This window comes from Strix aluco, chromosome 25, assembly GCF_031877795.1.
Source record: "Strix aluco isolate bStrAlu1 chromosome 25, bStrAlu1.hap1, whole genome shotgun sequence".
Classification (NCBI taxonomy): domain Eukaryota; kingdom Metazoa; phylum Chordata; class Aves; order Strigiformes; family Strigidae; genus Strix; species Strix aluco.
In genome coordinates this window covers 6,030,773-6,168,205 of record NC_133955.1, presented here as the reverse complement: position 1 = coordinate 6,168,205, position 137,433 = coordinate 6,030,773, and the positions used below count along the sequence as shown (strand labels likewise).

The 137,433-nt window shown below is 51.9% G+C and overlaps 6 protein-coding genes and 1 long non-coding RNA gene across 16 annotated transcripts; 5 read left to right on the top strand and 2 right to left on the bottom strand.

Moving 5' to 3' along the window:
- The first annotated feature begins 106 nt into the window (after positions 1–106).
- Positions 107–11,652, top strand: NUAK2 (NUAK family kinase 2). Its single transcript, XM_074850053.1, has 7 exons — positions 107–301; positions 5,329–5,449; positions 6,700–6,851; positions 7,844–7,909; positions 8,913–9,032; positions 9,383–9,515; positions 9,597–11,652. Exons 1-7 carry the CDS (start codon positions 107–109, stop codon positions 10,727–10,729), a joined length of 1,920 nt encoding a protein of 639 aa, XP_074706154.1. The 3' UTR covers positions 10,730–11,652.
- A 10,921-nt stretch (positions 11,653–22,573) lies between these two features.
- Positions 22,574–49,616, bottom strand: TMCC2 (transmembrane and coiled-coil domain family 2). 4 transcript variants are annotated; one of them, XM_074850098.1, is made up of 5 exons: positions 49,397–49,616; positions 40,667–41,173; positions 24,900–25,834; positions 24,438–24,573; positions 22,574–23,915 (listed from the first exon to the last, which is right to left on the bottom strand). In XM_074850098.1, the coding sequence occupies exons 1-5, from the start codon at positions 49,565–49,567 to the stop codon at positions 23,604–23,606; spliced, it is 2,061 nt and encodes a 686-aa protein (XP_074706199.1). In that variant the 5' UTR covers positions 49,568–49,616; the 3' UTR covers positions 22,574–23,603. The 4 variants fall into 4 exon arrangements, with proteins under 4 accessions (XP_074706199.1, XP_074706201.1, XP_074706200.1 ...); XM_074850100.1 differs by lacking the exons at positions 40,667–41,173; positions 49,397–49,616 and adding an exon at positions 37,584–37,836; XM_074850099.1 differs by lacking the exons at positions 40,667–41,173; positions 49,397–49,616 and adding an exon at positions 33,343–33,523.
- LOC141934557 (uncharacterized) lies at positions 26,060–28,821 on the top strand. The gene is made up of 2 exons (XR_012626363.1): positions 26,060–26,279; positions 28,442–28,821. It is a non-coding gene; the product is annotated as an uncharacterized LOC141934557 (long non-coding RNA).
- An 814-nt stretch (positions 49,617–50,430) lies between the features above and the next one.
- On the top strand, positions 50,431–78,952 carry DSTYK (dual serine/threonine and tyrosine protein kinase). Of its 2 annotated transcripts, XM_074850015.1 has the most exons (13): positions 50,456–50,845; positions 57,889–58,274; positions 65,243–65,906; positions 68,350–68,624; positions 69,013–69,096; positions 70,241–70,417; positions 70,690–70,819; positions 71,074–71,230; positions 71,973–72,105; positions 72,277–72,390; positions 72,881–72,995; positions 74,083–74,217; positions 75,239–78,952. In XM_074850015.1, the coding sequence occupies exons 1-13, from the start codon at positions 50,605–50,607 to the stop codon at positions 75,424–75,426; spliced, it is 2,799 nt and encodes a 932-aa protein (XP_074706116.1). In that variant the 5' UTR covers positions 50,456–50,604; the 3' UTR covers positions 75,427–78,952. The 2 variants fall into 2 exon arrangements, with proteins under 2 accessions (XP_074706117.1, XP_074706116.1); XM_074850016.1 differs by lacking the exon at positions 74,083–74,217 and having other exon boundaries at positions 50,431–50,845.
- Positions 78,953–79,111: 159 nt separating this feature from the next.
- Positions 79,112–120,588, top strand: RBBP5 (RB binding protein 5, histone lysine methyltransferase complex subunit). Of its 6 annotated transcripts, none has more exons than XM_074850534.1 (14): positions 79,112–79,361; positions 79,553–79,578; positions 79,691–79,863; positions 80,262–80,402; positions 80,891–81,053; positions 81,515–81,624; positions 81,790–81,909; positions 82,196–82,349; positions 82,455–82,526; positions 83,109–83,226; positions 83,951–84,020; positions 84,135–84,364; positions 84,663–84,857; positions 118,781–120,588. In XM_074850534.1, exons 1-14 carry the CDS (start codon positions 79,343–79,345, stop codon positions 118,786–118,788), a joined length of 1,599 nt encoding a protein of 532 aa, XP_074706635.1. In that variant the 5' UTR covers positions 79,112–79,342; the 3' UTR covers positions 118,789–120,588. The 6 variants fall into 6 exon arrangements, with proteins under 6 accessions (XP_074706635.1, XP_074706634.1, XP_074706632.1 ...); XM_074850533.1 differs by lacking the exon at positions 118,781–120,588 and adding an exon at positions 88,163–90,011; XM_074850536.1 differs by having other exon boundaries at positions 79,113–79,361; positions 84,663–84,740.
- On the top strand, positions 90,422–92,414 carry TMEM81 (transmembrane protein 81). Its single transcript, XM_074850537.1, has 3 exons — positions 90,422–90,436; positions 90,597–91,009; positions 91,383–92,414. Exon 3 carries the CDS (start codon positions 91,568–91,570, stop codon positions 92,354–92,356), a length of 789 nt encoding a protein of 262 aa, XP_074706638.1. The 5' UTR covers positions 90,422–90,436; positions 90,597–91,009; positions 91,383–91,567; the 3' UTR covers positions 92,357–92,414.
- Positions 102,460–136,042, bottom strand: CNTN2 (contactin 2). The gene is made up of 23 exons (XM_074850530.1): positions 135,836–136,042; positions 123,219–123,339; positions 118,574–118,718; positions 118,135–118,310; positions 117,716–117,811; positions 117,193–117,402; positions 116,510–116,609; positions 116,067–116,242; positions 115,231–115,367; positions 114,561–114,690; positions 113,523–113,673; positions 113,113–113,240; positions 112,568–112,743; positions 112,309–112,429; positions 111,878–112,036; positions 111,586–111,735; positions 110,778–110,848; positions 110,351–110,585; positions 109,803–109,918; positions 109,245–109,431; positions 108,775–108,887; positions 108,518–108,686; positions 102,460–107,787 (listed from the first exon to the last, which is right to left on the bottom strand). Exons 2-23 carry the CDS (start codon positions 123,271–123,273, stop codon positions 107,678–107,680), a joined length of 3,111 nt encoding a protein of 1,036 aa, XP_074706631.1. The 5' UTR covers positions 123,274–123,339; positions 135,836–136,042; the 3' UTR covers positions 102,460–107,677.
- Positions 136,043–137,433: the final 1,391 nt, after the last annotated feature.

Genomic DNA, 137,433 nt, shown 5'->3' with positions numbered 1-137,433 from the left:
CCGTCGGGCGGCCAATGGGCGCGGGGGGGCGCGGCCGGCGGGGCCGCCGCTTTTAGCGGCCGGGCCGGGCCGGGCCGGGCTGTACCGGGAGGCGGCGGAGCGGGGGATGGAGCGGGCGGCGGGGCCGGGGCCGGGGCCGACCGAGGGGCTCATTAAATCTCCGCGGCCGCTGATGAAGAAGCAGGCGGTGAAGCGGCACCACCACAAGCACAACCTCAAGCACCGCTACGAGTTCCTGGAGACGCTGGGGAAGGGCACCTACGGGAAGGTGAAGAAAGCCCGAGAGCGCTCCGGCAAGCTGGTAAGGATCCCCCGCCTCTCCACCCCTCCCCTTTCCCGGTGCATCCTCACCGCCAGCCGGTGCGGGGTCCTTGAGCATCTCCTCGCTCTGAGCAGCATCGTTCCGGTGCATCCCCCTTCCCCGCTTTGCCTCGATGCATCCCCCGACCTTTGCTTTGCCCCGGTGCATCATCTCCACTTGCTTTGCCCCGGTGCACAGCCCATCCTCGTCCGTCCGTGTCCCCCGTCCCCCCCCCCCCCCCCCGCCCTGCTTCATCCCGGTGCATCCTCACCGTGAGCCGGTGCGGGGTCTCTGAGCATCCCCTTGTTCTGAGCAGCCTCGCCCCGGTGCATCCCCCCGCCTCGCTTCACCCGGGCGCACCCCCCCCCCCCCCCACTCTTCACCCCGGTGCATTTCTCCACCTCACCCCGGTGCATCCCCCCCCCCCTTCCGCGGCACCGGCTCCCCCCAGCCGGTAACCGGGAAGGCGCAGCCCCCGCTCCCGGCGCAGCCTGCGGGGAGGCTGCGGCGCTGCCGCTCCCCCCCCCACCCTGGGTCAGTGCTGCAGGAGGGGGCAGCGGGGCCGGGGACAACCCAGAGGGGCCTCGCACCCCCCCCTCACCCACCCCGGGGAGGGGAGTCGCAGCTCCTCTCGCCCACTTGACCCCGTCGGGCTTCCTGGTGAAAGGAGCCTGCAGGTATCCGGCAGCGAAGAGCAAACATCACACTTGAGTCTGGAGGATTTTCCCCTTCCTCTCACCCTGGTTTTTGGTTGGTTTTGCCTCTTGGCTCTGGCAGCGACGAGTGAAGCAAAAGCTGAGCCCCTCTGAGTGTCTGGTGGAGGTCGTGACTCGCTCAGTCGACACCTCATCCCCCCCGAATGCGAGTGGCTTCAACCCAGAGCACAGCGATGCGGGGTGAGGTGGGGGACCCTCCCCCCAGGAAAGCGGGGCGCTGCTCTCCTGGCAGCCCTGTCCTTTAGGAACCTGCACGGGTTCAAACTTGAAGGTGATTTTGCTGCCCCTGTTGGGTCCTGAGCACCCTGCGGTGTGGGACGGGACCCGGGAAAGGCGCTTGCACACCAGCCCATCTTGGGACCACGGGTGAGCAATGAGTGGCCACCTGCGAGCGGTGGGACTGGCCCAGCGAGGCTCTGAGGGCTCAGTAGAAGGGCAGGGTGTGAGATTGGGTCACTAATGTGCCACAGGGGCATGTCAGGGGAAAAACAACTGTAAATCTGAGAGGTTTTCTCGTGTAACGCGACAGCTCTCAAGTCAGATCTGCCGTTTCCATTAGCCTATCTGATTCTGAAGAAGCTGCTATTTTGCTGCATAATCAGGGCCTTGAAATGCAGCTTCCACCCACAGACCTGGAGGGATCCCTCCCCTCGGGATGGGTGAGAAGACTTGGCTTTCCCTGTCTGCCCCAAACAAAACTTGTGCAGGGAATCTCTGAACTGCCCAAAAACTTACCTACCCGTGGAAGCTCCTTAGGACAGGGACTTGTTTGTCCAGCAGCATTGGTCTAGGATAACGCAAATTAAATACACAGGCCAATGACTCCTCAAGAAATGCTGGAGATAGTCAAAGGCTTGACTAACTAGTACCTCAGCGAGCTGGCCATGTAGGAACAGGAGGCTTAACCACAAATCTCTCCTCTTCCCACAAATTCTTTCTTGTAGCACTCAGCATTTCCGGACCTGTTTAATCTTCAGGCTTATCCTGAGCTGGGTTGTTATTTGCTCCTTCTCTAAGTGGCTTTCACTTCCTAAACACCAAGGTGTGAGAGCAGGTACTGCTGCCTCCGCCAGTTACCCCTCGTGGGCTGTGCTGAGCCGACGTTACCGGCTGAGGCTGTAAAGCTGGAGCTGCTCTGTGCTGGGTTTTGCCTCTGGCTAATCAGAAACTGCCTCAGTCAGATGCCCGGAATATTGAACCATCTCGTTTTACTGCCTAGCTTTCTTTTTTCCTCTGAATTTTAACCAACCTACCTGGACTTAGCTCAGAGCAAGGTGTGTCTAATCAGTTGGTAGAGTGCAGGGAAGAGCAGGCTCTCACAGCTGAAGGATTTTTTGGGGACTTCTTTGAAAAAAATCCTTATTTTCTGGTTAGAAATCCTTTAGGTGAAATGATGCTCATGCCTTTTGGTGGGTGCCTCTGCTGAGTGCTGTTCCCAGTCCTTGGAAAACTGTTGTGTCCCTGAAATATCAGGCAGGTGGGGAGAGAGATCCTGATTCTTTTTCCTTTCCTTTTGTTCTTTTTCTCTTTCCCTGCATCTTTTGGTTTGAAGATTCAGTAATGTATGCTGTGGTGGTGCAAAGTGGCTCCTGCACCTGTTTGCGTGGCAGCATCTGGCCTTTTTTCCTTCCAGCCTGGTGTTTCTCCCAGCCTGGTTCCCAAGTGCTGGCCTGCAGTCAAGTCAAATAGAAAGAGGGACCTCCTGTGGGACTCACTTGCAGTGTCAGAAACGTATTTGTGGGCTTGCGTGGTGTCAAGGGGAAGGCAGCACCTGGAATATTCCAAAGCAGCAAAGCCGCTTTTGATCTCCAGTGAGGGGCAAACCCCGGTCTCTTCCGTAGTGGGTTGTAATCCATATTTCATGGAGCATGAAATGCTGCACTTGCAATCTGGAACAACTTCTAAAGTGCTGCCTGGGGTTGTAGCTTAATGCATCTTTCAGCAGCTGCTGAAAATACCTGTTCTGCCCCCAAAAAACTTTTAATTAAAAGCCTTTTTGACTTGGAAAGTACTCTCAGGTGCTCTAGGCTCCTGCAGCAGGACTTCTTGGGGCTGTTTCCGATGGGAGATTCTTCTCCTCGCGTTGATGGTGGAGGCTGTGGCAGTGTCCCCATCTCCAGGGTGGCCAGGCATGGCCTTCTCTGCCTCATGGGGAGACCCTCTGCTGTCAGCCTGCTTAGGCAGAGGGGATGTCTTGGAACAAAGCTGCTTCTCGGCACCCCCGGGGAAGGATGGGATGGCCAAGGGATTAGATGAGCCTCCCCAGCAGATAAATCATCCCGCCCTGAGTGGCTGGGTCAGTCTCTGAGATGGGGACCCTAACAGTGCCAAACCCTGCCTGACCGTTAGGCAGGCAGCTGCCTGCAGGCAGGCTCAGCAAGGAGAGCCCCGGGGCTCTAACAGTGCCCTAAACCTGCTTGCTGCTGCAGCCTGACTCCTGTCTGCAGGTCTCTAAGTGCTGGCTCATAGGCGAGGGCGTTCTCACACTCTGCTGAATGCAGCCAGTGGCAACTCCTAAGGCTTCCCACGCTGGCAGCCCGGAGCCACTCTGTCTTTTTACCGACACTGGAGCTTGCCCTGAGCCCCAGCTCAGCAGCGGATGTGTGCGAGCATCTCGGTCAGCAAGCAAATGTGCTGCACGTACCCCAAAATGCTGAGGCTCTTCGGCTGGATGTCGAGCTTTAGAGGAGGGGTGGAGAGGGTGAGTCAACAGGAATTTGGGAGGGCAGGAGCAGGCTGACTTCGCTTCCATTCTAGCGGGAGTCGGGTAATCAGGGGCTGGAGCAAAATATTGTTAAACTTTAACCTGTTAACCTAGCACAAAGGTCAGGGAAAATAATACCTGGCTTTCACGAAGCTATTAAGCACTTTCCATATTGCTTTGTACAGAAACTTGGGCCTGGGTTATTGAACTTCTCTTGGCCAGAGTCCATTCTGCTTGATCGCTTCAACCCCTGGGGCTGGTGCGGGCGCAACAGTTCCCCAGCGTGTGGCAACCCCTGCCCTGGCCAGTGCTGGCCCGAAGTGGCCTGACGCAGCAGAGACGTGCTCTGGGGCATCTCTCACACGCCCATCTGAGCCCTTAAAATTGTCACGTCCTTTTCCCATGAAGACAATAATGTGGCAGCTGAGATCTCACTGCTCTAGCATCTGCTGACTTGCTGTGGGTGCGATGGGCTTTGCTTAGCGAGGGTTGCTCAGGCTTAGTCTGAGCCTTTCGCTGCTTGCTCAGCTAGGTCTCGAGGAGCGGGGTTTCTGACTCCCCTAAATCAGAGGGAGACGAGAGCGAGCATCCATCTTGCAGAGCCGAAGGTGGAGGAGGGTCCCTGTGGCATGAGCATTGCTCCTGTGCTGGCAGCTGGGGCTGGTGGGTGTCCACGGCCCCTCTCCCTGTTGCTGGGAGACGGGTGCAGGGGTCCCTTTACAGGATTAATGCTGTTCCGCATTCTTGTCTGATACAAAAAAAGAGGTTCTGCTGGATTCAGTTGTAAATTCAACCCTAGGAGCACATTGTCTCTCCCCAGCCCCTTTGAAAGAGGATTAGAAGGCATCTATTCTCCAGCACTTACTCTTCTTTCTCCTCCCCTTTCAATTTTCTTGTAGAGGATAACGTGAAAAACCCAAGTGAAAGCCTGGAAAGCAGCTCGCATTGTCGGCGCTGGGTCTCCCGGCCGGCTGGAGCACAGTCCTGTGCCTAGGAGGGATCTGCTCTTTAATACCAAACTTTCTCTTACCTCTTACCTACATAATCAGCTCCTTGAAATAAGTATTTGCAAGGAAAACAAAACCTGTTGTGTGGTTGCTTTTTTTTTTTTTCATGACCCCAAGAAGACGTTGTTGTTGTTGTTATCTTCCAAGTCATGTGTGCAGGTCACATTCCTTTAGCTGGCCGTGGTCCAGCAGCGGCTGTAGTCTGGGACACAATTCCTGTAAGCCACGGCACATAAATGAGGAGCAGGGCTCCTACCTGCAGGAGGAGGCTTGGGGAGCTCCTCTGGGAGGAGCTGGCAGCAGGTTTCCCTTGGGGGGAGGCGGGGGGAGCTTCTCCCTTGTGCACAGCAACAGGACTTGGAAAGTATAAAAACCTAACTGATAAAGTTCACTTTTATTGGAGTTGTTTCAGTGGAGCTGGGCAGCTTAGCGCTTGGATACGGCATGCCTGGGTGGAGAAGCTGGGCCATTGATCTCTTAATTGTGAGCCCCTTCCTGAAAGAGGAGGGTGGTTTTCTTGCTCTGTCCCAGGCTTTGGGAAGCCACAAAGCTCCTGGCCCCGACAGCCGGGTGACCCTCTGTGCGTGTGCTCATCTGCAGGTGGCCATCAAGTCAATCCGGAAGGACAAAATCAAGGATGAGCAGGACCTTGTCCATATCCGGAGAGAGATTGAGATCATGTCCTCCCTCAACCACCCCCACATCATCGCTGTCCATGAAGGTGAGCCCTCCTCTCCCCTCCTCTCTCCAGCAGCGTTCCCGAGCGGAGCTGTGTGCCGTTGCCTGTGGTTTCCCCACCGCACTCCCCCGCCTGCGTGCAGAGCAGCGCCGAGGGGAAATACCTGCTCCAGAAACAGCCGCTTCCCATCCCCTTCCCTCCTGCCCAGAGAGGGAAGCCAGCTCCAAAATTTTACATGGCCTTTTGAGGCTGGAAGCCTCGGTGCTGCTGCCGGCAACAGGCTGTGCCGTGGCGGGGAGCGGGTGGCCAGGGACCCCCGCAAAGCCCAGCACCATGTGTGACTGGTTGTGCTGGATGCTCGCCCCAGCCATGGCAAGTGCTGGTGGGAATCTCTGTGGCTCCGCTCTCAGCCCGAGGCAGGAGCTAATCTCAGTACTGGAGTCCTTCTCATTCCCTCCCCTGGGGCACAGGGGAACCAACCGCAGGGTGCTGGGAGAGCTCCTGGTGCCCTTGGGCTTGGCTTTACAGCCAAGGCTGGGCTTTGCTCCTGGGGTGTCAGGGCAGCACCAACTGAGGGGCAATTTCTGAAGTTCTAACTACGACCAGACTTAGAGCGAATCTCCCGCTGGCTCAGTCTTTGCTTAAACACTGAATCCTTTGCCTGCACACCCAGCGTGCCCCGTGCTCTTCCTCGGGGCTGGCTCTGCCGGGGTTCACGGTGCTGTGCCGGCGTGTGGCTGGTGCCTGTGTTATCGCCGCCTCACTGCCCTGTGTGAGGTATCCAGAGTCCTTTTGTCCTCTAAACAAAAGCAAGTGGATTGGCAGCTCATACGTGGTGTTTGCAAGGACTGAGTCACGCTGGCTGCTGGAATTCAAAAATATTGAGGTAGCTTTCTGCAAACAGGAAGAAAATGCTCCATCTCTTGGCTTGAGCTGGAGCAATGGGAACGTGCAGGAAAGTCACCCTGTGCCAGGCTGTAGCTCCGTTGCCTTTCCCCTTGGCAGGGCTCTATCTAGCAAAGAACCACGTTCTGTGGCTGCAGAGGCTGCTTGGCCATCAGCCCCGATGTCGCTGTGGGATGCAGGTGGAGGCTCTGGCCGTCCCCCTCCCACCTGCAGAAACCCCCAACACCTTCTTTTTTGCCAAACGGACTGAGGGCACAGGGAATGGGGCTGCAGTGTGTTTTAGTTGGTCAGGGCTCCACCTGCTCATTAAAAGGCACATGCTAACGAGAAGTCCCTTAGCTCCGAGCACCCCTCCTAACACCCTGTGGCTTCCCATCCCCGCGCAGTGTTTGAGAACAGCAGCAAGATCGTCATCGTGATGGAGTATGCCAGCAAGGGGGACCTGTACGACTACATCAGCGAGCGGCAGCGGCTGACGGAGCAGGAGGCACGCCACTTCTTCCGACAGGTCGTGTCGGCCATCTACTACTGTCACAAGGTGGGTCGGCACTGCACTTCCCACCCCCTTCCCGGCAGGAGAGCGGGGGGATCGGCAGGGCCGGCTCCGGGCAGAGGTGCAGCAGTCGGGGCTGGGTAGGGAGCCGGTGCCCAGTGGGGAAGCTCGGCCTGGGCTAGGAGGTGAGGGGAGCTCGTGGCCCTTGGCCTTTCCCGGGAGAGGGGTTAATCCTGCCTCTTATCTGAAGGGTGCGGCAGCCCTCGGGCTTGTGCGGAGGCAGTGCCCAAGCAGCTTTTGGAAAGTCCTCGACTTGGTTTTCTGCTGCTGTGGTGTGGGACTGACTAACCCGGTTGGGGAGTTATCAACTCTGTGTCACCCACCCCGAGGGAGATGCCCAGGGCTGTCTGCCAGGGCTGAAAACCCAGCCCTGGGTCACCTCTCTTGTGCCCTGAAAGGGATGTAAAGCTACAGGGGCCTGTCTGGGGCTGTGGAAGAGCCGTGTCTGCCCTGGAAGGACCCTCGAGCCTGTGGGTCTCCCTGGGTGATGCTCTAAGGCTGTGCCTGGTCACGCCTCAGTCCTGTGTGCGCTTGGCAGGAAGGGGGGGTTGCAGGACACCTCCTGAACCCAAAAAAAATTCGGGGCTCACTTATCTGGGCAGCAGCAGGCCCCAGAAAAGCATGGAGCTGTGTCCACTGTGCCCCAGTGGAGCTGGCACCAGCCGCTCTCGGGTTGCGTGACTGGGGAGGGTGCAGGAGCCCAGCTCGGCGCCAGGTGCTGGCGCTGGCACGGGGTGCCACCCAGCTCATGCTCCCAAGCAGCACGGGGAGCTGGTAGCACCCATGCCAGGACCTGGTTTACAGCCCATCCTCATCAACGCACCCAGGGTCATTTACTGCTCCTCTGATTGCTGTCACCATGTGTCCTCTTTGTGTGCTGCTGGGCCGGTGAACGGCAGTGACCTCCCCGCGCTGCCTGACTTTCCCTTCCTCAAACACGCTGTGAACTAAACCCGGCTCTCCCTTCCCTCATACAGAATGGGATCGTTCACAGGGACCTGAAGCTGGAGAACATCCTTCTCGATGCAAACGGGAACATCAAGGTGAGAGAGGCTTGGCAGAGCCCGGCCACGCTTTGGCTGCCACCCAGCAAAGGGGTCTAAGGGACGCTGCCTGGTGTGGATGGACTGGGGGTGGCCGCAGCACCCCAGTTCCCCCCAGGGCACATGGTTCTCCACAGCTCTGGGAAGCTTTGGGACCGCTGGCATCGGCCTGCACTGCTGTTTGCCCAGGAGATGGGGGCCCAGAGGACACTGTACCTGCCCCCCGCTCTGTGCTGAGCGGGAGAGGCTGCAGAGGCAGAGCCTCCGCGCTGCCTACTAAAGCCATAAAGTCTATCTGCCTGCTGATAAAAGGGCAAAGTCTGAACCCCAAGGTCGAAGCACGACTGGCTGGATAAGGAAGAGCTCTCCCAGTGAAAGTCCTGGTCCCTGTACGTGCCAGCCAGGCTGGCTTGGGGGGTGCGGGGCAGCTCCCAGCTCTGCTGGCCCCGAGCGATGCTTTTTGCCTCGGCTGGGAGCGCTGCAGCCTCCCGGGGAGGAAGGGCACGGCCACAGCCAGGGATCGGTGATAAACAGGCTGCGGGGCTTTATCTCTGTAAGGGGTAATTTTGCAATTGGGAGCTCGCAAGCAGGGACTGTACCTGCTGCTTGCTGAGAGGTGACAGGTGTAATGAGGATAATGAATGCCTGTGTGCTAGGTGGAGCAGATAGGGACCGAAGCAGCCTTGTGTGGCGGTGAATGAGCTGGAGGAGAGCCTAGCAGCTTGCCCTCTAACCACACCTTTGCGGCTGCCTCTGCTCCCAGCGTGGGGCTGGAGGGGCAAAGCCGCAGGGCAGCTGCTTGTTGGGAGGGGGAGAGGGGCAGGAGCAGCCTCAGGGGTGGAAAGCCAGGCTGCTGCCACTCCCTGGGGAGGCTGAGAGCACCCAGGACCAGGGGAACCCTGGTTTAAGCCAAGCTCGCAGCTGGAGAGCGTGAGGTGGTAATGCTGCTCCACCTGCAAAGCGAAACTCTGCTGCTTGATAACGGCTATAAACATCTCTCTAGATTGCAGACTTTGGCCTTTCCAACGTTTACCAGCAGGACAAACTTTTGCAGACTTACTGCGGCAGCCCTCTCTACGCATCGCCCGAGATCATCAACGGGAGGCCGTACAAGGGCCCGGAGGTAGGTTGTGCCTCACCTGCTGCTTGGGGGAACGTCTTGCTGCCTCTTCCCTTGAACTTGGGAAAGCGCTGGCTGTTTTCCCAGCAGAGCATTGTGGGCAGAGCCCTGCCTGTGTGGTTTGGAGTAACAGGTCTCCTAAGACCAAGCACCGTGCAGTCGGTGTGGGGTGGGGATGGTGGGATGCAGGTGGCTGGAGCTGATCCTGCCCCACACTCTGTCCTCCCCCATGGCTGCTGCCAGCCTGGGAGCTGCCGCAGAGGCTCTGGTGGGGGTGTCCTGCCCAGCCGGGGTGGGGGCCAGGACAGCCTGGCCCTGTTGCCCCCCTCCAGGCTTGTCCCTCCCTCTGGCAGGTGGACAGCTGGTCCCTGGGCGTCCTCCTCTACATCCTGGTCCATGGCACGATGCCATTCGATGGCCACGACTACAAGACTCTGGTCAAGCAGATCACGAGTGGGGACTACCGGGAGCCCACGAAGCTGTCAGGTAGACAGACCCCCACCTCCCTGTGCGTCCCCCGCCCCCCCCAACGTGTTCCCTTCGGTGCCTGACCTGCCTCTTCCCCAGATGCCTGTGGACTGATCCGGTGGATGCTGATGGTGAACCCGGAGCGCCGTGCCACCATCGAGGACATTGCCACGCACTGGTGGGTGAACTGGGGCTACAAGGTGCCCGTGGGGGAGCAAGAGCTGCTGCGGGAGAGTGAATCCCCCCTGGCCACGGTGGCAGAGTGGCTTCGCCGCTCCTCCCGGCCCCTCCTGGAGAATGGCTCCAAGGTGCGATGCTTCTTGAAGCAGCACATCCCTGGCGTGGCCCTGGAGCGGCAGCGCTCCCTCAAGAAGTCCAAGAAGGAGAATGATGTCTCCCATGCACTGCAGGAGGTGGCCCTGGCCCCAGAGAACCCCTCCAAGTCCATCCTCAAACGGCCCAAGGGCATCTTGAAGAAGAGGAACTCCTGTGAGCAGAAGGTGCCCGGCCCCGGCCCTCCACCAGCAGTGCCTGTGGGAGAGGCAAAGGGTGAGGATGGTGAGGTGGCCGCTGCGGGTCTCACTCGGATCCTGTCCTCTGGGATGCTGCCTTGCAGCACGGGCAGTGGACCGGTGCCCATGGCCGTGCCCAAGAAGGGAATCCTGAAAAAGCCCTCGACGAGGGAGTCGGGGTATTACTCGTCCCTGGAGTGCTGTGAGTCCGGGGATGTCCTGGACGCGGGGAGCTTGGACCTCGAAGGGACTGTGTTTGCTGACAACCCCTCCCCAGAGCAGGGCCCCCAGGGTCTCCCCACCCGCCGGAAAGGCATCCTCAAGCACAATGGCAAGTACTCTTCTAGCAGCATCGAGCCAGAGAGTCCCCCCAGGCAGGGCTTTGGGGGCTTCAGCGAGGTGCCCCTGCCCCAGGCACCCCGCGCCCGCCCATCCAGCGCCGTGAGCGAGGACAGCATCCTCTCCACAGAGTCTTTCGACCAACTCGACCTGCCTGCCCGTGTCCCTCATGGTGGCGGGGGCATGCGGGGCTGTGTCTCTGCTGACAGCCTCCTCCGGCTGGAAGAGGAGGAGGAGAGGGAGGAAGGGCGCAGGCTGCGCCGCTGGACTGTGACCCATTGCCGGAGCCCCCTGGGAGAGAGCAGCTTGTCCCTGGCGGGCTGTGACAATGTCACCGAGGTCTACCGGCGTGCCGTGGCCATCAGCATGAAGCTGAGCTGAGGGCACCTCTCGGCAGGGCTCCCCGGGGTGGTGCGTGTTGGGGAGGGGGCCAAGCCCTCCCTGTCCCGGGAGTGTTGGTGCTGCTGAGCCATGTCCCACGTATTTATATTGCATCCTTGTGCCCCCCGGGGAGGAGTGTGGGTGCAGGCAGGGAGGGAGCCGTGGTGGCTGTGGGGCATTGGTGGGGGGATGCCCCAGGGCCAGGACATTAAATGGACCAAAGCCCCAAGTGATCCAGCCCCGTGGAGGGGCTGGGGGGGTCTCAGAGGCTCCTCGCTGCAGTCCTCCCCTCGCAAACAGGCTCATCTCATCTTGGGGGGAAACCAAGGGGTTGGGGGATTTTTTTTTTTTTCCTTTGCACTGTTTTTTGGCTGCACAAGATAACGGATGGGGCAGGTGATATACCTCAAACAAGCTGGAGATGTAGCAGGGTGCTGGTGAGGGGCTGAAAGGTGCTGCCCTGGCCCCTTCCTGCGGGCTGGGCTCTTGGGACATGCTGGCAACGGGGTCCAAACCCCCCAGGCCCTGGCTCTTCCCTCTCCTGCGCTGAGAAACCCAACTGGATCTGGCCAAAACCCCTGTCTGAGAACACGCTCTGATGCCAACATCATTTTTTCTTAATGTTGAAAGGAGGAAAAAAAAATGCCTTTGGTGAGGCACCGCTTCTTTATTTATTGCCTTTGTCTGATTTGATGTAAAACTCAGCAGCACGGGATGTGTTTGGCTCCATAACATCCACCCAGAGGTTTTTCACGGGAGGGTGGAGGTGTCTGGGCTGTTGTCTCATGTGCCCCATGTTAAAGCTCCGTTGCACTATTACCATGTGTTCGCTGGCCCTTTCCCTTCTCCAGGGTGTGTGTGTTTTTTCCCCTCCTTCCTACAAAATGGTCTTGAGAAACCAATTAAATTAAAAGCAAATGGTAGATGGGAGTTGTTACCTTGTTTGCTGTGCCACTGCAGCGTGGGGAGGTGTGATGGGGTGCTGCTGCCAGGCCTAGCCTGGCGGCTCCTGAGCACTTTCCCAGCAGGATGGGGCTGAGCATGGCGCTGGGTCTCGCTCTGCTACAGGTGAGCACGAGTTAGGTGCAGACATGTGTCCTGGGGGGTGTAACATCACACAGCCTGTGCTCAGCCTCCCCAGGGCTCCAGCACCTGCCCCTTCTCCAGGGCTGAGACTGCTGTGTGGGCTTAAACTGGTGCCTCCCCCCAGTGCTGCGTGGTGCTGAGCTGCGACTCGGCACATCCCTTAGGCGGGGCTCAGCATCCCCCCTGGGAGGGGGACTGGCAGTTTTTAAGGCTGCATGACCCAGCGTGGGGGGGGCTGGCTGGAGGCAGGATCTGCTCTCGGGGTACCCCAGCCCCGTGGTGGTGATGCTGCCAGTCCGTGTCTCTGGCCTGGGCCGGGGGGAAACTGCTGAGCAGAGCCCAACGTTTGGGGGAAGCTGCGTTGGCGACTGAGGAGGACGGACCCGTGGCCCACACCGCGGGCAGCCTTGCTATCCCAGCTCCGCTCCCGAACTGCTGGGGGTGCGTGGGTTTAGATTGGCGAAATACCTGCAGGTCCTGGCGGCAGGAGCTGCCTCCTGGGCAGTCACTGTCTCCTCTCGCAGTGTCTGCAGGTGCTTCCGCTGAGGAAGGACCGAGTGAGGCTGAGCCCCAGCACCCAGAGCTCGGCTGTGGCATGTACCACGGGGCTGTCTCCTTTGCAGCCCTTTCCCCCCAACTTCCTTTATCCTCTTCATTGAAACCACTTCTATTGCTCTATAAATCGCTGGAACGATTTCCCGTTTCCAGCTGGGTTAATAAGAGACATTTCAGGTCTCCTCCACCCCACGGCCGAGAGGCTGAGCCGCAGGGCTGCCTGCCAGGAATGCCGCCCCTCATCCCACCAGGCTGAAGCCGTGGGGGGGCCACGCGCGCTCTGCCCCCCGCTGCACATTCCCCGCGTGCTTCCCGCGCCATTAAGAAACGCTGGAGCTCTTAAAGCTGCTCCGAGGGCATCCAGCTTAGCCAGGGCAAAGTCCTGGTGCCCTGAGGGCTGCTGAGGTGGGACGGGGGCTGCAGCACCCATGGGACCGGGGTACGGAGCATCCCAATGGGAGGGCAGGTTGGGCTGAGTTTTTAACTGAGGGACAGAGCCTCCTTTGTGGCAAGTGACTGTGGGTTTGGTTTCTGGAGCAGCCTGGGGTGCTGCGGTCCTGTTTCATTAATGATTTGCAAGAAAACATTCTTGCGTGCTGGCTTCAGAGCTGGGCTGAGCTCTGGGTGGGCCCCACATGGGTGCGAGGCACACGCTGACCACCATCACACGTGTCCTGGCCACCATCAGCTGCTGTTTGCACAGGTTTAGGAGCGGTGTCTTGGTGAGCTCAGCCCAGCCCTGGCTTGTGGCAGCCCCCCACCGGGCTGCGGTGGCAAGTGGAGCCCTTTGCCCACCCTGTCCCGGGCCGCAGTGATGTCCAAGGGTGGGAGATGCCGTCACGCGCTCCCAGGGCTGGATGAGCGGGTGACAGAGGCAGGCTCAGCCCTAAGGCACCTCAGAGTTGGTGGGAGGGGGCCACAGTACCCATCCCCCATCCCTGCTGGTGCCCCCCTCCCCGCACTGTGCCCATGCTCCTGGCATTCCCCCGCCAGCCCTTGGAAACGTTCCTTTCATCCCAGTCCTGATTTCCGCCGCCTCTGCCCGCCGTACGGTGGCTGCCCCCCACAGCCGGGGGCTGAGCCCCCCTTTCAAGCCACGACTATTATTAACGGCTCTCTTTTATTCAGCTCTTTCATCCTGAGGATTCCCAAACCCTCTGCTTCCCTCCAGCCTTCCAAGCTCCCGCGAGCCACTTAACACAGCCCCCCGCCCCGTCCCCCCTCTCCGTGGGTGTTTGAAGCGGGTGAAAATGACCTCAGCGGCATTTTGCTGAGAAAATGCCATTTTTTGGGGGTGATTTCAGCCGACCTGCTGCGTTTGCTGCCAGCGCAGGCAGCGCTGCCTTGGCGTGTGGGAGTGGAGCTGTGCTCCTGCCGGGCTGGCCTGGGGGGAGAGGGAAATGGGAAGAAACACCGAAAGATAAGTAGTCCAGGGTGATGAGGTGATGCTGGGCTGTTTGGAGCACAACATGTTGCCCTGTGAATTTATACCAACCGGGGCAAGCTTCCCCTGGCACTGTTCTGAGGGGTTACCTGGGTGAAGCCAGGCAGCAGCAAGCACCGTGGCTTCTGGGGGACAGCCCAGACCCCCTTCTGCTGGTCCTCAGGGTGCTGGCTTCATCCTGGGGACGTCGGTATGTCCCCATGGGCTGCACCCCAAGAACTGGTGCTGTGGACATTGCCAGAGGGCAGGTGTAGGGACTTTCAGGCATGAAAATTGGGCATTTCTATTGATTTTTTTTTTTTGGGGGGGGGGGCGGATGGCTGTGACTTGGTGGGTCACTTGCACCCCAGGCATGCTGCACCATGCACCAGCCCTGACCTATAACCCCCGCTCCTCTGGGGGCTGTTTCAGGAGCCACGTCCCCGTGCGACATCCACGAGCAGCCCGTGTGCCTTGAAAAAGGGGAGAAAAAGGTATTTTGGGGACAGGGCAGTGGCGAGCTGACCGGAGGAGTGGAAGCGAGCGGCTCCGCCACCACTCCCAGAAGGTCCTGCCCGGGCCAGGCTGGGTTTCCCGGCAGAGGGGAGCTGTCAGCGCTCCCCTGGCCCCGGGGAGCTGCCGGGGCCCTGAGTCACCCTGCGGCACCCCGCTCCTGTCCGGGCTTGTGCCGGGGAGCCCGGATGTGCCGAGCCCATATTTGGGGCTCAGAGCGGGGCAGGCAGAGCAGGCTTGGGGGGACGTGGCGTGGGAAGGGAGATGTATGTATTCCTGGGGCGAGGGGGGGGATGCTTGTGACCCCCAGGGACAGCCTGTGGCAAAAACCATTTGCACGTAACTGTTGAGAAAGCAGCTGCCAACAGAGCTGGGGCGCAGCTGGCATCAGCGCTGGCGCTTGCAAGAACTGTTCTCGTATCAGTGGAAAGGAGATGGTGGCAGGGCCACAGCCTGCTCTCGTTAGCAACCGGCTCCTAACGATGCCCAGGGCATGGAGTGGCTCAAGGAAATGTGGGTGGATGCCCCAGGTGCTCTGGGGTTTTCCTATCCGCTGCTCGCTGGCTGTCACCTCTGGTGGCCACGCTGCTGTTCCTTCCTGTAGAAATCTCGTGTTGTTGGTATTTTTTTATTTTCCTCAGGTTTTCTGCTTGAACATTTTTGTGTCTGCCTGACACATCGTGGGCCCAGAGCCAGCAATATTTCTAAGTCATTTTGTCATAACTTTGAGTGCCAGAACAATTAACACAACAAAGTTTAGATGTTTCTTTTGCATGTGATGCTTTCAAAGCGGGGCTTTTTTTTTCTTAAGGTGCCTCCACTACTACCTGTTTGATTGCTGGATTTCTTTGAAGATCTGAAGAAGAGAAATCCCCACATGAAAGTCCTCCCATCTTCAATGGCACTTTGCTGCAGCCTGAAGCGGCCGAAAAAGGGGAGAAAGCAGCACCCGGAAACTTTGATCCTGTTTCCCCAGAGCATGAGGAATGGCTGCATCACTTCTGAGCCTGAGACTTAAAACTGTGAACTCAGACCCTTCTGGTGACCCAGATAACCAGGCACTGGTAACCACCCTGAAGGCCCTCCCGAAGCTGTGGCCATGCTGCTCAGGCCGCTGGGTCTCTTCTGGAGGAGCCAGCCTGTGGGATTTCTCCGAGCAGGACGACTCTGCCCATCTACCCATCTATCCAGAGCAGCAGCTGCGCCGTGCTGGGGTGTGCAGCGCTGGGGCTGGGGTCCCCCCTGCAGCAGGACGGGGCAGAGGGGGTCAGGGAGAGGGTGCTGTGCTCTGGTTTGCAGTCAGGGGACCCTCCGGCCATCTCCCATCCTGCCCACCATTTGTGGGGCATCCACCCCATCGTTCCCGCCATGAGCTGCTGGGATGTGAAAGCCTCACTCGCATCGTGGGACCCACAAATGCTCTCACGGGAGAACCGTTTGAGCATCCTGCCCCGCCCAGCCCGTCTCTTGCCGAGCCCCCCACGGGGGCCGGGCACGGCTGCACGGACAGCTGCCATATGGCAATAAAACCCTGTACACTTCTCAAGTGCTTCGTATATGTGCAAAGCAGGCACGGGAGGCTCAAAGCTGGTGAGGCTCCTGCAGAGACACGGCGAACCAGCCATGCTGGCTCGACCGCCCAGCCGGGCACGCCGTCACCGGGGGCTGCCGGCTGTCATCCCGGCAAGAGCAGGGCTGCGATGGGGCTCTGCAGGGACGTGGCACACCCAGATGCTGTCTCCTTGCCAGGCTGCCAGCTCGGAGCCGGCTGAACCGCTTTCTCCGCGTGCGGGCTTGGCTTCTTGCAAAAGTAGGTGAGGCAAGAAAGGAGCCCATTTTTTTCCGGAGGCAGAGGCTGGGCTCACACGCAGGGCAGTCCCGCTGCAGGAAATTCCCAGCCAGGATGCAAACCTGCTCCTGACATGACAATGATGTCCCAACCTATGCAAACACCATGAGCAAGAAGCAGGCCTCCTGGCAACTCCGCAGTGGGTCTTGTGGCTAGATGGGTATTGGCGTTCCCATTTTACACCTGAAGAAACTGGAGTCACGCAGTTACTTGGGTGCCTCAAGATGCAAAGCATTGACTCGCTGGATTGTGAGGTCTGCCCTTGGTTGGCTGGGTACCAGCCTCCTGAATTTGGGACCCGCCAGGTCCAGCCCTTTCAGGAAACCCGTCTGGGTGCTTCTTTGCATTCACAGGCAATCAGATATGCTGGGAAAATCACCCTCCCCTGCAGCTCCCAGCGGTCCTGCACTCCCTTCCTGTGTGAGACACGGGACAAGCTCCCTCACAGCACTGGGCTGTGGGACTGAGGCTCCCAAACGATGCAGAAATGGCTTTTGGCAGAGGCATTTCAGAGCCTCCTGCTTGCCCCGTGCTGGCTAACAGCAGCCCTGTGCCCACTGCTGTGCAGACCCAGCTGGGAGGGTTGTGGTGTTGGGGTGCAGCCTCTCTTGGGGTCTGGCTTTCCCCCAGCACCCCAGCCTCAGCAGAGCCCTGCCCGGCCTGGGCACTGCAGAGATGCCACGGTGGTGACACAGCAGTTGGAGAAGATGTTGCAAAACTTGGTGTCCTGCGGGGCCACCTGAGTCACTGCACTGTCAGGGCTTCGCCCCAGACGGGCCACCCCGGGGACGGCAGCCAGCGGCTTGCGCAAACCTCGGGTGCTCCAGGAGCAGCTGAAGGGCCGGGATGAGGGTGCTGGTAGTCGGGGAGCTGCCTGTGATGCCACCCCACACCCCTGCGCTCTGCCTGCGTCTGCCCACAGCAGCCTGCGCTTGGTAGGCAGGAGGGAACCAGCCCACGGGCACGGGGGGACGGGGACAGCAGAGCCATCACGGACCCTCGCAGAGGCCTGGGGGGTTAGCAGGACCCTGAGCCTTTGGCCAATGCTTTTGGCCATTTGGTGGCTGATGTGGGGCACCTGACAGTTAATTTGATTTAGGGTGGGACCTGCGCGGCCCCGCTCAGCCCCGCGAGGGTGACTGGGGTTCGGCATGACCAAGCCGTGGTCGCAGCTGAGGTGCCCAGTTGGTGCCCGGCGGGGTCGGTACCTTGAGATAAACCAGCCTGAACGGGAGGGACGGTGCTGCCCCTTCCCTCTGCTCCTCCCTGGTGACTTTTGCCAGACAGGAGGCAGCTGGGGAGACATCATGGACCCCCCCAGCCTCTGCCACGCTACCATCGACCTGCGAGTCCGGGCAGCCCTCGGGGAGCTACGCAATCAATTATTTTTCTAATCTTATCTAGCTGTCTCTCTGCTGCTTTCTCCTGTGTGCCTTTCTCTCCCTGTCTTCCCCTCCCTCCCCTGCTCTTTGTAGCCGCCCGACAGTCCCGCTTCCCCCCTCCAGCCCTTTGCTTTGATCCTAGGAAGAAGCAATTGATCCTCCTTATCTTTATTGTGGTAGAGACATTCCCAGCACTGCCCTTAATTAAATTCCTCTTAATTTTCTTCTGTAAGCCTTTTCTTTCCCCCAACCCCAGACGAGTATTTATTTTCAAATGTGCAATTAAATTATTAGATCGTCCATGAGAATAACAGGAGCCAGGTCCACTGGGGCTCTCTTCTGCACAGTTCAGGGGGTAACCTCGGGGCTTTCCCTCCCCGAAGAGCTGAGCCGCGGGCTACCAGGTTCATATGAGCTCAAGGTGCTGCTGTGTCACCCCGTGTGCCCAAGCTTGGGCTCAGGGGCTGGCAGGCCCTGTGCCACTGCAGGACCTGGGACCAGCCGGTGTGTCTGGCAGCCAGCACCCACAGGCATCGGCCTTTCCAAAGCCGACTGTCTCCAGGAGCGGCTCCACGGTGTGGCTGTTCTGCCTCTGATGATGTGTGTGGGTGCCCCAGTCCCCCCGACACAGGCAGCAGCCCTGGAGAGCGAGAAAGTTGCATCTGGCGGGGTGATGTTCACTGCTGGGCACTGAGCTTGCTCACAGCAACCCCTGGGAGGGGTCCCCCTGCCCCCGGGGGCACCCCAAGTGCCTGCGTTGGCCAAGAGCACGAGGGCACGTGGCAGTGGTCTGGAAAGCAGGTGGTTCCCCAAACCACACCACTGGTACGGTGCAGGCTGGCGGCCTCTGAGACCACCCGTGCCAACCTCCCTGTCCCCGTCCCTGTCCCTGTCTCCGGCCAGGACTTGCCCTCCCTGAGCGGCTGCAGGAGGTTGGACTCGTGAGCCGTGGTTTTAACTGCAGTGGCTCAGAGGAAAGGGGCTGCATGGGGCATTTTCGGCTCCCAGCAGTGGCTCCCCCCTGCCCTTTCCCTGACTGCAAGAAAGAAAAGCGAAGCTGCACAGCAGGGACAGGCAGAGACCCCCGGCCCCGATGGAGACGAGGGAGGCAGGACGGGCTCATGGGTGGTGGCAGCAGCCTCCTGCACCCTGCTGTGCCCTGGGGAGGGCCGCAGTGGCACTGGCCCTGCTCACAGATGCGTAGGCACTGGCGACAGCGGCACTAGCCATGGTGGCACAGGCACTGGCCACTCGTGCCAGGTGAGACCCCAGAGCCGGCCGCCGGCTGTGGCTCTGCACCACTTTAAGCTTTTCCGCTTGGAAATTTTTCCTCCAGACACTTTGACCTCGGGGGCAGTGAGTATTTTTCATGTAGATCAGTCGAAATTCCCCTGGAGACGGCGCAGGAATGCGAAGCATGTTATCCTTGGTACCAGCTCTTTCTTTTTACGGCCTAAGCTTGGCCACGCCAGCAGGGGGGAGGGGATGCCTGGGGTCTCACCGTCTTTCCCATTGATGATTGCCAACATCTCCCCTGCCAGATCCCCTTCTTCCTCCTCCTCCTCCTCCTCCTCCTTGGGAAAACTCCCCCTCTGCTTTGCACCCCCATGGTGTGCCAGGGTCGGCGGGTGCCTGGGTGAGGGTCTCCACGCCAGCATTTGCAGCAGGGTGAGGGGGGGGCAAGCCCGGGGTGAGGCAATGCCAGCAGCACCCCAAAAAGGAGGTGAGTGCCTCTGGGTCCCTGCAGGAGGGAGCAGCCTCCAGCTCCTGGTGCTCCTCTCCCTGGGCACACAGGGAGGTCCCCAGAGCAAGGGGGATGCTGTGGGGGTATTTTGGGAGATCCACCAGCTGAGAAGAGGGCAGCAAATACATTATTTTATCATCCGAGGCTCGTGCAGCTGGAAACCCGATGGCGTAATGCTAGCGAGATAAATCGCTGCCTCGTTCATCTCCATTAAGTGCAATTACCCCTGAGATACCAAAACAATTTATTACTATTATTTCTTCCACGCTCGCTGCGGTGACGGGCAATCACACACATGAGGCTGGAGGGGGCCAGCGCTGCCTGGCCACCCCTCGCCCCATGCCACGGGGCAAACCAGCCCCAAACGGGGAGCGATGAGAAACCCAGGTGATGCAGCTCGCAGTGGTTTGAGCTGCTCCTCACGCCGGGGAAGGGGTGGCTGAGCCCTGGGGCCCCCAGGGTGGGGGACCATGAGGGTCCCTGTGCCTGTTGTCCTTGGCTTGGCGTGCCACCAACGCTGCCCGGGCCCCCGCTGCCCCCGTCGCTCTGTCTTATCCCGCTCTCAATAGCGGACTGGGAGCCCAGCTGCAGCTATTACATAAAACGCAATTAGCAACGCGGGTGAGGGAGGCCTGAATGGCATTAAGGAATTCCTCCCAGGCTGACGTCAAAGCTTCACCTCTCCTCCCGCCACTTGCACAAAGGGGGCCGTTATGATCCCCCCCCCCGCCACCCCCGTCCCCGCTGTGCCCCAATGTGAGTCCTCAGGGAGCCCTGGGCTGCACATGCCATGCGGGAATTGTCCCTGCAACCAGCACAAATGTCACCGGCAGCTCCCTGGCTCTCTGCGCCGGGATTTTCTGGCTCCCACCTCCCCCTTGCCAGGCATGGGAAGATGCCCCGTCTGCCAGCTGCTCGCCCACGAGACGGGGGCTCGGCCGGGTGCCCAGGCTTGGGGAGCGGGAGGATGCTGAGGGGGGGTGTGCGGGGATGTTGCTCCTGGCTGACTGGCACGACCCAGCCCACGGGCTCTGCTGCTTCTCTGGGTGGGATGGAGTGGAAGGGGGGGACCAGCCCTGGCAGCTGGGCGGGGGGGACAGGCAGATCCGGGAACAGGAGGTATCAGAAGTCCTGAAATTCCTGCTGGGATGGAGTCACCCAACAGGCTGGAGGAGCTCAGCCACTGCCAACAAGGTCGTGGGGGCTGGCCCATGCCGGGACATGAACATTTTGATGTGAATGCCCCCAGATGTCACAAGTGGTGACGCTTTTCACTCTGCCGGCTGCAGCCCTGCTGCTGCAGGGGCTGCCGGGCCTCAAAGCGCTCTCCTGAGCACCAGGGGGGGGTGGCGGGGCTCAGCCATGGTGCTCCCACCCCAGCACCCCCTGGGGCACACGCCTGCGTGCTTGGACACCCCACAGCACCCACCGCCTGCTGCAAAGGGGCATCCCCCCAGCCTCTGGGGACAAGGGGCTCGCTGTCTCCTGCACAAATCCCCCCCGAAGCTCCGGGACACCAGCCCTCTCCCTCCGCTCCCTGGTTATCCCCCCCCCCAACACCTCCTCGCTGCTCCAGCCCCCCAGGACAGGCCAGATGGGGCAGTGCCGCGCTGCAGGCAGGAAGGGGTTAAAGCGCTAATTGGGGTGGGGGATCCCACCTTGCCCCTACACGGCATTTAGGAAGGATGCTCTGGGCTCTCTGTGGTGGAGGCTGGGGGCCCCCCTGCGGCCGTGGGACCGGCAGCCCTGCCCGCAGCCCTGCCCGCAGCCCTGCCCACAGCCCTGCCCGCAGCGGCAGCGAGACCCGCAGCAAAAAGGCTTTTCCCCATCCTGCCCGCTCCTGCCTGCGGGTGTGGGGCTGGCAGCAGTGGGGCAGCTGCCCCCCCCCCCCCTACTCCCCGGGGTCTCAGGTCTGGGCTCAGGCAGAGCCAGGCAGCAAAAGGAGTGGGGTGTTGGGAGCTCAGACTTTGAAATTTAATTATTCGCTGTTTTTTTCTTACAGCTCTTTAATTGTGTAACAGCTGAGCCGGTGCTGGTGCAGCCGTGGGATGCCGGTAGCTCTGTTGCACCTGAGGATGGGGCAGGTTCCCCAGCCCAGGGCCTGAAAACCAGCTCAGCTCTGGGCAAGCCCTTGTTGCTCAGATGGAGTCCGTGGGGATGTGACCATTCACTCCAGGGAGGATCTGCCCTGGGTGTCACCTGCAGCAGCGGGACAGGCTGCAGCACTGTTCCTGCCCATCCCACCTGGGTATGGCCGGCTCCTGCACTGTCCCGCTCACTGTGGCCTGGCTGCCTTGTCTCTGGTGTTAACCCCACATCACCTCTCGGATGCCTTTTCCCATAAGTTCAGGGGATGCTGGGGAGTGGGGTCCATCCGCGTGTCCCCAGCCCACACCAGCCAGAGGTAGTGCTGGGTCCCCTCACAGCCCCACCACCCGCTGCCTCGCTTCTCCCCACCCACGTCTGCTCAGCTGCCGGCTCAGATCCATTTGCCCCTTTTCCAGGTCAAACCCAGCCCCCGGGGATGTCAGAAATAGTGCGGGTTTATCTCCCAGCTGCCCCCACCCCTGCTCCCCCATGCTGAGCTCGCTCACGGTGTGTGTGGTTTAACTTCTGGGGGTGCATCTGGTACCTGCTGGCCCTGCTGCCAGGTTTCCACAAGGCCGGGGGGGCCATCTCTTGCTGTGGTCACCCTCCACAAGCCATGGCTCTTCTTCATCCTTGGTCTCCTCCACCACTTCTCTCCCTGCTGATGTGTCAGATCTAGTGCCCTGGGGTTGGAGTTACCACCCAGAGCTCTCAGCTGTGGCCCCATGGTACAAGCTGGGGCCCCCAGACCAGCGCCCCCCAGCCCGCCTCCTTGCAGCCCCCCGATCTTGTGTTGCCAGACACTTTGGCAGAGCACAGGGCTCCTGCAGGCACCCGCTGCCCCGTGCAGAGCTGCTGCTCCAAGCCCCAGCTACTGGGACGCACTGGGAGTTGTGCTGGTGCGAGAAGTGATGCTCAAGTGCCGAGGGGATGCGGGGAGCCCGACGTGGAGCTTGGCTTGGCCCCGGGAGCATGGAGGAGGTGGGAGAGGACATGCATCTTCCCCTCCACGTGCTGGAACTGCCCCTGCCCCTTCTGCAGGACACCCCGACCCTCCCAAGCACCCTGTGCCCTGCACATCAGGCTGGGAAGTGCCACAGAAAGTGTTAAGGGCCAAATTCTCAGCTGAGGCAAACTGGTTCAGGGCCTCCGAAGTTGGTGGAGTGGCACCCATTTGCACCAGAGGAGGATCTGACTGTGCATATACTTTTATATATATATTTATATATATATGTGTGTGTATAGATATATTACATAAATATATATGTATGAAATAATTTAAGAAACATCCGAGACAGCATGCTGTGCTCTTGTGTAGGGCCGGGGAGGCTGGGAAGGCAGCTGCTTGCCTCCTCCCGCTCTACCAGCTTTGATTCACAAATGGAAACAGAGTCTTGAATTAAATTAAAAACCGCACGCGCACACACACGCACATACACACGACACGGTGCAGAGGCTGTAAAACTCAGAGGCGTGATGCTGGAAAGTCCAGGTGTCCCTGAAGAGATCAGATCAACTAAAGCCGAAGGAGGGGGAAATAAATAAATGAAGGGAAACCAGCAGAGGAGATCTCACTTGTGCCAGTGCTGTCTCCAGCATCGGGTCCCCGGTGTCTGGCCAGGCCCCCGTGGGGACACGGGGACAGTGTCACAGCCCCGCTCTGTCCTGGCTGGGCTGTGGTGGGGTTGGGGGAGGCTGGTGGGATGTGCGTGTCCTGCTGCATTTGCCTTGGACCCGCTTTCTCCTTCGCCACGTGCTTTGCTTTCGCTCCATCCTGGGACTGAGCTTTTTGCCCTCTTGGTCTTCAAGGATGAAAGGGAAAACCCAGCCCCCACTAACCCCTCTCTTCTCTCCGCAGAAACTTCTCCTGGAGCCAGGTTTGGTCCAGCTCAATCCTTCCCACTGACAGAAGACCTCCTTCCCATGGACTTTCAGAACAGAATGACATTTAAAAAACAACCCCAAACCCCTAGAAAAACCCAGCGCCCCATAAATTCCCAGTTTCTTCCAAAACTCCTCCTCGTCCCCCATCCCACTCTCCCCAAACATCCCAGAGGACTGACGGATCCCGGCTCCGACACGCTGCGCTCTGAGCGATCGCTGCCGGCTGCAGCGAGGGTGGAGGGCCAGGAAAGCAACTGAACCGAGCATGTGAAAACAACCTGAAAGCTTTGGACCACCGTCCCCCCGGCCCTCTCCTCTGTGGGAAATGGAAAGCCCCCGGGGCCGCAGGATCAGCTGGGGAGCAGGACGTGCTCCAGAAAGTAGCTGACAGAGTCCCAGTGCTTCCAGAGGAAGAAGAGGAAGAGGACGAGCAGGGCGGTGCTGAGGATGCGCATGCGGGTCTTCATGAGTGGGGTGATGAAGTTGGCGATGGTGGAGACGAAGACGAGCAGCACAGCCATCAGGGCCAGGATGACGTTGATGAACTTGCCCAGCAGCGCCCGGGCGTTGGCGTTCTCCACCCCTTCCAGCTGCACTACCTGCTGCTGCTGCTGCTGCAGCTCCAGCTTGGTCACCCGCGTCAGGCAGGACTCCACGGCCTCCTGCGAGGGACAGCATGTCAGGACCAGCTCTGGGGACACCCCACGAGGGCTTTTGGGACTCACTGCATCCTCTGAGACCTCGCTGCTGGGAAGTTCTGCCCACATAGCTCCAACGGCTGCACGACCTTGTGTCCCCCTGCAAACCCTTGGCCCACGGGATATGCAACACGTGCCCATCCTGCTCTGCCTGTGCCGGGGAAGGTCTCGGTGCCAGGAGTATCTACTGCAGTGAGGGCGATGACCCCAACTGGGACAGCAGGGACAGCAGCCGTCCACGCAGAGCCTTGCCCTGCCTTGAGCACCCGGGGCCTTTCACACAGCGGGGACTCGCTGGGGCACAGAGAGGCATTTTGGGGACATGGCTTAGTCACTGCTTCTTGTTGTGACAGCATCGCAGCGAGGACCTCATCTAGAGGGTGCTGGGGAAGGGGATCCCCCTTGCCCACCCATCCCAGCCCAGGGTCCCTCCCTCACTGCACAGATGGAGGGTGCAGGGGGGGCTGAGCCCTCACACTCCCCTACCTGGATGTCCCGTGCTCTCTCGTAGGACTGGTAGGCCACCTTCTCCTCCATGCTGGCCAGCTCCTGCTTCAGGTTGGTCATTTCGTTCTGGTGCAGCTCGGTGAGGTCGTTCAGCTGCTCCTCCAGGCGCTCGTACCTGCGCACGGAGGGTGGAGGGGCATTGGGGCAGGCAGGTCTCCCCACAGACCCCCATGTCCTCCTTTCCCTGACACTGGGGAAACCGCCCAGCCCCTCTGACCCCCCCTGCTCCTGGCTGTAGCTGGTTATGGCTGCTGATGGGAAAGCACTGCACGACCCTCCACGGGAGTGGTGCTGCTGGTGGGTCTGGCAGTGGGGACTGCAGCTCCCCATGTCCCTGGCACGCAGGGCTTAGCCAGACAAGCCCAGGATGGTGGCCTTGTGGTCCCCAAAGAGCCACCCTGGGTGATGTGTGCTGCTACCCCAGCACCCACCCACCCCTACCTGTACCGCTCCTCTTGCAAGCACTGCGTCATGTAGGTGTAATCCCGCTGCAGCTGGGCCTTGAGGTCCTCCATGGAGTCCTCCAGGTGCGTCTGGCTGTCTTTGATCTCCCGGAGCTCCTCCAGGATGGTGTCAAAGTTATTGTGGTGGCTGTCCAGCGTGTTGGACTTGGGGCTCCCCAAGCCGCCGGGTCCTGCCCCTGAGTTGCTGCCACCAGCCGAGCCAGAGGTGGCACTGGAGCACTCGTCGTCACTGCCGTACTTGGGGCTGGAGACCAGGGTGGCACTGCCGCTGAGAGCCCGCGAAGCCTCCTCGGGGTGCCCGTCATCCAACGTGTCCTTCAGGTGGGCGATGTTGTCCGCGCTGCCAAACTTGTTCCGGATGAGGCTGGCGAACTCCCGGGGCTTGGAGACCACGGCGGTGTGGGTGGCCTGGGACAGACCCGAGAGCCCTCCCTTGACGCCCTCCACCACACCGCCACCAAAACCGCTGATGCTGGAGCGAACGTTGGCGCCCACATCCTTGAGACCCTGGTGCATGTCCCGGAAGACATCCTTGGGCTGCCGGGAAGGGCCATTCTGCTCGATCTCCTTCAGCTTCTTGTGGTAGTGCTCCAGCTTCTTGTGCAGCTGCGCGATGGTCTGCGCCGACTTCTGGTTCTTCTTCTCGAAAACCTGCTTGATGCGGGAGGCTTGCTGCTTGTCCGCGTTGTTGGCCAGCTTCAGGTACTCAGCCACGTTGTCATCCCGAGCCTCCTGCTCGATCTTGATCTGCTCAGTAATCTTGAGGATCTTCTGGTGCAGGTGCTCAATGGCAGCTTTTGTCCTGTGAGGGTCAGGGGTGCCATCGGGGACATCCAGGCAGACGGTGCCGTCGGCGTCGCCGTGCCCGGCGGTGGAGGGCAGGCTGAGCGCGGTCACGTCCCCCTTGTCCAGCTGCGAGCAAAGAGAGAAGAGGGCAATGATTGACGGAGGGAGCTAACGCCCTGGGGAGGGGGCAGGAGAGGAACGGGGTGGGGAGGCAAGAGCTGGGCAGGAGAATAGTTAACCAGAAGTTGTTTTTTTTCCGGCTGGTTAAGCACTTCCCAGCCATAGCCCTACTGCTGGCATCCTGGGAATAAGCCAGTTAGAGGGTGCAGCAACAAAATAATTAGTGTTTCGGGGCTGGTTTTGGCCAGTGGCTTTCAGCAAGGAGCACCCGCTGCCGGGAGCTCGACTCTGACTTTCCGCCCTCGCTCTGTGCAGAGACGGGCACCCGCGTTTGTGGGCTGCTGGACACCCAGCGCCAGCCAGGGAAAAAGGAGCGAGGAGCTAAAACTGGAACCCATCATCTGATCTCCCACCAAACCAGCAGCGAGAGCAGGGATTGAGCAACCCGGAGGTATTTTAGTCTCTTTTTCAGACTTTGGCTTTTAGCCTAGATGCACACAGGAGTTTTTCAGCTGAAGAGAACCAGCCATAACCCCAATTTGTGGCTGACTCAGGAGCAGCTCCTGATCCCCGGAAAGCAGCAGGCTGCTTTCTTTTCCACGGTTTCTCACCTGGCAATGCCAGACTCCTCTTGCAAACACAAGCTGCCACCTAGAAAGTTCGGACACATGCTCCTTTCCATTTTACAGATGGAAAAACTGGAGCTTTGGGGGAGGAAATCACTTGCCTGAGGCCACACTTAAAATCACTGGCAGAGCCTGGACTGCAACGGAGGGTCCTGCCTCGTGCTCTCCAACCCGGCCATGCTGCTTTGCCACTTAAAAAAAATCACTAAATCTTTCCAGTTGCTGGGTTTTATATGCAGATTCTTATGCAAATCTCAGTGGTTGTATAAATGGCTCCTGGCTTCTAATTAAGAGCTGCTTGAAAGTTAAATACTGTTGGCAGACCTGAATAATTTCTAATTTCCATCACACTTTCCCCGAATGACCCTTTAATAGGGATAATGCTGCGAGATCATTACTTAGGAGTGTGTTATCACCAGGAAATGCCTTGCGCGGGAGGGAGGAATGTTCTCAAGATGCTGCTTATAAGCGCTCCCGTCTGCAGCAGATCCCGCGTGGGGCTCAGGAAAGCAGGGGCAAGTGCTGCCATTCTGTTATTTACCTGCATCTCCTTTTTCCCCCGGCGCTGCTATCCTGCTGGGAGCCCAGGGGTGTTGGTGCTTCATGCAGGGGTCTCATGGGAGGCAAAAGCAGAGAACCACAAGCTCGGTGGGAGCATCCCCCAGCCCCCTCCCCAAGGCTTTTCATCTCTATCCATTGCAGCAGCACTACTGTTATATGGGGCAGGGGCTGGGGGATGAGAGCAAAGGAGAAACCCAGCAGCCCTCACCCTGCAGACAGACGTGGGGCAGAGCTGGGAGCTGGCTGCAGTCTGGCTGGAGCAGCACTTCTTTAAAAAAAAAATAAGATAATGCCCAATAAACCTGCAGAGTGTTCAGACCCTGCGGCCAGGCTATTCTTAGTTGCTGGGCTGGGCTCTCCAGCCACCCCACAAAGGGTTTCACTTTGGTTTCTTATCAAGGAATTAGAAGCAGCAGGAAACAGACTTTTTGCCCAGATGTCCAGTTCTCTGTACAGTAAGGGACAAACTGGCCGTGGCAAAGGAAAAGGCAGCCCCGGAGATGCTGAAACAGGAAACCCCAGCTGAGCCAGCGAAGGGGAGAAGTGGCTCAAACTTTGTTTCCAAACAGGGAAAGGTTTGGGAATCACCCAGACCTTTCCCCCTGCAAAGCCAACCTGTTGGATTTATTCCTGGGAGGATATTTGGGAGCATGGGGGGAAGGAAGGGCAGGATGAATGGCATGGATGCGATGCTGCCCATCCCTGCTGACGTGGCTGGGGTGAAATCCTTTCCCCAAGCCCCACTGAAAGTTTGTCTCTCTCAGACACCGGGCACATCACAGGAAAGCCACATCAGGTTATTGCTTTGAAAACAACCAAAAAAAGACAATACCGATCTCTGCAGTATTAACAGACAGCGCCGGCTAAATCCCAGCAAGCCTAAATGACAGTGCAGTGGATTTAACCAGGGGATTAGTAAAAGCCACGCTTTCCCTACATGCAGAAAACCTTCTGGTAGGCACATCAAAATGAAAGTGCTGTTTTCCAGCCCTTGTTTTCCAGGCAGGCTCAAAGGGGAGAGCAGGGGTTGATGTGGGATGCGGGAGGAATGCAGGACGCAGGAAGAAAAATTATTCTTATCAACAGAGTTTAACCCAGGAGAGCTGAGATATGCAAAAGGTTCAAGCTAATAAGCTGAGCAAACAGTACTTAGAGGGCCACGGCCGGGCGCAATTATGCAATGCTGGTTTATTTGCTGCTGCAGGTTTGATGGAAGAAAGCCCAGGTGGCAGGTGAGGAGCTCGGGACCCAGCAGCTCGCTTGTGGCTGCGTCCCTGGTGCGGGGCTGTGGGTCTCCCAGCGCACCCGGGACTGGAAGGGATTTAAACCCATTCTTAAGAAATTACACAATTATTGCAAAGTTCAGAACAAAACTCTCAAGACTCTTACTCATGCCCTGAACTATTCTGTTTTCCACACCCTGTAGCCTACTCGGAGGTGCAGCGGATGAGCTAACGCCGTGGCTCCTGCTGCATCGACCCTGAGCGAGGACTTTCACCACGAAGTGTGACCGTGGTTCCCAGCTGGGATACAACACGGGGACGAAACGGCTGCGGAAGGATCAGCTGCAACTTCAAGCGTGGAAAAAAGAAGTACCACTGAGCTTTCGAGGGATGCTGGCATGCGGGGCAGACCCGAGGAGCTGCTGCACCCACCTGGCAGCTCTGCAGCGCGGGTGGCACCGTGCCCTGGGTGCTGTGGAAAGCCACGAGGGAGAGGCCACGGCCAGCAGAGAAATGCAGGTGGGCAGCAGATGTGGAGAGGCTGATTTTGGGGCAGTCATTAAATGGGGGTGTTTCTGTGGCCCCTCTGCCTCAGAGCATTTCATCAGTGTAATTTGGGACAGCCTCTGTCCCGTGAGCTGGTGCCTGCACTTCGCCCAGCGTTACGGGGGACACTCCGGGTGTCCCCTGTCCTGTCCTCGTCCCCACGTGCGTTCGCAGCCCCGTGCCTCCTGCAGCGGAGCCACTATTCCCACCGGACCGCGATACCCACCCCAGGCGTTGAAAATAGAAGCAGGAGCCCTGACTCACACTTCCCACCCTCCTTTCAAGCCTGCAGCAGAGACCGAAGCAGGCAGCCCCGTGTCCCCCTCTGCGCCCTGCCTGCCCTGCCTGCTGCCTGCTCCTGGCCGGACACAATGGGCTGGCGGCAGCTGCCTCCGCTAATTTATCAGCCTGAGAATATTTTTTCTTACATAATGTAGGGAGGCTCGTTAAGGGTTTCAGCTCACAGCGGAGCTTCCCACCCCGGCTTTGCTGCGCCGGCACGGATCATGCCGGTGGGTTTCATTCACCGAGCGCCAGAAACGGAGGTACCAAAAGCCCCCGCGGGTCTCTCTGCCCATCGCCATCCTCCCCGCTGTCTTTTTCTAACCCCCACGGCTGCCAGGACCTACCTCCATCGCGGGCAGGGCTGGGGTCCCCCAGGGCTAGTTGGCGTGGGCCGCTCGGCCGTGTCCCCGCCGCGGCACGGAGCCCGGCAGTGATGCGCGGGCAGCGCTGGCTGCCATGGCAGGGGGCCTGGCCTGGCAGCTGACGGCAGCAAAGTTTCAGGGGAGCAGCGGGGAGGGAGGGAGGGAGGAGGAGAGCCCTCCTGCAGACCCCCGTAGGGCTGGTCCCGCGTCCATGGGCGCCTCCCGAACGCGCAGGGACTGAGCCGATGGTTGCAGCGGGATTGTCGACTCAGGAAATCTGCTGGAGCTGTTTACAGCTCTCAGCGACGGGAGCTTTCAGGGCTGTAATGCAAACCCCCCCTCCTCGTCCCTGTGGCGGGATATTCACACGCCTCCAGCCCCATACGCTGCCTGTGCCCTGACGCAGGGGGTCGGGACAGGCTGTTGTCATCTGCTGTGTCACATACCAGGACATAAAGCCTGGGAGAGGCGGGGGGAGGCGTGCACAAAGCAAAACCCCGGGTGGGATCAACGCATGGGAAAAATACACTTGTCGAGCAAGGAGCTGGGCAGCCCGAGGGAGCTAAAAGCCGGGAACTTGTGTCGGGACCAGGTAGGGTCTTGGCCGTGCGCTGGGATGGACCCGGGTCCGATGGGGAAGGTTACACCGATCTGATTCTGCCACCGGAGAACACACAATGCACAGAAAACATGTCCAGCCAACTGACCAAATACAAGTGTTTTGACACTTCACATGTAATTAAAAAGATATTAAGTGAGACGTCCAAAAAGCAAGCAGGGACGACAGCAGGCTCTGGCTCTACAGCCATTTATGCTGGGGCCAGTGCAGCTGGTGAGGGGCCAAAGTGGAAGTCCTGGCTGAGGAAGGAGACCCAGAGCTTGTGCGTTTGACTTGGCCCAAACCCGCGGGGTTGCACGGAGCAGGGTCGGTGCGACCGGTGCTGCAGGATCAGGCCCGGATGAGGGCGATGGAGGGAAGCAGAATTCAAGCCCACAGCCCACAGCTGTTCCAGACCAAAGCCCTCAGCGCGCCCGGCTGATGCCAGGATTGTTTGAAACCTCAAACCAACTGCGGCTGCCGATCAGAGCATCTGTGCAGCCGCAGACAACGGGCTAAATGAGAAAGGTTCATTTGCAGTGCTCTGGTTTGGTTATTTCTCAAAAAAAGCAACAAGACAACAACAGCTTAGGAAGTATTTTCAGCCACACATTGAATTGTACAGGCTGGACCGATGAGCCGATCGTGACCTAGATGCATGTTTAATGGGAAGGACCGTGCTGCTCCCACAGCTGAGACAAGCCCAGCACCGCTCAGCCTCGTGCTTCCCACCATCTCTCGGGCTGTTCCTACGTCCATCCGTGCCCTGGAAGTGTAACCTGTCACATCGGAGAGGCTCTGGGTGCTGTGCTGCACCCCTGAGCTATGGTGCGCAGCACAGCCAGCACTGCCCGTGCGGGAGCTGCCCCTGCCCGGGTTTAGCAGCCGGGGTAGGCAGCACAAAAATCAACCTGACCTGGCACGGATGGATTTGAGAGGTTTGCTTTGACGGCTCCACAAAAGCACCATCCGAGGGCTCAGTCCCTCCGTATTCTGCAAACGTGAGCTCCCCTAAACCCCACCATGGACACCGCGCTTGCAACGTCGGGGAAGCCTCCCTGCGGGGACATGTCCTTTGAGGAGACATCGGCTCTGACCGGGCAGGGGCTGCCGCGGGCTGCCTGCGCTGCCAGGCTGCGGGAACACCCGCGGCTGCAGATACGCTCACCAGTGTGACAGGAGGAAATGGGCACAGAAGCAGCAGCCTCCGCTCAGGCTGCTCTGAGCAGGGAAGGCATTTCCTTGAGTCACAGAATCCCAGAATCATCTTGGTTGGAAAAGCCCTTGAAGATCCTCCACTCCAACCATGAACTTCACACTGACCATTCCCAACTCCACCAGATCCCTCAGTGCTGGGTCACCCTGACTCTTAAACCCCTCCAGGGATGGGGACTCCCGCCCTGCCCTGGGCAGCCCGTTCCAACGCCCAACAACCCCTTCTGCAAAGAAATACTTCCTAAGAGCCAGTCTGACCCTGCCCTGGTGCAAGAATCACTAACAGCATTTAGCCTGGCTCTGCCAGACCCTCCCAGACCGGCATCAGTGCCCATGCTCGCACCTCTCCGTGCACCACTGGGTGCCAGGAGCGGGGAGGAGGCAGAGCTGGAGCCATGTCATGGACTGATCCATGATGTGAAGCTGCCAAAGCACAGTTCAACACCGATAACTAAAATCCTTGGCCCCTTCTAGCCCACGTTCCCGCCGCCGCGGCGTCAGCACCGTGCACAGGTCCCTGCCCAGGGCATCCCCAGCTGTGCCTGCAGGTGTTTATGTGAGATGGTGCTTGGGAGCAAGGGACAGGCTGGATCGGCCACGCAGCAGCACAGCTCACCACCACTGCCTTCCAAAACCAGCCTCGGCTGCTGGGGAAGCGGCGCTGGAGGGACCCGGCTGGTCCCCACACCCCAGCCTGGGGACGGCACAGCCCTGCACTGACCTGAGCATCCCCACAGGCCACCCAGCCCCTGCGGGAGTTGCTGCTACACACAGAGCTGTCAGCAGCCCCCATGTTTCTCGGGAGAACAGGATCTTGTAGGCAGAAGTCTCCCCTCCCCATCTGGCTGTGAGTTCGTATAAGCAACCTCTGTGCATGCCAGCGCTGAGCCCTGTCCCCGCACACCCACCCCCTGTTTGCAGGGGGCTGTGGTACCATCCACAGCGAAGAACAGAGAGAAGAGCAGATTCCCTGGTAAGTTAAACCCACCAGGAGCAGAAACCAGCTGTGCCTACCGTACGGTGCTCAGCCGTGCCAGGGAAGGGAAAGGAAGGAGCAGAGTTTCCTCCCGGTGCCACACCGATGCTCCAGAGACGCGGGGTACGGCCATACGCTGTGGGCAATGCCACAACGCTGCCCACGGGGACCGGGGCTGGCAGCACACGCGGCTCCTTGCCAGCGTGGGTAGGAGCAGTGTGTCTCCCACGGGCAGATGCCGCTCCTCGTCTGTCCCTCCGATCCCACCGAGCTGCCCCAGCCAGGGTGGATTTTGCAGCCTGGCCAAGCCCCGGGCTGTGGATGCCTCCGGGCATGGCGCAGGTCACCGAGGGACACTCATCTTTGTTTAACTTCTCTTATAGCATCACTTCTCGTTTTAGCACAGGAGCCTGAGGTCACTTCCCATCACTCTTCGGCCGTCTCAGCAGGGCAGGAAAAATCCCCAGCTGCACAAGACACTCTGGAAAACACCTTCCCTGCTCCGAGCTCTGCTTTCCATTTCCCTTGTTCAAAGTGCTGGGGCCGGCCCCGAGGCCCCTCTTCTCCCAGCGCAGGCAGCGGAGGGAAGCGCCTTTCAGGCTGCCAGGCACAGCCCCGCTTCTGCGCTGTGACATGGGCCACCCAGCCTGTGCTTAACTGTAATGCCCCCCCCGAACCCCCCCCCACACCTCCTGCCAGCTCACAGCCCCCCTCAAACCCTGCCTGACCTGCCAGGCTGTCCCTGGCCTCGGGGAAGGACGGAGGAGTGCAGATTTCCCCAGAGGAGGCTGAAAAAGTGGGGATTTGATAAATGCCAGGATGCTCAGGATGAGACTTCACAGACAGCCTGCTGCAGTGAGACCTGGAGAGCATTTTTTTTATTTATTGGGGACCTCAGGCAGCTCGGATCATAGGAAACCACCTGTTCTCAGCTCCCCAGCGCAAGGGGAAGGTTAAGGTTAGCAAATAATTGCTGAAGCAAGAACGTCGCCTATTAATACCCCAGCAAAGCGAGGTGGAGCAGTGGTGCAGCATCTCCCCTCCCGAGAGCACAACCTCCCTTCCACACAATGCAAAAACCCCGCCGGCACGGGAAAAGTGGGGGTTTTGCAAGGAAATTACCCGAGAGGTTGGTGGTGGACTCCCCTTCATCCTTAGCACCAGCTCTGCTTTAGGAGATTTAGTCCGCTGCTTAGAAAGTGGCAGCTATGTTTTTCAGGCCTGCCTGCAAGAGGCAAATTTAAAAATAAATAAACCTCAGCTCCCATGCAAAGGAACTCCCTGGATAGACACAAAATCAGAGCACATTCAGTGTGTGCCGGTGCTGAGTGGTGCAGAATCTGGCCCTGAATGCTTACAAAGTCCCGGTCCGAGCATCTCAACCAAGAGACAAGTCACCTCGCGATGCAACACAAACACACGGCAGATTTTGGACTCGAGCTCTGCCTTTGCTGGCCGGCACAGGAACACGCAGGGCCTGAGCTTAGTGCCGAGAAGCAGGTACTAAAAAAAAAAAAAGGAAAGACCAGCCGAGCCTCACCAGAGCCCTCAGCTGGGCTGGGAAAGCTGCGTACAGATTATTGGGAGCCAGGTTGCTGATACAGGTGAAGTCTGCAAAGTCCACTGCTCCTTAACCCCACGTTCCCGAGTGCTTTTGGTGTCCAAAGCAATTGGCTTCTTGTCCACAACCCTCGCAAGCAGCGGCCGCACAGAGCCCAGCAGCAGCCTGACCTTCACCCGAGGACCACCTTGCTCGTCACCCCTTGTTGCTGGACATCCCCAGTCCTTGCCTTGCCTAGGAGCAGAAGGAGAGCGGAGCAGGGTACTTACAAAGACACCCAGCAGAGAATTTAAGAGTAATATCCTTTTCCCAGGACAGGAGTCGGGAGGATGCAGTTCCGCCATGAGGATGCCCTGGTCGCTCCGGCCGGTGCTCCGCGAGGCAGCTGGATCCTCTCCCTCTGTCATGGCAGCGGTTAAGGAGTCGAAGGGGCAGAGGATCGTACGCCGTGTGTTTGCAGAAGAGGCACCGTGAGGCTCTGAGGGAGCCAAGAACAAGCAGCACAGGCTGGCGAGCAGGGAGGGAGCCCGGGGGAGCGGGAACAGGCTGGGTGCCACAGGGGCTGGTCCTGCTCCTCCAACTGTGCTGGGAGAACAAACAGCACCGCCAAGCGCTGCCCGGCTGGGAACAAGCAAACGAGCCGCCGCGGTTCCCCGGTCGCGGGTCTGAGCTGGGCTGGTGCCACAATCCCACGGGGCGATCAGCAGCAGCGGGGAGCGTGTTCCTGCACAGCACCCAGCAGAGAGCCCTGCGTGGAGAGCGGCTGCGTGGGTGCAGACGGGCAGGTCCCAGCAGCCGTCCCTGCTGCCTGCCCTGGCTTTGGGGGGTCCCTGTGCCTCGCTGCCCGTCCGTACCACGCGGACCCCAGCGTTTCCTAATTCACACCACACCCTGCGGGCTGGGGACTGTCCCTTGTGCCCTGGGCTTGCAGGTCACTGAGGGGGACACCTCTGCAGAGATGATTCAGTGGCCATCCCGCACGGGTGAAGCTATTCAGGGCCCTGCCTACACTTGGAGAATCGCTGGAAAAATTCCTGCTGTCGTTTTTACCGGAGGGAGTAACCCCTGGAGCTCCCGCAATGCTGCTGCTATTTCGCTTGCTGGGTGACACAGCATTAAAACCACCGGCAGCACCCCCAGCCCATGCTGCAGCTGGGTTTTGACACTCAGGGTGCTTGTGCAGCCGCGGGGAGGGGATTTTTGGCAGCTTTTGTGTGAAGGGTTTGAGGGGGGAGGCAGGGAGAGGCAGAGCCGCAGCGAGGCGAGGAGTCACAAGGCAGGACCCTGCTTTGCTCATCCTGACTCAGGAGCCAAATCCTGCTCTCAGCTACAACCCCGCGGCAGGAGAGACCGCAGCGTGGACATGACCCCTCGCTCCCCCAATCCTGCCCTGTCCATCCTGGGCATCCCATCAGCCACCCGCTCGCCCCGAATCCCCCCCGGGGCAGGCGGCACGACGGTGTTCACGGCGCCTGCATGTCGGGGAGCGGGAGCTGCTGGTGGGCTGGAAACAACAGCCATATGTCAACGAAGGCTGAGGAACACGATGTCTTTTGCTAGGAGGTGAATCAGTACGAGAGTCTGATATTCTTCTCCTCCTGAATTAATTAAGCAGCAATCTCGGGGATCTTTGTCTTCACAGCTATTATCTGCTTTTCCCTCCTCAAAGCACCATCCTGATGGGAGCGAGGGAACCAGTTCCCACCACCACCCTTCGCTCACAGACTCTCCTTCCCCTGCGACACGCGGGGAGATGGAGGTAGAGAGGTGGGAGCTGACCTGGACACGAGCGCTCTTGCACCTCCAGTTTCATGATGCCCGGCGGGGGCTCCGTTTGCAGCCGAGGTCAGCAGTTCCCCCCCAAAACCCTTTGGCACTTGTAGGGTGTCCGCACACCGGTGCTCCCTGGCTCACCCCCTGGGGACCCTGCCTGGATGCTGGGGGGATGCCCGGCTGGGGGGCTGCAGGGAGGGCAGCTTTACACCACCGTTCCCTCTATTCACTTTTGCAGTCACCGTTGGCCTATTTTAGCTCCTTCCTCTGGGATTTTAACACCAGCACTCACCCAGAGTTTGGGTGGGAGGGGAGGATGTGCTTTGCCTGTCAGCAAATCCTCCTAAAGAGATGCAGGAGACTTCACCAAACGCTCTGGTTCCCAGCTGGGGAAACTGAGGCAGGAAATGAGGGAAAACCTCTGCCTGGGAAATCTGCCTAGGTTACATGTGGGGACAGCAACCGAAGGCAGTGAGATTTGAAGGTCCCGTGTCCCCTTAGCTCGTGCCAGCTCCCTTTAGGTCTCAGCACCTCCAGAAAGCAGGCTGCCTGCTCGGGAGCTCAGCCTCAGGCTCCTGGTTTTAGGATCACCGGCCCCAGCTCTGCAAGCACTCAAACTCCCACTGAAAATGAGTTTTAGGGGCAGCAAAGCATCACCAGCATCCCACCGCCTGAGCCACCCCCATGCGCCCAGCCGACCTCCCCTTGGCCCCACCACGTCCTCACCCGCCGCAGGGAGAAAGGATACTCAGGAAGCGCCGTGGAGCAAACCCGGGTTTCTACCAGCAAGGCTCCAGCCCCGGGGCATCTCCCCGCCGAGCTGGAGCCAGGCTGGGGCTGCTCAGCACCCCGACAGGCCACGCCGGCCCTGGGGGGGTCATGGCTGGGTTGTGCAGAGTCCCCATCCCTGTCCCCTTCCCTGTTGTCAACTGAGACCAATTCTGGGTAACCGGAGCCGTAAGAGGCGAGAAACCACGTCCCCGCCCTGAAACCGAAGGCGGTCAGATGCCGGCGGGGTCGGAGGGAGCCAGGGCTGAGCTGGACACGCTGCAGCCAGACAGCAGATGCCTGAGCAGAGCAGATTAACTTTGTGAAAGCCCTGATCTGCTGGGGCGAGGGCTGAGCCATCCCACAGCCTCCTGGCCACCACTCGCCCTAATCCTCCATGCCTGTGGGCCACAGCCACCCCCGGTGGATGCTCAGAAACTCCAGGTTTCTCCCTGCTGACTATAATCCCTCTTGCCCTGATATAGCCACTGATCTGGCGAGCGTCTAAATTTAGCAGGATGAATCTTGCCCTACGTTTGGAGGCAGCAGGATGGTGGGGATGAGGCCATAAGGACGGGTCCCCCCCATAGGGCAGAGCCCCAGGATGCTGCGGACCCCCTCTGGGCAGTGGCAGAGGAGCGGAGGGGGGGGACGGGAGCAGGGAAATGGCACACTTGGGCTACAAGCCCATAAATAAATGTGGCTCACAGCCACTCAGCAGCCAGCCTGGCCCGCAAGCCCAAAGCTGAGACGTGGCACAAAGCCCCCCCTGCTCCCTCCCGTTCCTCCCCTGTGTCTCACGGGAGAAGCATCCGCGCCGGGGGGCCAAGGAGGCCGCGGGAGGGGCACGGGGCCGCCGCGGGCAGCGGTGGCAGCTGGTGCTGTCACTTGCCGAGGGACACCGAGGGCGAACGGGCCAGGAGCCCGGTCAGGATCGGGCCCCTCGCACCCCTCGGGGGATGCTCCGCGGGTCCGGGCCGGCCCGGGCTGAGCACTTGCACTCGTGACACTTGTGAGCGGCTCCCTCCGGGATGCCGGGGAGAAGCCGGCTGGGGATGCGCACTGACAGACAGACAGACGGACAAGACAGACGGACAGACACCCGTGCGCGCCGGTGCGGTAACGCTGCCCTCTAATGGCCACCGGCCCCGGATCCAGCCCGGTCGCCCGGGCTCCCTCCCGCTTGCCCCCCTCCGCGACTCGGTGGGGGTTGCGGGGGCTCGGAGGGACCCCAAGGTCCCGGCGTAAGGCGGGGGCTCACCTGGGCGTGGACCATCCCGCAGTCCCCGCAGGCGTCCGCGCAGATCCCCGGCAGCACCAGGCACAAAACCTTCCGGCTGCCCCCGTCCAGCACCGGCCACCCCAAGGGGGACAGGGACGAGGGTCCCCCTGGGATGCTCAGCCCCGCCAGCACTGGAGCTCGGCTGGCCCTGGGATCGGGGTCTGCGGGGAGACCCCACAGCTGCTGCTGCTGGCGCCGGGGCCTCGGCGGCCGTCCCGGCCGGTAATGCCCGTCTGGCCGCGTCTCCCACAAGGCGCTGGCGGGTCACCAGGAGGAGATTAGTGAGATAAGGAGAAAGCTCTCCAGCACGTTCCCATCGCCATGCGCCGTCCCTGCCAGCAGCCTCCCCCTGCCCCAACTGTCACATGTGTCACCGTGTCCGCAAGCCGGCACGTCCTCGTGTGAAACACCGACACGGGCCATGTGCTCCCTCAGACACACCACCACCGATGTGCACCCCAAATGTGCCACCGCGCTTCGGCTAAGCAAGCGAGCTTGAAATCCAGTGCTGATCCCGGGGGTTGCTATCCCCAGGCCCGGGGAAGCGGCTCCCCCCAGCTCACCAGCGAGCGGCGAGCCGTGTCACTGCACACCAGAGAGCACACCACGGGCACACACCGACCACCGCGGTTCTTGGAGAGGAGTCAACAGACAAAAGCTTGGTCCCAAGCTGCATTCAAGTGCCAGCAGGAGGCAGGGGACACCTGAGTCACCCCACTCTTGTGGGGAGCTGCTCTTTGGACGCACAAAGTGGGTGTAGTGCGGTGGAAGGCTGCGGGGGGAAGCCACAAACATGCATCACCCTGCAAAGCAAAACCTTGTCCCCAGCATGTGGTGCAGGTGACAGTTCTTTGCTGTCACCCTTTGCTGTTGGGGGTTATCGCCTGGCGATGCCCCCCACGATGGGCAGATGCCTCGTGGTGGGACTTAGGGGGGTGCAGGGAGGAGGGTGACCCAGCGCTGACAAGGACCATGGGGCGAGGAACCAGAGCAGGTGAAGGTAGGGAAGGGAAAACTGCAGGAACCTAATTAAGAAGAAAAAAGGGGGAAAAAAATTAATAGCTGATCAAAAAGCACTTGCTGAGGCTGAGCGATCCCACGAGGGATTAATCCAGCGCGCGCTCGGGCCCTTACGCAATGGATGGAATAATTCAGCATGAAATTTCTGGGGGAAAAAATGGCTCTTTCACAGCAGCCCTGTGCACCCCATGGGCAGCGGCTTCCGAACGGAGGGTGAAATGGGGAGGAGGTGTCTGACCCCGGCAGGACAAGGCAGAGGTGATGCAAAGCGATTGCTGGCCCAAAGCCCCGGTGCAAACCCGCCTGCCAGGGTCTAGCGGGGCCGTGCCGGGTGTGCTCGGGCCCAGGGCACGGCAGCACCAGCCGTCCCTGCGGAAGAGGAGCCGGTTCGCTGCGGGCAGGAGGCCGGGTTTCCTGAGGGCTACGGAAAAATAATACGGCATGAGAATATCACATAGCTCTTGTTTCTCCAAATAGGTTGTTTTTCCACTGCCTCACAAAGGCCCCAGTATCGTCTCTCTTCTTATTACTCTTTGTGTCATATGCAGTTAATTATTCATCCCCTTTCTGCGCTCAATGTGCTGCTCCGTGAGCGGACACGACCCGCTCTGCTCTCGCCTCCCCCCGGGTGCTTCTGTCCCTGTGCGAACCGCTTCCGCTCAAAGCTTCGGCTGTAACCCCAGAGGGCTCAGCGGGTCTGGGCTCCTTGCAAGGCCGATGCCACGGGCCGGATGGAAGAAATTTTGGCTGCAGATGCTCAAATTAACAACCTGAATGGCTCCAGGCCCTGCTCAGGCACTTGGTCTGGGTGCAACATGCCAGTGGCGAGGAGCGGGGACTGCCAGGGAAGGGTCGGGGTGCTGCCCTGATTTGCACACTGTGAAGGGGGGAGAGGAGGACCTGGGCAGACATTTCTTGTGAATACAATGATGTGTCTATCCCCTGGGACCAGTTTCCCACGTCCCGGTGGTGGCCCTGTCCCTGCACGGCTGTGGCAGGGGAGCAGTGCTGGCACCCGCTGCAAGCTGTGAGCGTCAGCTGCAGCTCGGCGCTGGAACTGCCGAGCGAAAACAGAAAGAAAAAGTATCTGGTTGATCCTCTTTCCATTAGCTCAGAGGGCAGTAGAAGTCTCCAGGTCAGATTTCCCTCTCGGTGACTCAGTGCCAAGGATAGATGAGCGGCTGGAGGAGGAGGAGGGGGGCACGTGGGAAGCGCGGGTCCCATGGCTCAGGGGGAGCGCAAGGACATGACACCCCCACCGCTATCCCACCCCGGCAGCTCTGCCCAGCCACTGCACCCTATTACACAGCTATTCCTGAAAAAGCCACCCAAGAGCCCCCAGAGCCTGCCTGGCCATCTCCCCACCCCAAGCCCTACCACTTTGCCAATCCACTGATGACATTTTCAGGTAAATTAAAAAAAAAATAAATGCATCTAGCCCTCAGTGCGGCAGAGAGTGGTTTTAGAGCGTGATACCCCCAGAGCTCCAAAGGCCAAGGAGAGAAGCTGACATGGAGAATCCCACCAGCACCCAGAGCACCTCTCCCTGCTCGCACCGTGTCCTCAGCGCGCCGTGCTGCCGTGCTAATCTCAGCTGTTTCATAATTAACAGGCCTAAACGCTAGATGGAAATACCATCCTCTCTATTAGCTCTGCACAGACCGGTTTAAAAATCACTTTGGACGGGACCAATTTGCAGCCACCCGATCGAATCTTTGCAGACTCCCGGCGCTGGGATCCCCTCCGACCCCACGCCGGGGGTCCCACCCCACTGGCACACAGCTCGTGCCAGGTTCTGTTCTTTCTCCCTCAAATCCCACTCTGGGAATCGGACCAGGGCACGTCCCTGCTTTCACCTCCCTGTGAGAGGAACATCAACCCAAGCAGCCTCCGGCCCTGACTCGCTCCCAGGCTTGCCATCCTGCACACCCAGTGCCACCAGCGCTGCCCCGAGGGACGGTCTCCTTCCAGCAGTGTTTTGGGGTGCTCTGCACCCAGTTCTGCCCTGGACCCTCAGGGATGTCCCCACGGCACAGCCCTACCTTATCAGCCAGGCACTCGGTGTCCTCGGTCAGCAGGTAGACAGCCCCGCTCTCGGCCAGGAGGATGGCAGTGTCGGTGGTGGAGGAGGACCTGGGCCGGCCCTGGTGCTGATGCAGGATGGCGGTGAGGCTGCTGTCCTGGGGGGCCTTGCGGACGAGGTGGGGGCTCCCTTTTTGGGGCTCCAGCGAGCTGCTCTTGGCCCGCCGGCTGCCACTGTGCAGGCTGGTGCCACGCTTGATGGAGGGGCGAGAGCGGATCTGCTGCAGCACCCGGTTGAAGGCGGTGGGACGCGCCGGGAGGTCGTGCAGGGACATGGCGTAGGAGACGCGGTGCATCTCCGGGGATCGCTCCTTCTCGTCCGGGGAGTCGTGGTCGGACATGCCGTAGTGCGGCGGCAGTGAGTCCTGCGAGTTCTGGTGCTCCCGCTCCCGCGACCGCCGGCGGCTGTGGAAAAGGTGCTTCAGGCCATGGCCAAACATGGACCCTTCGGAGAGCTGCTGGATTTTCTGCAGGAGAGGAGAGAAAAGAACCCGTTACTATCAGGAAGGGACAGCATCGCCCCACTTCAGCATGCACAGCTCTGACGGACGGTGCCCATGCTAGCACTGAACCAAAACACAAAGCTCAAGGGCTTAAAGAACTTCTGGAGGGCTCTGGGGACTCCACACCAGCCCAAAGGGATCTGTGAAAGGGAACAAGCCCTGCTGCCAGCGCTGCACTTTATACCCGTGGAAAAGTATTTAATGTTAGTGGCCGTTCGATGGCACGCAGCAGGGCTGAGCACGGTGGCTCGGGACGGCTCAGGTACGCAGCTCCAACAGCGCTCCCCACGCCGGAGGGAGGTCTCTGATGAGCGCTGGCTACCCCTAAAATTAGCAAGAGGAGCAGAAAGACCCTTCAGAGCAATGGAGGGAGGAGGGTGCCTGCTGCAGCCAACGCCAGAGCTGCACAGAGACCCCGGCCCTGCGGGCAGTGGGGATGGAGCAGCCTTTTCCCTGGCTAGAAAAGCCAGTGTCGCTCCCAGTCTTGGAGCCTGGGCCACTGACGTGCTGCCAGGGGCCACCTGCTCTCCAAAAGGCACTCCAGGAAGGATTGGGGAGGGCTTTTCTGTGGGGGATTTTCCATGGCCTCCGAGTGCAGCACAAGACCGGGCTGGCCTCGCTTACAAAGGTGAAACCGCAGCTCGTGGCCCAGTGCCACCAAATCCAGTCCCCGCTGGGCAGCAACCAGTTTCCATCAGGAGATGGGGACACGCCGCTCCCGCGGGTACCCCCGGGTCTTCCTCTCCCAGGGGACTGAGATTCACATTCCCATGGAGCACACGGCTTTTCTCGTGACCGCTCCTGGGAATCCGGGTGGATGCTGGCCACGGCAAAGTCATGCAATATGGATGGTGGAACAGATCGTGCTCTTGATTACAGCCAGGTCAGCCCAGAGCGGTTTCCCTGCAGTCACTGGAATGCCCAGATTTGCATCCAGGGGAGATTTTGGCTGGGTGCCCTCCGCAATCCCCTGTGTGTGGTCGAACGGGGGCAGCGCTGCGGGCAGCAGCTTCCAGCATCTGCAAAGGGCTCAGCAGATCCCAGATCCCAAATCCTTGGTCCATCGCAGCTCCCGGGCAGCAAGTAAATGACCTTGGGGCACTGAAAGATCCTCTCGCCTCCCGAAGCAGCCTCAGCTACCAGGAACCCAGCGGACCACAAGGCACGAGTCTGCCCTGTTGCTCTCTGTCTCTATTTTGGAGTTAAGCCGAGCACCCTACATTTGAGGACGCCAGTCCTGACCCTGCTGACGTTCAGGGGCATTTCACCGCTGATTTACTGCGGCTGGGGCTCTCCCCAGGGATGCTGGTTCCCATAACTGCAGCGCTGCCATTAACTCATGCTTGAAAACCAGCGTGAAGTGGGCACAGAACTGGGAGCTACTTATAGGCCCAGCGGACACTTGGCAAAAGCCCCAGCTTTTAGAAAAGCAGTGATGTTTGAGATGCAGCCTCCAGGAGCTGCAGAGTGTGGAGGATTTCATGGCCATACGGAAAGGGCTCCTTCTCCTAAAAATCCCAGACATTAAAGCCACAAGGTCCAAATCCGTAAGGGCCTAATTCTCATCACACCTGTAATATTGACAAGGAATCAGCAATTAGATTCTGTGTCCCTAAACACTATAGGCAAACCCTTTAATCCTTCTGTTGTTATCCATTCATAATGAAAATTTCTATCCTTTTGGTTTTTCCTAGGAAATATATAATAAATCTATGGTGCTGAATTGCTACTTCAGGAAATAGTGATTTAAATTTTATTCTATTTATAGAGTCTCTATGGAAACAGAGACAGCATTAGATAGGTAATAACTATAAACCCACAGATTTCTACCATCAAGGGTATGGCGTACCCTTGGATGCACAGTTAGCCCTTTAGAAGGCCCAAGTGAAAAAAAATGACCAACTTACTTCCTTGAGGGTAACGAAACTAAATAAAAGCGAAGCTGGCAATAAAGGAGAGGATGTTTTTCCAGCACCAGCGTGGAGGTGAAAGCCAGCTGCCCACAGAGGGTTCTTGGCCCAACAGCTCCATCTGATAGAAATTCACCTTTTAAAAGAAACTCTCCTCTGGTCCTTTCCAAGTTTGCCTGAAAGAACCTTTCATGGACCCTGCAGGTAGAGCTCCCGGTGGGACGGTAAGGGATCTGCATGGGAAAAAGGGGGAGGGAAGCAAAAAGAAGAATCCCAGCCCTGCTGTTGCAGGCTTGAATCCCACCGGATCGACTGTTTGTCAAGCTAAAGGCTTGTCTATATTAAAAAGTTCACGGGAGTGGTCACCATGAACAAGCCATTCCGCAATGGGTATTCCAGGGAATTTGCTGATGTAAAAACTCTGTTTTCTTATGTTACTCTGGGATATTACTGCACTTCCAAAGCAGAAGCATTTTTCTGGCACAAAACTACTCGTGGCTCAGAACAGAGCGTCTGCACGGGCTATTTTGGAACAGTCGTCGCTTAATAACTGATGCAATGGATACGGAGATTAATTTCTCAGTGCAGACAGCTGTAAAACACTAAGATTAATACAAAAATATATTTGTTTTGTTTCTCTTTTTCATTAATGCAGCCAGGGTCTCCTGCTCGGCAGCAGAGACTTGTTTCCGTGGGCTCCAAAGGAGCGTCTCCTGCTTCACGTCCCCCGTAAGTGGATCAGTTCTTGCCGACTGTGGCAGGGTCGAGCCCAAGACCCACGGTTTGGCTGAGCACAGCTCTGGGCTGACCACGGTCACACCCTCTGCCTCCTTCTTATGTCTTTATCCACTGATGGAAAGTAATTGCGAAAATGTGAGGAGCCAGGAGGGGGCTGCACGACCCCCCTTGTACCCATCCCACCACCCTGCCTGCACCAAGAGCAGAGTCCCAGCCCTGTGGGGACACTGCAGGGACAAGCCACGCTCAGCCAAGAGCTGGAAAACCCCATTTTAACCCAAACCAATGTATCTTGCAGGAAAACAGTGACTTGGATGACTGTTTTGTCTGGGACACTGCTCTTTGGCTGTGTCCAGTGGGAGAGCCGGGTGCTGCCCTTGCCCGCTGTGACAGGGATGCGTGTCCCTCCCTCCTGCTCGGCCATGCCGGGCTCTCCAGGGCCGGTGTTCCTGCCGCTGCCGAATGGCCACGCAGCCTGAAACCTCCCAGTTTCTCACTAAATGGTTTTCCAGCTCTGCACCGACATCCAAACCTCTTACTCAGCTTTCAGACGTGCAAGGAGGGGATCTTGTTGCCATGACCTTATAGCACAGCCACATGCTGCAAAGTCCTGCTCAATTATTATTATTATTAATTATTTATGTCCCTGGCCTGCCCAGAGGCTCCAGCCAAGACTCTGCAGCCCTTTGGAGGTATTGAACAGACACAGTGGAAGACCATCCCATCCCATCCCATCCCATCCCATCCCATCCCATCCCATCCCATCCCACAGCACTGTGTATTTTAAGGTGTGGGGGAGCCCGGGGAAGGCCACGTCACTGAGCACCTCACATCCTCACAAACAGCAGCAGGACCCCGGGAAGTCCATTTGCCCCTGCAAGTCTAGTCCTCCTGCTGCTTTCTCCCGCTGATCCTCCTAAGGATCCCCAGCAAGGGGGTCCTACCACCACCCCGCACCCCACTGCTGGCAGCCAGGCTGGGGGCTGGGGGCAGAGCTGTCCCCCCAGGGTGGCAGCCAGCCCAGTTGCCCCTCACAGCCCTATCTCACACCAGCATCCCGACCCCCCGTTCTGCCGCTCCTCCCGCTGCCACAAACGCCAAGGAAAACGTATAGATGTTCTAAAATGGAAAATAAAGCACTCCCCCACACACGCTTCTCCTCCCGGGGACAGGATGAGAGAACAAACATGTGACAAACGTTAGTCATGTTGTTTAATGCACTACCAAAACGCTATAGTGACACGCAGCTCCTTAAACACTCTCCAGAATAACGTCTGCGGGGCCAGCACCGACTGCCCAGGTGTGGCTCCGGCTGGGGGGGCTGCGGACCCCCACGAGCTCCCGACCTCAGGTGGCATTTGCAGGGCAAGATTTCTGCTGCTGGTGCTGAGGGGAGCCAGATGTGCTCCTGGGGGAATAACACAGCGAGTGGCAGCCCACGACCGCTTCTCCCACGGCTGTCACTTCTGTGTCTCCTGAATTGACTGTGGGGATGCTCAGTGCTGGAATTCGGTGGGAAGGCAGAATGGGGACCCTGGGGGGGTCAGATCTGGGGGGGTTAGGATGGCAGGTGGCTGCGCACGGAGTGCTTGGCCTCAGCCAAGCAGCCCACACCAGGATGACTGTGTCTCTGCTGGGAAGCATCACACAGATCCCGGGAGGGCAGCGCAGCCCGGCCTCAGCTCTCGCCCCCCCCCGCTGCGCCTGGCACAAACCCTGGGGAAACACGCTGTCCTGGCTGCACCCTCCCCGAGAGGGTGCTGTCCTCTCCCTGGGGGACCGGGGGGTCCTGGCGTGCAGCTCCACAACAGTGAGAGCGGGGACCCCCCTGGGTCCCTGCCAGCAGCCTGAGAACTTTTGATGAGCGATGCCCCGGGGAGATGATGGATGCGGCCGCTCCAGGGACCCGCTGCTCCTGCTCGAGTTGCTTGACAACAGCTCCATCCCACTAACCGCAGGGGAGCCGGCTCACCTTGGCGGTGTCCTTTCAAGACCAAAATATGCCTGGAAAATTGTTCGTGCGAGGGATTAAATATAAATGTACCTGAGGGTTTAGAATAGGGCCTGGTGACCTTTACGGAGAGGAGGAGTCCTCTGCGTCCTCCCTGCAGCGAACAGCCTGCACGGGCACCGCCATGGGGGGGCCCCTGAACTGCACCAGAGGGTCTCCACCCCTGGACCCAACCCCTCGTAGAGTGGGACCTCCAAAAAAAATTAGACTAGCTGAGTGGGTTTGACCTGCTATGATTAAACAGGAGGTTAATGCTTCACCCCATCCCCTCCAGCCACCCCCATCCCAACCCCACTGCTCAGGGCAAGACCTCTGCTGGGGACTGCACATGCCATGGTGGGATCTCCCCTTGTCCTTCATCTCCCTCCTTTCCAGGAGACGTTCCCCAGCTCCAGGAGAGGTTTCCCAGCACCAGGAGAGGCTCCCCAGCTCCAGGAAGACCAGGGGAAGCTTTTAGTCCATGGATGTGGGGTTTGGATCAGGCCCTGGGAAGATGGAATGGCTCAGGCCAGGGCCTCTGGACTCCTGCTGGTCTTGTCTTTCGGGTTCAAAGGAGGGAAAGGTGGGAGCCATGAGGATAAAGATCGTGAAACTGTAGATGGAAATGATGTCAGGCTTCAACTTCCAGCCCTTGCCCAGACCGGCCCGTTTGGGAAAACAGTGAAAGAGACAGAAACCCAGGGAAAACACTCAGCTCAGGGTTGCTCAGGGAAAGTGGGAGCGGGACCAAGCAGTGAACACCTTGGTGATGGGACACCCTGGACACCCTGGCAGCCACAGGAGGCTGGATGTCTCCTTCTGCAGTGTTTTGTATGGATCCAGTCACTCTGCTGCAGAACGCAGAAATCCCTGCCACCCAACATATTTTTGAGCGGAACTATGTGTCATGCATCTGCTTTGCTCCTTGCCAGAACTTCTTTCTTTCCTCTTTTCCCCTAATGGAGCCCTTGCTCTCGGCAACGGAGCTGGAGTCGGGGCTGGGGAACGGAGATTTGCCGCGGATCTGCTGGGTGAGGGGATGGAGATGACAGGAGGCAGCCTGTTGTTTCCAGGTTGCCAGCTCAAATCCATCTTTGGCTGGCAGCAAACTAAAGTTTACATCTGATGCTTATTCCCTGTCCACAGGGAGACGAATCTGTGGGTCCTGGTGTGTGGCACCATGCCAGCCTGGGGACAGCTGTGGGGCCAAGGAGCAGCTTGTTTGAACCCACCCCACTGTGGAGAATGCAGTGCAGCTCCAGAGGGTGTTTGGGGCAGGAAAACTTTAAGATTATATTAATGATGCCACTAATTGTAGCAACAGGAGGCGAAGTGGCTGAATCAGTGGTGTCTGTGGCGGGGCCAGGCAGAGCGCCCAGCTCTGCCGCGGAAGTTGTGGGCAGCACCGAGACGCAATTTTTCATGTGTTCTGCCTGGCGAAGCAAGTTTGAGGACTCACTCCACGCGGGCAATTAATTGCTGAACTACAAACGCGTTAAAAGTGAGCATTGCAAAGCAAACCTGCATTAGGGTATGACACTCACATCGATAAAATCAATGGGCGTTTGGCCACTGCTGTTGCTGTGAGCTGGACCGGGCTGCAGAGCAGGCTGAGCTCCAGCTCAGAGCTGGACGTGTTGACCAAGGAGCTCTTGGCCTGGTGGCCATCCCCATCGTAACCTGCGGCTCCTTTTGCCCCACACTCTCACCCCTTTCTGACTCACGGTGCAGGTGAAAAGGGCCCCGGGGGGGATGGAGAGAGGCTGGGGGGTGATGCAGGTGGGGAGCACTACCGTGGCCACCTCACCAAGCTTTGCGTGGCCCTGAGCACCACATCTCCATGGATGTGCCTTCCCCTGGCACGGGGCTCTCCCCTCCAGCTGTTTTTAGGCCAGCAGCAGCTGTACATCATGTCAGCAAAGCCAAAACTGCCTCAGGAGCAGGAGCTGCTGCTCGGACATCGAGGAAAAGGCACCGCGTGTTGCAGCAAGCAGCGTCCTGCAACCACAGGGCTTCTTGTGCTTAAAGCAGCTGAGTTCTCCTACGGGACTGGGGGTTTTTATTTCCTGGTTGCCTTTCTGAAGGGGCACAGGCAGTCCTGGCTGTGCTTCCCAGCTCCCGAGTGACCTTGACCATGCTGGTAAGACCTTCTAGGCCAAGCGGCAGGCTGGGATGCTCCACAACAAGGGTCTCCATCCCGGATGCCAGGCTGCCCCTGGGTGACCAGGGACATTTGTCCACTTTTGTCCAGGTCTTTTTGAAACCAAAGAGTGGAAACGGCACCTCTGTACCACTGCGGCCCCATCGCCTTTGACAGCGCTGCCACGAGCACACTCTGCCCGCGGCCGCAACACGCTGCAGCGCCTGAAAACATCAAAGTTACAAGCGAGGGACTTCATCTCTGCGACATAAAACCCCACTGCATCCACGCCAGCGGGACCCTGTTGAACAGCCGGGGGGTCAGAGCTGCTCCCCTTCCAAATCCACAGGAAATTTCTGCCCAATTTCACCCGGGACCTTCCCGTCCTGCCTGCCCGCATCCCTGCCCGCATCCCTGCCGCCGGGGACCGGTTCCCCTCGCTCCCGCAGCGCTGCAGTGCCGCGTAACTTGTTTTCCTCATTAACCGGACACAGCCCGAAGGCACAGGAGGAGCAGCCTCGGGGCCATTTATACACCGTCACTTCCCGGCTGCCGCAGCACTAATCCTATCAGCGCGGCTGGCGGTCCCCGAGCATCTCCCCACGCTCAGCGCTGGGGTGACTCCGGCAGTTCTTTACCGGGGTCTGCTCAGCCCCTCTGCCGGGGGACAGCCCTGTTACTCCAAAAAAGCCTGCTTGGGTGATGGCAGCCCGCTCCAGCCCTGCCCTGGGGTGCGACCCTCGTGCCCGCAGCCCCCTTGCCAAGGGCGGGTGGTGTCACCAGGGTCCTCCCGCCTCTCCCACCACCACACTGTTATTATCACTGCTCTTGGTGGCCAGGTTGCCACAGGGCCACGGCCTCGGCGGTGCCCAGCCCCGTGCGTGCTTGTGCAAGCCTACCACGAGGCATCTCAAACCTGGGAGGTGGCCCACGGCAGGGGCACCCACATCCCAGGGGCATCCCCATCCCTGGGAGCATCCCCAGTGTGAGAGCATCCCTATGCTGGGAGCATCCCAACCTGGGACCTCTTCATCCCAGGAGCACCCTCATCCCAGGAGCATCCTCATCCCAGGAGCACCCTCATCCCAGGAGCATCCTCATCCCAGGAGCATCCTCATCTCAGGAGCATCCCCATCTTGGGGCCACCCTGCATCCTCCAAGGTCACACCTGTAGCAGGGGACCAGTGGGTGGGGAGGGTGGTAGCCCACCCAGGCGTACAGCCCACCGGTAACCCCGCTGGGTGCTCACCACACCGGTAACCCCAACGGTAACACCCTAGGGTGCTTGTCCGATTTGGTAACCCCACTGTTGACCCTAAAGGGTCCCCCCACTCCTCCGGTGACCCCACCGGGATGCTGCTCCACTGCCAACCCACCGGTACCCGCCGGCCGGTGCCCCCGCGGCTCACCTTCAGGTCGGGGGGCTTGGTGCGCGGCGGCGGGACAGCGCCCGCCTCGGGGGCCGCCGCCGCCGCCGCCTCCCCGGGTTTGGCCTCCATAGCGGCGGGGCCGGGCGGCTCCCCCGCGGCGCCGGGGTCCTCCTCGGGCTGCCGCAGCTCGTCCGACCGGCACCGCTTCATACCGGTGCGCCGTGGCCCCGGGGGCGCCTACGGCCGCGGCGGCGGCGGCGGGCGGCGCCCGGGCGGCCGCTGCGGGGCCCGCGGGCTGCGCGCCCCCGCCCCGCTCGCGCCTGCCCCGCCGTGCCCGGGCCGGGCGGCGGCTCCGCGCCGCGGCGGCTCCGCGCCCGCCGGCATCGGCATCGGCATCCCCGCCGCCGCCGCCGCCGCCGCCGGGGCCTGAGTGGCGGCGGCGCTGGCCAATGGCGGCGGGCGGTGGGCGGCGCCGGCGGCGGCGATTGGCGGCGGCGGCGCGGAGCTGTCGCGGCGCGCGGTGCTGCCGGGCCCGCCGCCCCCGGCCGAGCCGCTCCGCGCAGCGCGGCGAGGGAGCGACACCGCGGCGCGACGCTTTGCCTTTGGTTTCCCTTTTTAAACTACCTTTTAAAAATTGTAATTAATCTATATTTATTTTTAATTTTTATTTCGCCCCCCGCAGCTCCTCAGGCCCGGCGGTGCCGACCGGGCAGCGGGGCCGTCCCGCTGCTTTGCCTCGGTGCGGGCGTGGCTCCACTGGCACCGGCCTGTTGCTCCCGCCCCGCCGCCCCCCGCCTGCCCCCCCGAGGCTGAGGGGGAGCGGGCGGACGCCCCGGAGAGGGGTTGGCAGCCGCGGGAGGGCGGCCCCGGGGCGCTGGCCCCGGTCCGGGAGCCCCGTCGGCCTCCCGGGACTACATTTCCCAGGAGGCCCCGCGGGACTACAGCTCCCGGCATGCCCCGCGCCCGGGGTCCGCCCGGCCTCCTCCCCCTTTGCCCCGCGGCGCCCCGATAAAGGTTCCGCGCAGGCCGCAGCGCGGCTTTGCTGAGGCGCTGCCCCTGAGGAGGGAGGCGGCGGCGGGGGTCGGGGGAGGCGGGAGGGGTGGGGGTGGGGGGGAAAACGAGGAAGGCCGGGCCGCCGGGGGCGCGCCGTTCCCTCCGAGAGGGGCGGAGAAACCGAGAGCGGCAGCCTGGCAGGGGCCGAGTGTCCCCCGCGGTGGGGAGGCGATAGCGGAACGGACCCGGAGGACATGGAGGGCGAAGGGGCCCCTTCATGGCGGGGTCCCGGCGGGGTGATCCGCGAACTCTGCCGCTCCTTCGGCCACTACAACCGGCACCTGGCGCGGCTGCAGCACAACCTACGCGAGACCAAGAAGTTCTTCCGCGATGTCAAGTACTCCCAGGGGAATCTCTTCGCCTCGGCGGCGGCTGGCGAGGGCCTCCCCACCGGGGCTGGGGACGGGGCCCCCCGGGACGGCCCCTCGCCCGGCGGTGAGAGAGGGACGGGGGCGGGCAGGGCCTATGGCGGGCGGAGAGGCCTGTGTTTAGGGTGCGGGGAGAAATGGAGGCGGGTTGTGGGGAGAAACGGGGGCCTCTGGGGGTGAGGGGGGCTCTGGGGGTGAGCTGTGGGCAGCGAGGGGCGGGGTGGGGGCTTGTGAGGGTTGGGGTGCAGGTGGGAGGTGGTGGGTGGGCTGTGGAGAGTGAAGGGTCAGCTGGGGGAGCGGGTGAGGGGGGGCTGTGGGGTCTGTAATGGGGGGGCGGATGGGCTGTGGGGTGGGGGTGCATAGGGACAGCTGGGGTCCCTTGGGGGGGTGAGAGGCTTTGTGGGGTGAAGTGGGCAGGCTAGGGGGTGAGTGGGTGATGGGGGTGTCAGGGAGATGAGCTCCTCTGCCCATCTTCTGAGCCCCCACCCTGCACTGGGAGGGCTCGGAGCCGCGGGGTCGGGAAGATGCGGGACCTGGGAGAGGGTGGCCTGTGGGCTTGGCGTGGCGTGCCTCGCGGCGTGCTTGTCGTGGAGCTCTGTGGGAATGGTGCCGGCCGTCATTCATCGGCTTTATCCTCATCTGTTGCTGTTGACAAATACTGTTGCTGGTGGGAGCCCTCCTGCCACGAGCAGAACTTTGTCTTTCCATAAGACTGTCTTGTGAGAAGTGTTTAGCGTGACATTAGATATTTATAAAGATCTTCTTTATTCATTTCCAAATGGCTCATGAGTCATCTCTGTTGGCTACTTGTCCAAGATACTTGTCCATGCTTGTCTTACGCTTACAATTCTGATTTGAAAATTGAGGTGGTGTTGAGCTCTTCTGTCAGTCTGTGTAAAAGAAGTAGTGTTCCATGTAAACTATCACAATGAATAGTTTTGTAAAAATGTGGTATCTCTGTTTGTTTACATCTTTCTGTGACTTCCAAGAAGGAGGAACTAGTTGCTTTCACTAATTTTCTGTGGGTCTTAATGCTGTTTGAATGGTAGCACTCCACTGGAGTTGCTCTTCTGTTTGGTTACTTCTTGTAAAACATTGCTAGTCAAATAGCAATTGCATCTTTGAAAGCCTGCTTATAGGGCTTTGTAGATGTGGCTGCATCATTAATTAAATATTCCTGACATAGGATAAAGATTTCACCAAACATCCTGCCTGTTGTTTCCAATACAGAGTGCTTATAACCTTTTTTTTTTTCCAAACACTTACCTTGACCCTGTTTGACTTTACTGCCGAATGTCTTACCAGCTGGCCCTTAAGTATCAGGGCTCCAAGGAAAGGCTGACTGCTTGAGAGCTTGTTCATGTAACTAGTAATGACAGTGTAGACTCTTGGTTCAGGATTTCACGCTGCAGAGGTTGTATACATCTACCGTTCTTAAAACTTAAATCAGTAGACATCAGTAGTTTCCCAGCTGGTGAAGTGGTGATGTGTCCCAGGTGGGGCACAGATCAAGTCACTAAACTGCTCCGTGTTAGAAGGTGGGAGGTCATGGTGGCAGTCTTGAGGAGGGAGTGTGGAAAGAGGAAGGGAGAGGATGAAGAGCAGGACTTGGTAAAATAATGGAGGCTGGCAGTTTTCTTAAATGAGTCATCAGCAAAATAACTGTGAACCCAATGATGATTATTTTTTTAAGATGTGGGAAGACACAAGCCTTTGCCTGAAACCCAGAGCCTTGGTATTGCTTATTATCTTTGTGCCTCAATAATCACCTTTGGACAGAGCACGTTTCTATAAAATTTTAGTTGTACTGTACATTTCCAGTACTCTCTGAAACTTAGTGGCTTGTAATAAAGCTTTTTTCCCCCTGTCTAATATGGGGAGATTATTTTAAGTGTCAGAGGGTTTAAGGAGCACAGATCTCACTGACTTCAGAACTACTTTTTTCCTAGAGTCTGCCCTACAGGTGGTGTCAAAGTGAGAGGAATTTTGACTGAACAGTTCTGCAGACTTTTTGCAGTGCTCTGCAGTGTGCTGAGGCGTGAATGCTAACGTTTTGTCAAATGGGCAGGACACTGCCTATGGCTGAAGTGGAAAAATAAACTGTGCAAGTAAATTTAGATGTCTTGGAAAAAAACAAACGTGACAGGGTTTGCTTTTGAGCTGCATGTGAAGCTAGTGTACCAACATAGAGAGGTGACTGCCCTTCGAATCAACCAACACAACTCAGGCACCCTAAAGCACAGCCTGGGTTACTCTGTCTAAAACCAGACCTAAGTATCTGCTGAGCTGAGTAGTAGCCACTGCCCTTTTGGGTAAGCTGGGTCAGTCAGGGTTGGGTACTTGAAGGAGCAGATGTGTACTTGCTTTTACATCTCACCCTCCTCTGCTCAGGAGGATGACAGGCAATATTCATCAATAAAGGATTGTCACTGACCAAATATTCCCTATGTGGCCTTAGTACCAGGACATACTCCTCATAGTAAGAGAAGTAAAACAAATTCAAAGGAAAAAATAATTGCCTTCCAGCTACTCTTTGAGGGGAGGGAGAAAGTCTCGTCTGCACTGTCTGCGTTTCTGAAGCATTCAACAAAATATTGTCTGTTCTCTGGGTCTGCTTTGTCATGAATAGGCTTTTAAGTATGATTTGTTGAAGTACTATGACAATCCTGGAGCTTTAGCCTGCACAGGTCTGACAGCTTTTTATTCTTGGCGCTGTTAACTACTGTGTGTTGTACTGACTTTCTGTAAAAACAAAATCTTAATTAGGGACTCAGCAGCAGATTTTACGAAAATATGCAAAGATACTAACAAAAAAACCCCAGCATCCCTGCTTTCTACTAATTGTAGTTTTCTTAATTCTGTGCTTGAAATAATTTGACCTAGGAGCCTGAGTTTTTTTGATATTTCTTTTGTCCTATTTCAGAAACTTCTGTGAACTGAGCTGTACCTCTTGTACAGATACCTACATCATCTCCAGAGTTTTGGTCAGCAGCTGTGGTGTTAATCTTAATGAGTGTGTGCTGGGGGAAAGCCCTGGGCTTGGTGACCTAATGACTCCATACATAAATGTATTTTGTAGGGGGTGAATGTATTCACCAGAGGGTTTAGAAGAGTTTTCATCCTGATGCTATATTGACCGAGGGGATATATCGTGGTTAAAATGTGACTGCTCTGCCTATATTGCTGTGATCTTCAAAAGGTTAGGCCTCCTATTGTGCTGCTAGGTATGTCAGCCTAAGAAGATGGGTTTTAAGACTAGATAATGTGTGGAGAGGTGGTGGGGAGGGTACTTGTGAAATAACTCCTCAAACAGATGGGAGGAGGCACTTGCTAACAAGCTTCAAGTTAAGCAGAAGGTGAAGCTTGGTTCTGCAGACCATGGGAGCGTTGTAACAGCTGCTCCCGTAGGAACTGCTTATGTTGGTATATTGATTTAGTCGCACATTTCTCCTGCAATTAACGCCACCGTGCTGATAGATGTGTGGTGGGATGGAACTAAAACTTGATTTATATAACTGAGTCTGTCAATCATAAGTCTCGTAGTGGTCAAAGCATGCTGCAAGTCATCGCCAGCACCACAGAAATGTAAGGATTTCTATAAAAGGTACCAATATTTGCAATAAGAAGTATGAGGGTCTGGCCTTATTTAGGTACTGTTGTCCACATCTATTATTTGAAAATAGAATAGAAAGACACATAAGACCAGCAGTGCAGTTGGCCTTCCTTGAAAAGGGGATGAGTAAACGTTCAGGGCTTCTACAGATTCCATAAATTCAACCTAAGATTCTTCTGCTGAGTGTTCAACTGAATTTTGAGATGAGTCTTGGTGAGAGATGTTCTTGTTCTTGGACAGGCCTCCTTTCATCCAGAGGAGCTTAACAGGATGCACGCGCTTAAGGACTCCCCCTGCAGCCATTTTTTTTTGAAGTGTTTTATCACATGTCTCCAAATGTTACAGTATTTGGACACAGTGTGTAGCACCAGCTAAAATCTTTGGCAAAAGCCCTGTCACAAACAGGACCTGCTCACGTGGATATGGGAGTATTGCTGCATCTCTTCGGTACGCAAGTTCTAAATCTACTTTTTGTTAGGTGCCACAGGAGGTCATATTGCTCCCAACTTGAATTCTTCATGTTCAGATTAGTGGCATCACCTATTAAGTACCGTGTGAGTGTTTTTACCCTGTGTCTTATGTGCAGAAGTAGTAATATACTTTCTGCAGTGCAGAATATGTGCAGTAGCTCCATCGATGTGTAACTTGCTCAGGTTTGAGACCTTGAGGTCACAAAGACATCCAGCGATAGGTATGTGCAGGGTGGAACCCACTGCCACGACTTGGGTGCCTTGATTGTGCACTGGGTTAGTTGTGATACGGCTGAATCTTGCTTGTGATGCTGGTTCCAGGTTTGTACTTCCCATACTTGGGATATTGCAGTGTGACATAATGTGAAATGTAATGGCTTCGTTACTGATACCGCTTGTAGTAAATTATTGAATAAATGCTGATCACAGGGAGGTTGTGTGCGTGAAAAGATGGAGGGTGTTTTAAAGATGTAGTATTTATATATCTGTTCCGTGCTTCAATAATTTCAGCTAAGCTGCTGTATTTCAATCATTTTGTGCTGGCATAAGTACCTGTAAATAGAGAGGCCGCCCAGAATGAGGAGAGGGTGCAATCTGCTGTTTCTTTTCCTTTCAAAAGCCTGTGCAGAGAAGGATTCACGGCCTGTACAATGCCTTCTGAATTGCGTGTTTCATGCTTGGTAGCTGAAGAGCGAGCCTGAATTCCAGTGGAAGTTTCAATAGATGTAACCAGATCAAAGAAATTCTTTATCTTGTAGATGAAGGCTTAAATGTGCTATTTGTGGGTTTTTGCTGATTTTTATCTTTTGTGAGCTGCTAGCCAGATTCTGCCCTTCAGTCACTTGATGTAGCCACTCTGCTATGGTTGTGGATCTTGAAAGGCTTGTTTAAGAAACAGTTACGAAAAGTCACACTTCAAGAAGTGATGCCTCCTTTAACCTTTTCCAAACTGTTGGTTTATGGGCATCGGTATCCAGGGCTGTGTGGGGCAGAGGTGCGGGAGAGGGGCTTGCTGAGGCACAGAGAGGGTTTTCCCTTAGTGTTGTGTGGGATGGAAGGACTCCTCTGATGGAGAGAACTCCTCCAGCAGTTCTATTTCCAGCCTGCAGATTTGAAGGAAAGGTAAATCTTAGTCAAGATGTTAAAGAAGCCTTAAACTGGGTCTAAGATGCAAGCAACTACACGTGGTGCTGCTCCCGATTTGAGTGATTGTAATTAAAATAGAGGGATGGAATGCTGTCAGAGTGAGGACTAGAATAGCTGTTGTATGTTATCTTTAATTTGGTTACTAGTGTTGAGGAATATCTTGGTGTATGGGAGTATCTTGTTTTCTTGGGGCTTGAGATGCTGAAACAATTTTGGATGCCAGAACATGACTCACTGAAAGAATTTTAATAGCCCTGGTGAAAGAGGACCTTCCCCCACAAAATCCCTGCTGGTGCTTCTCTGCCGTATTGTATTTGAGTCTATCTTTAAACTGTCATTGTTGTCAGTTTGTCTGATATTGGGGCAATCGTACTGGTTTGTAGCTTTCAGATTCGGCAGTTCTTTTGGGGACTGGTGTCTCCATTTGCCATTTTGTTTGTCATCTGCCTTCCGATCTGGGAACATGGGCTAACTCTCTGGCTGTGGTGCAACCCTAGCTGTTTTGTACTCGTGGGGATTGCGCTCAAGTGCAGCAGACGAGGAATTTGTTTGTATCCATTTTTTTGTACTACCAGAATTATTCTGTTGCTATGCGTAAGGTAACGCAAAGCTTCTTAGACTTCAGCTTAGATGACCAAGTGTGGGAAAAGCCGTATTTAGGACTTGTAAAAGAATACAGAAGCTAAATTCAGTACTGAGATGAAATTAATGTAGTAAGGCAAGGAGTTGCAGCATCATGGACTAAGAATTCAAAGGGCCTGGTTAGTGGGATGGTACAACTGATGCTTCAGATGGAAGATGCGTAAGGTGAGTGATTACGGGGAGTTCTGCTACTCTGAAGAAGATACAGATATTGAGTAATTTCCTTTTGCAGCTTAAATGCTGTTCTTAAAATTAATGAGAGTATCTGGCAAACTGTGCCTATTTAATTCAACTACGTGAGTTAGGAAAGATGCGTACTGTTAGTGCAATCAAAGGAGTGAAGCCATTTCTTATTGTGTTTTAGACTGCACTAGGAACCTTCTGGCTGCCAGCAAAGTGTCTTCCCTTGGGCTCATCTCTACCCAGGCTGGTGGAAGCGTGACAGTTTCTTTAGATGCTGCGACTGTATTTCCGCCATTAGGGAATTGCTGACAGTCTATTAGTTCTGCTACCATGTCTCAGCAAACTTGGTCTTGTCATCTGCTTCATGTAGAGAAGCAATTTTGCAAGAATGCCTTTCCTTGAGGCTAGAAAGGAGGTTTTGCTGCTTTAATGTCAATGATTCTAGACTTCGGTCAACAAACTTGTGCAGTAGTACTCTAGGGATTTGGTAGATGCAAAGTATTTGACATTTTTAAGTGTGTGGGTGGAACTGTCACCAATTCATAGTTGATTGAATTTATTTCTGATATGTGGCAGGAATGTTCTGTACAGCCAAGCTGTCAAAGCTTGGGAGGAGTTAGCCTTAGCAACCCATTGGGCCTCCCTGAACCCTGGAGCAAGGTGGAACACTGTGCCAGCCCAAGACAAAATTAGCCCTTCGGTTGTTTCAACCTTGACAACTGTTTCCTCTTGACTTTTAGGGCCTACCATTAGTCTTCCACTAACCTGCTGGAGAGAGCTCTGTGTAAACACTTTACAGTGAAAGAGGTGGGGAGAACAGTAAAAATTGTCTTAATGGCTTTGAGAATCAACCTACTGTGGACCTCTGTGTTGGTGCAGTAGAAATGCTGAATTGCTGACACTAGTTTCCGGATACATAAGCAAATTCTTGGTGCTATGTGGGCTTCTTGGCAGGCTTGGGGCAGCAATGTCTGAACTTTTGCGTTCAGCTGGCTTAGAGATAGGAGACTGATTGTTCAGCCAACCTGTTCTAATGCAATTTGTCCTCAATTTTAGGGCAGAATTTCATTTCCTTCCCTCTCCATGAGGAAGAGCATCTCCAGCGGACTGTGAGCTGGCACCCTTGCCTTCTGATTCTTGGCCAGAACTGTAATGCCAAATGCCAGTTACTCAACATACTGCTGGGTGAGAAGCTGCTCCCTACCACCAAAATCAGCAATGAGGAGAATTGTAAGAGGCGACGGATCCGATTCACGCATGGGACACAAACACGGATTAGCCTGGCGCTGCCTGAGCAGTACGAACTGGTCCATATGATGGCAGCCCACCGAGGGCACTGGGACACGATACCAGAGGAGGACTTAGAAATTCATGGGGACAGCGAAGATCCTGCTCACCGGATAGCGGAGCTGGAGGTCATGCTGCCATACTCACTGCTGAAGGTAACTACCATCCTCCATCGTCATAGTGAACTTAAGATGTAACATTGATAGTCCCTAATAAAGCTGATGCTGTAAACTCTCAAGCACAGGAATTTTTTTTAATTGAAGAAGCTGGAAATCTGGTGTGAGGATTTTAATTGGGCATCACTGTCTATGCTTGTGTGCTTTTATTACAGTGTTGACTCTTGGCATTATCTTTCCTCTGTAGTGTTCCCATCCATCTCAGAAGCCAAGTTTACTCAGTGTCTTCTAAAATTTTACTCCAGTTTCAAGGTCATTCAGAGTTAGCTTTGCTGTTTGATAGTAGCTTGAAACTGTCGTACGAGGAGATGTAGTTTTTATCTCAGTCCTGAAGAGCCTGTTGTCAGAAAAAAAACTTCTTAATTCCAACATCTGATAAAATGACTTGACTTTGAGAGGGTGGCGTTTTACATTTCTGTGGTGTCAATGAAAATTGGAGGTGTTAAGAACAAGAAGGCGGGAGTCTGTTCTCAGTGCTGTTTCTGACGTTGTTAGTATCTTGCTTTGTGACTTTCCATTTACTGTCCATAAAATGTGTTCCTGTCCTGTGAGTCTTGCAGTTTGGTGTTTAGCAAATATCTTTAAAGGTGAGGGTTGTATTTTGTAGCTTTTTATAGCTTCCATAAGTATTCATTGCATTTCATATCCCACATCGAGCCTTTATTGCAGTATAATTCTTCTGGAGCACTGTTTGGCAGTCGAATATCTGGAATAGATAATCAATTCTTAAATTACTTAAGTGCAAAGAATATGATTTGTTGTCACATGAGTGAGAGCATGAACTTCATAGTTGAACAATAAAATAGCAAGGTAATTTTTTTTTTTCTGGACATATGAATCAAATAGGCAGAAAATGAAGACCCAGTCTATCTTCATCAGTTTGAAATACATTTCATAAAGCCAGTCTGTAGCTAAATTTAAGCCTCTCCTAACGAGATCGGCTGAGTCAATGCTGTGTTGGCCGGTGTTTATGGCTTCCAGTAGGCACTGGAAGAACAGAAGTGCCATGTTTGTGTCTGCTGCATGCGAGGCATCCACTACTTGCCCAGGGCACGCCAGATCAGCTGCTGGTGCTGCAAAGTAAATGCCTGTTCTGGATCTTCTGCTTGTAAAATCCTGCCTTGCTGTGCATAAAAGAGTATTTAGCTTTACATTTATTTTACTTGGTTACATTTTTATATGGGCCAGTTTAGACACTGCAGTTTACAACCCTCTTTCAGATTTCTCGTGTGAGTGACAAAGATCTCTCTGTCTGGCTTTGGTTATATTTAGGACACTTAGATGAAAACAGCTACTCAGATTAATTTGAAAAGGGTAATTTAAAAAGCTCTTCCAATAGAAGGAGAGGGAGGGTGAATCACAGCTAGCTTCAGATTGATTCAAAGGATTCCTTACAGAATTCAAGGAGCTAAAGGAAGAATGAATTTTTTTTAAGGCTGATAGGAGAACATAATGCATTTTAGCAGGTAATTGGGCTAGGGATAGCTTCCTGTTAAATTAGAGGAGTCTGACCTCCTGTCGAGAGACCTGTGGTTTTTTCCACCCTTCTAGCTAATGTGTGTTCTCCAGCTCTGCTCAGCATACACCAGGACAACAAAGTTTAAGTGTCTGCTAGTCATGGACACTACTTCTCTAACTAGCGGAATATATATCTGGAGCAATTAATGGACGAGTTTTTCTGGACACTGTCCAAAATTGCATGTCTGCAGAACAACTCGGAAGGAACTTCTGCTTTTTCTTGTGAAACAAAACTAGGAGTCTAATAACAACTAAATGCTTGATAACGTGATATTCAGTACAGATCTTAAGGATTTAGGTTTGCTCGGGAACCAAATAATTTGCAGGAGCTCAGCACCTTTTGGGCAGAAGGGAAGGGAAATCAATCTGAATTTTACTGCACTGGTTACCTAGAATCCCTGTATTTTTGTCTGTTTTTCTCCCAAGAACAGAGTGCTTACAAGTAGGACTGTGTTTCATGATAACCTTACGTTCTAAATATTCAAACACCTTACTAGTGTTTGAAGAAACATTTGTGGGTCCTTATTGTGGATTTGAACAGTTGTAGGAGGTGAGAATTTCTTTTGTGGATTTCTGTTTGAAATCACATTTGTTCCCCATAGTGAGACTCCTCTACCAGTAGGCTGCCATCAAAGGAGCTGGCAGTGACTTCAGGACCTGGGGAATGCTGTGCAGCTTTCCAGGCCTAAGCATCTCTTAGCAAGAGACTTAATTGCACTGGCTGGCTTGGGCACCTAGATTACATGCTGCTGTTTTGTGCAGGCACTTAATGCTGAATCATGCTTCTTGGTGCAGATACTTGTTTACTAAATCCAAACTCATTAACTATTCCTCCAGTAAAGAAAGGCTGAGTTATGTGTAAGTTAACAGCATCCAAATATTACCTACACTACTTTTTTACTTGGAGATAAATTCAATACAAGTGTAGAATATACAACTTATCAATACTGAACTGTCAATGGAGCATCCTGAGTTTTTTGTCTTTAGTCTGATACCCAGGATGGGACCATGCTTGCTTTTCTGTGTTGCTGAAGGATGTCTTAATCAAAACTTGTTTCACAGAAAAGAGGGTGAGGAGGAGGGAGCCAAAAATTTCATTTGCATGGGTCGGCTGCTGTGAGAACACTACCTTGTGCTAATAGGTATGTGAACTTAGTTATTTTTAAAAGTAAAATATCAGGGAAGGAAAAAGTTTGGCAGAGCTGCTCTATTCCTTGGGGATCACTGTGCACAGGAATGCATTTAGGTCATGGGGAATAATCCATCTGGCCACACAGATTATTAGATTTATAGTGGGAGTAAACAGTTGGCTCTTTCCCTAAATCTTATCAGTTGTGCCTGGAAGCCGAAATGAACTTCTCTGAAGTATTGGGTTTCCTCTGGATGGTACAGCTGAATGGGAGGAGGGTAACAGGGCTGAAAGCTTCCTTTTTCATGCCTTTGTCTTGCTTTGTGCTTCATGCGACTTTGAGTCTCGGGCTGAAAAGTTTAAGGACTTGTAGGGAAAGAAAATTTTCAGCTGCTGTGACAAAGCTGGAAAATGAATGAAGAAATACAAAATGGTTCTATGAACTCTAACAGAACTGAATTAGTGTGGGTTTATAGTTGCATTTCTTCAGGTACTATAGCAGTGATTCAGGCTGTATGAATTAGTAGTTGTTACAAGTAGCAAAGAATGAGGTTAAGTACCTATTGGGTGGTTATTTTAATGTATGTCCTGGGATGAACGTGCCCTGATCTCCTTAAGTGTATATTTAATGTGTTTGGTTGTAGCATTAATACAGAAAACTGAAAAGCTTTCACACTGGCTGAGGCACTCTTCCGTCCACATAGTTTACTTTGGGGTATGCTGAGGTGCTCCTGCTACGTATCAGCATCAAATACCTGAAGTCATCTTCATCTGCCCCTTTACACTGGCATAACTGAGGGTAGAAGATACTGAAAATGCCAGCACCATGAAATTATTCTTCCACCCATGTGAAACCTGTTCTCTATTTTTAGTTTTGCTCGCTTAGTGATACATGTTTTACAGAGGAAGAGTTCACGGTCAGAAAAAGAATGTTGCTTCTCAGACTGTTCTGTGAGCGTGTACACCTCACAGGCTTTCTTGGACTGGCCCTTCTAGCAAAGGTAAAACAAAAGTGGGGCCGGTGCAGTTTAACATCTTTGTTGGTGATGTGGACAGTGGGATCGAGCTCACCCTCTGCGAGTTTGCTGATGACACCAAGCTGTGTGGTGCGGGGGATGCGCTGGAGGGAAGAAGGGATGTGCCATCCAGAGGGACCTGGGCAGGCTGGAGAGGGGAGATGGGCAAACCTCATGGAGTTCAACAAGGCCAAGTGCAAGGTCCTGCCCATGGGTTGGGGCAATCCCAAGCACAAATCCAGGCTGGGTGGGGAGTGGATGGAGAGCAGCCCCAAAGAGAAGAACTTGGGGGTGTTGGTGGGTGGAAAACTGACTGTGAGCCAGCAACGTGCGCTGGCAGACAAAGCCACCCGTGTGCTGGGCTGCACCCAGAGCAGTGTGGGCAGCAGGGCGAGGGGGGGATTCTCCCCCTCTGCTCCACTCTCCTGAGACCCCCCCGCAGTGCTGGGTCCAGCTCTGGGGTCACCAACATCAGAAGGACACGGACCTGCTCAAGTGGGGCCAGAGGAGGCCACGAAGATGCTCGGGGGGCTGGAGCACCCCCCTGTGAGGACAGGCTGAGAGAGTTGGGGGGGTTCAGCTGGAGAAGAGAAGGCTCTGGGGAGACCTTAGAGCGGCCTCCCAGGACTGAAAGGGGCTACAGGAAAGGGGGGAGGGACTCTTGATCAGGGGTGTAGGGATAGGATGAGGGGTAACAGGTTTAAACTGACAGAGGGGAGATTTAGATCAGATCTAAGGAAGAAATTCTTCCCTGTGAGGGTGGTGAGGCCCTGGCACAGGTTGCCCAGAGAAGCTGTGGCTGCCCCCTCCCTGGAAGGGTTCAAGGCCAGGTTGGACGGGGCTTTGGGCAACCTGGGCTAGTGGAAGGTGCCCCTGCCTGTGCAGGGGGGTGGAACTAGATGATCTTTAAGGTCCCTTCCAACCCAAACCATCCTGTGATTTTGTGAAATTCCCTGATGAAGTGGGGTTGAGAGTCATTGCACAAAATCAAAGCAATTATGTTCTGTAAAGGACAGCAATGTTTGCTGGAGACCAGAGGTGTAGTTCAGTTTTCTTACTTGGGATTCTCTCCAGAGTTACTGAACTTCTGACTCAGATCCCCATAGAAACAGAATAAACTGACAAGATTTCAGAAAAAAGGGGGAATGTGTGTAATAAAAATTCTGAGTAGAATCTAGGGGTATATACGTATCTCAGATTAATAGGGAGGCAATGAATTTAGCTCACATATATAATAAATGCAGTAACTGTCAGACTCAGTGATTCACAGACTATTCTTGGAAGGCAGAGTATTCAAATTGGCTTAGAAAAAGACTGAGGTGGGCCTTCAGTCATAATCTGCTTGGTAGGAGTTTGGGTACAAATCTGATTGAATTGGGTTAGCTTCTCAGCACCTCGGTTAACTAAGCAAACAGTGATTAAACTGCCCGAAGCCTAGCAAAATAGGACAAGGTCCTCTTGGGATGTAGCAAATAAATGCTTTTTAACTGATTTGGAAATGAGGAATTATCTGTTGGCTTAGTAAAATGGCACACTTCAGTGGTCCCTGAATGCACTTGGTGAGACTCCACTTGTCCTATTGTAGGTCGAGACCTACTTGATCCTTGACTTTAATTTTTGTTCTGGGATATTGGGTGCAGTGGTCATCCTGGTATTGCCAGTCTGAATCCATAGATGAGTACGTAGTGTGTCTGCATGGTATTATCTTTAAACTGTCTTTTTTGTGTTGCTGTTGACAGCACCTCTGCATCACATTTTAAGTGGAAAAGCTGTAACTCTGCGATTTGTGTACCCGATGTTCAGACTGCTGAGAGGCTTTGATATTTTAAAAAGGGCCTTTTAGTTAAGGAAAATAGGAATGAAGTTACTTGACAGCAATTTCATGCTTACAGCTCTGTCAGAAGTGTTCAAGTGTGTTTATAGCGGTGTGACCTTGTGAAAACCAGCTTAAAAATTTTAAGAATCCAGTGTGAGTCATAGGTATTCCCTATATAGGAAGACTTGATCCCTAATGGTATGAAGCTGCATAGACAGTGCTTAAACTTCTGTAGGATATTAAAAAAAAAAAAAGGTGGGCAAGAAATGTTTCTAATGCTCTTTGGAAAAGCCTGAGAGGCCTCTACGGAAACAGGAGGACCAGTTGCTCGTGCTGTGTTCGGTTGTCTGTGTTGGTTTTCTCCCTGTCTCCTAGAGACAGCACTGGCTTCCTCCTTTGTTTACAGTGGCTGGCGTGAGTCACCCGTCCTGGTGAATCTTGCAGCACTGCACATCCCGTTCTGCTCAGCCTCCTGTGCATCGGGCAGGTTTGAGTTAGTGCGTGGCTGAAATTACTTCCTCTTAGTGCTAAGAGCAGTTGGAAGATGTGGTCAAGTCTTTTCTGGTGGAGAAAAATGATTGAAGAATTCTTAATTATTGCCCCGTTATGAGTTGGGAAGATGGCACTTAAATTCTCTCGTCAGTTCAAAGCCTTTGACATTTTCTTGCTGTATTTTAGTAGTGACATATGCAATTCTAATGCTGTTCTTGTATATCTAAAGGTGAATCTCTTCTTCCTCAGATGGGAAGGAAGCAGGTTTCAGAACTGGCCCTTTAGGGGTAGTAATAAGTGATGTCAGCAGGGACATATGACCAAAGCAGTGAAACTCTGTGCAGTAAGAATATAAGTAAATAAAATAAATCTCTTAGCTTTTGGTTGGGTTTGAAGAAAGTCATAACGAAGCTTGTCACAACCATCTGTTCTTCCTTGTCTGTCCTTTGGCTGTGAGCTCTTTGGAACTGGTTATTGTGCTGCCTTCGTCTTGGCAGTAGTGGCTAGTGTAGTGCTTTCTACTGTTGGAAGCTGACCTGAAAACTGAGCATGGATATCGCCTCAAAGAGCTGCAGATCTGGTGAACATCAGTGGAAGAGGTGGTTGCAAAATGGGGCAGCTGTAAGCTAAAGAATGACAGCTATTCTACGATAGCATTTACCTGGGATACTTGTTCTAAGTTTTGTTCTGAATGAGGCTAAAACTCAAAGGCACTGGGTACAAAATAAAGAGTTTTGGAATCAGTGGGTGCTAATCCATGTCTGGCCACGTCCCTGCGAGAGGGCTGACATCAACCTTGCTGGCAGGCTGTGTACTAAAGCGTGATGCTCTATGTGAGACTCCTTAACTGTTCTAAAGGGTTGGAATGTTTCTGGGTTTGCCCTTTGTGAATGAATTAGTTTGTTTTTGCATGTATTGGTTTTTAAAAAAAGGATCTGTACAAACCTATTTCTTTTTTTACTTCCTCACTTGCTAGGAAGTGGATGTTGTGGTAGCACCATGTCGTGGATTCCAGTCTGCTGAAGCCACCTTGGGAGAGTACGTGAACCAAGTCTTGCCTGTCGTCATCTTTGCCATCAGCGAGGCTGAACTTTCTTCATCAGATGAGAATGAACTGCGCGAAATCAAAGAGAAATTCTCTTTGCCCATTTTCTTCTTCAAAGTGCCAGAGTCGGGGGTTGACCTGATCTCTCCCAAAAAAACTGATAATGAAAAGTCTTCCCTTTACTGCCAGCTGATGGACTTGGAGTACCTGAGTACCAACCACTGCAGCTGCGGGGTGCCTGGCCCTGATGCCGATGCCCAAAGCATGCTGGTGGAACAGTTTGAGAAGCTCCGGCTTCTAAGCACTTTTTCCAGGCAGGTGCTTCAGAAGCATCTTGTGGAAGCAGCAACCAGTTTAAATGAGGTGCACTGCCGCTGCCTGAACATCTTCATCAATCAGGCTTTCGACATGCAGCGAGACCTGCAAATCACCCCCAAGAGGCTGGAGTATACCCGCAAGAAGGAGAATGAGCTCTATGAGTCTCTGATGAACATTGCCAACCGCAAACAAGAGGAGATGAAGGACATGATCATAGAGACTCTTAGCAACATGAAGGAGGAGCTCTTGGAGGATGCTGCTAATATGGAATTCAAAGGTAACTACTGGCAGGAGAGCAATGGGAACGAAGAGGTTAGGGGCTTTAAAGGATATTTGCTGTCAGCGAAGGGATGGTTGAGTGGCAGTCTAGACAAGGCACTTTGCAAGAAAATTCAGAACTAATACACCAAGGCTTTTTCTATACTATCTCCTGGCTAAAAATCACTGTCCTTAAATGAGAGGCCTGAACACATTAAGTCTTGGTTTCTTATAAATCAGACTTTTTCCCCCAGAGCTTGCTGCACAGTTCTGGGTTCAGGTATTTTATTTCTCTGTTTTAATTCCCTGTTCTGAAGAAGAAAACTCTCCCAGCTTTGCCTTAGTGGATGTGTTGAGACTTGGGAATAAATCTGTCCTAAGAAAAAAAGCTGTTTGAGGTGAAGGCTTGATTTGTACTTTCTGCTTGATTTCTTTGTCTGAGAGAGGTTTGCGTAAGACACTTGGGTATAGAACCTTCTAAAATGAAATCCTTCTGGGTAGGTAAGGTTTTCCTTTCAAAAAAACCAAAATCAACACAACAACAAAATCCTGAGGCCTATGCTTGGCATTTAGTGTGTGTTTTTGGGAAATGTGAGAATTCTCACTACATCTTCTAGTACCAGAATTTTGAAGAACACACAAGCTGGAAGCGTACAGAATGATGTGTAAACTGCGAAGGGTGAGAGGCTATCCAGATCTTGTCTGCAGGAATACGTGGTCTGTCACAAACATCAAAGTGAAGATTTGTAGGTTGATACTCCACAGCTCTCTTTTCCTCTGCTTGCTAAGCAGAGGTTTACTGTAACAGTCATTTCTGTTCCAAGGAAATGCAGTTCACTGGGCTGATGGGGAAAGATTTTTCTATTTAAAATAAAATCAGAAATAACTCTAGGCTATTAGAAGCAAATGGGTTTTGTTAGTTTAGTGCTCTTCCGAGGCATGAGAGAGAGAGGCCAAAACTCTGGATAATTTTTTGTCTTGATTTAACACTCCAGTTTGAAACTGGGAGGAAGTATCTCCTGGGAGGAGGAAAATAGAGGAAAAATAGATTATGTTTAATCCTGCAGGTTAGGGTCTGGATCTTTTTGCTTCTGCAGGTGGGAAATGAATAAGATCTTTCCTGTTTCTTGAAATGTTTGCTTTGTCGTGCCCATACAAAATGTAGTCCTCAAAGAGCTTGGTTTAATTGTAACATAACCTATTTGCATGCTGCCAACCCCCCCAAACTCACTAACAGTATAGTGAGTGTGTTAATTCTACCTGTTTAGGGCTGCTACTGCTCCATTATCAGGGCAGGTATAATTTCTGCATCCTGTCTGTCCTACTCTTTACAGAGGTGGAGCACTAGTGCCTGAGTCCAGGATTCTGTATGTGCAGGAGCATGTTTAGGGGCAGCACAACATAAAACACCTGCAGAAAATATGTGTATATATTTATTTGCACAACAAATATCACTTGGAGTGTAGCATCTTGTTGGCTATCAGTATTTGAAGTAATATCCTAAAAGAAGGAAGGTGTTATTTCAAGGAGCTAATGCCATCTGTCGATCACTGGGTTTGTTTTAAGTAGGCTAGACTGTTGTTGGCCAAAATCCAGAGACAAGGTCTTCAGCTCCTGGTAGTAATGTAGTACTGCTCAGAGTGGTTACAGTGCGTGAGCAGTGATTGCTCACTGTTTGTTTGAAAATACCAAGTGGTAATCAACCTTTTCAAGGTACCAGGAAAAATATTTCACGTAACTGGTGTGGCTGTTATATCACTTTCTTCATAACATTCAACATCCAGCGGTGCTTATGGATTGCAGCGTGGCCTGGAAGAATTTCCTGATCTGTACTTTAGATAGGACAGCTTTGTGCTTCTGCCCTGTAATTTTTGAGATGATAGTTGGCTTGCCATCGCTGTGCCACTGTAAACCTGTAGTAGCTACAGAATGCTTGTATAGAGTCTATCAGGTGTTAGAGTTGAGTATCCTGTGAATTCGAACACCAGTGAATGGAAGCACACATCAGAATATTTCCATCTTGGTCAGAGGTGAGTTTTAGCTTCTCTGAAACTGGAGTAACCAGGTGTCCATTCCTGGAGCTACTGTAATGCTTTAGTGCTTTCTGTCACAGAATAGCAAATTATTCAAGATCTGTAGGACTGGGTTTGGGACCCCATGTAAAACTGGCATTAGACATGCAGACCAGCAAAAATTTAATCCTCTGCAGTAGTTAGTGTATGTGTTCTTCTGTTGTCCATTAATTTTTTTGTATAACTTATGAACTGAAGCCAACAGTGTTTCTAATCTGGGTCTAAAGTTATGAACCTCTGAAGGAGTGAAATAGTGAAGGAGTATTTGGAGCAGAAGCTGGCTGGACTGGGGCTGTGCTGTAGCTCCTTTGCAAAACACTCAAAGCAGCTCTTGGTTGTTGCAACAATATGTTGAATACAAAAGATGCCTCTTTCTTTTCTTTTGTGCAGATATCATCATTCCTGAGAATGGGGAACCTGTTAGTTCCAAGGACATAAAGTGTTGTATTAAGCAAATTCAGGAACTGATTATTTCTCGACTAAACCAAGCCGTTGCCAACAAGTTAATTAGCTCAGTGGACTATCTGCGAGAGAGCTTTGTAGGGACTCTGGAGAGATGTCTGAAGAGCCTGGAGGAGTCTTGGGAGGTTTCAGTACATCCTGTAAGGAGTTTGGAGAAGTCAAAGGATGTTTCTGTACACATCACAAGCAATTATCTCAAACAGGTATGGTGGCTTAAATGGCTGTCTAGAATATTCTTTAATAATTGTCTTTATCCTGCTCCAGCAAGGGTGGTAGGAGACTGAGATGCTCAGTGAGATGAGAGAAACACAGCTCTGGAGTATGTGTGAGTCTGGTGGCATTAAGGGAGGTGCTAAAACTGGGGAACAGTCACTTAAAGGCCTAGTACTTACCTTTCCTAAATCTGTATATACTAATCAGATTAGAGTCTAGAAACACACTATGAGCTTAATACAATAAATGAATTGAACCAAGTGAGTCATGGAGTATCCCATATAGTACCCATTTTTTTATTTTCAGAGGGCCTAGCATATTTTATAGGGACTATAGCTTGCATGGTTCCCATACCTTCATCTTTCCGGTGCTTTCCAGATACTAAATGCAGCCTATCATGTTGAAGTCACCTTCCACTCTGGCTCAACAGTAACCAGGATGCTGTGGGAGCAGATCAAACAGGTATGGGCATCTTTATCATTTATTTCTGGTATGTGTTGCTGTATAGTGAAATGGCTTTTGAGCAAAGAATAATGTGAATACTCACAGCTGCTCTCTAAATTTTGACTCTGGACATGTGCATTGGAAAGCTGTCGCTTCCCCACTCAGCACTAAGGCTGTGTAGTTTATTTCTGGGGATCCTAATATTTAATTTAAAGCAAATACCTCTTTAGTGTTTTCTCTCTGTTCTGAAACGTTCAGCCTTTTGAAACTCTTGCTGTTTGTTTTGCGTAACTGATTGTTTATTTGGGTTTGGGGGTTTCTTGTGGGTTTTTTGTTTGTTTGATTTGCAATGTATCTTGATTCAGGTCAATTCACTCTTTCTCCAGAGCAGACCAGATTTCCCTGGGTCTTTGTTTTAAATTTGTCTGTCAAAGCATTCATCTTTCTGAAGTTCCTGCTCTGAGCTGTTGATGACCTTTACTGCCTTCTCCCTCTTGAGGTTCCTTGTATGGATGGGTGAGAGGAATATGAGTTTTTCCCAAATAGGTGCAGTGCAGGCTGAGTGGTAACAAACCTTCAGATTCCTCCTTCAGCCTGGGAGAAGGATCCAGACTGGATGTGCAGCAGCTGAATTTCTGTGGCTTCTAATAAAGGGTGGGGCAGGGCATCTTAATCACCCAGCAATTTAAGGGAAGTGGTGCATACCGACACCTGGGATTTCTGCACCTTGCCAATGTGTCTGTCCAGCAAAAAGCTGCTTTGCTGTAGCTTTCCCCAGTTTAGGAACACCTCTCTTCCTGAGTCTCTGGGTTACTGCTTATGCTGCCTGTTCTTGCAGCCTACAAGCTGCACCACAACTGTGTGGTTTTCTAGGTGGTGGCTGTCTAGCTGGGTATGTTCTTGGTCAGATGTGAAAGGGTGGCTGGCTTGTAGGAATGAACTGAGGAGATATTCAGAAAAATCAAATAACTTAGTGTGCGTGTACAACAATGTTGTGACAATACCTCTAAATTGTTAGTAGTTGCTGTAAGGTAATTATTTAGCCCAACTCCACGTGCAGATGACTGTACATTATCACAAGGCATCTAAGCAGTCTGAGTAAATTGACTGACCCTTTGCTTTTTTTGTGCTAGTGCCTTAATTCTGTTTCCTGTTTTACTAGATAATCCAGCGGATTACATGGGTCAGCCCACCCGCCATCACCAGCGACTGGAAGAGGAAGGTTGCTCAGGATGCTATCGAGAGCCTCAGCGCATCCAAGTTAGCCAAGAGCATTTGCAGCCAGTTCCGGACCAGGCTAAACAGTTCCCATGAAGCTTTTGCAGCTTCTCTGCGGCAGGTGAGTGTGTGGAGCTGTTAAGGAGATCTTGTTTTGTACATTCATGGGAAAGATTTCTAATTACAAAGATAGCTAAAAGAGCAGCTTGTGCAGTTAATGCTGCCGTTCTGTAGGGAGGGGTGGTGGAGCTGATGTGGGTGCCCTAATACAAGGTCCTGTTTTCAAACTAGGCGTGCTTGAAGTAGGATCTCTACTCAGTTGTGCAAGGACCCTCAACCTCATTACATTTCAAACCAGGCAGGGTTACAGTGTATATGTGGTATCTCTCGTAGTTAGAAGATGGCCATTCTGGCAGGCTGGAGAAGACAGAAGACCTGTGGCTGAAGGTGCGGAAGGATCATGCTCCTCGGCTGGCACGACTCTCGCTGGAGAGCAGGTCCCTCCAGGATGTGCTGTTACATGGTGAGCTTTGTGCTTCATGTTCTCTGTGTTATCTTCTGCTCCCTCCTTCTGAAGCAGTCAGTGGGTGTAAAGGAGTAGGAGGAGTGTTTTGCTTTTCACTCAGCTACTTCAGCAAGCCTCCATCTGTCACATACTGAGTACCTTGAATTTTGCAGCTGCTGGCCCGTGAAAAGCTCTGGGCTGCCAGCCTGATAGAGTACGGGAAGAGATAAACATGTTTTAATGTCTGACTAACTGGATGTTATGCCTTACAGGCAAACCAAAGCTGGGCCGTGAGCTGGGCCGAGGACAGTATGGCGTGGTCTATCTGTGTGACAGCTGGGGAGGGCACTTCCCGTGTGCGCTGAAATCTGTTGTTCCTCCAGATGAGAAGCACTGGAATGACCTTGCACTTGAGTTTCACTATATGAGGTGTGTACCGTAAGCACTTTTCTCATTCCACGTGGATCTCTTTAACTTCCCTGCTGCAAACAAATGCTATTTGCAGAGGCAGAGGCAGAACCTTGCTTGCTGTAGTTCTACTCCGCAGTCAGTGACTTGACCTCATGAAATGCTAACCTGCCACTTCTAGCAAAGGCAAGGCAGCTTGTCGTTGCCGCTGCAAAAACGTAACAGGCACAGAATGGTAGGCAGGCATGTCCCTTCCTGTCTTAATCTGATTCTCTGGTGTCTACACTGTTCAAATACTTGCTATTTTGCAGAGTAAATTAGAATTAAAGAGTATGATAGCAAACAGTTCTTCTCCACTGATTTTTGGTGTTGAATCATCCCTCCTTTCCCAACCTGTCTTTATCCTCTCTGAATTCACAAAAGAAGGTGATGGGTCTACACTGCAGAAAAAGAGCTCGTTTTCAGTAAACAGCCGCAGGCAGGTGCTGCAGTACAGACAGCTGAAACAATACAGTATTTCTTTGGTACTATAACCTTTAATAGGCTTTCTTGAGTTTAATTGGATCAGACAGCTGTATATTGTTATGGTCCTCAGAACTGCGGGGTGCTGTGAATTTTCACTGTACAGCACACGGTATGGATGTATCTGACTATTGTACTAAAGCTGCAGCTAGTGAGCATTTTTCCTTTACAGCGTGAGACTTGGCTTGGGGTGGAGGAAGGATATAAAAATGACCAGCTTTTTGTGTTGAACTTCCTCTAGGTCTCTGCAGACACATGAGCGGCTTGTACATCTCCATGGTTCTGTGATAGATTATGGCTATGGAGGAGGCTCCAGCATTGCCGTCTTACTGATAATGGAACGGCTGCACAGAGACCTCTATACAGGACTAAAGGTAACAACAATCCATGTGTGTATGCGTATAAACATTTTTTTATATACGCATTTAAAAAAATCCACACCTAAATATCTAAAAGCTAGAATTGCTTAGTTTTCAGTGTTTTTGGCAAATAAGCGAAAGTAACTTCCGCTTGAGGAGTTAAATCTGTGTTTGTTTATTCTTCAGGCTGGGCTAGAATTAGAAACACGATTACAGATTGCCTTGGATGTAGTTGAAGGAATCCGTTATCTTCACAGTCAGGGACTTGTGCACCGGGATATCAAACTTAAAAATGTCTTGGTAAGGAAAACTTTTTTATCTGGCTAATCCTGAACTCTTATGAGGCCGTTTTAGTGGGAGGGAGAAGCATAATATAAGTGAAGTTAATAGTGCTCTTCGTACAGTATCTTTTATCTTGTGGTACTGTTAGCCACAACTGGCCTTGCAGTGAGGTTTCCCTAACTCATTTTCAGGCAGAGCGCCTAGGGGAAGGGGAGCAGTAGAGTGACTTCTCTTGAAGGTAGAAAGCTTGAGCTACAAGTAGGGCTTCCAGTTCCTGGTTCTATTAAATCCCAGCCACACCCTCTATGTAGAAGACAAGTGAAGGCATGTCTTGTTACTGAGCTTAACTAGGTAAATGCCCAAGAGCAGCCAAGTAATCAGAGAAGCTTACTTAAGAAAAATGCCCAACCCTTCAAATGTAACCGTAGTTTAAAACCTTAATATTAAAAAACAATACTAAAACTGAGAAGCATGGTTATCAGCTGCCTGTGTATGGATTCTTCTACAGCTTGACAAAAAGAATCGAGCCAAAATCACTGACTTGGGGTTCTGCAAACCAGAAGCCATGATGTCTGGCAGTATTGTAGGCACACCCATTCATATGGCTCCTGAGCTCTTTACAGGTATGCTCGTTGATTGAATCCACTACTGTCCTGCTCTGGCTTGAATATTGAAGTCCATTACTTTGAATTAATATCTCAACTTGTTGATGAGGGAACAGTAATAAGAAAACAAACACAAAACAAAACCCAGAAGACTACCTGCTTACAATGCATGCTATGTATTTTTTCCTGTACTTTAAGTGTCAGTCTTAAAACCTTTGCTTACTTGAAAGAGAACTGTGGGATTCATAAGCTTTGCTGAAGTGATTAATACTCTTGCAATTGGAAAGTTAAATTATTAGTTACTGGGAAGGTGGAAGTATTTGGCTTTGATAGGCAAATACTTCAGAAAGGATCCCCTGTAAGGAATTTCCAAGCTGTTACTAACATTTGGAGCGTGTTCAATTCAGTATGGGTTGTGCTTCTGGCAGGTGCTCTCCAAGCTTTTTTCCTGAGTCTTACAGTAGCACTTAGAGGTCCATACCACGCTTATCAGAATCCTTTTAGTCTATCTGAGATGCTGTCCCTGCTTTGACAAGATTGCAATCAAATTGCAGCAACCCTATTTGTGTTTAATTTAGAAAAATATTACTCGGGTGGTTCTTACTACTCCCAGTGAAATACTCATGACTAGCAGGCTAGACCTTGACCTTATGCACTTAGTGTGCTCAACGTTTTCTTATTCAGTGGGTGAACTTGCTATAAATGAGTAGTTGCCAAATGTCTGGATTGAGAAGCTGATGTTGGCTCCGACAGACTCCTGGGCTAGCAGCAGAGCCAGGCGGAACTGATAGTCTTATAAATGTTGGTGTTTAAGTCTGAAATACACCCGAGCACCTGTACCTGCGGTGGTCCATGAACTTCAGGTGGGGAACTGCTGGTACAGGTTAAGTGCATAAATCCTCTGAACTGGAAAGTCTTAACTTTCATCCCTCCACCTTTGGCAATGACTCCTGATGTGCTACTAGGCTTCACACAAGTCTTGCCTTCTGGCAACGAAGTTGTGGTTTTAATTTGAGGAAGCGGAATGCTGAAATTAGTTCTCAGACTGCTCAGTTTCCAGTGATGAAGATGTTTGCCCTGCTGATCAAATGTATTTTCGTCACAGGAAAGTATGATAACTCAGTGGATGTTTACGCATTTGGCATTCTGTTTTGGTACATTTGTTCGGGACACGTGAAGTTACCAGAGGCTTTCGAGAGATGTGCAAGCAAAGATCACCTCTGGAACAATGTTAGAAGAGGTATAAATGGCTTATTTGAACTCTACTGGTTGATACTTTATGCTTGAGTAAAATTTGAGGAGATGAGGAAATCCATTTTTATCCTCTTGTAAGTGAAAGGTAAAAGTGCAAGTTGTATGGCTTCATTGACAGTCTAAAGAGTAACACTTCTCTAGTTAAACTTGGACATATTCTATTGAAAGTCTAACTAAATTTAGCAGGGATAAAAAAGGCTTTCAGTTAACCACCTCTTTGCCATCGTGTCATAGGAGCTGTGCAAATATACCACTTAAACCATGGGTACAACACTTACTATGTAAACCAGACCCCAGAACCAGCCGGGCATGATCCCATAAAGAATGTTTAATCCCTTGTAATTTCTGGAGGCCGTGGTGATCTCTACATTCAAATGCTTAAGAAGCAGCCTGTTGAGGGAGTGGATGTTGAGTAAAACACACTGTGATAGTTGTGCCCCAAAATACAAACTTACTCTTATGCTTGTGTAGGTTTAGTGTAGTACTGTGTTTTGTGGCAGCTTAATCCTTCCTGCTGCGTCATGGTATCAGAATGCTTTACCACTTTGTATCCTTAGTTCCTGTACATATAATCTCTCTCCTTCTCATGTGAAAAAGATTAAGCAGATGAGTGAGTCTTGTATTTGGTCAGAAGGCTGCACTTGCTGCTTGTGCTCATGTTGAACGTGCTCCCAAAGGCACTGCTATGAGCAGGTAGGATGGGGGGAGTTGTTTTCTTATAGGGGAGGGCGTTAATTTTGCTCCCAAATAGTTGCAAAGAGGAGGCTCCAGTGAAACTAAATGCATTGGCCATCCTCTGGAAGCGTGCGTGATGTACTGAGTGACTTCAGCAGTGCTCCCCAAAATGTCTCAGCAGCACTGAGAAATGCAAGATTTTCTCGAGAGCATTAGACCCCAGGCAGTCCGATTCGGTCACTTCAGCCTGTACCAAAGCAGCGAGCATCAGACAAAGCTTCCCTCAGATTTGGGGTGCACTGAGAGTAACCAGGTCCCTCTGCATTTTCCAGGAGTTCGCCCGGAGCGTCTTGCGGTGTTTGATGAGGAATGCTGGCAGCTGATGGAAGCCTGCTGGGACGGAGACTCCTCCCAGCGCCCTCTCTTAGGGATTGTTCAGCCTATGCTGCAGGGGATCATGGACAGGCTCTGCAAGTCAAGCTCTGAGCACCCAAATAAAGGGTTGGATGACTCCACTTGAAAAGGAAGCACGGAAGAATTTTTAGTTGTGGGCGAGTTCTGAACCCCTAACTCTGCAGATGGCTTCTTCAGATGTAGCTCTTTGTGGCTAACATGAGTGGGACAGGTAATAGCAACCAGAAGATTGCTCATAGAGGTGAGATCTCGGGGATGTTCCATCTTGAATAGCAGCCAGAGAAATCTCCCCCGGTACACCCCACTGATGCTAGTTACCCCGCTGCGGCTTTTATTATGGAGTTGTGCAAATACGATAGAAAATCCACGCCCTTGAACTAAAAGGGATTTTTGCCAATCCCACACAAACACCAATCAAAGAAAAGCATCTTGCGTGTTTCAGGCAGCGTCTCTGTTGCCAGGAGTTGATCCATGACAAGTCTTTACTCAGTAAAGTAAAAACTCTCCCCATTAGCTGATGGTCCTGGGTGGCCTTCGGTCCACACAACTATCCCAATCACTTGTCGATTGGCACCAGTTACAGTGCGGCTGGAGAGGAAAGAGAAAGCAGAGGCTCTAGGCTAGGAAGTGTTTAGAAGCAAAGAGCACCTCTCTGTACTAGCTTCTTGCAACACTCAAAATGTTTACATTGACAGGAGCAAAGCTTCCATGTTTTACCTAAGGGGGTTTATCTACTGTTCCACTGCAGTGCAAATACCCCAAGTTATAAGCTATTTATCTCTTATGTACCCTTCACCTCTTCTGTAAACAAGCTCTTTTTCTGGTAATTTTGCTTCATAATAGTTCTTTGAATGTCTGAAGAAACCTGACCTTTCTTTTACAGTCTTCTGGTAAAATGAAAGACTGCTCAGAGATGACATATTGTAATACCGAAACAAAGTCATTACAACTAATGACTGTCCATGGGGAAAATGCCAATTCATTTTAATTAAATTTGGTTTTTGAATTAGTTGTAAAGGCAATGACAGTTTTAAATTGTGCTGTGACAGACATATTTTTTAAAAATAAGGTTTTTTTCAGCTCTTTTTAAAGTCACATGCTTGGTGAGAGCATACTCGAGGGAAACCAGGCCCTTCGTTCTTCAGTAGCTGTGTATTGTGGCTGTGTCTGTTCATCTGATCGTTTCACTCTGGGATCTCTAATTTGGCTATATTGAAAAGAATAAAAAATGGGGGGGAAGGAACCCTTCGCAAGGAAGGTGTGGGCTGGGGTGCGCCTGCTGCCCTTCCCAAGAGGGCCGCTTCTGAAAATAATACTCTTGCCTTTTGCATTTCTGGGGCAAGATGGGTTGATCTTAATGTAACATATTTACAGGGTGGAGGCTGAAATAGAAAATACACCTTGTTTACTACATGAGGAAATACTGAGTTGGCAAGTTCTCCCTGGGTTTGCTGTTCCTCCCAGCTGCAGAGGATGGGCACGCAATGGCTTTGTTTCCCAGGAAAGCTAGCATGCTGCATCCAAAGTAGCGTAGGCATGTGGAATTACTGCACCTTGTCGCTGGGATTTACTGGCTGGTACACAGCAAAATTACAACTGATAGTCTGCCTGTTAAACAGCTTGAACAAAGGAAAGGGATACGTAACCCTGCAGTATTAGTTTAGTTGAAATCTTCCTTTCTTTGTGCAATAAACAGAATTAATGCGCTTTTTTATATAAAAAAGACTTTTTTACTTACCTGCACGTGTGGGCATTTTTCAGGTCTGTGATGGCATTAACAGTATGGTTCTATCCAGATACAGCCTCGCCAGCTGCTCCAGTGCAGCAACCAAGAGCCACACGTGCGGGAGGAGGAATACTCCTCCAGAGGAGACTCGTGAGGCGTTTCACTGCCTTGGTGCACGCTCACACCACCAATGACACTAACAGTATTAACTCCGTTCTACTGTGCGTGGTGGTTAGTAACTTTATTTAAAACTAGGAAAGTCAAGGTCAGTCTCTGGCAATTAATAGAGGTAGCTTGTGTAAATAATAAATGTATGAATAAAATTTAAATCTCTGTATATGCAATTCCAGAAATGTCTTGTATAGCTTTTCCTGTGTAGCCATCTCCAGACACTTATCTGTTGCCTTTTTATTGTTGTTTGTAGCTACCTTGATGTCGTTTTTCCATTTGGTTTGTCTTTTTGCATGTGTGGCAGTGTAGATCTGCAGGTTTTCCCAAACTCAGTCCAGCTACTTCTCTGCATTTTTTTTTTTCCCATTGGGTATAAAGTCTGCCTGACTGAACTTGTTTTAAGATTTCACACACCCTGTTTATCTTTAGTGTTCTCCCACCTCGCTTCCATTAGAGCAAGGAAAACAAGGTGAATAATCACTTTATTAAAAGATTCCACAGACCGTAAATAGGAAGCGGTACCAGACGCTCAAACACCTCTGAGCCTGGTGCAGTGAGACTGACCTGAGGAGGTACTCTTCTCCCAGATCAGGCTACCTTTATCGCCTCACTCTACTGAAGGTGTTTGTTACAACATGTTTTAGTGTTATGTTGTAAAAGGGTACGTTTAACTTGTGCATTGTAACCAGGTAGTGGACTGTCTGCTGTGGTATGTGGGCACAAACCAGCGCCTGCTGTTCCAGTAACATGATCATTGCCACTTCAAACAAGCTAAAGCCCAGAGGCTGACTTCTGTGAACAGAATCTCCCTGTAAACCTGAAGTGGAGATTTTGGGGGGAAAAAAGCTTTGTTTAACAAAGGTCACCGGTATGAGGTTCAGGTGCTGAGGTGGCTCTGCTAGAAGTGTTGCTAGGTCAGTGCAAGGCTCAAGAGGAACTTGCTCTGCACTTCAGCCTCCCCAGCCCAGTTTTAAGCCCTTCCTTCACACTACACTTAATGGGATGAGCTGGGGGAAAAGGCACTTGCACTGAACGGGCCGAGGATCGGGCTGGGGGGCTGCGGCAGCCTGGCACAGTGATGTTGCTTTTGCTGGGTCCCGCTGCCGGAGCAGAAGTCTGCAGGGCACTTACTGGGTGTCTTGAAGTACCAGATACTTACGTTAATTCAGATGATTATTACTTACACTAAATGCCTTGTTTTGGGACTGAAAAGCAGGCGTGGTGTTTACCTGTGAGGGGGCTGGCTGGGCTCCCCCCCATCCCAGCCCTGGGTGCAGTATTTGGGGGAGAGCAGCAGCCCTGCTAATTTTAGCTTAAATAAGTTACACAAGTAACACTTTTTTTTTTGTTGTTGTTTTTAAATTAAAGCAGAACTGTCCTTTTCAGGAGAAAGTGGCTTTTTATCTGCTTCCAACTCCTTCGGGGCTTAAAAATAAAATAGCACTAAATGTTCTTACAGCGGCCGGGGGGAACGGGGCCAGGCCTGGTGTGTGTTATGGCGTTAAAGGAAAATGTAACAGGCTTACCGAGCGCGTACGAGAAAGTGCAATAACCGGAATGACCGAGCTCAACCGCTGTATTTTATTATTATTATTCTTGTTGTTATTTTTTTGTATCTGATCCGCGCGGTACTAACCACCCCCCCCCTCCCCGACTCCGTGTGTTGTAAGAGACGCGACTGTGAGTTCAGTCTTCGCCTACCGGGCGCTGCACAATAAAGCTGCTGTGAACGGCCTCTCCCCGCCGCTCTCGGTGGTTTTTTCCGCCTCTTTTCGGTGTTTTCTTTCCGCCGTCCGCCGCGCCCCGGAACCTTGGGCCTGCGGTCGCGGGGCCCGCCCGGAACCCTCCGCGCGCAGGCGCCGGGCTGCCCGTCGCGCTGCCTGAGCCCCGCCGCGCTCCCGAGCTCCTCCGCCCTCCCCGGTCCCGCCGCCGCGCCGGGAGGAGGCGGCGCTGAGCCTCGGCGGCTGCGGGTCGGGTCGAACCGGGCTGTGAGGGGCCGGTGGGCCGCGGGGCTGTAGGAGGAGGGGAGCGGGGGTTCGTCAGGCGAACGCCGGGGCGGCGCAAGCGCAGGCCCCCAGCGGGGTCCTTCGGCGGCGGGGACGGAGGGAGCGGGACGGCGGCCGCGATGAACCTGGAGCTGCTCGGTGGGTCCGGGCCGCGGGCGGCGGCGGGGGGAGGCTGGGCCGGGCCGGGGGCTGTCTGCAGGCGGGCACCGAGCCGCCGCCCCGGCGGAGGGGAGCGGCGCGGCGCGGTCAGCCGGAGCGGGCCGCGGGGGCGGGGGGGGGGCGGCTCCGGGCGCGCCTCACTCAAGCGCTGTCTTTGCGTTTCGTTGCAGAATCCTTCGGCCAGAACTACCCCGAGGTAACGTCCTCCCCGCCCCGCGGCGCTGCCCCCGGCCCGCCGGCTGCTGCGAGCGGCTCGGCGGCCGGGCGGCGGCGGCCTGACCGCCCCCTCCGCTGCCCTCTCCCCGCAGGAGGCCGATGGCACGCTGGACTGCATCAGCATGGCCTTGACCTGCACCTTCAACCGCTGGGGCACGCTGCTGGCCGTGGGCTGCAACGACGGGCGCATCGTCATCTGGGACTTCCTGACCAGGGGCATCGCCAAAATCATAAGCGCTCACATTCACCCTGTCTGCTCGTTGTGGTGAGCAAAGGCTCATTTTTTTTCTCAGAACAACCGGATTCACTGTTTAGTCGTAATATAGCTTGTAGCCTGGGCGTCAGGTGTGAAAGGCTGTTCTCATTTTGGTGAGAATTTGGGCTTGCCCGTGTTTGCTGAGCATCAGGTGCTCTGGTACCCTGATGGCCCTTAATCCCTGGGCGTGCTGATTGCCCAAATGCCAGCTCCTTGTGGGATACTTTGTTATGTTTCGGGAGAGTTTTCTTTAAGAGAGCGTGGAAACGTGCTGTGCCTGTTAAGTTTTTGGATGTTAGGTTGTTTTCTGCGCTAACAGATTTACATCTGAGTCAGCTGATTTTAAACTGCCGGTGTATGTTTTGTACATTTAAGGAGTAACCTTGAACTGCCTCTTGTTACTGTAGCTGGAGTCGAGATGGTCACAAACTGGTGAGTGCTTCGACCGATAACATTGTGTCGCAGTGGGATGTGCTCTCTGGAGACTGTGACCAGAGATTTCGATTTCCTTCGCCTATCTTGAAAGTTCAGTACCACCCTCGAGACCAGTAAGTCCTGTGAAAAAAGGATTGAATGCTCTCATTTTGGTACAACTGCTCTTATTTTGGTAGAACGATTATTAAAATGTTTTTACTGCAGTTTGCAAAGTGATTTTTCCAAATCTAATAGATTATTTTGGTGTATCGTATTGTGATTAGGGCTCTAACTGGATTTGTCATGTCTCTTTTTATTATGAAAATATCAGGATGGGAGGAGAGTAAACAAAGAGATGATTCTTGGAAATGTGTGTAGAAATGTCTCCTTGAGCTTACAAGTTACTGCATAAACTTGGAGAAGCTTCCAGAGAAAGAAAGGAAATGAAAGGAGACAGTAGCTTAATGTTGTTTTGTGATTAAAGTAACAAAGACAAAATAAGATAATAAAAATACAGAGGTATTCTGTATTTCTTGGTATAGACTGAGATTTTTTTTCTGCTTCTAAATGCAGAAATTCTTTCCCAGAGAAGAAACCACTCTCTTCTTTTTCTGCTTTGCAGAAATAGAGTTTTGGTTTGTCCCATGAAGTCGGCGCCGGTGATGCTGACGCTGTCAGACTCCAAACACGTTGTCCTACCTGTGGATGATGATTCTGATCTCAATGTTGTGGCCTCCTTTGACAGGCGAGGGGAATACATTTATACGGGCAATGCCAAGGGGAAGGTGAGACTTCAGCAGGTGGTGCTGGATGCAATAACTTAGATTACTTCCTGTCTTTATCAAGATGCTTAACATTTCTGGGTTGTGTTCTTTGTTTTAGTATAGAAATAAGGCTTCCTGAATGTCTCTTGAGTAATTGATATTGCATTGATATGATATTCAGAATAAAGCATCACACTTTATCTTTGAAGATCTCTAGACTATAACCTTGGTCTGGCTTAGCTCCTTGTTGCTGTTGTCTTTGACTGTATTTGTTGGATCCTTTCCCGGTGTAAATAAACCAATGTTTATGTCGCAGAACTGTCGCAGAAACTGTAGTAGCACTGCAGTTGCAGAATCCCAACTATTCCTGTGTAGATTGCTGAGGCTTCTGTTGTCAGGGTTAGTAGCTGACGTGAAAGGTACCCAAAGGGGAATGAGTTATAATGAAGACACTGATTGCCTTCTGGCTCCTTAATTTTCAGATCTTGGTCTTAAAAACAGACACTCAGGATCTTGTTGCTTCCTTCAGAGTGACAACTGGAACCAGCAACACCACAGCTATTAAATCGATTGAATTTGCTCGGAAAGGAAGGTGAGTTACTTCATCTATCACGTGGTATCTTTAAAAATGAATTGAAGACTGTAGGGTAGATTGACAGAGCATACAAAGTCTTAAAAACCCTCACAGTTCTTTCTGATTCTTTTTATTTTCTTAGTCTTTTAATGCAATGCATGTTCTGTGCACTCCTTCCTGCAGCTGCTTTTTAATAAACACAGCTGACCGGATAATCAGGGTGTACGATGGCCGTGAAATTCTAACTTGTGGACGGGATGGGGAGCCTGAACCGATGCAGAAGCTGCAGGATTTAGTGAACAGGTAAGAGGCAGCAGAATGGCTGCTCAGCCTCCCTTGGAAAGGTAGGGTTTGTGTGCTCAGCACTAATGGGAGTCTCTGGATGAAGGGGAGTTCAGTATCTTACTCAGTGTAGTGGATAGATGTGTTCATCTGAAACCTGTCTGTCACAGTTTGAAGTCTAATTGTTATTTGTGGGTGGGAGTATGTAACATCTCAGTCTGAAGAACAAGCCTACTCTGTGGTCCTCCCTCCTCCCCACTGTGCTGCTGGTTAACTGTTGAACTTGTGGTGCTGTGTCTGCCCGCAGGACGCCGTGGAAGAAGTGCTGTTTCTCTGGTGACGGTGAATATATAGTGGCAGGTTCAGCACGACAGCATGCCCTGTACATCTGGGAGAAGAGTATTGGAAACCTGGTGAAAATCCTCCACGGGACCAGAGGAGAGCTACTCTTGGATGTAGCAGTAAGAAAACTGTCTGCTGTTACTGTTTCTTGTTATTTTGAAAACTAAGCTTTCTTAATTCCATTTACCAATGAAGCTCATCTTTTTTCTTCCAAATAAATCTAGTGGCATCCTGTCCGACCGATCATAGCTTCTATTTCCAGTGGTGTAGTGTCAATATGGGCTCAGAATCAAGTGGTAAGTGTTTCAGATTGTCTCCTGGAGAGGGCTCCCCAGTGCTCCCCATCCCAGTAGACTGAATGGTTGCATGTTGAAATCCTGTATTAAACCCCCATTTGACAGGTTTTTTACGTTCACCCGCCTAACTTGATGCACGTTTGCCACCTGTTGAATGCGAGGAGGGTACTTGTACTCCAGTTGCTGAACTAGTTAAGCTTTGCATTAAGTCTTAAATATCATCAACAGGGACGTTTTATGTGGGAACGGTGTCCTTCTGAATGTGGTGTTTGAGTACAGGAAATCTGAGGGCATGATGTAAAACTGAAGTGGCTAAATGTGAACATACATTTGTTTTATGACGTGCATTGCAATATTTAAGGAATATTACAATGTTGCATTTTCAGTAGGAACTAACTTGTGCAGTTCCTAATTTGCCGTGTGACTGGACCTAAATGAGAGTTGATATTTTTTTTTTTTTTTTGTGATCTTGTGTGTGGTTTGGGGGATTTTAATGCAGAATGAGACTGTAATTGCATGAGTCCTGACTATGGCTGCTGTCCCTTTGCATACGGTGAAAATCATTTTGAATTTGTGGTTTAGGAAAACTGGAGTGCCTTTGCACCTGACTTCAAAGAGCTGGATGAAAATGTAGAATATGAAGAGAGAGAGTCGGAGTTTGATATTGAAGATGAAGATAAGAGCGAACCAGAACAGACAGGTACCCATGAACTGCGTTTCTATGGAGCGAATAGTTTGTATTCTGACTACGTGACCACAGTAAAAATTAAAACTGGTGGTCATGGGAGTATACGTGGGTGTTAAATGACAGAGCAGGAGTGGATAAATGAAGATGTATGAACTAACGCAATCAGTACGATTCCTGCTAATTGACATACAACATCTTTTAGCTATGCCTCTCCTCTCCAATACACCTTGAAGCAGAAAGCAGTAGCAAATGGACAGCAGCACAACCTGGCCACGTGGTGGTGCCAAAAAAACATGTACAAAAATTGTGAAAGGCTACGGTTAAACTGTGGAAAGAAATAAGGGTTATTCCCAGCTCACCACAGAGCTGTCCTGGTTACCAGGCTTTGCAGCACTTCTGCTGTTTAGATTCATTGTTGTTTAGCAGTTTCTAATATTCAAGTGTAACGTCGGCGTGTGGGAATTAAGCATTAAAATAAATTTCATCAGATTTAGAACTAGTTCAGTGAAAACAACAAAATGTTTAGAAGATTTTATTACTGGTGTTTTATATTAGCAGGTCTATATCAGAACATAGAAAAGTAAAACCCTGATGGATTTACGAGGAAGTACTTTAGGTTTGTTTTCTGCTTTAATTCTCACACTTCTGTATGCTTAGACATTGAAACGCAGTCAGTTCCATTCTTTCTAAGTCTTTTCCTTACTGTCTTTAATTCACCTTTTTTCCTGGTTCTCAGGTGCTGATGCTGCAGAAGATGAAGAAGTGGATGTAACTAGTGTGGATCCCATTGCTGCCTTCTGTAGCAGGTGAAAGAATATTTTGTTCAGAGTATGAATACAAAATTTATCACTAATATTCCCTGTATAATATGTTCTAATAACCCCTAGTTTTAAACGAAAGCAAATTCTTTTCCTTCACAGCGATGAAGAACTGGAGGACTCGAAGGCTCTGCTTTACTTGCCCATTGCTCCTGAAGTTGAAGATCCAGAAGAAAACCCCTATGGACCTCCACCGGACGCGGTTCAGAGCTCTTTAACTGATGAGGGAATAGGTTCTGAGAAGAAGAGGCAGTCCTCCTCTGATGGACCTCAGGCACCAAAGAAGAAGCCCAAAACCACCAACATTGAACTACAAGGAGTACCTAATGATGGTGCGTAGAAGCTGCCATTGGTTTAGTGCCTATTCTGCATCGGAGATGGTTTTTAGCTTTGTCTGAAGACCAGAAGTTCAGAAGGTTGCTCCTTAATTTTCTCCTTCCCTTGAAGTCACTTCTTAAACATTTAGCCACCAGCTCTGCAAACTCGCTGGCATTTTGCAAGCTAGGAATGAGCGAAAGCATCCCGAAACTGTAATTTTTGTGCTGTTTGGGTCTATCGCCAAGGGCTGTACGTGCTGATATAAGCACCTTAAGGGCTAATGCGCTTTGGTAACACATTGTCTCTCCACAGAAGTCCATCCGCTGCTGGGTGTGAAGGGAGATGGTAAATCCAAGAAGAAGCAAGCAGGCAGGCCTAAAGGATCAAAAGGTAAAGACAAAGATTCTCCATTTAAACCGAAACTCTACAAAGGGGACAGAGGTGCTTTACCTCTGGAAGGAGCAGCGAAGGGTAAAGTGCAGGCGGAGCTGGGACAGCCTTTGACAGGTAAGGAACCCAGCGTGAGCGTCGTTGGCTTGCTTGGTGGCCTTGCTTTGTACAGACCCTGACTTCATATAGTCATAGCGTTTTAGCTTCCCAAATGGCACTTGTGCACTAAATGTTTGGCTGCTGTCAAGGATAGGCAAAATTTTACATTTTTTTAAAGTGGAAGTGCTTTCAAAATTTGTAATAAAGCTGATATCCGTGCCTGTCTTATTGCATATCAAGAACCTGTAGGGTTTTTGATACAGATTGAGCACTATTTCAAAAGCAAAAAATCTTTTGATAACTTTAATCTTTTCAATAACTTTTGTCAACTCTTACCTAATCAGTAATAGTGTTTGGTTTTCGTGGGTTGATTTTGAGGGGAAAAAATGTAAGTAGTGAAGGATTCTGAAACTGATATTGACATTTGTGCCATCAGGACTAGGCAGAGTGATGAAGAACAGAAGAGTTCTGTAAGCAGAACTGAGAAATGGGTAATGGTCAGTTTGATAAATGAACCCTGAGATAAAATTCAGGAGCTGAATGTTCTATTCCTGGCTGTACAGCAGCCTTAGTAAATTCTAGAAAGTGCAGTTGCTGTAAATGAGGATAGGTTTTGGTGGACTTTTCTGATTTTTTTTTTTCTGGTCATATATTACTGGTTTTATACTAAGACAGGACTGTTGTAGTCACCTTTGTTGGAGCCCAGACTTAGTCTCAAAGAGACTAAGTGCTTCCCATCTGACTCATTTGCTGCTTCAGCTTCTTATTTGGCAAAAGTTCATTCAAGCGCAGTAAAGAAAGCTCATGTTTGGATTAAGTGAGGTGGACTCCATTTATTTTTTTTTTAGATTGTAATGAAAAACTCGGGGTTGATAGATAAACAGTTTCAAAGACCAATACAACTGATATCTCAAATTTTGCATTTCCTTGAACTCAGCAGCTGTTGCTGTGGATTTTAGACTGTACAGAAGTGATTTTGTTTCCCCCCCTTCCTTCCCTCACTGCTGGTCCTATGCTACCCACCTTGCTCATTGTCCTTCCTGCTCAGCTCCTGTTACGTTGCTTGTACTAGTACTGGTAATTGCTGTTTGTGGAAAAAGGGAGTGGGATAAAAGAAACTTAGTCTATACATGGAAAAACATGGTGGACGTTTTCTGAACTTTTGTTTAGTCCTTTCACACTACACCTTGCAAAATCCAGAAATTAAACAGCCAAGGATATCCTTAGACCTTGTACTAGTTAGCTTCTAGTGTCAGATTGACTGGACAGGGTGATTCTCTTTTGACTTCTCAAGTCATTAGGGGGCATCCAGTACGTTTTGAAGTATGATAGTAAGGAATTATCTGGATCGTGTGGATCCTCAGGTGTCTTTGCTGCCACCTGTGGCACATCCTGACCGCTCCTGTACCATGCTGGATGGACAAGACTGGTTTGGAGACCAAATGAGTGTAACAGTTTCATCAGCAGGCCTGTTGATTGCTTGCTTTTGTCACGCTGCTCATTAACATGGCCATGTGCAAAAGGAGGTAAATGAGAAAGGATCGTGCATGGGACGCTTAACAACGTGGCTTCCAAAACGAATTTCAGTCATCATTTGCTTCAAAAAACCGATGCTGGCTGTTTTGACTTTTCCATGTTTAAGTAGCTGTATAAGCAGTCTGTTTTCAGAGAAGTAGTTTTAATAGCAAATATTTTTGTTCAGCCTTTTCAAGGTATGTTTCCGTAACTTTGTTATCAACTTGTTTTACTGATCTGCATGATTTATGTTTGTAGACAGATCTCAGTGTACTTTCTTCCTGCAGCTTGTGATCACTGTTGCATCGGTCTGTTCTGAGAGCTGGGAAAATAATACTCCTATTTCCTCTAACACGTTTCAAGTGAAGAAACATTCTAGACAGATTCCTGTCTTGTTTTTTTTATGGGTCCCTGCAAAGCCATACTGGGAAGATTTTTTTATGTGGTTTTGCTTGTAATGTTCCCATGCTGTCGTTATAATATAATCTGACTTGCTATAAAAGACAACAGTGGAATGTTACTGCTGCTGAGCTTGGGATGTGCATATCCGTGCCAGCACAGTTAGCTTTGGTTTTTGGACACTAAAATTTCCTTTTCTTACAAACAAATGGGTGTAGACCCAAGTTCCCTACTTTCACCCATCTATTGGAGATGGTAGAACTTTCTAAAATTTACTTCTAGTCTCTGTTGCCTGTAAGCACTTTAAGGTATTTTTCCATTTGTTCTTTAGCTGTAGGCAAATAGTATTGCTCTGATGGACTTCTGTCTCTCATTAGGAGCTGTTATTGTGCTCCCTTTTACAGCACTGTTGACTTAAGAGGATCTAATAGATCCATATGGTAGGTCCATGCAGAAGATCCTGGCAGGCAGTGCTGGAAGGGTCTATGTGAGTCATGTTATGAGAAGAACAGATTGTCCACTGAAAGAAACTGTCACTTGGATCTTTCCAAACACACAGTAGGCTCCTAGTCCATGAAGTTCATGCCTGTCCTCCTTTGTTCTCTTTCCAGTTTGCACTTACAATTCCTGTTTTGGGCAGCCAGTTTTTTCTTGGGGTTGCTGGTGTTCCACCATGTGCAAAAACCCACTTCCAAATTCAAATGGCCACCTGCCTGGGATCCTGAAGCCTTTTCTGTCTCTTGTGCATGAAGCTGTTAATTGTGCTAGTTCCTTGTGCTGTCACTTTCTGAAGTAACTAATCAGTCGCTAAAACAGTCGCCCAACAAGTGTTTCTCCTCTGGATGTGCCATAATACAGTGTCTCTCTGCAAGCTGCGTGGCCGGGGCTTGGAGCCTGGTGCTGTGCAGTCTGGCAGTAAATGGCTTCTTAAAGCTGCTCTGTCAGAATCAGGTTTCAGTATAAACAAACCGAGAAGCTTGATCCACTTTATGTAGTTTTAGAATAAAATCTTACGGCAATCTGGTTTAACCCAAACTGAGGTGGAACTTGTTGTTTTCAATTGTGCTTTTGCTCTGAGATTTTGGGATTGATGAATTAAAAAATTGTACACCAGGTAAGTTTGCTTGCAACTTTGTGGAGTAAAAGCTCCGAGATCCTTAGCCACCTTGTCCATGCCTGTGCACGGGATCTCAAATACAAATGCAGAAATACTGGAGCTCTCAGTTTGTCACAGATAGTATCTTGTTGATTATATCTCATTCTGAAATGAATGGCTTTATCTAGAAAATCTTGTTCTCTTTCATTTTTTTTTTCTGGAAATGCTACCATATTTGGTGGTCTCTGGTTTCTGGTAACATCTGTTTGAGTCTGGTTACTTATTTTTCACCTGTCTTTGATCTCTTTAGCAGGTGGTGCAATCTCAGAATTGTTATGAAGACTCTTCTCTATCTTCCTGTATTCTTTCCTATATTGGCACCATAATGTGGAAACTAGATGAAATGCTCAGTCAGAGTGGACTGACTAATACAGCAGACTGATTGTTCATGGATTCAGGGAGTGACTTTTGTAAGAAATGAATATGGAAGAGGAAACGGCCTTCATTTCTCCTTAACTGCCTCTTCATGGAACAGTGTAAGATGCTGACTCTCAGGTCGTGCGATTTGCAAAGAGACTAATTGGACTGCCTTTGTGTTGACGTATATCACTATTTCTAAAGTGAGCTGGTACCCAACACTCTGCCACTCCAGAGCTTATCAGCCATTGTCTTTAAAATATTTTTTTTTTTGTTCCTGGATTGAAGAAGACCCAAAGTGTGTATTTTTATTTCCAATGCCGTATGACTGTGTATCCTGCAAACTTCCCTTTCTCTGCTGTTAATTTTCATTTCAGTGAGTTGTAAGTCCTTCTATGCCAGCTGCGTTACCTTCTCAGCTTTTCTGTTAGCTCAGTGTGATGTCTTCTACGCTGACATGCTTAGTGAAACACTGCTGCCGATTACGTGCCGGGTTTGATTTCATCTCAAGTGGATAGAGATCCACTGTGAAGAATCAAGACACCCTCTGAAGTCTGCAAAGAATGAATCTTCATATTGTGGATATTTTAGATATGAAGGATGACTCTGCTTATGGGAGAAGGAACAAGTGAAAGTAGCTCTAGTTAAAATACTGGGTTTATATGATTTCTTCTAGCCTGTGATGTGAACAGCTATGTTGGCAGTTTCTTTCTGTCCTTGCAAGTCTTTTTATTCTGTCTCTCTTTCCTGTGAGGTGCCTATCAGAAACAACAGGTTTCCTCCTTAGCTAGTAGGTACTGGCACTGAGAGAAAAAACAGAACCAATATTTCTCCGAACTGAAACAGCAGTTTTTCTGTTTTTTTTTTTTTTTCCCACTTCTGGATCAAGAATGGAAGAAAGATGAATGCTAACAGCTCATTCCCAGACATGCTTTAACCTTTTATTCCTTAAAGGCGGTTGTAATATTTTCCTTGTGGGAATGGGAAGAGACAGTTCCTCTCTCCAGTACCTACAGCCTGACACCTCTCTGTACTAGACCAACCGCCTATGAAAAGAAAGTTTTCATTCCTAATGCCCCTTGTTTTACAGACTTTTATAGTTCCTATGCAGTTACTTTCAGTTTTTCCCCAGATGTAGTTATTGAGATTATTACTACATATTTAAATTTGCAAAGTATCCTTCAGGCATTCAAAACTAGGAAGAGTAGTCGTGAAGAGATTTATTAATTTGCAGTCGGAAGTGTGCAGTACTTGCATGAGATATGAGCATGGGAAGAGAGGAGACGTTTTAAATCAGAAGGTTTTTTAAAACTGGCATTTTCATTTCCGGCTTTGTTACAGTGGCCTGCTTCATTGAATGAAATTCATTCCGGTGCGTACAGTATCAGTTTTCTTTGTTCTTCCTGCTCGTAGGATGACTCGCATCTTTCCTGGAACACTGTTATGTGAAACCCACCCCTATGTGGTGTGGCTGACCCCGCAAGCTTTAAAAGATGTACAGGCAATGGTTCTCTAGGTTGTGTTAAAGCATATGATTTGCCACAGACTCCAGCTTTCGTTTCTGTTAAAACTTCTCTGTACAGTGTATATGTCCTTGGTTTATTTTCTTCCATCTCTTATTTTATTTTTTGGTATCTGTAGTTTTGTACAATATTTGTCAGATACTGGCTTGATGGTAGTATATAGCAGTGATGTTAGTTTTCGTGTTTGTAAATAAAGAGGTATGTTTTATTTCTTAAAGTCAATGAGTAAGTCTTGGCTTTTCCATACAACCTCTGTTGTTTATATTGGGACAATATTCAGGAATCCTACAATACAGCTCCGGTGAAAACTCCAACATTCTGTGCCTTCACCATGGCTGGTGTGGTGTTGGTTGTTTTTTTCGCGTGGCGTTTGGTTGATGATCTCTTTTCAAGAGAGAGGAGGAAATCCATAGTCCAATAAAAGCCCTGAATACCTGAGCACAGCCTGGGCACGCCGAGACAGACGTGCGGGAGGGAGCTGAACACACCCCAGGGAAACTGAATGTGGAAAATACCTATAGATCTTCAGAAGTCGTCATTTTAATAGATTAAGGAATGTTAGGAAGAGAAATACGGATATTCATTAGCAGAGCTGTTGAAGAACATGGCAATCCAAATCCTTTCTGCAATCCATAATTCGGTTGCTGGTGAGGAGACACTGATTATTGAGCTACTTCATCAAAAATAAGTAACTTTGATTTTTTTTTTTTTTTTCATGAAGAACTTTTTTAGTAGTGCATTGTTCTGTTGGGACACTTGAGCACTAAGTGAATTATCCTGGGTGTACGAGTGGTTCCTGTTTTACAGGTGCCTCAGTCGGATGTGGAGAGTTTGGTCAGATCTCTTTGGAGTCGGTGGCTGTACGTGGCACAGGGCTCAGGCTCGCGGCTCCTCTGAGCGCTGCCGTGAGGCCGGTGCTGTTGGGTCCCTTCTGAGTCTGAGAGTGGATGTTAAGAGCCTCATACGATGCTTTTATGCCGAGTCCTCATCCCGGAGGACTCGCTTTGGCTTCAGACTTCGGGGACTTCTTTGTTCTCCCTCGGAAGGTTGGGGGCTGCGTTCACAGCCGGACTGTGACATCAGCACTGCCTCCCTGGGAACGCCGGCTCGCGGGGATGCGAGTGGCTTCGCTGAGCCCTGCGTACAATACTCATCGGATTGCCTTTGATTTCAGTGCCATCGGACTATCCAGACTGTGAAATGTTGTTTTCATGATCTTGGTAATTTGGGGAGTACTTTAGATTTTGGGATATGCAGCTATAAGATGGAACTCTACAGGTGCTGTGTAAGGAATTAGGATTTCCTTATGCTCAACAGCATTATTGTAAAGGTTCCAGTAGTGATTACTTACATTGTTTTATAATTTGGTGGGAAAATTAAACTGGAACAGTACTTCTTTACAGTGGAAATTATCTAAAATAGTATGTAAAATCTTACAGAGAAGGGAAGACTTAATCTTTTTTAAATGGTCAATTATATCCAAATTGCTGCAATAGAATGGATTAAAATACTCTGCTGCCCTCTTACAAGAACTGTAATTTCACGATTCACATTCTGACCGAGATAGTAATGTGTTGCATCTTTTTTTGGTAGTGGTGTACTTCAAGCCTGCCTTGTTGGAGGATTTTTCCTAATGGAAGGATTAAGTCTTGAAGATGATGCTGGTGGGATTTCAGAAATACTAAGTTTGAAGATTTAACAAAGAACGATTTTGTGGTTTTTTTGACTACTGAATTTGCGTGGCTTTAGGAAGTAGCTGTCTAATTGATAACCCCGATATGAAGACCCTGGGGAACAGCCACATCCTTGGGATATTACCTTGTGCTTTCTATCTGCCATTGGTAGTTTCCATTCAAAAAATCACCATCCCAGCACACCTGAAGTCGGCTGTTGTGAAAATCGTGGTCAACAGCACATCCTGCAGCGTCACCTGCGGGCTGGGCTTCAAACTGGAGGAGCTGTGCGAGATCACTGCTGAGGGCCAGAGGAGGAATTGCAGCTTGCGCAGGTCCGAGTGCCTGACCAGCTGGGTCTGTGGCTTACTCCACTTCACCGTCCCTGTGGGCAAACCCTTCCAGTTCAGCTGCCTGACCTCGGGCACCGCCGGCTTGGGGAGCCGAGCCTATAGCTATACGTGGAGGCTTGCCCAAGGCCTTATCACCACAAACGATGTCCTGTTCAAACCTTTCAAAAACCCCGATTCTGTCATCAGATTTTCCCCTACCAGGGAGTCTGATGCAGGGACTTACCGATGCGATGTGAAGATGTTGAAGACGTTCAGAATCATCAAGAGGGTCTACTTCGGGGTCACAGTGATCCAAAATGACTTGGTGGATCTGAACTTTCAAAAATACTTGACTTGGGAACAGAAGTTAGCAGCAAAGAAGCAGGGAGAAACCACAGAAAACGGCACCCATGAAGAAGTGCAAGAAGAGCAGCACTTTTGTCAAGGAGAATTGTTTTATGAATGCTTGGTAGGAGTTGGAAGTGGAGTGATAGGGGGTGTCTTGGTGAGCATGGCTCTCTGCTTCTTGCGGAAGATTTTGAGAAGGAGAGCTGCAAAGTAATGAACTGAGATTTAATGCAATTTCTTGTCTCTGTCTCTTTATTAGTACTGATGCCGTATTTCATGGTGGTGTTCGTAATTTTTTTTTTTTCTTGCTGACACAGTTTATTACCAGATATTTTCTGAAGCTTCTACAGTACAGGACTGTAGAACCCGAGCTTGAAATGGAGTAGTGCAGACAGTAGCTCCAGATGGGGCAGGACAGTTTGCCTCCACATTGTGTGAAAGGATGGTCTGGAATGGTCCAGACGGGAGTTAGAGGACACTGAGCCACAGAAAACTGCTCAGTGCTCACTGTTAACTGCCTTGCTGTGCTTCTCTAATGGGCTTTTCTTTTACCTCGAGATGTTTGGGGACTTTTTATTTAGCTAATAACTTGTGATCCTTATTCCTGTCTTATTTCTTCAAATTTCTCCTGCCTTGCCAAGAACTCTGTGGTGATGTGAGCTGACACCGATTGCTGTTTGGTAGATGGTGATTTTCCAGCAAGAGGTGCAAAGAAGTAAGGACACTTTCGAGGTGGGCTTACAAACCAGGTTTCCTGGCTGGCTGGTGTCCTTTCCATCAGATCCGAGTGGTCTGGTCTCAGTAGCTGTGGGGCACTGTGGGGATGAGGGGCCAACCACCACTGCCTGTCCCCTCTGGAGAGATTTATCTCCTTCCACTAGAGCCTGGAAAACTGTAAAGTATCTTCAAGCAATAGCTTGGAGCTTGCCCTGTTTCCTTTGTAGTGTAGAATAATGAAGCAGGGGGCATTGGGTAGCACAAGCAAATCTTCAATTCGAGCTCTGCTGCTCAGGAACATAACTGGGTGTTTTTAATCATGACTCAGAGCTGAGCTCATTCCTAAAATCTTTAAAGGGGGAGGAAAGGTATAGTTCAGTGGGCTTGCGGATCTTTCATTTTTCCTGGTGATTAATAAGTATAAAACATGCAGCAACTCTGCAGGGAGTATTGTTTCCCCCTTGGTAGCAGAATCCACAGAGGGACCTATTAAGTTCCTTCTCTTTCTATTTTCTGTTTCTTATTTTACAGTAAACAACTATATTTACTAAGTCTGTTTCTTTTCTTTTCCTATGAACTAAAGTACAGGAATGCACAGCACACCCAATTCTGGGGAAAATAATGATACGACTCTAATATTAAAGACTGAAGCATACTATTATTTTTTCTTTTTAACAGAACAAAAAAAAGCTTTAATATAGAGAGAGTTGGATATGGAGGCAAATACCTCATTTGCAGAGAATTCTGTACAAAAAAAATCAGAATGAAATATAATGAGGCAAATCTTTGTGTACAGGGAAGTAGGTAATAAGTATATCAGGACTGTGATCAGTGGCCCCTGGGGTTGTTTAGCTGTGTTTGAGTGGAGAAGCAAGTCTGTCATCAGGCTTGAATTCCCAGTGTGTAGTTCTGCCAAGTTCCCTGTTTCTTCAAGGAGACTTTAATGGGCACAACAACCAGCAGAGGTTTGGAAATGTTGTGGGAAACCATTCTGCAGGGACAAGATGCCTTCGGGAAGCTGTGCTGTCCCTTCCTGATGCCTGGCAAGGGCCAGGAGGGTTGCTACACAGTTGTGACAGACAGCAAAGGACTGTGCGTCCTTCTTCCGTCTGAGGATCCGGTCCCGTGGGTTAGAAGCTCCTGGATGGTGATCCAGTTGTCCATGATTTTCTTGCTTCTGTTCTTCATCAGTTTTCTCTGACTCAGCTCCATAATGCTGAAGTTCCTCCTGAGCTCAGTGCCAGCTTTGTCTTCGCTCAGCTGTTCCCTCTGCCTCTGCAATTCTTTTCTCTGTTTCTGTTCCTGGGCTAGGAGCATGTGCTGCTTTCTCTGAGCCTTATTCCAGTATTTCCCAGTCTTTAGCTCACTGTGGGCATCCTCATCTGTTGCCAGTCCACTTCGTTCCTGTGAGATCCTCAAGGCTCTGTCCTTTAGCAGCCAGTTCTTGTGTCGCTTCTTCAAGGACCGCTTGCTCCTTTCACATGCCAGCCTCCATCTGTTCCCGTTATCCCCTGCTCTGCCCTCTGGGCTTTCATTGCATCGCCCTGGTTTTGCTGACACTCTCGCCGGGTCGCTTGGACACTCTGCAGCAGCCCTTTCCTGCAGCAAGCTCGTGTAGCTCCTGGAACAACATGCGTGGTGAGGGATCCTCAGCTCTTCTGAGCTGGCAGCGATGTGTGGTGGTGGGCACACATCTGTGGCCTGTGCTGACGGTTTGTCCTTGCTGGCTTTATTTCTTTCCCTGCTCACTGCACTCTGCAGGCAGAGTTCACCCCTCTGCTGCAGCCTTTTCTCTCTTGGGGTGTTATTTTCACCAACTCGAAGGCACTTAGGGAGCCACTGGTCCTGTTTGCGTTGCTTGCAGCCCCCCTCCTGGCCCCCTGACCCGTGAGGTGTTTCTTGTTCCCTGAAAATTGCTTTGTACTGGTTGCATTTGCTTTCCAGGAGTTCTTGAAATCTTCTGCACTCCTCTGCACTTACACCGTAGAAACTGGAATCGCTGAGCTCATCACAGGTGGGGGAGTGGTCCGTATGTAGTCCTCTCCGTGCAGATGTGCTGGCACAGAGATCTGCGCTGGGGCCTTCCTGGCCACGGGCTGATGCTGCTCCTGCATCAGGCCCTGAATTCTCACCTGGCTGAGTGCTGGTGTCGGTAAAGCCCAGGCCACTGTCCCACTCGGGATGGAGAAATGCCTGCTTTTCCTCATCGCCTTTACTGCTTTCGCTTTCTGCCTAAAAACAAACACCCACAAGCTGTTAGATATCTTTGGGACTCTCCTCCCTGGGTGAGCATGAGTCATCTCTGGAAGCATCCTCCAACCATATGCAGTAGCAGGATTTCTCTCTTGCCTTAAGCTTTCCCTGCTACTGCTGTAAGCATCCTGCAGTGTGGCCTTACCAAGCTCCCAGAGACACTGGAAAGAGCTGCAGGGATGGAGTAACAGCTGCTGAAACTCAGCTCCTCTTGATGAACGAGGGCTAATGCCTGAAAGAGAAATATCGGAGAGCAGGGAATGTTAAATCTGGTTTAGCAAACCTGATGATGCGTAAGGCTGAGAGGTGACTGAAAAAGACTTTTTGGAAGGTATGGAGGCAAAATAGGATGGGATACCTTATAGTTTAACTCTTCTTTTCCTGTGGCACAGGGTGCAGGAAGTGGGTAATTAGATTCATTATCGCTGTTGCAATCCTGTGGCAGCAAGTAATCAAAGAAAGCCCTGTGGAGAAAGCAAACAAACACAGATCCCTCCCCAGCCCACCGAGAGGGGCTGGCTGGGTGCTTTGGCATGCTGAGGGCCGTATTTTTGTTATTGTTTGAATGGCCAAACCAAAGAACCAGTGCTAGGCAGGACCTAAATCAGCCTGTTTTAAGGTTAGTGGGTGCAGCTGATTAGAAATCTAGCTTTGAGGGATGTTGGCTGACCTCGCGCTTCGCAGGCTGTGCCATTGCTGCTTTTTAGGAGACGTTTCTTTACTTTGAGCAACGCGTTGTACGTACCCATCTAGGCAGAGATTTAAGCACGATTTGCTGCAGTTCTCTTCCTTGCTCTGAAGTCCGTCTGGGTTGCAGCATCAGATGTTTGGGGAAGCTCGTGGGCAGATTTCTGTCTATGCACTTCCAGTGTAATCTGTTCCCCTGTGCTCTGGAGTATTTCTAGGACCTCCTGTAAGCTCTCCCTGGAGATATCTTTTCCATTGACCTGGTTAGAAGGGGCGTGGATTGCAAAACAGTCCATTCATACCTGCTAATCTCATGTTTTCTTAATGCAGAATTCCTTTGCCTTCCCAAAGAGCTCCCCTGTAGCTCTACCTCAGAATTAACTGCTCAGAGGCTCAGCAGTATTTCCCTGAATTGGGGAAGGAGATCCATGTAGGTAAGACTCTTAATTGCTTCCACTTTCTGCTGTAGAGATGGGAGATGAAATCACACCTTTGTATCTCAAGTGTGTTTATAAGGTCAGGATGAAAAAAAATGACAGTAAACTCCACATTTTGCGTTGGTTTACTGTTAATCTGTCCTGTTGATACATCCATTAGGTTATCTGGCTTCTTTTATCTTAAAACCTATTTCTAATCAACTTGACTAAAACCACAGTGAGCCTCTTCTAAGCAGGGTGATGCACGTTGGCTCAGATTTAACACCACAGCGAGTGAACTCTGCATACAATGAGCCCTCGATTTCTGTCCTGCAAAACTCTTCTTACCCCCAGGAAATTCTCCTCTTTCCACAGCCTGTAAAAAGCAGCAGCATCAGCACCATGACGTGTGTCCCCATGTTTCAGCCTCCCCGGGAGCCTCCTGCCTGCATTCAGCTGTGCCAGAGCTCTCCTGTCCATGGGTGTCTTTGTGGTAGGTGCCTGTAGCGCACATCGCAGCGTGGGCAGAGAGCAGCCACCCTCTTTAATACGTATCAGCAAAAATACAAATGGCTAATGAAAAGTGAAATAGGCACTTTCCACACACCTGATTTACAGAGCTCTTTTTGCCCACTGAACACGAAGAAATGGGTGATTGAGCTTTGTAAATGAGACAGCGGTCACAGGAGAGGGGAAGCTGCGTGCTGCTGCCTGCTCTCCTGCCCATTTTGCTGCGTGGGACGAGACCTCCTCCCGCTGCATTTGGGGCAGGCAGTGGGATCCCCTCCGTGCTGAAGAACTCTCTGAATAATGAGAGTAGATAGATGCTTAGTTTGGGAGCTAATGGTTAAAATCAACAAAGAGAAGCTGTCCCATCTGGAAGAGCCTCTCTGCTCTTTGTAATGTAAATACAGGGGCTTGCATCCTGTGGGCAGCTGTGGTTTAGAAATGCAGAAAGATTACATGAAAGGTCCAGGACAATCCATTTTCTGACTACTTAGCTGAGGAGGTCAGAGTGGGAGCCAAGAGGGTCCTTCATCTTTTTATTGTGTCCTCCCTTTTTTTTTCCGAGGGGAACCAGATGCCCAGAGTAGGAAAGATTAATTTTTTTTTTTTTTTTAATGCTTATTTTAAGATGGAGGGCTCTGATGGACAGTGTGGCTCCAGCTATCAGAAAGGATGGGACTGGGCCTCTTGCAGTTGCTGTTTGAAATGGCATTTCCCTTGTACGCTTTTTGAGTTTTGCAGCAATCGAAAGTGTTGACTGGTGTTTACATCTGCTGGGGGATGGAGGGGGAGGAAGGGAAAGCAGTATGAGCTGAAGGTCACAAAAAGGGAACAGGGGAGGTAAGAGGTACAGGAAGGTCAGTGAAAGCAGCTGAAGCACGGACCCTTCAACCAGCACTCTCCACATCCCTACATTTCTTTCTGTTTCTTCCAGCAATACACATGTTTTCTTAGTCACTGTCCCTGTTTTTTCCCACCATAAGGGGCTGAATTGCAGAAAAAAGTGTCTCTTTCTGCTCTGGATTGGTAATATGCTGCCTAAACTTCTTTTTCCCCCACTTGGCCAGTTTGTCTGCCTCACCTGGAGGAGAGGATGGCAGGGACTGTGTGCAAACCCTGCGTGCTACCAGTTCCCAGCTGGAGGGGTTTTTGTGGTACAAACTTCTGCTGCCTGCTGATGGTCCTAAGTATTAGGAAGCAATTAGTACTGTACCTACTAAAGCCAGACAGATTGTGTGAGGGAGGAAGTCAATTTGCTAATGGCATTAGCACTTGGAAAGAAGGAGGTAGTAACAGAATGGTGAGGCGTAAGCAGCTGTTTAAATTACTGTTAGCTACTGAAGCTTATCTAAATTGAATAACTAGATTGTCTTAACTGCTGGAACTTGAGTGGCAGCAAGGAGGAAAACAAACCCCATATGCTGCTTTTGCACCGAGATGGGGCTGGCTGACTCTCCCATCCTCTGCCCAGTGATCTGTGATAGTTGTACTGGTTCCTGCAGTTGCCTGCAGCAGTTCAGGGATCTGCCAGGATACATCAAACTGGGCTGCTCAGGGACTCTTGTGGTGTTGTTCCCCCCTTTCCCGCTCGCTGCTGCTTTTCCTGTCCCTTGGGCTCATTTGTTCAGTGTCTCACTTACCACAGGCATTCCCTAAGCCTCGCCCAGGATGAAGGAAATAACTAGAAATGCAATAATTTCCTTTAATGACCTTCGGTTTTGTAAAACATCTTTCCTAGTCGGGTATTTCCGAGCGTTTTAGAAAACAGCAGTGACCGCACCAGCAGCGCAGCCCGCATCGGTGGTGCTCAGGCTGATTGCAGGAGGGGTATCTGCATACTCCCATAGAGGTTTTTAAGAGGTAAAGAGTGAAATACTCTGCTTATGGCTAAGAAATGCAGGTGAGTGTGTAACCGCTGGCTGCGTAACGCCCCTCCCTTCCCAAGGACAGCACCGGATCGCTTCCACAGTGTGCTAGGAGCTGCTTTGCCAGTCAACGTTTTCCAAGTCCACGGAATGATCCTTAGAAAACCAGGGAAATTCAGAGTTCACGCTCCCCTTTTCTACCTGCTGGCTTTCTCCCACCATTGTGTGGCTACTTATGTTTTGCATGTGTTCTTCTCTGCATTTTTTCCAGGAAACTGCAGCTTTTTGGCAGTCATTTCTGCCACAGAATACTGCATAAATATGTTCATTTGTTGCCTCTCTCTGGCGATGCCGGCTTAGACCTGTGGAACTCGTGTACATAGCAGTGTATTTTTCTAAAGCATGTTGAATACTGTGGGTTTAGTGCATGCATCATCTTAGGCTGAGTACAGAAAATACTGTGGGTTTAGTGCATGCATCCCCTTAGGCTGAGTACAGAAAATACTGTGGGTTTAGTGCATGCATCCCCTTAGGCTGAGTACAGAAAAGCAAGTTCACTATTACAGCACTAATCCTAAGCAGGAGTGTTTTAGTTTACTCTAAAATAGCGTCTGCCAAGTCAGATGTAGACCATAATAAGGGGTTTTTTGTGCTTAGTTCTGATGATAGTTAATCTGGTGCCATGATTTAATTTAATCAGAACCTTTAGACCAGAATTACTTAGCAGCATATAAAATAACTCCGCCCTTTGCTTTGACTGTTTTGAGGTTTCTTCTTTAGCAAAAGTTTTGCCTTTGGTGGGGGTCAATAAATCAATATTACTGAAAAGCAACTGAGTGTCAGTAAAGGACAAATTCTTTTTAGGTAGTAAAATAAGGTTTTAGGTGTTTTCAAGCAGTATATGCTGAGTTCTTTTGAAAATCTGGCTTTCATGTTAAGCAGTAGACCCCCAAAATCATAAGACAGAAGTAAATAATAGGAAGATATTATTAAACAAACCCAGCTGTAGCATAGATTTGCACCAAGCTTTTAAGATGCTGTCCCTCCGTGTCCCTGACAATATAAGCGTTGATTTGTTTTGCACCCTGGTGTCCACAGAGCTAAAAAGACCAACTGCTTATTTTTTGAGGAGGAATTTTATGAAAACGCTGGGTCTGAAGCATCTTCAGAGTGGTAAGAACCATCTCTTACATATGTTGGCTTTGAAGACTTACTCACAGAGGTAATTTAGTTGTACCTTGATTTGGTCCCAAAAGGAGAGAAGAAGGATCATTTTCAAGCGGTTCCTCTTGCTTGGAGCACTCTTTATCAGTTTCCCAGGGAGGAAGCAGGCTCTGCTGATGCTGCAAGCCTAGTCTGGCTTCTCTCTGCTCGCCTGCCCCAGGCTTCTGAGTTCATTCCAACCAGCATCTGCCCGTCCCTTGCTTTTCCTGTGTCCCTTACATTTAAAAAGCTGCTCTTGTTTATCTTTTGGAGGCAGAGGGGTGTTTCATTAACCCCTGTCACCAATCCCAGGCTCTTGGTGGAAACTCGTGCTCTTGGTGGAAACTGCCAGCTTCTTCCTGATGCTTTTTCATTTCCAAGGAAGATCTACTTTTATTTGTCTCTTTACGTCTGTTCTGTGTGAGGAGGGCCAGATGGGTGCAAATCCTTTGCTTGCCCTTTTGGTATTTGCAAGTAAAGTGACAGTCGTATAGAAAGTGATTAACAAACCCTCTCTGAAAGTGTCCAGGCTGGGGACCCAGCAAGCAGCGTGCAGTGCTGTGTGGGCAGCAAACGTGAGACCCAACAATAGAAGACTTAGGAAGAAGAAATCCTTTAAAATGCCTGTGGAGAAGTAACAAGGTGAATGTTTTCTCAGGTGGGACACAAACCATTAGTTCTGGGGTAGAGTCCTGTGAATTCTTGAAGTGTTTTGATACCAATTTTAAAGGATTTCCTTGGACTGTCTTTTTCTGTGACTTTAAACACAAGAGCAGTAAAGCAATTCAGCCGCCCTCCCCCTCCAGGAAAAACCCCAAACAACTCATAAATTTGAACCTTATGCAGAAATGCTTTAAGTTTCACAAAATGTTACCTATTTCCCCTTGATAATTATGTGTAGAAAAATACCTCTTTTGGGACCAGGCCTGCCAAAATACCACAGCAAAGGCTGTGCTTGTAGTGGCTGCAGCCTTAATGCCTGAAACCTGTGTAGGAGGTTTGTTTTTTTTTTTTTTCTGGAAACACACCGACATTCCTAGATAAACTGTTTTTTGTTCTTAAATGCAGCTGAGCTCTGGTGGGGTTGTAGTGGTGAGCTGGTCCTGGCTCTCTCTGTGGGACTGATGGGCACAAGCGATGCCTCTGTGCATCCTTCATCCCGTGTCCGTGCAGCACGGCTTGCTGCCAGGCTCTGCTTCCCTTTCTGCTAGGACCTGCCTGTTCGTCAGCGACGATACATTTGTCTCCTTGATTTATATCATGTGCAGCGGCATTTAATGATGGCTCTTGAGAAAGCAGGAGTGCCCTTGTGGGGGATGAACTGGGGAGGGATTCATCTCAGTCTCGGCCGCTCCCTGCTGGTTTCTTTAATGATGCTGCCCTCACCTTTGCAAAGCCCCTTTGCAGCATAAATCCCTGAGCTAATTATGGCCCCGGTGATGAGCGGCCTCGCCTGCAGCTCTTCAGAGCGTGGGGCAGAGGGGCAGGAGCCTGCCTGGGGTCTGAGCCCAGCTGAGCCCGGCGTCTTTGGGCCCTTTGTCGGGTCCGCTTTGCCGTCGGCACCCGGAGGCCAGGGGCTGGGCAGTGTTATATGGCAATTAAATACACTTGTCACCTCACGCTGTGGGTGGCTGTAGCTTTTGGGAAGAGGAGGAGCAGCTGCTTCCCTCCGTCCTTCCCTCCGTCCTTCCCTCCGTCCTTCCCTCCGTCCTTCCCTCCGTCCCTGGGGGCTCAGAGGGGGTTTTAGGAGCACATCTTGCTGCAGCCAGTGCCTGAGCCCCCCTGTGCATCCCATGGTCAAGCATGATGTTTCTTTTAGGGGCTATGTGAAAGTGAACGCATCCAGGATGGGCTGAGGGAAAGGGTTTGGGTGAGACTTCCCACGACCCGGTACTGCTGAGCCCAATTTCTTGTCTGTCCACTCTTCGTCACGGCTCAGTCTGGGTTCAGCTTAACTCCAGTGGAGACCCTCGGGCCTGTACCGTGTACAGTCGCTCTACCTGATCCCGTGACATCCTTCCCAAAGGTAGAAGGAAGCTAGTAGATTTTTTAAGGCCAGAAGGGAATGACTGTGATAAATTAAGCTGACGTAGCAGAGATGAGGTGATTTCATGCAGTGCTTCCTGCAATGAAGGAAATTATTTTCTGTAATGTAAGTGAACCTTTACAAGCCTGCTAGCTTGTGGCTGATCTAGTGGATATCTTTCCTGGAAGACTTCCAGTCTTGGTTTAAAGGTTGTGATTGATGATGAAGCTTTTTGGCAAGCTATTCCAACAATCAGTTACCCTTTCTGCTAATAAGGTGCATGCGATTTTTGTCTTTGAGTTTTCCAGCATTACTTCCCAGCCATTGGAATACCAGCCAGAGGGAGCACATTGCATTAACATCTCTAACCAGACCCTCAACACCTGCAATTCCTTGCTCCGTGGACAGTCTCTCCTCTTTTCATTAGTTATCACTGTCATGGGATAGAATTTGAGTTTACTATATCTTAATTGATTTAACTTTTCTGAGGGGTCCAGTTCTGTGTGGATGGGGTCTCACTGGGCTCCTTGTTTGTATTAGTACACACAATTGACAGGAAAAATACAGTCCTGGGCCAGCGGGACTCCTGAGCAAGGTACTAATTGCATTTAAATCTGGACAAAAGTACTCCAGACTCCAGTAGTTGTCTAAAGTCTCTGAAGATCTTTATTTATGAACTGCGTGCTACTGTAGCCAATAAATAACCATAATTACAGTAAGTACAGTATGCTTACAATGTTTGCCATTTGGTTTTCTTAAAAAAATAGTGTACAAGAAAGTTACCAAGAAGAAAATTGCCCTGTTTGTGTGTAGTGAAGCTAGATTAAAATATTCACAGCAGAGGGTTTCTGTGGATGGGGGATTGCTTGGCAGGTTTAGAGCAGATGGGATGCAGACCCCCCAGGCATTAGCTGAATGTGATGCCTGCGTTATCCAGCTGATTCCTTGGGCAAAGATCTGAATTTCTCCCATTCAGGGTACAACACTTCATCTGTCCTGCTGCGAGTGGGAGCTGTTCCGATTCAAACTCTTACAGCTGAGTGTTGAATTTAGCCCAGACAACCTAAAACCAGAAGCGCAATCTTCAGTCTGTAAATTCAACGGTATCAGGTAGAAGATTATTTTATGTTAAATATCAGTAAATCAGAACTGTAAAGCTTCTCTCATTTGGGAGTCCCAAAGCATTTCACCCTTGTTGTATACTCCTTACAGCACCCTTGTCAGGTTGGTTTTTACTACTGACAAGTAATATGGACCCTGTGAAATTAGATGACTTCCCTTAGTGAGCCGTTACAGTGCTGAGAACAAAAACCACGGCACTTAACTCATCACTCCAAGTTAATCTCTAAAGCAAATGCTCAGAGCAATTAAATGTGGGGGATTCTTAATGAGACAGGAAATTGATTTGCAACTTAATGCACTAGTGTAAAGCCAGTAAACTCTGTTAAGATGTTGAAATCTAAGTTTTCTCCCCTGGCCCCTGGCACCTTTCTTTTTAATCCCTGTGCTGCATTTTAGGAAGCTCCAAGTGGCTTCACAGAAGGTTTATCCCACAATTTTTCTCATGTTGGTGGCTCTCGCTAGGCTTTATATGTAGATTTTTTTTATAGCCTCGATAAAGTTTAATTAGGTACAAATGCTGCCTTTGCATGTGCAACTCCTTTTCTGTGGGTCACCTAACCCTGTGATAAATAAAATGGCAGAACAGGCTGCCTAAGACAAGGCAGTCTGTGTGTGAACGTGGCTTGTGTCTACACACAGAAACCGACCTGTCTTGTTTGGGGCGGGGTTTAGCCTGTAATAGTCTGGGCTTGAACTTGGCCTTTCTCACCTACCAGTGTTGCAGGTGGAAAATCTTCTCTGTCCCCCTCCCTTCCCAGTGTGCCCTGTCCTTCACTCAGGGTGGTTCCCTGTGCTTTACCTGCAGTGTTTCATAACGTGACACTATCTTTTTCACTCTGCAACTTTGGACTATCAACAAATTCCCCCAGAATTTCAGAAAAATCTGTGAGGGAAAGGCTGCCTGTTTACTGTGTGCGTTTTTCAGAGTTTCTTTATGCTAACACTCAGGAAACATTGATGTCAGCTCAGCTGTGGCTGGCGGAGTTAGGTGAGGACTAGGTAGCAGAGACAGCACGGGTACAAGGACAGGTTTGCCACGCTGGACTCGGGCAGCGACTGCTCAGCCTGTGCTGCCGCGGCTGCGTGGCTCTTGGTGCCCGAGCCAGGGAGTTGGAGTCAGCTCTGATACCCTGCGTGAGCTGCAGTGATGCCTTTGACAGCGCTGGGATACTCAGATACTCTCAAACTGCAAAAAACTTGCAAATACACAATGACCTGCTTGTGCCTCACTTTTCAGGAAGGGAAACTGAGGCAGCAAGTGGTGAAATAATCACTTGGAGCCGTAGATGAAGTCAGTGTCAGAGCTGGGATTAGAGCAAGTGATTGTAAGGCCGTTGTGGTTGTCACCAAATCGTACCATCCTTAAAATGTTGCAAAAGTTCAGCGGGGTTTTGGTTTAAAATGCATACTGGTGAAACTGTATGTACTGATGATTTACCTTTTCAAAAAAGAGGTGTAGCTTCAATTCAGATTGAAGACATTTAACTTTCAAGGGGTCTGCTTGTCATGTGAAAATACTACCCCATCAGTTTAACAAATTAGAATATATTCAGCCCATTTGCAACGCAGAGCAGTGCAAACTGGAACACTTGAAATCCAACTCATGTAGTTTTTCGCTTGTTATATAAAATGTGCCTGTGATCTAGTTTAACAAAGAAATGTATGGAGAATGTATTAACCTTCCCAGGGAAACGTTGCAGGCGGCTGCTATTTAAAAACCAGTGTCACTGCAGCATTTAGATCCTGTTTGCACCATGCTATAAAGCATCTTGCTTTCCAACACTGTAAAGTTCAGTAAAACAGAGCCACCAGTGTTGCCAGACACATTTGGAAGCATTTGTTGAGACCAAGTTTCTGCAAGAGACGTTGCACAGCCTGTGTGGTCAGACCTAGGCTGATGCTGAGCCTCAGCCCTTGGATTTCACGGGGTTACCTTGCTTTGTGAGAGTTCATCCAACATGTGGTCCATCAAAGCTTGTTCTTCAGTCCTGGAGGTGTCTGGTGTGCACTTTTTGAAGGGAATTAGCTGTGTTCATGGACATGCAGGTGTAGCAGCCCCTTGGGAGAGCTGGCGTTTCGACTGCCCCGGGTGGGGCTGGTAATGCACGATGGGGTGAACACAGCTGGCCTCACGCGGAGCCTGTGCCTGAAGCCAGGATGAACCTGACTGCGGGTGGGCTGTGCAGCGAAGCAGCTCCCTCCCACTCAGCGATTCCTCCCGAGGAGTGCAGCAGAATTCTTCAGTAGGAGCCATTTCCATTCTGGTCCTCCCCTGCCCAGTGCTGGCTGCTCGACAGGATCGGACCCGGGGTGCCTCCAGCATCTGCAGCTCCGTTCGGTGAAGGCTCCTTGGCCATGTCATTTAACCTTGCTGCTTTTGTTTGCTCCTCTGCTGAATCAGGCCCAGGCTTCTGCAGGGCTGCAGTGAGCATCCTCTAGCAGTGCTCGGAAGCTCCATAGGTCCAGTTAGTTTATGCCTCCTAAATATTTTCATTATGGCTACTGCTAGTTCTGCATATCAATCAGGTAACTGTTGCCTAAGCCCTAATTTGCTTTGCTTTTGAGCTAACACTGAATTCCTAATTTGCCTTTCATTCCATCTTTTGTGGGAGAAAGGTTAAAGGCCCAACAAGATGGAGGTGATAATAAAAATGCTGAATTAACAACATAAAATATTTTGCCAAACAAAGCTTCCAAACATCAATAAAAATATTTAAGAATATTCAAGAACATAAATCATACAAAAATATAATTTATATTTAGCTGTTGTCCTTCTGAAAGAAGTGTTTCAGCCTGCTCAAGGGACCGAGGGGGTAATTCATGGAGAGCTGCAGAGGGACCCGGAGGAAGCTCAGGACGGGCTCTGGGGGTGCTGGGTCCCCGCCTTTGCTGCCTGCTTCAGGCTGCCAGGTATCAGTGGGAGCTGTTGTCTTTTTTTCCACTTTATCCCAGGTGTTATTTGTAATGGGAACAGTGAGGTACCCTTTCTTTTTGCTACAGCTATGCTCTAAATGTTTAGACTCTTTCAGTAAGTTTATTTTTCTTTGTCTGTTTCTTAAACATTCCTCTTGTTTGCTAAACACATCGCAGCCCTTCTTCCTCAGCCAGAGCCTTGCTGTTTGCATCGTGCATTGTGAACCTACCGCTGTATTTACCTTCTTGCTTCCAGGGCAGGCCAGATGCTAAAATATATGTGATGAGATATATACAATAGGCATAACTCTGGGAGACCAGGGATTTACGCACGTAATCTCTCAAATGCTCACTAAGGCCTAGGACACGGGAGTTTTAAAATGATTAGCAAGAGCAAGGAATTGGCATCTCATGTAGAAACTGCACGTCGGTCCCTTGCCATCGCACAGTCCTGCAAGCGTAGCCCTTTGTCAGGTAATTCTGGAGCTGAGATTGCTCTTGTCTGCTGGGAAGGAGGAAGGTGCAGCCACGTAAAGGTCCCTAAAAGCACGCTTGGGCTCTAACGGGCCAGCAACGTAAATCAGCTTCTTAACTTTGGGCAATTGCTTTACTGGGAGACAGAAAGATTTTAATATGCAACATCTATTCCCAACCATTTTAGTTCATGGTGCACCTCAACATCCCTGTATGTCTTTGGGGTATCAGCCCTCCCATTTACACTAGCTGTATGAGCCTTGGACCCGAAAACCAGGCTGACTTATTGACCGGATCTCAATCGTTGCAGTCCCAGGCTGAGACTGGTATTTTGGCTGGATGGAACCGTTTGTGTAGGGTGATGAATCTGAGTCCAGATTTTCCTTGCTGCCCCAGTGATGGCTTCCTTGAGTCCCCAGTTCTTGGTTAAATTATGTAATATTCCTTTTTCTTCCTCCTTTAAGACCCTCTCTCTGTTGAAATTGGATATGTTGACATCTCCCTTATTAGGGCGAACTGCCTCTCCGAATTAGCAGATGCTGGAAAGGTATTTCCTTTTCTCTTACCCCTTCTCCTCCCCAAACAAAAAAGAAAGAAGCAAACAGTATAACAAAAACACCCCAAAAGCACGTGGGATATGGATAACATTGAACGTTGCACCTCACAGCATAACAGTTGATACAAACAATAGGCTGGGGTTGCAAGTTACACCAGTGTCATAAAAAAAGCTTTTCACAATCTAAACTCTGTGTTTACTGATCTTCAGGATGGGGTAGAGATCAGTCTCTCTTGTGGCTTTATCTCCTTGGGCTGGTTGCTGCAGAATTTGGCTCATATTATGGGGTGGGGGTGGAAATAATCCTGTCCCATAATTCATTAGAGATGGCTGTGACTGGGATTGGTATGGAACATGCTGATCAATGTGAAATCCTCAGTCCCCATCCGCCCCTTACCCCCCCCAAAATTCACTGTACATATTTTAAAAAAAAAAATTCAAATTTAGCAGTCTGGTTATTTTAGTACATGGCTTCATAAGGCAGAAAACCTACGGGATACAGTGTGTGGGGCAGTTGGCTGTCAGAATTCATGTAGAATTCTTCTTCGTTTTACTTGTTTCTTTAAAAAAATTTTAATCAGTTAAAGACCCATGTCTTGTATGAAAGCTTATATCCTTCCAAAACAAACAAACAAAAAGCTGTTTCTTTCTTCCTCCCTTAAAATGATGTTGTCAAATCCTTTCTCCGAGAGCTGCTGTTGATACAAACTTGGAAGTTGCAGCAGCCGAGTATTGAGTAGTTCCCACTGGCTTGGGAGGAAGCGTGTCCGGGAGTCCTCTGCTGCGCTGGCCGTCGTCAGAGCTCCAGGTAGCTGATCAGGGCCACCATTACCAGAGAGTTAGTTGTGATAATGACAGCGTGTGGCACTGGCCTCGTCACAGAGTCTTCCACCATCATACTTGTCCCTGAAAGAAAGGGAACAGGGAAGGAGCAGCTGTCGTGGTGCACAGACACAACTGGATGTCTTGAGGAAAGAGTTGGGAGGGTTGGTAAAATGTTACTTCTGGGGTTCTCTGTGCTCGTATTGTGATTGTCACTGATGAACTTCTCAGGAACACTTGTATTGGAAACAAGAATGTGGAGGTGGACCCTGAGTACTTACCCCCTGAATCAAGGGAACCTGCTGGAGTTGGGGTCAGGCCCCACAAGCAGAGTCAGGATTTCACTCTTAGTGAATCTAAGTTGGGCTTGTGTGGGGCCTCGAGGGCTTTAGTGCAAGTAGTAAAGCTGGATTCAGACTAGACTGAGAGGTTGCTCAGAGTCTGGGGGGAGTTAGCTGATGGAGGGCTGGAGAGGGAAACATCAGAAGTTCCTTTGAGTGAACAGCACAAGGGAGCCAAAGACCAATTCAAGAGTCTCAACCTAAAAACACTGGGGTAGGATGTTCCCCTGTGTTCCTGGGAGGGAGAGTAGGATTTTAAAACATAATAGCATTTTTGTTATGCTGTGCTATGGCCAGGTAGGGGAGGAGGCAAGACTAAGTCATTACTTCTCAAAGAACAGTGGCAGCCAATGACAGGCAAGAAGTGCTGCAGATTAACTCCTCTCTCTGAGCTCGTTTTCCAGCAGTCTGTGAAGCGCCCTGTAAATGAGTGTCTGTGCATGGAGTGTGTGCAGCCAGAGGAGCGTACGTACCACTATTTCGGAGGATGTGAACTTCTGCTGGGATTCCATCTCCCCCAGGGCCTGTCACCCTGATCTGTACAAAGGCGTGAGTGAAGTCTTCGGGGACGGGGATGTCAATCCGGCTCTTGCTGGCCAGGTATAGGGTGGGAGCAGAGTGGGAATCCTGCCTGTAAAGCATCTGTTGGAAGAGGAAAGGTTGAGTTTACGGTGACTGTGGTTTCCTTAGGGTCACCTATAAGAGAAGGCCAGCTGCATGCTGCCTGTACCTTGTACCCCGTAACTGCAGACTCATCTGCCTTCGCCACCACCGGGTCCCACTTGATGCTGACTGTAGACCCAGAAAAAGTCCAGGAAATGTTGCCAGGCGGCCTCGTTGGTGCTAAGAGATACAAAACAAGACAGAGATTCCTTAAGTCAGGGACTGATGAGAAGGTTGAGCTGGTTACAACTGTCTCCTGAGACCCTATGACTACAGGGCTGATGGCACCACTATGGTTGGTTTAAAGGGAAGTGTCCCAGCAAACATTACTCTGAGCACAGATCTTCTCAGAGAAGTGATACACAGACCACAGGACTGATCTGAGGAAATTCAGGGAACTGTTTTATGGCCTACTGAAAATGGTGTGAGAGCACCAAGATGAAAAAGCTAATCAGCTGATCACTGGGGATCCTCTGGAAGAAGCAGCAGCCCCAGCGAGTACAACGTGCCAAATGGAGGTGGTCAGGGCTCACTCACGTGGTTTTGTTGTCGTGACGTTGGTGGAGGGACTGGGGGGGCCGGTTCCAGCCCGGTTGTAAGCTCTGACTGACACGTGGTATTTCGTGTTGGGGTTTAGGCCTGTTACATGAGCTGATGTGACCAGCCCTGCTGTTCTCACTCTGTCAGCTGCCTCCTCTTTATCACCATCCTTCCAGTACCGGATCTGAATAGAAAAGGATATCAAGGGTTTAGTAGGGATAGAGGCATCTCCAGATACCAGACTCAGTCCAACCACAGCCAGCGCTGGAGACCCTTTGGTATTTGTTTCTGTGCATTTTGCTTAGCATGTGCCTGGGAATACGGTTATGGCCTGTGTGGAAAGGCAAGTGGAAGAAGAAAGGAGGCTTATCTCTTACTAATCTCTCTTGTGAGCAGTAGTACCGGCCCTATTAGAGCCTCGTGCTGTCCATTAATTATCCTCCATCTTTAGAAAGAAAATGCTGTTTTCTTTCACCTCACTTAGCCTGGGGAAGTTTTCTTTGCTGGGCTCTCCGATCTTGGTTTCAGTGTCTCATTCCCATGGCAGGCTCGTACCTCGTAGCCCAGAAGCACTCCAGTCATGTCTCCCTGCTCAACGGGCTCCCAGGACACATCCATTTCTGAGGACAGGGCAGCCTTGGCCATAACTCTGAAAGGAGCAACTTTCGGCTCTGAAAAAGACAACAAAAGGGAATAAAATCCTTTTCCTAGCTCTGGGCAGCATAATCACCATACTGAAACGAAGGGCTCTCCTGCAGCACCATTACTGTGCAGCCAGACAGCTGGTATTATGTGTACAGAGCAAAGCAAGAGGAAGGGATTTAGGGACTTAATAGGACAAGCAGGGCCACAGCTGTGTGCTGTGAGGATCTGTGTCTGCACTGAAGCTCTGCGTGTACAGTCACGGCTGGGCTTAGGGGAACGTCTATCTGTGTGTTTGAAGTAGAAGATAAATGTTATGCTGAAATCACTGTCAGCTGTTCTTTGAGTAAAAGAAACCTCTCCTATTGTTGAGCTCCCAGACAGACACCTCTCCGCAGGGAGCTGGTTGAGGACACGTTGGTTGGTTGGACAAAGCAAAGTCTCTGCAGTCCCTCTTTTACCTTCTTCTGCAGAGTACACGATGGCAGTGAGGCTCTCTGGTCCCTCTCCTTTCCTGTTATACGCTTTGATCTTCACTTCAAAGGGGGTGTAGGGACCGATGCTCTCGTTGCGGTAGACATAGTGCAGCGATTCTGCGTGCGGCACCCTTGCTGTCAGCCACCCCTGGGTGCCTTTCTTGCGAAACGACAGGATGTAGCCAAAGCCATCTCCGTTCTGATAGTCCCGCAGCGTCGGCTGTGAGGGGGGTGGAAAGAGAGAGGAGCCTTGGTCCCTTCAAACGAGCGAGACTTTGGACTAAGCACAGCGTTTGGCTCAACCGCGTGTCAAAATTGTAATCGCAGCGCTGATTTCCCAAAAGAACTGGCACGTGCTCCTCCCCTTGGCCCTCTCCCAACATCCACGGCTGGTGCCATGCTGCTGACTTACCGTCCAGTTGATGATCAGCTCGTTGGGAGCCCCTCCACCTCCGCTGAGCCCAGATGGTGCCACAGTAGGTGCTGTCGGGTCCCCAAACAAAAGCAGACAGTGCAGGTTGGGTTAAGGAGACAATAGTGATGAAGATGAGCACAGACGCTGCGCGGTCTGCGCGTAGCCAGGCTTTGTCAGCTCGTATGAAAGTGCTTGTCTTTATATTTTCACCCATGAGTGTTTCAGATGTTTGTGAAAATCAGGTCTAGAATACTGGGTAGTGCCTGACAAGTTATTTGGAGGCAGCATGTCTCTGAGGGAACAAGACTCAAGCTCAAAAGCAGGGATACAGAGGAGAGCTTTTATTAGAAAGGACTTAACATTCATTCGGGATGTTGAGAGCAGTTCTCCTGCTGTTCTTACATCCCTTCTGCTTGCACGTTCAAGCAGCAGAAGATAGAATGAACATTTACAGCCATTTGCTGGGAAATTTACCTTGTCTTTGCAGAGTTATACTCTGTGATATAGTAGGGCTCTTTCCCCTTTGTAAGCATTACTGCCCAGGAAGTACAGGATTTGAAGGTAGGATTTATAATGGTTTAATATATCGTATCTAACGCTGGTGAAGTTAGCTGCCAGCTCTGGTACTGCTTTGTCTTTGATGTTTAAATGGGCAAAAAGGCAGAAAATTTTGTGATGGCATCACCTCTAGGAGCACTCAAGGAGGTGACTAATTGGCCCCAGGCATGGTGTGAACCAGCCTTCCCGCTCCAGCATGTAGGGACAGGTACCTCTGATTCCCCTTTCTGCCTCTATCTGCACCTACCTGCTTCTTTGGTGCGGATTTTGCTGGAGGGTAAACTTGGCTCCCCAACTCCCAGAATGTTACTTGCTAAGACCCGAAACTCGTAATCCATCCAGGGAATGAGGTTCACCACCTGGGCTGTCTCTGCATTGCCTTCAATATTTACAGGATCTATATAATCCAGTAACATGAGAGGAGAATAAACAGAGTGAGTGGCAGCCAGTGTACGAGCACAGAGCAAGAACTTGTCAGGGAACTGGTGCCCCGCAGCCAACACAGGCCATGCCACCGCCGCTGCCCTCCAGACACTTACTGGTGCGCATTTGCTTCCATTTGGGGGAGAGGAGGGTCCGTGCCTCGACGATGTACCTGGCTATAGGGCTGTGGTTATCAAAGCCACGGCTCCAGCTCAGCTGGACGGTGGTGTCACTGATGTCTCTCACCACGACACCCCCAGGGGGCCCTGGAGGTCCTGGGATGGTGGGAGACAGACAGACATGTTACTGAGATGAAAGATGTGGAGGCTTATTGCTCTTTATATTGTTCAAGTTGTAAATTAAAATCAGGCCTTTCTCTTCTGGAAGCTGGAAGCCTCACCTCCAAGTTCGGCCTCCAGAAAAGCTCACCCAGTTCAAATGTGAGATGTGAGGGGGTTGCAAGGGAGGAGCGAGCTTATCCCTTGCAAGGACCATGCTGTTACTTCGCGCTTGTAAGGAGCAGGTGACTTTATGGGATAGAAATTACCTCTGACAGTCAGCGTGGCTGACTCCGACGCACTGTCCACAACTGTCTGGGCTGTACACGTGTACCGCCCCGAGTGCTTCAGCTGGGTGTTGAAGATGCTGAGGTCTCCGATAGCTTCCTTCTGTGTGGGGAAGAGAAAAGACACCAGGGAGAGCATTTGACCACGCCTGATCACAATCTAGCATTCAACATCCACACAAAGAGGCTGGTACTAGTTTTCTGTCCTTTTTGATGGTACAGAACTGCCCTTTCTACTCACCACACTGGCTCGCCGGTAGTGCCCCTCAGACTTGTCAAAGTCAATGGGGAAATCATCTAGCGACCAGGTGAAGGTTAGGTCCATAGTTGGATCGTGGGACGCGTGACATTGGAGAGTCAGGTTTTCACCTACGTTGATATCAGCACTAGATGGTGCCAACGTGATTTTGGTGGCATCTGCAGAGAAAGAGCAGGGAGGGCTGTTAGCTGCAAACGTCCATGTACCAGATATAGATGAATGCTGCAGAGCATTCAAACCAACTAACGCTTTCCAATTTGCCATCCCTCTAACAGCTGTAGTTTCACAGGAGGAAGATGGGGGATTACAGTCGTTAGAAAATGGAAATGCTTTTCTCAAGGACCCCTTGTTGGTAGGTATGATGTGGTGGGTCAGGCAGAAGGTTTGCTGCTCCACAGGCTGGATTATCTTTTATTCCCTGAGTGTTGTATTGATTTTGAGGAGTATAAGAAGAGGAGAAATATCACATCATGGCATTCTTACACATTTCTTGCTCGATTGACCCAAATCAAGGCAAACATCTCTACCTCGAACAGAGAGGATTCCAGTACTGTTGGCTTTGCCCATGAAATTCTCAGCAAAGCAGGTATACTTTCCCTCATCAGATTTGCTGATATTCTGGAGGATCAAGGTGCCATCTGTGGTAATAGTCACCCTAGAAAGGAAGCAGAACCATACAAGAGGAAGGTTAAAATGTCTGTTCACTGTACACCTGACAACTTCCAGCACTTGCTGATTTTAGAGAAATTGGTGATAAAAACAGGACTGCAAAATATTATGTAGGAGTTTTCTAAAGAAGAAACCAGGAGGAAAAACAAAGTGCTTATGTTCAGGGATGTAGCAGCACACTTGGGTCATCAAGTCCAGTCTTCTGGCAAGAAAAAAAACCATGATTTTAGCTATGGTTTCTAGGTAGAAGCTGACTCTGTGCTGCTACCTGCTACTGTTGATCAGAAGTTCAGTCCCTTTGGTCCAGAGCACAGTGGCTTTTGGTGCTGCTCTTGGTTGGCATGGGATGATGACCTTCCCACTTCGGGCTGCAGGTATCAGTCGCTTCACTGGGTTTAGTCTAAAATCTGGTGCTAAGGCTACAGGGGAGAAAAAGAGGATTAAGAAATGATTAGAAAACCCTGCTATGTGAGCATTTAAACTGCCATGTAACTAGGTATTGATCTGTTGTTAGATGACTGGGTAACAGGAGCATGGCAATATCTGGTGAGCAAGATGAAGGAGTGATTCCTCTGCTGCCGGGTGGTTTCTAACGCCTGCCGGGGCAGGTGTTATGTGACACACGTGTCGTATGTAGCAATGGGATATGACCCTAACAAGTGCAAGGTCTTTGAGAGACACAAGAACAGCTGCTTTTGAAAATGTAGAGGATATTCTCTTCAATATCCTGGCCAAAGTCACCAAAGCAGACATCCAGCTTGCCTAGAACTCCTCCTGGAATTGCAGAGTTTGAATTGGGTTTTATCTGTTGCCCTCATGCATTGCCATGTGTTAATGTTGAACAGTTGATGCTTAGGGCCTTTAATTTATCTCTGGCATCTACTGACCACGAGGAGATAAGCTTTTAGACTAATGTGGAACAAGTCTGGCATCAGTCCAGTTCCAGTCACCATCCATCAAAGCAGGCTGAATGGATACTGAACTCTTTTTCGACCTTTTTCCTCCAAAAAAGAGGAGGGCAGTGTAGTGGAAGAGAGCTTGTAGTGCTGCTGCTGGCTGTCCTGTACACTTTCTAGCTAAACAGCTGTCCTTGTTCTCTTTCAGCATTACTGAATTTACACAAGATTTAAATTTTAATGGGTTGTAGAGTGTCTTGTTGAACCAGCAACTATATTTCAATGGTGAGTGAAGCAGTTTTTGTCTGCTCTTATCTTACTCTGAGATCGCAAGCATAGGATATTAGGAAGAGATCTAAAATGCTTCAGTGTCCCATTGAAACCCAGAGCACTGGGAAATGAGAAATTACCTTGCACTGTTAATTCAGCACTTGCATATACTGTGCCATGCTTGTTCTCAGCCACACACTGATACATGCCAGAGTCCTCCAGGACTAGCTTGGAAAATCTCAGCTCTCCACCGCTCACTTCGATGCGGTTCTGTGCAAACAAGAGGATGAACCCATTAGATGAGAAAAACAAAAATGGAACTCAAGCCTGGTGTGTTCAGGGTTGAGTTTCATTACAGACTCTTATGCCATTTGGAAGCCAGCCTGGTTTTCCGTGGGAGAAAACACAGGACATTTTTTTTTGCCGTCTGTCCGGTCACTACCCCACATGGCTGTGCTCCGTTTGCTGAGACTTGTGAGTGCCTGAGCAGCAACGTGCAGGTCATACAGAGACAGGTACAAGGTGCTATTTATCCGCCTTGATAACTGGCTATGAGTTCCTGTAGTTGCATGAAGCAATGGCTGGGATGGCAGTGACAGGAGAAGGAACTTGCTGTCGGTAAGGACTGTGGCATTGCTTTGCAGCCTCATGGGGGCACATGGAATAGGGATGCGGGGTGATAAATCGGGGTTGAGATGCATTTGCAGCGAGGCAGTAGAGGGTCTTAAGTCTGGAGTAGCAGGTTCAGTACTGCAAGTTCTGGTGTGCACTGGCTGAGCTGCTGTCGCGGTCAGGCCTGTGCGGCGGTACCTGGGAGCTCAGGGGCTGCCCGTCCCGGAGCCATCGCACCGCGGGCCTGGGTTTGCCAGCGGCCGCGCAGCTCCAGCGCAGGTCGGACCCGATGTCGGCTTCCGTGTCCGCGATCACCTCCAGCCACTCCGGCTGAGCTGCAAAGGAGCAAGAGAGGTGGCAGAGCCAAGATCAGATCAGAGGTTTGTTGTGCCAGGCAGGCAGAAGGATGCTCATTGTGTCATCTCTGCTGGCAGATTTATTTATCACAGTGTGTTTCACCATAGTAACAGCCTTCGCCTTTTGTGCAGCGATGCAAGGCCGAGTCCTCTGTGGGTCTGGCTGCAGCTGTGCACGTGGACTGCACAAAATTACAGCAGAATCCAGATCTGAGGAGGAACACTGTGGTTTCTCTTCTTGAGTAAACACAGTCATTCCTGAACTTCAGGAAAGACTGGATTCAGACTACGATAACCAGGTTAAGTTTTGTAACTTGACTAGATCTGATTAATAGCTCCAAGCATTAACCCTTGTGGGAAGTATGTCAGGCTTGGAAAGGATCTTGGTTGAGAGCCAAGTTTGATTTTTACCACTATGCTCCCTTCCCTGGTTACCTCATTTTTGCTAGAATTATTTTAGAGCAAGTTAGAAAGTTTCTCTCTACTTGCCATAACCTAAATGTATCCACTGAAGAAAGGTATCAGTGATCTCTGCAGGTCTTTGTTAGGGCTTTGCAATAGTGTAATTAGTGCTGATATGAGACAGGATCAGAGGTGGTGGTTTCACTCCCAGAGGCTCAGTCCATTGCCTGGGGTGTCTTGCTGTGCTCTGGAAAGGCATGTGCTTAAACGTGTTACCTTGAATGATGATGCGGCCCTGGTAGGTGTCTCTCCCTTTGATGTTTTCAGCCTCACACTCGTAAGTGCCTTCATCCTCAAAGTCAACATCCTGGATCTGCAAGAGGGGCTCGCTGCCGATCCACTTGGAGGACTGTGAGCCGTCCAGTTTCCTCCACTTTATTCGAGGAACAGGGCTATGTAAAAGTAAATCTGGTGAAGGCCAGCTCTCGGGTACCCCATGCTGCATTACAGTGTAACTCAGTCCCCATTTACCCACCCAGGCCCTGTCCCAGCTGGGCCTTGGCCAGCAGGACAGATGGCTTTAGCCATTTCCTCCCTCTTCCTATTCTCCCCCCATCTCTGCTCTACAGTAGACCCATTGAAGGGAGGGGTTGTGAAAGTTGCAGGTTCTGCGATACCCTCCCCGTCCCGAGCCTGAGCGACACAGATGCTGCACTCACTTTCCAAAGGCAAAACACTCCAAAGTCACCATCTGCCCAGCCAGAGCGTAGGTGTCTGCAGGAAACCTGGCTTTTATGCTGGGTGCGTACTGCCTGGCATCTGTTAAAAGGAAAACACCGTTGAGGAGTTCTGGATGACTTCAGAATGGCACACGTGAGGTCTTAAAGGGCAGAGGTACCCTCAGGGTTACACTCCTTTCCAGAACCTTTGTGCATTTGGTAAGGCAACAGAGGCTAAGTTTCACTTTCTTTTTAAAACAGCTCTTACTGAAGTCTCTAAAAATCTCTTTACAACATCTCAGGACTATTTCTCCTTAATTTCCTACCTGCTTAACACCCTTTGCCCCGCCCAAGAAGTAGGTTTAGCTGCACCTCTGCAAGGTCACTGAAGGCAGAGTAGTTTCAGGGGTAGGTGAGCCTGCACAGGCTGCACCCTGTGCCATGTCTTTTCCAGAGAAACCCCGCTGGTGGGGTTTGTAGCTGCACAAGTGGCAAAGCCTGGGGAGAGGGCTGCTTCCCCCCAGGTTCCAGCCAATTAATATTTTTGTAGGCTCGTAAGCGACCCTGAGAGGCTGGTGGATGATTTGTGCACTGCTGAGTCCTGTGGAGCTCGAGTGCTTCGCGGTGGTTTGTTAGTTTTTGCATTTTGCCCAGTTCCCTTATGGTAATCCAAGAGCACTGACCCTCTGCAGCGAGGCTGAGCCGGGAGAACTTGCTGAAAACACTCTTGGTGATGAAGTCGATGTGGCTGGTGGCAAAGCATGAATAGTTCCCCAGGTCGGAAGCCTCCGTCTTGGCAATGTAAAGGTTTCCCGTGGTCTGAGAGACGAAACGCCTTCCATCGGCTGGGATGAAATTGGGAAACTCATTCAGGAGCCATCGATAGGATAAACCTGTGGGGAAAGGAAAAAGGAACAAACTGCACAAGCTGCCTGTGACCTCCCAGGTGGGACTAAACCCAGCGGGCCCCTTTCTAGACCAGTCTAAGCTGAAGTTGATCCTTGGATGGTACTTGTTTTCTCCACATGCTGAGTCCTACCTCTATTTTGTTGCTTTACAGAGTCTGAATTAAAAACAATTTGCTTCCCTAAAACTCCCAAAGAGAAGCAAGGAGTGCTTCACATGTCTGGGAATCCCTCGCTCTGTTGCATCTCTCCACGTGCTGCTAATCCCTGCTGGTGGCGATGCTGAAACACAAACCCTTACCTGGGTAATGGGGAGGAGGGCTGCAGGCGAACATCACTCCCCAGCCTTCTGTAATCTTCACGGGGTCTCGCTCTTCTGCAGAGAATTCCTGCAAAACTAAACATGCAAAGTGAAACCTGTCCGTGGATGAAGAAAACAGCTGGAGGAATTACTGTATTTTATCTCCCCCTCCACCAGCTGGTCTTTTCAGTGGTTGTACAGAGGAAGATCCAAAAATATTACTGACTTTCTCTGTAGTGCATCAAATTTCTACCGCACCTCCATGATATTGGGAAGCACCAGGGGATTTCTCCAGGTGGTGTTGGGTGCCATGCACAGGAGAGCTTCTCTCCAACCTTTATTAATGCGAGCAGGGGGGCTCAGTTCACCCCCAGCCTAACTGTGGCTGCATTTCATTTACCTTGTGGAGACAGACTTACAGCCAAAGCGGAGGGAGGCTTCCCTGCTGACCACCGTGCCCCTGGAATTAGATGCCACGCACTGGTAGGAGCCAGCGTCCTTGGCTTTCACTGGGTTGCTTATCACTAGGTCACCTGCAACCAGCCTGTAACGGGAATCTGGCTCCATCTTTATCTCTGTGCCATTCATCTTCCACCTGCCGAGAGCAAGTGTAGAGAGTGAGAGGGGTAAATACTCACTGCAACACTCATGCTTGTTTACTTTTCCAGCTGCGGTGTGTTGGGATTTGAGTTAGATTTATATCTGGTCTGTGACCTGGGAGGGATGGCACATCACATGTGGACAAGGAGGCTGATTCCCGTGTTAGGGATTTTCTTTATAGAAAAGTGGAGAACAGAAAGCAAAATTCTTGAGGGTTGTGTCCCAGTCCTGGTAGAGGGAGAGAGCAGGCGAGCTCACCTGTAGGTCGCAGGAGGACTGGCTCTTGCTCGGCAAGCTAGCGTGACTTTCTCTTCTGCTGAGCCTTCAGGGAAGAGGGTGTGGACAGGCTGCTCTTCAAACACCGGCCCGTAGTTCCTTGTGCTACTCTGTGCGTGGCACCAAACTGCAAGAGAGGGAAAACCTGCTCAGCTCAATTTAGCTTTTTCTAAAAATTGTCATTTTTAGTTTTGTAGGATGTCCCTGGCAGCGTCAGAACTGCATCTAGAATAAAAGAAGGAGCAACACGCAAATCACAACCCATCTGTCGCCACAGCCCAGCCCCGACCATGGCTTTGGGCAGATAGTGTGCATTTCCCACTGAGCATCTCGCACCATCTCTGCTGTGCCAGAGGGACCACACATGCTGGAAGACGTGCAGATGAAGGACACGCGTCTCTGGGAGAACCATGAACAGACGGGACTGGAGCTGGGAACCCCTGGATGCCCTCCTTGTGCCTGGCAGTGAGGACCTGCTGGTTCCTCCTCTGTACAAACTTCGGCTGATTGGTTCCTCCATGACAAGGGAGGGGAGAGGAGAACCTGGACCTTCACAGCCCCACCGCTGCCTCCCTGCACTCGCCTGGCAGAGCCCCTCCATCCCTGCGTCCGCAACATTGTCAGCTCTTGATGACTCAAACCTGCTGCTTGCTGGTGGGCAAACCAATGCTGCAGGTATCAGTTCTGCTGTTCAGCTGGTGGGATGTGCTTGAAGCTTCCTTTGTGGTGTTCAGACACGGGTTGGATTCTGATCTCACTGTCATGAGTGTGGCTCAGGCATAGGCACAGGAGGAACATAAGGCCCTACCTGCCTTCTGTGCTGTGTCTGGGCCACCCTTTGGCGTGATGATGATGTTTCACCTGCCAGTGCCAGCTGTCTGCAGTGAGTGACTCTGTGTCTCAGATAAATGGCAAATTCTAGCAGACCCCTTCCACACAGGCTTTTTAGAACCAGCAGTGCAAATAAATAAGAACAAAGCAGAAGCTGCCTGGAAATCTCTTACCTGCAGAAGCGGCTAGTGGTATAAGATTGCCAGCAAGTCTGTTCTCTCCCTGGCACCCTGAGAAATACCCATCCCTCAGCAGGGATGGAGCCACCTCAGGGCAGTGTGCTCCCTCCCAGCACAGTCCCCTCTGCCTCTGCAGTGATAAGCTCAGAGATGCTTAGCTACCCCCAGGATCCTTCTCAGCTTTGTAATTGAATTAATAACTGTCTTAAAACTGCCATGCCAACCAGCAATCTGTTTCCTTCCCTACAGTACCCAGCATGGTCACTAGTTAAATTAAGTGACTCTAGTAAGTGTGATGTTTTATGCAAGAGTAACTTCCAGCAGGGAATGGCCAGCTCAGCTCTCCTGGGCTCGGGGGAAGCAGCCCTTTACCTGCAGCTCCTGGGGTTCGTCTCATGTTCCGGCTGCTCTTGCATGCGGAGATGAGGATGAGACGGGAGAGGGGCTCCACTAATTGGCTCAGTGGGTTCGGAGCAGCTGTCGGCTGCTCCCTGTGTCCGAGCATCAGCCAATTACCCCGGCCCTCGGCTCCGGCAGCGGGATGTGCTGCTGCAAGGGAGCCGCACGCGGGCAGGAGCCTGACGGTCCCCGGTGTCACGCAGCTGAGAGGGATGCTAGCCTGTGTCTGATACTTTGGAGCAAGAGAAAAGCAGCGTTTTGAGGGTTGTATTCCCTCCAAATTAGCGTAGGTGCCATTTTCCTTCTATACAGTTATATGCACAAAGGAGAAGCTTGTGTAAGCTGGAAATCTTCTCTCAGTTGGGTCAGCAGTGGTTATGCTGAGCAAGTCTCAGCTGGAAATAACTCTGCTGACCAGCAGGTAAAATAATCGTGAGTTAATGGAGAAATTAATAAGGAGTATATTAATTGTGTTCTGATAGATGGTAGTGAATGAATTAAGGTTTAACAGCTTTACATTTTGAGATTAACAGGTAGCATATGGTAAATAATTTCTATTTATTTACCAAATAAAATATATATTATTAACACTCGCATGCATGCCTTTTCTCATGGGATGCTCTTTCCCAATCAAGCCAAATTAGGCTAATCATCCCTTCTGGTTCCACCCAGAGTCTGCACCCCGTTGCTGTCCGCTGCTGTCCCTTTCCCTCTGCCAAGGTTATGGACTACAACTGTCAGGCATTGATTTCCTCAAATGTAATCAATGCCAGGAGTTCGGATGAGTTTTTATCTACAGTTCCAAGGTGTCTGGTTGGTGTTGGGAGTGAAATGCCTGGATCTCACCCATTAAGCAAAACAACGGTTAGATTAAAGTAATAATTAAACAGTTACAAGATCGGGATAAGGTTAGAACTAAGAATGGAGAGCAAAGCAGAGTGGTAAATCTCAACGCGTCTGAGACTGATCGTCTGGGCTACTTCTGTCGCCCCAGAACTCTCATTTTTAATGTTACTAAAACAGGTACTTTCCTTGGGCTCGGACATTTGGATAACGGGGAGAAGACAAACACAAAATAAAGCCAAATCTGCAAGAAGCAGAGCGACCTGCTCAGAGTTGGGCAAGCCTTATGCAGCCCTACTTTCTGTGTTAAAATCCAGCTAGGAGAGCAGAAATTGTGGTTAATATGTTGCTGTGCCTCTCTAGAACAACATTCATTATTAGGAAAAATAAATATTAACACCAAAATAAATAGGGATAGGTGAAAGTGGAATATCTGAAAATTAAGATTTGGAAAAACAGCTGCAGAAACACTCGAAGCTTTCACACAGCGCTCGAAGAGTGACTTGTGCTGCTGTTTGGGAGAGAAAAATACCGTATCGTGAAAAACACCACCAAGGACATAGCAGTCTCTGCGCGTCTAAAAAAATCCCAAACTTTATACCAGATATTGCTGGAATAGACAAAACTCAAACCTTATCTCCTTTGCCACTGCAGGAAGCGGGGAGGTGACTGCCAGTGCCTCCCTCGTGCAGTGGTGCTGGCCTATTTCTGGCCAAGGTGGTTTTGCATTGTTATTAGTATTTGGAATATGCTGAAAGTCAGACCTGGAAAGCCCAGGTGTGCAGGAGGATGAACGCTTTCCCTTTGTGCTGAGCCCCACGCTAGCTTTGGAGACCAGGAAATGATAAATATCTCAGTTGAACGTTTTCCAAGATGTATTCCAGTTTATGAGGACATCAGCAGCAATCCTTTTATTGAGCACAGGCAGCACAGCCACAGCTCCGGAGCACTGACCACAGCCTGAAGCCTTGGCACATGAGGGAGCTGGGCAATTAATTGGATTTATAGAAAATCTGAACACACACACACACACACACATGCACAAATCAAAGTGGTTATTTTTGAAGAGCAGCTCTCTGAGGAACAGAGGGTTATTTTTAACGAGAAGCTTTATGAGGAACAAAGGGACAGGGCTTTGGCTAGCCTTAGATTTCAAGATTTTCCATGGCCTTTACTGAATGAAGAAAGGCTAGAGAGACTTTTAGACTTTTCTGACAGCCTTGTTCATTAGAGTCGTCTCTGTGCGCTTCATAAGCTTTAAACCTTTACGTGTTGCTGGGAAATCATCCGTTCGGTGATACGGCCAGGGGAGGGGTGACATTGCCAACCCGGCTTCCCAGGGCTGGAGCCAACAGCCCAGATCTGGAGGCTTTGGGCCTTCAGCCCCTCTGGAGTGTTTCCTTGAGCCTCAGTTCTAGCTGACATCATTTTGTCCCTTGCTCCTGTTCCCAGTGAGGATTTCTCTCTGTCCCAGCTGCCTCCTGAGGTCCATTGCATCATCAGCCAAAGGTCAAGAGAAAATAACCTCACAGGCTTTACAGTGAGTCATTTTTTGTGGGCTCAGCTTGGACAGGGAGCAAGTTGCGCGAACTCAGCTGGTTAATGGGAGAGTCCAACTCCATCTTGCTGCCTCTACCAGATTTGGGTCAGACCAATTTCCAAACAGGCTAATTGCCTCCCAATCTAGGGCAGCCACCCCTCCCTCTGCCTCCTTGGGGATCCAGAGAACATTAAAAGGTAATTAGATATTTATAAGGACAGGCGAGCAGTCTCTGCCTGGGATGATGTATTAGCTTGAAGACATTATCTAATTCTCAGTTGTCTGAAATGAAATGTCTCCCTGCTGAAAAGGGACCTTCAGAGTGCAGCCTGAGACTCCCTGAGATCCAGAAACGGTCCCTGATGAACGGGGGAATATTTGCAGTCAGGGTATGGCCAAAAAGGCTTCCCTAGAAAAACTGGGAGGCAAAGTGGCTTCACCTTGAGCGAGTCCTGCTGGCAGGAGGAAATTCCTCCTTGCGCTGAGGCCAGGACAAGCCTGGGCTGCAGAGGGGCACTGACCCTGCCAGGGCTTCGCCTGAGGATCTGCACCTCCTGCATTTCACCTCAATTTGAGTTTAGAAAGGGGGAGACTCATGTGTCAATCGTTCCTGTCCTTTTTCTTGAGCGTTACAAAGGGAAGTTGGCTGTAGCATGGACACATCCCCTGGCTGCACAAAGCACCCGGAGAATTGGGTTCAGCGGAGAGCTGCACCCTGGGCGAGCAACGCGACACGTGCATCGTGTTCCCCGGGCCGTGTCCTGCTTGGCACCTCCGACAGCCCCTCTGGGCTCTCCCAGGGAAACCTTGGGACGGAAAGGCGAGGGGCTCTTACCCAGAACAGTGACAACAGCCAGGGATGTGCGGACAAATCCAGCGGCGCTTCCCATCCTGCGCCTCCGGCTGGGTTATGGCCTCCGCGGCCGAGCCTCTACGGGGGAGTGGGGACAGCAGCCCTGCGAGAGACACAGAGAGAGGGGGTTATCTGCAGCGTTTCTGTGCTCCGGTCGAGGGTCCGGCACCCAGCTGCGTGTCCCCGCTGGCCACGGGCCCAGGGTGAGAGTCACTCGGGGGCAAACATCCAGCTGCCTGGAGAGGAACACACAGGGGTTTGAAGGAGCTCTTTTTCTTTCTGACATGACAGATCTGGTTGGGGAATTGTTGCTCCTCCTCCCTTACTATCTGCTGCTCTTCCTCCCTCCAAAAATAATGCTTCCTTCCTAGCATTTTATATTAAAAACCACAAAGCTAGAAGCACACATGATATTAGTAGGGGGAGGAGGAGGAAGTAGTAATTTGTTCTTGTTATTTTGTGAAAATGCATCTTTAATTGAAACTCTTCAGGCAGGGAGTGACTGCTTTTGGGTGCTGTGCCAGCCCGGAGTCTCTCGTTCTGGAGAAGTTGGGGGGACCCAGCTCGTCACCATGCCCAGCACCCCAGCTTGCAGAGCATCCGTGCGGTGAGCTCACGCTTGCAGGGCAGCATGGAAAGCCAGTGGCACAAAGTGGCTGCACAAGGCTGGGTCATTTCCTGCTTTTCTTCCAAGTTTAATGCTTTTGAATAGTTAATCAAGAGATAACGGAGCGCCAAGGCATTTCCTGATGCCGCGAGACACATTAGTAGGTGGAGCAGTGATTTCCAGTCTCCTCTGCAGACTCCTGTCTTCCAAGATCTCTCAAAAAGAAAAAACTCTGAACAAAACATGGAGCTGTTTGTGCAGATCCCGGTCCCTGCACTCTCCTGGCTAAACCCACCGCGGGACCAGCTTCAGCACACGCACCTCTTTCCTTGTAACTCCACTGGGCATGTTGGGCTGGGTTTTTTTTTTCCCTCTTTGTTAACAAAGCTTTTTGAAATACCGCATCGAGGAGCCCCGCAGCCCGGCGGAGCCTCGTGTTCCCCGGTGCCCTCCCAGACACACACCCCGGTGAGCGGCTGCTGACAGCGCTGCCAAGAGCCGGGCTGCTCGTGGGCCGCGAGTGCTGCTTATCCCTCTGCTCCAGCTGGTGCTGCTTCCACTCCTCTCCCTGCCCATCTGTCTGCCCAGGCAGGCAGTGCTGCTCCTAAGCTCCCCCAAGCAGGGATTAGCTTTCCATCCCATGGGATGCAGCCCCCCGTCCAGTGCTGCTTTAAAAAAAATCCAGTGCCCCGCTCATTATTAACAGCCCTTGAAACGCACCTGAGCAAACAGTGATAGTCCAGTGTTTGCTTCATGTCCTACCTCGGGGGACTCTGGCTGGGTGGAAGAGCCACCTGGCCTCTGTGTTCTCACCCAAAAGAGAAGATTTTGCTACCAACACTTGAAAGGGAGGAGACCCCATCCCAAACCCTCCTCAGTTTTCATCTTGCTTGGGTCAGAGGGCTGGATCCCAGCCTCCCGGTGCGGCGCTGAGAGCAGAGCCCAGCCTGCCCGCCCTTAGCTAGCTCGTGCCCTGGTTTAATATTTTTTATGACAGGCCCCTAAATAAGGCTGGTGCTTAATTATACAGTGTGGCGGGGAAGGAGGGACCCTGCCATAAAGGAATGGCGGGAGAGGGCCGAGCTGTGTTCCAGCCAGGCTATTCGGGGACAAAGTGGAGAAGGGCGTGAGATGCATTTCCATGAAAGCTGCTCCACGCAGTTTGTTCCAGCAGCCCTGAAGTGAGTCAGTCACATGAAATCACTTGATGTCAACGAGAATCATGCCCCAAATGGTGTCCTGAACCCACGGCCTTTCAGCTAACACTGCCTCATTGTTCCGCTGCCTTCACCCTCTGCCTGCTTCTCTCTCATGTGTCTTGTGCTCCCGTCGTAAGCACTTTGGGACAAGGACCAGCTTTTAGCTCGATCTGTTTTGCAGGCAGCGCTGCGGTGTGGGCTTGCAGGCGATGCCAGCGCTGCACTAACTAATAAATTGACTTTTCCAAGTCTTTGCAGTTTGGTTTCTTCACCAGCATGTTGCAATGCCCAGGGTTTGTGGAAGGCAGCGAGCATCGAAGCTGTGCCTACACCCCGCGGCAGCAAATCAGAGTCTTGCTCCGTCGCTGTCAGCCCCGTTTCCTGAGGCTGAGTCCTCTGAGTGTGCCCCAGGAGCTGCCCGCGAAGGTGCTGCCTGGCTGCAGCTTTGCTCTCTTCTATTCATTTTTCCTCTCACTTCTAAAACAAATAGGAAAGAGTGTGGGAAAGTTGGATTTTGTTATTTTTAATAAGGAGCAGGCAGCGTGAGGAGGTTGAGGAGCACAGTGTTGGCTGTCCTCCCTCCTGGGGGCTGGAGGCTCCTCCGGGCTGCTCCTGCCCCTCTGTCACCTTTCTGGTTTTATCAGCACTTCACACTTTCTGCTCTATGAAATAGAGATGCTGCATTTGAGCGAGAGCAGATTGCATCCTGCCTCTCCTGGGTGCTTTCGCCTAAACAAGCAGCGGTCCCAAGGGCTGAGCTGAGGTCTGCTCAGGAGGGTGAGCTGCGATGCCCTTCTGCAGGAATACTTCTACTAGTGTCCCCCTTCAGCCTCCTTCCCTGCGGCCAAGCAAAGCTGGTGTCTTGTAAAAATTAAGCTGATTTGAATTATTTAATTAGTTGTTGATTCATTATTTATGATGTAAACTGCAGCTTTGATCCCCAGTTCTGCTGCTGGCTCTGGCTCTTGCAGCTTCCCTCTTTCCACCCCAACCTCCCCACCTGCTCTGATCCCTAACGTTCACATCATTTTCTCTTCTCACTTCCTTGTGTCCATCCCTCCATTTCTCCAGAATCCCCCTCACGCACACAGACATGTATTTGCTCCGGAAACACTCAGGGTCCTTTCCAAAGGCGAGATGTGCGGGGCTGTGGCTCTGCAGGCTGAGGTGGGGCTTGGAGAGGCTCTTGCCAAGGGGGCACAGGGAGATGCTCCTGTTTTGCTCTTCTAAATCCAGCCTCAGCCCAGCCGGTGCTTTAACTCCTTTGTAAAAAGTTAGGAATGTGATAGCCACGGAGAGCTCCAGGTACAGTCCACATCAAACGAACACGTAAGAGAATAACAGTAATTTCTACAAGTGCTGACGCTGTATTTGTTCGCAATTAGAGACTAGATGAAATAATCCTCTCAGATACTGTTTTGCGTGTTCCCGATTGTCTTATCGCCTGAGTGCCGTGATCAAATTGTGCTCGTGGGCCTGATGCTGCGAGATTGCACCTGGGGCTGCACGGGGACCCCGGGGGCATCTTAAAGCCACGACCCCGACCCCGAGCTGTGGATCCTGCATCCGACTCTCAACTTCAGAGCATGGGTGTGCGCTTTGCACCTGATACTTAGACCTGTGCTCCATCCTTAATTAGAAGAGGGCCCACGGGGACCTGTTCTTTCCCCTCTTCACAGGGTATTTTGACAGTCACTCGAGAACCTTCTGTTGTACTGAAAGGGGATCTGTCATCCCCGCTAATGGATGCTGTCATTAATACTTCCAGTAGCAAGGGAGGCATGGGCACACTCAAAAACATGTGCATTAGCCCTTTCCTCTGGAGCCCCTGGGACCTGGGAGCAATCCGTTACTGTGGAGGCAGAGTTAAAGAGCTATGGGGAGATTTTGAGTCCTCCTCTGGGAGAGGAGATGCTGCCTGGTCCAGCGCCCGCAGCTCCAGTCCCGGCTGTGGAGCAGCATCCTTCGGAGGAGGCGACTCCAGCAGGATGCTGGGCGTGGGGGGGCCAGAAATGGATTTTGGTAGGAGATGGGCTTTAACAGGAGATGACATGGCCTGCACAGGCCAAGTGGCGTCTATTACTGGGGTAAATGAGTGTAATTCAATCTCCTGTGGTTACGTGATGAGATGAGCATTTGTGTGTAAGTGGGGCAGCTCCTGCTGCAGCGTTCCCCGGGGAAGGTTTGCTCCTGAGGGTGGGTGACACAGGAGCTGGTCCTGTGCTGTGAGTGTCCCTTTTATTAGGGATCGTCACTAAGGCTGGGAAGGGCACGCTTCTGATCTTTGCTGGATTTTGCTTTGCAAAACCTGTTCCAGTTGAGGTACATTTTGTCCATCCCTAGAACAGCATGTTTCAGTGAGTTGCGAATGGTTTTATTGTAATGTCTCTGTCCTCTTGTAACACCGCCTGTGCTCAGGAGAGGCTGATCTAGATGCAAACTCTGGGTTCAGCCTTTCCTGAGCTTCTTTGGGTTCAGATCTGTTGGTGGCCCCAGGACCTGCAGCAGAAATCTTGGGACCAGCCAAAATCCATCCTAAGCAGTGAAGTTTCCACGGTCCAAATGAGGACTGGCCAAAGCACCCTCAGAGGGGTTCAGAGCCCTGTGGTGGAGCTCAGCCCTCCCCAAGCTCATCAGTCCTCCCATAATGGAGACAAAACCCTGTCAGCAGTTACTGGGGGAACCCTGCTCCCCAGTGCGTGACCCTGATGTAGAGGGATGCTGCGGGCCCTGCCTGCTGGCTTTGATACCTGCCCCAACCGTGGCAGAGATGAGATGTGCCCCAAAAACACTTCTAGCAGTAGCTGGGGGGATCCTGTGTGCCCTCACTCCTGCCCAGGTGGGTTTGGATCATTCTCGGCATGTTAGAAAAGTCCCAAAGGCTCTGCCCCTGCACAGCTTTTGAAGGCAGAGCCCTTCTCCTCTGCTGTGCAGGCTGAGGGAGAGGAGCAGCACCAGCTCCTCCCTGCTGTCCCCATCCTGCCCCATCAGCCGCACTCAGAGCAGAGCCCAGGGCGTGGCTGCTGTCACCACTGCAGGGACTGTGCGATGGGCACATTCACCTGCCCAGGATCTCTGTCTGCACCCCAATATCGCCCTGAGGAGCTGGGCAGTGGGATGGAGGGAGGCAACAAGAGTGGGGACTTGGAGAGGGAGAGCTCTCCCCACCCCCCCCGGCTGTGCCTGCACAGGAGGAGCTGAGGCTGGTGGAGGAGCCTGGGAGCCTCCAGCCCGAAGCAGTGGGAGCAGATGGTGCTCACAGCCTGGGCTCCTTCCCTGCCAGCAGCTCCCCGCCGGGCCATGGCGATGCCACCCGCAGCCAGGGCTCTGCTGTCCGGATGCATTTGTTACTGCCCGATGGGCCCAGGCGTGGTGGCACAACGCAGGGGACACGCTCAGCACGTCCTGCCTGCGGGAGGGCTTTGCTGCAGAGCTGGGCGAGGGGGCACCTGCGGGCGGGGAGCTCACCCCCAGGTGGGGTGAGTTAAAGCAGGTGTTTTCAATCCATCTGTCTGTCTGTCTGTCTGCCCTTGCTGCTGCTTTTGCACCTGGGCCAGGCAGGCAGCAGGCAGGGGAGGTGCGGAGCAGTGGCTGTGATGTTCAACAGCCCGGCTCAGGGACAAGGGAGATGGCCCGTGGCAGAGGGTTTGAGCCCTGGGATGGCAACAGGGCCACCAAGCAAGGGGCTTGCACAGGCCAGGCTGAATTGGAGCCCTCAGAGCCAGGGCCTCTGCCCTGGCCCTGTGCCCCAGGTGTGAGCAATTACAACCAGCCCTTGTTAGTATAATTACAGGCTGGGCTCTAGCTTCCTAGCTCACTGTGGAGACCAGAGAGTGTGGTGGAGAGAGGTAAGAGGGGAAAGAAGATGCAAAGGTTTAATTTGGGGGCCCTCAAGCCCCCAGAGGAGTAGGGTGGGGAGCTGCAGCAGGGCAGGACCCTGTCAGGAGGGGGTGGGTGCAGGGGTTCACCCCTCAGCGTGGCTGGGAAGGGTGGCCTGAGCTCCCCTGGGGGCTGGTGTTGCTGGGTGCTGGCACTGGGTACTTACTCTGGTTCTTGGTGTGGTCTGTAGCCCTGACTGGTTTGTGCTGCTGTGTCCAGGCTTGGTGAGTGCTGCCAGCCTGGGGTGCCCTGGCCTGGCTGTGCTGTGGTCTTAACCCCCAGCATGGCCTTTGTGTCCCTGTCCCTTCACTAGTAAGAGCCTCCAGCATGCTGCCTGCTTCTGGGAGCTCTTGGCTGAGATATATTGTACTTCTAGAAATAAAGTCATGCAGCAAAATAGCAATCCAGAGATTGTGCATCACACAAACCTGCTTTGCTTGCTGCTAGAAGAAAAGTTAGTTGTGTTTGCTGAGGCACCTCCAAAACTTGGGTGGGATTTTATTTGGGGTGGGTTTTTGTTTGGGTTGGAGCTGGCTCTGCTCCTGTTGCTTTCTGTCGGACGGGCTGGGTGCAGGAGGGCTGCAGGCTCCTCGCAGGGCGCTGCAAACCAATTTACATCTGGAGCAATTATGAATCGCCATATCCATGGAAACTAAGAGCTTCTCCCTTTGACACGGAGCATCCCGAGCGATGCCATTCCCGCTCCCTGTAGGGCTGGGTCCAGAGGTGTGTGCGTGGGCCCTAATAAATTTTTTCGGAGAGCGCAGCGGGCTGTAGGGTTTGGTGTGTGTGAATGGATGGAGGGGCAGAGCCTTGTGTGTACGATGGTGCCTAAACCACCCGTGGCTGTGCAGGGGTGAATTGTCTGGCTGGCACGTGTGCCCACGCCTCGGCTTGTCCGTGCACAGACCCGTGGGCACGGGGTAACACGGAGTGAGAGGTCAGGAGTGACTCCAGCGCTGCTGGGTGTATTTAATCCCCCTGGTGCCTTGGGGTGTGGGAGGATGTGCGCTGCCTGCCCCGGGGAGGAAAGGCTCTGGGCATCCCTTTCCCAGGGCTGTGAGACCAGCTGGGGAGGGGACATGCTGGGACGGGTGCTCTCACCCTGCACCAATCCCTTGACTATGTTCCTGCATCTTATCAATCTCTGATTCATTTAATTGTAACAGAACTGGCTTGATAAGGATCAATATTTGATCAGTGGCTCCTGCTCTTTCCCCCTGGGGTGGGTGAAGGGAGGGGAGCGGCTCAGAGCGGTGTAGGGGGGTGAAGTGAGAGGGGGCAACCCAGATTATCCAACATCCTGGAAAAAATGAGAGAAAAATCTCAGCGAGGGGAGGGATGCCCTTCCCTTGGGACACAGGAAACTCTGCTTCAGCAAATGCATCACTGGCGTGACTGGGGAGAGCCCTGCGCTGCCAGGAGGGGACCGAGGCTGCCACACTCGTGCCTTTTGCATCACTTTTTTTTTTTTTTGTTAGACGGACCCGTGTTTGAGCAAAGCGCTGGGAGAAGAGCTGCTGCTCTCAGGCTGCGCTTCTCCAAGTGGATTATACGGGGCGTTACGGGGACAAGCGTGTGGCGTGTCACGGACGAGACGGTCCTGATGCCTGAGAGCAACTCCGGGCAGGGGGAGGTTTAGCTTCGCTTAGGGACAAAATAGGCCTGTCTAGTCCTTCTGGTCCTGGCGCAAGGAGCAGGCAGGCTCTGATGTGCTCCCAGCAGGACAGCTGTATTAAGGCAGGGTCTTCAGGCACTCTCTGTTTTCTCTGTGTCTTTTAAGTGCTTCTTCCTAATAATTGGTTGGTGCATTCATGTACATCGCGGGTCACGGCACCTCATTGTAAGAGGGTCTCAGTGGGAGTTTTCTTTTGGTTCAGCCCCCAGCCAGCAAGTCCAGTCCCTCCCCCCCTCCCCAGACAGGCAACCCCCCCGCCCCATGCTTGTGCCCAGCTCAGCGCCTCTTTGTGAGGGAGACAAAGCCAGGCTCTGCGGTCGGTCCGAGACACGGGCTGGGGGTGTGCACAGCACTGGGGCGTGATGGGTTTGGGACTGGAGTTGCTGCAATGGTAAAATCTAATTGTAATAAACCAGGTGATGTTATGAGTGGGCCTTTACTGCTTTTTCTGTTGTGTTGGGCAGTTTGAAGTTTAGATCTGAGCTTTGCAGTTAGTGTTTTTGATTTTAATTTATTTTTTCTGAACTGGCCAGATCCCATCTCTGGCTGCAGTCACCTTTCACCTTAGTGCCTTGGAGTGGTAGGAATACAGCCTGAGCTGTGTGATCCTCAGCTCTGCTGCAATAAGCCCTTGGTAAATCCTCTGAGTGTTAGAGCTGAAGCGTTTGGTGGGACCTGGAGGTTTCCCCACAGCTAGACCAGGCTCGTGCCACCTCTGGGCAAGACCCTGGTGTCAATGGGCAGTGCTGCCAGAGCGGCTGCAGCAGCATCTCAGCCCTGAGGAGATGCTGTGGGACCAGCACAGTGTGTGAGAAAGCAAAGGAGACCAACAGAAACAGCCAAGAGACCTTCCCATGCAGGGTCTGGACCTGGGGGGCAGAGGGGATGGAGGGAGCTTTGCTGGGGAGGGGATTTCCCCATGAGCTGCCTCGCAGGCTGGGCACGAGTGTGGTGTTTGACCAAGGCTGCCAGCATGCAGCTCCTAAGCTCTCCCTGAAGACTTGTGTTTCAATCGATAGCCTGACTTGATAGCAGCTGGAAGGATGCTTAAAGTCTTTGAAAACAAGGCCACAAGTGACTCCAGTTTAGCACATGGATGTTTGAGAGATGATGTCTGCCCGAAATCCTCATTAATGCCCTGATTACGGTTGCTAAAGTTCCAAATCTGGGGCCCTTCTTACAGACACTCCTCTGCAAAATTAACATGTTGCAAACCCCTCTCTGAGCATAGCTGAGCACAACCTCAAACCTCTTTGCCTAGGAAATGCAGGTTATTAATCTGGGGTTGCCCAGGAGGGGATGCTGAGACAGGCTGAATATCAGGGAGAATGCTGGCAAAAGGGACGGGAAGGGAGTCAAGGTCTGGCTGTGCATGCTGCTATCATCTCCCCAAAATAAAACTCCAAAATAAAGCTTCACGCTGCAGGTTTTCCTTTCCTCTTACAGCGCAGCACCACGCATTGAGCACGCACAGCTCGGCCGTGGGGAGCTCTGCCTAAACCCCGGGACATCCACAGCGCTGCCAGCCTCGCAAACCCACCCACTTTCTGCCATTAGTGCTACCGTGGCGTCAGCAGCAGCAACTCTTTGATGTGGCAGCGGTATAAATAGCTCCCTACCTGCGACAGAGCCTGGCTCCCTCCCCTCCGCTGCCTGGTAAATCACTTGGCAGGAGCCAGTCCTGGGGAGAGGCTGTAGCAAGAAAAAAACAAGTGCAGAGCTCAGGGAAACCTGGCGAACGCATCCCTGGGAAGGTGATGTCGTCTGTGGGGAAGCCCTAACACCTACCAGCGCGTCAGAGCAGCGCTGGTGCTGGCTGCGCTGTTTGTGTTGCTGGGTGAAGTCGTGCCCGCAGCAAGAGCCTTCCCAGTGTGGTGGGGGGGTCTGTGTGTGGCACCGAGTGCCTGCCCCAGCCCCGCAGAGCTCCTCAGCCCTCGCCTTGGCCCCACTGCATCACCAGGAGCTTGTGGTGGCCGTGCTGGGGGGGTGCAGCATCCCCAGGCAGAGGGGAGCTTGGTGATGTGATGCTAAAATCCTCTCCCTCCTAGGAGAGGGTTAGAGTACCCCCTGCAATGGTGTCCTGTTTATTTTGCTCCTTGGGAGGCGTCATCCCTGCGTCTGACCTTCTCGCCTGTCTTTGAATACGAAAAACCACCTTAAGTCTCCAAATAGTGACAAACTGATCTCTTCTTTATAAATAACAAGCAAGAACCAGCGAAAAACATATATCCCTCTTCCTTTCTCCAGTGTAGGCTCCCTGTTTTATGGCGCTCTGGTGCAGGACTGACAGCTCTACAGGTTGTACGATAAATAATACATGTAATAATTTAGGATCTAGGCTGCTGTTGGGGGCTGGGTTCAGTATTTTACATTGGCTGTGGGTGGGAATAGCTCTCCTGCTCCCTGAGGTCTTGGGACATCTCCCTCGTGGTTGTGTTAAACGTCCCTCTGGTGAGATCTTGGACTCTACAGGGGTGTGGCAATGGGACCAAGAGCGTTTGTCACAGAGAAGAAAATAGTTTGGGTTCAAGGAAGCAGTTTTGTATGGCTTGAGAGCTGACTTTGTTTCCCAATCTGCCAAGACCTTCTCTACAGCTCCACAAGCACCCAGAGATGTTTAGTGTTGGGGAAAGACAGAAGGTGTCTAGGAAGAGCCTGATACAGCCAATCACAGTAGATTTTAATAATGTTTCTTCCCTTCCATCTATTTTTATTTTTACTCTAAGGAAACCTCTCTTACCTCTTTCTGTGTATCTGTGCTTTAACAGCATCTCTGAAAGCCCCCGGTCGATGCTGGGGTTTCCTGCGTGATGTATTTGTTTATATGGCAACGCTGCAAGATAACCTGGTACGAAAGGGGGGGTGTGGTGCTGTCCCGCTGCTGCAGAGCCCTGGGCTTACAGGGTTGCCATCAGCCCATCCCAAAATCTTCCTGTGGTTCCTCATCCCTGGAAAGCAGGGCTGATAGTGCCCAACACTGATTTAGGAAGGAGATGTGCCTCCGGGTGTGCAGGGTAAGTACAGGCAGTGCTGTGAAGCCAGTTCCCCACAAAACGGAACAAAACCCACCTCTGTTTTGAGTAGAAGTGCCCTGGGCTGGCCAGCGTGGGTGAGCCCGGTGCTGGGAGCCAGCCCTGTGGCCACAGAGCCCGGGGCTTGCTGGCTCCCAGGGCTCTGCTCCGCTGGGCAGGGAGCCCTGCTCTCCTTGGCTGGGGAGCTGTCGGGAGGCTCCCTCGGGATGTGATGTGTTCCAGGTGACTGCGTGGGTTTGCTTTGTGCCCGGCACCCCCAAGGAAAAAATTTCAAAGATTGGGGTGGTGGCGCTGCCATTGCAAGTAGACAGTGCTGAGGGGGAGCTTGGGGAGTGCTGGGGGTTGCTGAAGGGAGGAGGCACTGAGAAACCCAGGGAGGTGTCTGCCTCTTGTTGGGGTCGATGACTTTTCATGGATAATTTGGACTTTGGGCATGCACAAAGCACGCAGGGTGGTTGGACAGCTGGGCTGTGCTTTAATGCACGTGAGCTCAGTCTCCACGTGGGCTCCCAGCTCCGTGGGCCAGACCCTCCGTGTGCCGTGTGTGGGAAATACCTCCCTAAGGACGTGGTTGGGTTTTCAGCCTTTTATGATTTGCTTGTGGTAAATTTGCAGAGAAAATAATAGCACAGGCCATTAAATTCTCTGCGGATATTTTGAGTGACAAAAGTCGTGGTTGCTCTGTTTGATAGTAATTGATTGGGTGATGGAGAAGAGCATTAGCATCCCTTTGTCTCAGTCTACTCGTGCTCCAGGGAGAGCGTGCAGCTGGGCTTGACGTGACACTCTTGTGTTCTGTGTTATTTAGTCTTGGGTAATTCTGCTCCACCCCTGGAAAGTACAGTTATTTCCAGAAAGTTTGGGACCTGCTGCTTTCCTGTATTAGCAAAGCAAACAGCTTTTGGAGTGGCTGGGGTTGCCGTTGGGTGTGCTCAATACCAAATATATCACCTCGAGAGGTTCATCTGTGGGTGCAAACCTGCTCCTAAATCTCATGCAAGAGCCTGTGCTTTGATTTTGTGCCCTCAGAGCATGTTGTGGAGGTGGCCTGGGAGGAGCAAGAGCTGTTCTTGGGGTCTGGCTGAAGACTTGGGCTGGGGTTGCTGCTGCCTCCCATCCTCAAAGCAACTAGTGTTTTGTTAGATGACAATCTCTCATGAATACTCCCCAGTCCAGCCAGAAAATTAATACTGGGGCTCGTGGGAGTGGTGCAAGCCTGGGGGAGTCAGTGGGGCAGTGTGGGGGAGATACAAAGGGAGGAGGGAGCTCGGGAGGTTTTAAGATGTGGGACTGGAGCCCTGTGAAGCAAACCCCAGCTGCCGGCTGCTTCCCTGGCCGAGCACCCGTCCCGTGGCGCGTGGGAAGGAGCCGAGCTGTGCCCTGCCTGCCAGCGCCTCCCCCGCCCCGCGGTGTGGGCCTGGGGTGGGCAAGCTCTTGTCCGTGACTTCGCACTGAGCCCCTCCGGCTCCCCACTGCCATGAGCTTCCCTGCATGCTGCAACCCCCCGACCAGCCTCAGACGCAGAAATACCCCTGTACGCCCTGAGTGGCCCCATCTCCTACCCCTCACGTGGGATCTGCCCTCGTGGGGTGTGTATAAGGAGGGGATTTGGGACCCCACGGTCTTCCTCATCCTCCCTGCAGAGGAAACTCGGGTGTCTCAGGCTGCTCTGGGCTCTGCCAGCCCTTGCTGAAGTAGTTTTGTGCAGCAAAAGCTGTGTGAGCCCCCCCTGCCCCTCCCTGGCACCACATTTGAGATGCCTGACCCCGCGAGAGTGGGCTCTCAAAGTGCCCCCAGCCAGAACGCACCAGGAAAAGCAGAACGGTAATCATTGATAACAACAAAAATATTCCCGGACTCATTCCATAAGAGACATTTTGCTGACAGCTGTGTCGACCTCGGCCGCTCGGCCCCTGCCACAAGTGACACAGCCGTAGCCCCCCCCTTCCTCCCAACTCCACCCCCGGCTCCTCTCCAGCGCAGGCATCGCCCGCAAAGCCGTCGCCCACCGAGAAATGCCCAAACCCACCCCCTGCTCTTGCATCCCCCGTCCCCACCGGAGGCGAGCGGGATCTGGCAGGTTCCCTCTTGCCGGAGCAAAGCCGAGCACGCCTGCAAGTTGGCTGTGCTGGGGAACGATGCCCTGAAACCCGGAGCCTCTTTCTTCCCATCTCGGATGGAGGAAGGAGGGAGAAGGGACTTACCTGGTGTGGGGTGGGTGGCTGTGCATGAGCTGGGGGCCCCGCCGGTGCTGGGGGCTCGGCTGCGAGGCAGCGCTTGGCTGGTGCCTGCCCGAGTGTGGATGTGTGTGCCCAAAGCCACTGCAGCATCTCTGCATTAGGATGTGCTCCTCCCTCTCCTCCCTCCTTGCGTGCGCGCTCCCTCGCTCGCTGCCAACCACCACGCTGGTCCCTGGAGAGGGTATTTTTTCCTTTGCCTTTACCTCACTTGCCACAGTCCAAGGACCAGTCAGGGAGGCAGAGCGACTTGCAGCATCATGCATAATTCATGCCTTTCCTCAGCATCCCTGGCTGCTGCTCCCACCAGCACAAACCCCTCGTCTGCACCGATCGCCGCCGGCTCGCCCCGTCCCTGGGGCCGGAGCAGGTGTAGGCCCGGGGGGGAGCTGGGGGAACCGGGGTGGGGGGTCCGAGCTCATATCTGCGGGGTGGAAGCAGGAAAGAGATTAGCCTCAGCTGGACTCCGTGCAGCGTGTGCATGTTTCTGTATATATGCACACCCCCGTGCCTAAATATATGTATATCTGGATATATACACACAGAACCAGGCTTCTATGTGTGCTGGGAAGATCGTTTTATAGGAAAATTTGGGGAAGCTACATCAAGCCGAGCGCAGCCAGCGTAGGTGGTACCCGACCCGCTGCGCCGGGGAGGATGGGGCTTCCTCGCAGCGGGGTTAGTGGGGTGTGTCCAAGCGGGGCGCTCTGCATGGTGCTGGGGGTGGCAGCCGGAGTCAGCTTTGGGTTTTTGGATGTGCCAGAGCCACCTTTGGCTGTTGCTGTGGTCCAAGGGGCTTAGGGCAGCACTCTGCTGTGCCCCCCACGAGGCTGCACCCAGAGCCCTTCCCGGTGAATATTTGCAGCCACAAGATCTTTGCTGTTTTCTGGTTGTGGGGGGAAGGTCTGTCCGGGTGGAGTGATGCTGTGAGATGTGACAGGGATGCTCCAGGACTTCCTCCGTTGTACCCCGCAGGCACTGAGGTTTGGGGGAAAGAGGTGCTGCCAATCCCACTGCCACTGAGCGAGGCGAGGAGCAGAGGACCCCCGTGGGCTGGGGGTTTGTCCGTGGGCAGGTCGCTGCCCGACTGTGCGCAGCGAGGTGGGAAGCGGAGGATTCAGGAGCTCAGCAGAGACCACCCTGCACTCTCCATCCCTTCCAGCCCAGACCTGTTAATGATGTAAGGAGATCAATGGGCGCTGGGGCTGTCCACAGGTTAATGGCCTGCAATTACAGAGGAGTAATTAAGGCATTAGTATATCTATTGATTGGCAAAGCTCCACTGGTCCAGACTCCTCCAGCAAATGGGTGCAGGCAGGAGAGTGCCTGTGATGGAGTGGAGCATGTTGCTGGTCCTGTCTCCCTTCCCTTTGCCCAGCTTGCCCCGTTCTCTGCTCCCCACTGCCATTTTGGGGTGAGACTGGGAGAAACCAGCCACAGCCCTTCTCACAGACCTTGTCTGCTTTTGCTGGACAGAAGGGAAGAACATGGTTGGATCCTGACTCCCAGCAAAAGGACTAACAGAGGGACCACACAGAGGGAAACCCAGGAGAGGTGATGAGCCC

Bases quoted from the DNA above. Each gene is read 5' to 3' on its own strand.
- NUAK2 (XM_074850053.1), top strand. From the start codon at position 107: ATGGAGCGGGCGGCGGGGCCGGGGCCGGGGCCGACCGAGGGGCTCATT. The intron at 9,033-9,382 runs GTAGGTTGTGCC...TCCCTCTGGCAG, and splicing joins GGCCGTACAAGGGCCCGGAG to GTGGACAGCTGGTCCCTGGG. The intron at 9,516-9,596 runs GTAGACAGACCC...CCTCTTCCCCAG, and splicing joins GGAGCCCACGAAGCTGTCAG to ATGCCTGTGGACTGATCCGG.
- TMCC2 (XM_074850098.1), bottom strand. From the start codon at position 49,567: ATGAAGCGGTGCCGGTCGGACGAGCTGCGGCAGCCCGAGGAGGACCCC. The intron at 41,174-49,396 runs GTGAGCCGCGGG...CCTCTCCTGCAG, and splicing joins CCAAGCCCCCCGACCTGAAG to AAAATCCAGCAGCTCTCCGA. The intron at 23,916-24,437 runs GTAGGGGAGTGT...TGTCCCTCGCAG, and splicing joins AGAGAGCACGGGACATCCAG to GAGGCCGTGGAGTCCTGCCT.
- DSTYK (XM_074850015.1), top strand. From the start codon at position 50,605: ATGGAGGGCGAAGGGGCCCCTTCATGGCGGGGTCCCGGCGGGGTGATC. The intron at 68,625-69,012 runs GTATGGTGGCTT...GGTGCTTTCCAG, and splicing joins CAAGCAATTATCTCAAACAG to ATACTAAATGCAGCCTATCA. The intron at 71,231-71,972 runs GTGTGTACCGTA...AACTTCCTCTAG, and splicing joins CTTGAGTTTCACTATATGAG to GTCTCTGCAGACACATGAGC.
- RBBP5 (XM_074850531.1), top strand. The intron at 81,054-81,514 runs GTGAGACTTCAG...CTTAATTTTCAG, and splicing joins CGGGCAATGCCAAGGGGAAG to ATCTTGGTCTTAAAAACAGA. The intron at 84,021-84,134 runs GTGAAAGAATAT...TTTCCTTCACAG, and splicing joins ATTGCTGCCTTCTGTAGCAG to CGATGAAGAACTGGAGGACT.
- TMEM81 (XM_074850537.1), top strand. From the start codon at position 91,568: ATGAAGACCCTGGGGAACAGCCACATCCTTGGGATATTACCTTGTGCT.
- CNTN2 (XM_074850530.1), bottom strand. From the start codon at position 123,273: ATGGGAAGCGCCGCTGGATTTGTCCGCACATCCCTGGCTGTTGTCACT. The intron at 116,243-116,509 runs GTGAGTGCAGCA...ACTTTTACATAG, and splicing joins GAGTGTTTTGCCTTTGGAAA to CCCTGTTCCTCGAATAAAGT. The intron at 109,432-109,802 runs GTACGAGCCTGC...TTTTCTATTCAG, and splicing joins GAGTGCTTCTGGGCTACGAG to ATCCGGTACTGGAAGGATGG.